Source organism: Adiantum capillus-veneris, chromosome 18 (genome assembly GCF_014529385.1).
Source record: "Adiantum capillus-veneris isolate H3 chromosome 18, ASM1452938v2, whole genome shotgun sequence".
Lineage (NCBI taxonomy): Eukaryota > Viridiplantae > Streptophyta > Polypodiopsida > Polypodiales > Pteridaceae > Adiantum > Adiantum capillus-veneris.
Genome location: NC_140948.1, coordinates 18,201,038 through 18,345,216, shown reverse-complemented (window position 1 = coordinate 18,345,216; position 144,179 = coordinate 18,201,038). Strand labels below are relative to the sequence as shown.

At 44.7% G+C, this 144,179-nt stretch overlaps 1 protein-coding gene and 1 long non-coding RNA gene across 2 annotated transcripts; both read left to right on the top strand.

Moving 5' to 3' along the window:
• Positions 1–953: 953 nt before the first annotated feature.
• Positions 954–3,937, top strand: LOC147435300 (uncharacterized). The gene is made up of 2 exons (XR_015185039.1): positions 954–1,789; positions 1,868–3,937. It is a non-coding gene; the product is annotated as an uncharacterized LOC147435300 (long non-coding RNA).
• Positions 3,938–34,303: 30,366 nt separating this feature from the next.
• LOC147435299 (uncharacterized) lies at positions 34,304–123,243 on the top strand. The gene is made up of 12 exons (XM_086488379.1): positions 34,304–34,450; positions 45,419–45,527; positions 101,400–101,461; positions 101,589–101,707; positions 102,377–102,452; positions 102,958–103,008; positions 120,987–121,069; positions 121,154–121,253; positions 121,518–121,612; positions 121,807–121,969; positions 122,333–122,569; positions 122,684–123,243. The coding sequence occupies exons 1-12, from the start codon at positions 34,376–34,378 to the stop codon at positions 122,792–122,794; spliced, it is 1,281 nt and encodes a 426-aa protein (XP_086344505.1). The 5' UTR covers positions 34,304–34,375; the 3' UTR covers positions 122,795–123,243.
• The last annotated feature ends 20,936 nt before the right edge of the window (positions 123,244–144,179 follow it).

Here is a 144,179-nt window from a genome sequence, read left to right as displayed (position 1 = left end):
CTATGGATGCAGGTGAGGGCTACCTTCTTTAATAAAAACATTCTGTTTTTTGTGGTAGATGACGGGGGGATGTTCGCTTACCTTGAAGCAACTTCATGCGAGAGTCTGGGATGACTATTTCCCAAGCTTTACTTGTTATCTTTACTACCTTGTACAAAATTTATTTTCAACTACAAATAAATTATTGTACTAAACCATTGTATTTGCCTAAAATTATTGGTCTGTGAACTGATATAGTCCGTTTGCGTATGTATTTGTATAGATTTAGAACTGCTACACACACACACACACACACACACACTTACATGCATATGTGTGTGCGTGCATACATACATACACTTATATTTATGTATATGTATGTGTGTGTGTGTGTGTGTGTGTGTGTGTGTGTGAGAGAGAGAGAGAGAGAGAGAGAGAGAGAGATTTTAAAGGCATCGTAATAATATAGCCTTTATTCTCAGGGGCTATACTATAGCTAACCTTTATTTTAAAAGGTGGTAATTTGTTTAAAACTTTATTGTAAGGGGCTATCCCTCTCAACCTTTAAGCTTAAGGTCAATTGCTTTTCCCAACCATGTGCTGCTTTTGTTCTCTAGCCGGGCATTTTCAATTTCGGTCGGGATCAATTTACACTAGAATCCGTGTTATGCGAGCATTGCAATGCACCTACAAGAGTTTTGTTTTCTATTTGAAATCAAAATGGTGAATTTGTATACAGTGTAGCGATGAATTTTCAAGAAAGTTTTCTTTTTCTTTTTCTGCCTAGTTAAATCTTAGCAAATAACATCTACCCAGTACGTTCTACACATTTCAAAAATATAAAGTGGACGAGAATCCTAAAAGATCCCCTTAGCGTGCAATCAAAATTAGAGGTGCATGTGGGGGCCGGGGCCCGGGGGTGATCTGGAGCACGCATGCAGCATGTATCGGCTGGGAGCGCAGGTCGGGAAACACAACAGGGATTACAGCAGGTGCACGCAGAGCCAAGGTGACGACAAATGAGCTAGCGAGCAGGGACATCGAGTGCGAAGGCAGAGTTGTATTATTTTTTTTCTTTCCATGGGTGGCCATTCCCTGCAGTTCGAGGATCCTGCTCGAGTGGTTACAGGGACAGAGGTTCAAATTGATGTCTCAGGCGTGAGTTAAAACCCTAGAAAACCTTCTGAAAGGGCAGTAAATCTTGAGAGGAAAGAGAGATTTGGCAGAATCTCAGAAGGAATTGAATAAGATAAAAGAGTAGCTAGTATGTACTTGCCAGTACCACAACATCACGAGCTTCTGTGAGGGAGGCACCGTATACCTAGCTAGGTACGATTGGGGGTAGGGGACCGCCGGCGCGGTGGAGGGGCCGGTGGTATTGTACCTACCTAGGTATGCGGTGCCTCTAGAGCAGAAGCTCACAATGTTATGCATTGTATGAAAAACACTGAAAAAGACTCTGTTTTCCTACATGAGAAAATTTCCAAATCTTCTTGTGAGTAGTGCGCCTAGCAAAGCAAGGGCCAAGGAAATAATGCTGCCGTGCAGCGACAGTAAGGAACAAACACTCAAAAGAAATAAGGGCATGAGATCTCGCTTGATTCCTTTTTTTTAAAGGATTTCTCCCAGCTGGTACCCCCTACCTACTACTACTGCCTACCTTTGCTTGGTTTTCACTTCATGCCTTCATCCAATTTTGCTTTGCCTTCCAGTTGCAGTAGTTAATTGAATGCCTTGACTCAGCTTCACCTTCAGCTGGGTGAGAAATCCATGGAGCATTGGATTCAAAGCAATCTCAACAGCTACAGAGGTAAGCGTCATGTTTGGTGAAGTACTGGATTAGAGTAGGTGTGCAAATTGCTAATTCGTGGATTAATATTGTGTTTAGATGGGATAGTGGCCAAAATTCCGGACAATCAGATGTTTCCAATTAGAGTAATCAATTTGAGAGAGACAATTGACAGTGAAGGGGGTGTGTCTTTCACCGAACCGAAGGACTGGAGCTTCCACACCATCTCTCATACATGAAGCAAGGATATCAGGGATATGTCCGAGATGGTGGGTAAGGAGGTGAAGGCTCACACAAGTTACCTCACATACAACCATGTCTTTAGAGATAAAAGCCTTCGCGATCAGCCCGGTTATTGTGCCCCAATTGAATTCCTTAAGATCCTCCAAGATGATGGGGTAGAGAGGGTTTGGTTTGATGCTCTGTGCATCAACCAAGTTTTGACAGTGAAGAGAAATGTCACGACATAATCCACATGGGAGCCTTCTACTGCCATAGCTTGAGTTGCTATGTGATAACACATGGTTTGGGCAGAGGGTTTGGATTGGTGGTTGATGCAGAAGTGCAAGCTGGTGTGGAAGCGACGGCGGTCGAGTTGCCCAGTTTTGTACGCTTGTGTCCTCCGTTTCTACAAGACATGCAGAGGGTAAGTGCCTCTGCGGCCAAAGTGGGGACCTGGGATTGGCCAGCACTTCAAAGCAGATACATGAAGGCGGTGATACTGGCAGGGAAGCGGATACCGGCTTCTGGAAAGTCTTGGAAAGCTCACTATACAAATGCACATCTGGGCGCTTCCAAAGGGTAAAGGCAAAGGCGAAGGCGAAGGTGAAGGTGGTTGCTAGTTGTGATGGCAATATGGAGCAGAGCCTGTATTTTGTGGATAGAGATGCCTATGCACCAATTATATGCTAGTATATGATAAAGACAAGGACAGGCAAAAGCGCGTGAACTGGCTCCGGTTGTGGCGCCGGCTTTACAGAATGTTGATTGGTGGCTCTTCTGGAGTTGTGGAAGAGATTTCTGTGCGTGATTGCTCTAACAAAGAAGATAGGGTGCTGTCAGTGTTAGGATTGCTGGGACTGGATGGAAAAGTGCAAAACCTGCGTACAGGGAGAACGCTCGACAAGCAAATAGCACAGATGTGCGGCATTCTTGCAAAATTCGACTGGGAAACTCTCATCAGGTTATGTGCTTCCTTTATAGGCTCCTTCGACAGCCCCAGTTTATCATGGGCTCCCCATTTTACATCCACATCGCGACAAAATCAGCAGGATCTGCATGCCTTCAGGCCCTTGGTAGGTTCCAGATCAGTGAATGTGTGTGCTTCAGGAGAACTCTCCATGGAGTGCTATGTGATCGAGGCCAAACTGCTATCCTTAGTGCAGCATGAACAACAATGCACAGAATCCTGCTGCAATGCATGCTCTGCTGTTGAGGAAGCACGTCTCGCCAACCAACCGGAATCATTGTTTGTTTTGGAGATCGTTCCTGGTCTTGCCATCCTCCTCTCCTCCTCTACAACAACTAACCAAGAACTCAGTTTCCGCACAATAGCTACTAGTGCGAACCTTTCAAGCAATTCTCAACCGGTTTTGGGAGGTAGGATGCAATTAAGCCCTAAACCTTGCACCTGTTGGTGGATTTAAGAATGTACAATGGGCTCAGATGGTATGAATATATATTGCCCAAATAAAACTCAATGGATGGCTGCTTTTATTGGGGGAGCGTAAGAAACAAGTACCCTAAGTCTCCTGGTGTTGTTGAAACAAGATCGGAACTCTTCACATTTTCCCCATGGCGGCCAGAGGCGCAATGGTTCCTTTTGATGCATTTACAAACATGAATTGTACAGTAGGCGGCGGCTGTGGGAACCGAGGACTGCAAACATTGGATCGCGGAAAGGTTTTGTGATTTCTCAAATGCTCATTGCAAGATATTCTCGCTGCGCAGATGTTTGTAGGTAGGGTATACCAACCTCGTTAATAGGTGACACGGGATTGATTCAAGGGATCAACGGCGAGCAACGGATCCACCGTCGATTCATTTCGAGGTAGCACAAAAAAGAATGGTCCCCATCCGCAATCGGGGTTTGACCCTGCGACCTGCCAATTCACACTCCCACGCTCAATCCATCTCGCCTAGCGCGCCACATTCAAAGCTATGCGAGGTTTGTACTATATAACTCTTGCCCCCCCCCCCCCCCCCCCCCCCCCCCCCCCAAAGCTCTCCGCCTCGCCGAAAATACGCCCCCCCGTTGATCCCTCGAGTGACACCCCGTGTCACTTATAAACGAGGGTATACCAATGACTAAATAATCTTCCTCTGCCATGTAGCTTCTTCAAGGCCTATGACACCCCCGGCCCCCCGGAAAAAAAAAACATACACTCTACACATTAAGAGATCCTTTTCATATTTGGCAAGGAAATAAACCTTTCATAAAGGTCGTTTTTCCAAATATAGCCAAAAAATTAAGCCATTGAAACAAGGATCTTTCGCTCACCAAGTAAAAACCCTTAATAAAAATCCTCATTCTAACATGCCAAATCACTACAGCACAATGGTTTGGGGTATATCGCAAAATATTTCTATATGTTTGGATTACCAAAATGGGATCCAAATGCCATTGTATCATCAAAATCGGCAAATTGCCTCTAAAGCGTCATTTTGCACCAAAGCAACAAAAGGATTGGGCCAAACTTACAACAAAGATTCAATAGATAGTGGGAAAGCAATGTGTGATGTCAAAGTTGGGATTGGGAGATTGTAGGAACCATAGATCAATAGACGAACAAAAAGACACACTACAGAGACTAAGTGTTCAATCATGATAAGATCAAGTGCAAAAGTCGTGAACTTAGTTGCTAATATCAAAGCCATGGAAATTTCCACAATACAATTTGAAGTTAAAAAATCCATCATTGGAGCCAAAAGTGCAAGTTAAAGACCTTCAAGCTGAACAGACACCATACTGGAGATCCACAACTATAAATCAATCACAAGGGTACCAATGGGTTCCAAATGCTGCCAAGAACTAAAGCAATGCAAAGATGCCAAAAACGACAAATTAAACCAATATTGCGACATCGGTCGAACGTGTCAAAAAGTTGACTTTTCAACATGAGTAGATTCTACATGACAAGAGGAGTCCATTTATGCCATTTGTGCACAAATTGGACATGAGGATGACTTCACAGATCCAGATACCCGCATTTCAAAGACTACATGCCAGATTTTCTATTAAGGGGAAAATTTTGACATTTGATTTTTCTTGAGCTTGCATGTATATGTTCGATAGGGGGGAATGTGTAGCATTAGTGTTGCTCAAAAATACTATTAAAGTCAAGTATCATGGTATTGGACCTCGACATCATAATTGGGAGAAATTATCATCACCAACGTCTATAACACTGGGTATATGCATCATGCTTATGAACTTCCATCAAGCTTGGATCAAAAAATCCCATCAAAACCCAAGGAATTAGAAAATTCAAAGACCCACCACCAAAATTAAGCCTAAGTTCACATCCATAGGTCCAAAATTCTTCCAACCTTCACAAAGGGCTCTTGCAAGTACAACCAATGCATAATGCCAAAGTCACCTACTATGAACAAAAGTCCAGTATTGTGGTACTGAACAAGTGTTCTCAATGCATGGATTTTACATCAGAAAACTGTTTGCATATGTATCCTACACCCCCACACCAAATCTCATCCCATTTGTACATACTAGCCACCAAATTAGAAATTATATTCAAGGGCTTGACACCTACTTTTAGTAATCCAAATCACTAAAAACTTGGGGAACACACTCATGGACGTGGACTTCCAAGTTGTCAAGAAAAACATATATGCCAAGAACTACCAAGATACTGGTCCAATGTGACATTTTTGGGTTTTTCACTTTCTTTGCATTCTTCAATGCCTCTAAACATGCTTCGTATAAGTAAATTTGTAAAGTTAGATTTTGCACACTAAATTACAAAACATGTCCACAACAAAAAAATCCTAAACTTGATTTTTTTTTACTTGACACTTGATGATGTCATGTTTGAGAATCTCTCAAAGAAGCAACAAAGGAATAAAAGTCTATAGAACTTGATCCCCTACCAGCAAGATGGAAAGAGAATCAAACAAGCAACAGTCTGCAGATTGGACAAAGACTAGGAGCACACGACCACAGTATTTCAGGGAAAGTTCACAGATGATCTTGGTACCCTAGTCGAGCTCGACATCTTGCCAAAAGATCTCAAGTCATTGCCAAAGAAATAAGAAGTCCAAAGAGTATTTAAGAAGATTGACCTCGACAAATATTTTAAGCTGCCACCCTGTGGAGTGGATTTAATGAGAGCACATGAGTTGGTATCCATAATTCAGGAGATGGCACGACTACACTAATAGACTCAAACTCAAAGCAAATCACAGTTTACATCATAGAGGAAATGGTGGTTGATGCACTCCAATTGCCACGCACACGTGATTCCATCAAAGCTAGAGAATTCACCACTACTGAGACTTTCAACAAAGTAGGGCCATCAACAACATTTGTCGATTTAAAGAGGTCAAAACTAGAAATCCCTCTCCGCATTTATCATCAAAACTTGAACATATTCCAATAAGGGTCAATGAGGTACAAAAACCCAAAATATGCCATATCCAATCTCAAGGCACATGAGAGGAAGACGGGAACCAAGGGATAGTTAGCCTTTGCCAAGTACATACACAAAAGTCTCGTCGGGCTACCCACAAAGAAGACAAAAAAGATCAACTACATCAGAGGAGTTGAAGTGTTGACAAGACTATCTTATTATGCTCTCAGCATGGCCCATAAGTTGATGCCTACTCTCAAACAGAACTTGTGGTTGAAGCCAAAAGAAGAGACCTAGTGGAAAGCACCATATGGCCTAACACTAAGCTTGGTAAGAAGTTAGCGGTCTTAAAGGACCCGTCCTCTAAAAATGAAGCAGCCAAATGAAAGGAAGACCATGGTAGTGATAAGGACGATGAGCAGAGTACCTCTTTGATGGATATAGTGATAGGTAGAACAAGAATGACCAAGAGTCGAGAAGTTGCCAAAGGGAAAGTAGCAGCTGAAGAGGCAGAGGCACAAAAGAAAACACGACTGGATATAAAAGATGTAGCTATGGCAAGAAGAATTGCTAGAATTGAGGAGAAAAGATGCACAATGGAGAGAATTGACAAGCAAAAAGAAGAATTGCTAAAAATTATTGTTGAAGAAAGAGCTCAGAGAGCCACTACAAGAGCCCAATCAAACGAAGAAGTGGGAAGAAGGGTTAGAAAAATAAAGGGCATAGGAAAAAGGAAGAAAAGCTCATAAAGAAGATGATAGAGTACATACACCACCTTGCCAACCAATACCCCCACCACCTAAAGATATCCCTAAAACGATACCTTTATGGCCCTATCCCAAATATAGCTACAAAAGATTAAGCAAAAGAGGGGGAAAAGACTGCAAAAAAGAAGAAGCTTGAAATTATTGTAGAAGATCCACTCCAAAGAGAAGCACAACTTGAAAGAGAGCGGCCCTTTTATGAATGGGAAAGAGCACTCAAAGGAGATTTTGAAGACCAATGGAGACCAAGAAACCCAAGAACAAGAATCCCTCTCTAATGCAAGCAATCAACATGCAACAAGAAGTTGAACAGATATACCGAGAAGGGGAGATAAAAAGACTCCACAAGGAGGAGGAAGATAAAGTAAAGGCTGACGTTGAGAAATCTAGGGAACATGCAAAGAAAGCACCACAAACTTATGAAGCTAGTGACAAAGGTGAGGAGACTAGAGTTCTATTAACAAATGAAGATGCTACATAGCCAGTAGCACACGAAGCCCATCAAGCGCCCAAGAGGAGACAAGAATTGAAGAAGTTTCCAATACTCAAGATGCCACAACTACCATCCATGATTCTATCACTAGCCAACTAATACTACCAAGCTCAATGGGAACTCTCCAAGAATTAGAAGACTACTCCTGAGTCTTGAGAGATGATCACATTAGTGGAGACATGCAAAGGTGTAGCTTACGGCGGCAAGGAGGAATCCATCAAGCAACTCACTACCAAAGTGCATGAGCTAGAAGAGAAACTTAAAGAGCTATGAAACCACCTTCATAGCTTACGGCAAGGAGGAATCCATCAAGAAACTCACTACCAAAGTGCATGAGCTAGAAGAGGAACTCAAAGAGTGCAAGAGCTATGAAACCACCTTCATAGCCATTCTTGAGAGAAAAACTCTGACGATTTATCACCTACATGAGAAACTTACATTGCAAAAATCTAATAGCAATAGCTTGCAAGAAATTTTGGCAGAACAAGTGGCCAAAATAGTTACTTATAATTGAAGGGCTAGAGGACATCTAGGACACCTGCAATGAGAAACAAGAGGAGATCCTTGAAGTCAAAGCTGACCTCTAAAGGATTATCTAGCAATCCTTGAGATCCACAATACAACTCAACCTGTCAAACACTCACTTAAGATTAAAAAAGAATGGATCAAAGTGCAAGATCAATTTTTGAGGGAGGATAGAGAAAACCTGATTGTGGCACATCTCTCAAGTAAAGATTGAGCATATGCTACCGTCGAGAAAAAGAACAAAGAGTTGGAGACGAAGCTGAAGCTAGAGCAATGGAAAAAAGGGACTTAGCTCTCCAACAAATGACGAGAGAGGAGAAAATGCAAAAGGAGATAGAAGACTTAAGCCCACTTATAGAGAGCTGAAAAGGAACTTAAGGGCAACGGACCACATGAAGGAGAGATTATAGAGAATCCATTGAAAGATCAAGAGGGATTTGACTTTTTAAAGCTTGATGCTCTAGCCATAAAACATGCACCCAATGAGCTTTACAAAACTCCTACATAACCAAAAACTAGTGTGGCTGCAATGGTCATAACCTTGAGCATATATGCAAAAAAGGAGTTGTCAATCCTTAAGAAAAGAGGATGAGCAGTAGAAATGTGTTATGAAGTTGGAGCAATGGATCTTACACTCAATGAATGTAGGCATGATCACTCCAAAGCAGATCAAACATTCATGGCATCAATTAGCCCTACCATTTCCCTTCATGCAATTTGAGTACCTCAGTGTCAAGGACAAAATGATCAAACATTTGCAAGAAGAAAGAGAAAAGTAGAAGATTTCAATAAAGACATTGAGACAAAGTGGATAATTAGTTGGATGGAAAAACACTCCAGGTATTACACATTGCTAAGAACAAATCCCCTCCACTACCCAACACCTAGAGTACATAGCTAACCATCTCACCAAAGACTAGTGAAGACCAGGACTACATGTCTGAACTACCCACAATTATAGGAACTAGAAGATAGGGTAGTCAATGAGGAAGTTACATGGTTCACATGCAGTACCAAGAAGCTCTATAAAAAATACAGAGAAGAGAAAATTCCTTTGATATAAGGGTTCCACCATGTAGTCTAGCAGTAACTGTTCCTTTTGAATCTAACAAACGTCCCTTCATCACATAGGTGAAACTAACCTATAAGATGATGGATAAATTGCTAAAAAATATGGGGACAAAAATCGTGATAAGTTTAGAGATGACTACCTCAATGGAACAACATGCATAGTTGAATCTAACAAGCCTCTCTTTATCACATAGGTGAAACTAACCTATAAGATGACTACTGAGATTATGGATGAGGTTTGTTAGATTCAACATGCATAGTTGAATCTAACAAACCTCTCTTTATCACATAGGTGAAACTAACTTATAATCCAAAATATTGTGAGCATCAAAAGCACTTGTGTATTCATCAACAAAGTATACATAATTTGCACGCAATATTGTGATAATAATTCCTAGTGCTTGCTCATCTTTAGTTTGAAGTTGTGTAGTAATTTGTGAAGATAAAGCCCTAGTTTGTATTGGGTCAAACCATGCATTTTTGTCTTCCATGTGTAGAATCCTGGCCATTGAATTTCTTAATGTCCTTCTCACCTATAATGCTAATTGGAGTGGTCTTAACAACCTATGTATTTAATGTTTCCAAAAGGTGCTAATGTCTAGACTCTTTACAAGAGCATCATGGTTAGATCATCTTCAAAGGGAATGATTAACATGTTGGGAAATTGTGCTTGGATGCTCAAATTTCACGTGTGCATGAGAGAGAGAGAGAGAGAGAGAGAGAGAGAGAGAGAGAGAGAGAGAGAGGTATTAGAATTTTCCTTTGTGAATATTGCTCAAAACCTCTCTGGTGTGGTGAAAAGGCTTTTGAAGCTTTCCTTAAAGTTGAAATGTTCTTAGTATGATACATTCTCTATTGAAATAGAGGTGTAAAATTGCCCTTGAACAAAAACTAACACTGCTTCAAGTTGGTGGGAATCTACACTAAATAGAGAAGGGTTTGTCTTGCCTTTGTGGGAACAATCTCTAGGTAGAGAGAGTGCTTTGTTGCTCTTGGTGCAAACTTCCCTAAGTAGACATGGCTATTGGAGCTCAACAACTAAAGCTATCCAACCCACCTCGAGGGTGTTGGTGTAAGAGGAAGCAAAAGAACATAACTATATGTAGACTTCTACAAGAAATTACACACCTAATTTTTTATAAAGATGATGGATGCAATTAAAGGGGCTAAAATGCTTCAAACACATCGACTTGATTAAAAGAGTGTGATATGCTCTTTCCACACATTAAAAAAACACAATGACTAAAGCTGCATATTGGAGGTAATTATCGGGTGAAAGTCAAAGGATACTTGTGCAATTGAACACACAACATCAAAATGCTAATCAACCTAGCCTTAAGCAATCCTTTAATATTATCCACTTGTAAAGAAGGACATATCAAGGAGGGATTTTATTATTCAAAAATACACACAAATTATCAAACCTAATTATCTCCTAATCTATTGCCTGATCATTGAGGTAATTAGTGGCACAAGGGAATCAAGCCCATGTACATAACTATGTGTGAATTTTGAACGAGAGATTAAAGAATCAATCTATCTACTAAAACCAAATAGTCAAATGAATTGCAAAATGCCCACCCTCATATGGCTATGAATTGTATGGGTAGGGAGCTTTTTGGGGAAGCTTTGCAAAATGCCCATGTTATATTTTAGAGAGTAGGGGAATGGAGGGAGCTTTTTAATGAGGGAGCTTTGAAGGGAGCTTTTCATGGAAAATGGAATGGTTTGCAAATTTTGTTGAAAAATCTCCCTCTATGAACTTTGTGCTGGATTCCCTAATCTTATGCAAAAGCTCCCTACGTGGTTAATGTTGTAGCCCATCACCCAAAATTGTGCCGCCACATTAACAAACACTGCTATAGAGTGACAATTGGGTGGTTCGAGGTCGTATGTGCACTTCTAAGAATGTGCTTGCACACAAGCTACATTACATATGAAGATAAATGTATATGTTTCACACACAAGAGTGTAATGGAAATGGCCTATGAATTTTGAGAGTAGAGGAATTAGGAAATTAAATGAAGCACTTTTGTGAGATTACTTTGTGAGCATAGCGGGTGAACTTAATTTATGGTAGCAACATAAACATGGTACTTAGTTAACTTGGCATGAACAATACTTTTTCAAGAAAGAGAGTTTAGAGAACATAACAATAGTTGAGGACCGGATTCATATGGAGCCGGTCCCCCCTCCAATAGGCATTTGTATTATAGTTTCTCCCATCAAGAGAGACTTGGTACAATACAATCTTTGTGTTCCTTGTGACCTAGGTGATGCAATGAATATGGAAAGCTTCATTGCATCACAAGCATAACATAAACTTTGTAGAAAGCATCAACTATCCCAAGCCTCAGTCCCAAGGCCTCAAACACCTTCGAAGGTGGAGAGAGCTAGTGGGGAATGAGCGTAGGGAAGAGGAAGAAGAAACATTCCATAGGAGAAAGAAATAGTTCCTCACTTATCATCACTCTTCTTGCTAGCATACATAATAGCATAGTAATGAAGATGGAGAAGATGGCAAGCTTAATCATTGAAGCATGGCTCTTGCTTGGATTTGCATTCCATAGCCAAGAGTGTTGGTGTAGGCTCTTACTTCTCACAAGCTTGGAGAAGGAGGTGGAGTTCCTCAACTTTCACCAAGTGAGAATCAATCCACAAAATGAGTGTGTGTGTGTGGTGTATATCCTCCTAACACCCCCCTTGCTTGCTTGGGGCTAACTTTTCCAATGTTGCAAGCTCATTGGACCCCTCTCCCTCTAGCCAATCACATGCTGCATGCAGTCAAGTACATGGGTAGTCTTTTGACAAGTGTCCTCCTTATCCCTTAGAAGAGAGAGCTTGACAATATCTAGATATTTGTTGGATGGAACTAGAAGCTCATTGGACCCCTCTTTAGCCCAACCAATAGCATTCAAGCACACCATGTGGTTAAGCTTAGTGAGAGTCTGACATGTGTCCCATGTACCCTTTTAGAAAAGGGGTGCCCCTTGGGTGAGTGGAAGGTTATGTCAAAAGATTCTCCTAACTTTGAGACTTTTATGCATAAGAAGCTTCTCAAGAAACTTCCTCATTAAGTGTGTAGGGTCTCTTTTTTACTCAAGCGTCTTACCCCCCATGCATAGAAAGCTTCTTAAGCAACTTCCTCATTAAGTGTGTAGGGTCTCTTTTTGACTCAAGCATCTTACCCCCCATGCATAGGAAGCTTCTCAAGCAACTTCCTCATTAAGTGTGTAGGGTCTCTTTTTGACTCAAGCATCTTATCCCCCATGCATAGGAAGCTTCTCAAGCAACTTCCTCATTAAGTATGACAAGTACCTCAAGTACCTTAGTCATCAAGCATGACAAGCACCTTAGGTACAGTTCCCACCTCAAGCTCAATCCTAGCTTGCCTAAGTCAAAGGCAAGTTTAGGTCGGGTTCCCACCTCAAGCACAGCCCTAGCTTGCTTAAGGTCAAAGGCAAGTTTAGGTCGGGTTCCCACCTCAAGCTCAGCCCTAGCTTGCTTAAGGTCAAAGAACTTTTAACACTAACCATTGGAGGTCTTTAATGAAGCTAACCCTAAGGTCTTTTAAGCTCCATTAGTTAACCTTGCTCTTTGACAGACCATCTTTCATTTGGGCCCCTTTACCATTGACCGCGTGTTGAGATAGATCCGTAAGCACATGTCTATATTCTAACCCTTGTTCTCGTTTGTTATGCCACAATAAATGATTAGTTTAATATGAGAAAATCATTTGGGTTAGTTAGATATTATATATTTAATGGCATTACCTCTCTCTTGAAATCATAGTCGTCCTCGACTATGATGTAAAAGAGATAAAGTCATAGTCATTAGTCAATTTGTCTTAGCGGGTAGAGGATCCCTTTTTACCCTACGACATCATTCCAAGATGGATGATTAATCCATATGGTGCTTGGGAGATATAGCTGCTACAAGCATGTCTGCTCTTTAGTCCATTTCATCTTCCCAAGTAGAGTGACAAATTCTACATGGTGTTTGCGAGACGTCATCATCCCAAACATGATTCTTAGTATGCATACTACTTAAATTTGTACACAATAAAGAGAGAACTAGTCTTATAAGACAAAAACATTTTTTATTTAAAATGCATTTTCATATGCTTACTCTAGTGCAACATTGTAAGCATTGACAAGGTTCATATTATCCTTAAGCTAGGTTCTTTGCATCCATCTAGCATCTTTAAAAGAATAATTCTTAACCTTAATAAGATATCCTCAGATAATCTTACCGTTTCTTAATACCTTGTCTTCATGTCATATGATGGACTTAGATTAAATACTTCTTCTTGCTCTTTGATTTTTGGAGGGTCTGCAACTATTGCTTCTTTTGATGGCGCTCCTTTGTAAGCCTTATGTAGGTTCTCATGGAAAACATTGTGCATGAGCCAATGGTTGGGCAACTTCAATTGATAAGCCGTCTCATTGATTGGCTTAAGAATTTTAAGGACCATAGTATCTTTTTGCTATTTTAGCATCATACTCTTGGTGGTCCGTAGGACTCTTGCCCGTAGTATGCCTCAGATGAGCCTTGAGAAACTTTAGCAAGACCCAATCATTTTCCTTGAAGGCTAAGGCTCTTTTGTGCTTATTAGCAGCAGCCCTTTTTGCCTTTCCTGTGAGATGGATATAACCCCTTTAATCTTTGGAAAAGATTCTTGTAGGTCTCAGATATATTCATCAGCAGCGAAGATCTTCCCATGTACTTGAAGTAGTAAGGGACTTTTGGATCTTCCCTCTTTAACCTCGAAAGCTGCTTTTCCCATAGAAGTATGTACAATGTCATTGTACGCATACTCTATAAGAGGTAGGTACTTCTATCATCGAGAACGTTGGTCTACTTCCATGACATAGGCTTTTAGTAGGTTCAAGAATCATTAGATTAGTTATTTCACTTTGGTCATCCATTTGTGAATGATAGACCGAAAGAGAAATCTAATCTACTTCTTAGATTCCAAAAGAGACCCTTCTAGAAATTACTGGTCATTCTAGGATCTTTGTCCGACACTATGGATTTTGGAAATCCATGATGCTTGAAAATTTGAGATCTGAAGAGGGTTGTCATTTGATGTGTCTTAACAGTCTTTTTGACAGGCATAGAGTGTGTTTTCTTGTTAAGCCTGTCAGACTGAAACTATCCAAGTTGCTTCCTTCGATCAAATTTCAATTTTTGGTATACCACGCATTTTGAAACATACTCTTGTATGTTTACTTTTCATGGAAGACCAACAGAAATACATTTCTACTCCTCAAAGAGTAGGCTATGGAATCCCTCTTTGCCCCGCATAAGGAGAAGTATGGGATTCATACATGACTTTTGTATTGTATGGGTGATTAACACATAGCCTATTGCCGTTTGGAAGATAACCATCCTTCAAGGTGAATGGTTCTTTTTTCTTCCCTATTGTAAAGGCTGTAATTACATACTTAAAGTCTTGGTTAGTAGCATACTCATCTCTCTTAAAAGATAGATCATGGTGAGTTGCTATAGACACCACATTTACCCTTGGTCGTTGTGAAAGTGCATCGACCACTTAATTGTGCTTGCTAACAATGTGAGCAATATGAAATTTAAATTGCAAAAGAAAAAATTTCCACCTCATTTGTTTGTCAGAGAGCTTGGTTTGTGTCATGAAGTTCTTGAGGCTCTGTGATCCATTCGTAGGATGAATGGAGTCCCCAAGAGACAGTGTTTCCACGTGTTTAGGGCATATAGATTAGCTAGTAGCTCTTTTTCGTATTTGCCCAATACTCACTTATCGAAGTTGAGTCTTTGACTCTCATATGCTATGGCATGCCCTTCTTGAAGCAAAATAGCTCCAAGGCAATTACCACAAGCATCACATTGGACCTCAAATGGCTTTGAGAGATCTAATACTGTGAGCACATATTGAGAGATAAGATTCTGCGTAAGCTTCTCAAAAGCTTCTTACACTTTTGCAGTCCATGAATACTTAATATTTCTTTTTTTTAAGTCATGTAATGGGCCTGCTATTAGCGAGAATTTTTCTATGAAGCATCTATAGTATGCACACATACCTATGAAGCTTCGTACCTCATGTAGATTCCTTGGATTAGGCCATCCTTTTATTATCTCTAACTTTGTTGAATCCATACGGGTGCCATCATTAGAGATAATGTGACCTAAATATTGAATCTCTTGTAAAAAAAATTCACTTTTCTTTTGATTAATGAAAAGTTTATTCTCTCTCACAACTTGAAAGGTTACCAAGAGGTGTCGCTTGTACTCTTCAAGAGAATTTGGATGGCCTGAAGATTTTTGTCCATCATGAGTTTGAATGCGTCTGGAGCATTTGTCAGGCCAAAACTTGTAAATTATCAAATAGATCTTCTACCCGTGGCACGGGAAATCTATTTGTGATAGTGATCTTATTTAGTGATCTATAGTCGACACACATGTGATATGTGTTGTCTTTCTTTTGCACTAAAAGCAATGCTGAACAAAATGGAGAGGAGCTAGACCTCACCATCCCTTTTTTTTCACGAATTCATGCACTTGCCTCATGATCTCCTCTTGTTGAGCTTGTGAAACTTGATAAGGAGGCTTGTTAGGCGGTGAGCTTCTTGATAGAAGCTCAATTGCATGGTCATCATCCCTCATTTTAGAGATAGCTCACTAGGGATGTCATCAATGAAAACATCTTGGAATCCATTTAGAAAATTAGACAACTCTAATTCCTCTTGATTCCCTTTATTGCAGGGATATGGTGATCCCCAACTCATTAGCATCTATGTACATGCTCTTTTCCCTGTAGGTGAAGTAGATTCTCCTTTCAAGGAACTTCATGTTGGAAGCCATGCGGTTAAACCATGGTGCCCCAACGATAACATTCTCATGTTTGAGAGGGAAGATGAAGAAATCCTTTTTGTCCACATAGCTTTGGACATGAAGCCTTGATTTTCCACTAAAGGAAGTAACTGAGACGTCTTGCCCCTTGATAGCTCCATTGGCTTTCAATGCATCTCCCATCTCGTGGGCTTGTATGCCTAGCTTAGTGGTCAAGTCCGTGGATATGAAGTTGTGAGTTGAACCAGGGTCAAACAAAATAAAGGCATCATGCTCTTGCATCTTTCCCCAAGCATAGGAAAGGAGAAATCCTTGGCAATGAGCATCCTCTTTTGGAGCTTCAAACATAGAGGCTCCAGGAGTCTCATTGCGGGCAATTCTATTGGGGCAAGGACAGTAACCATGGCCTTGCTCCCCACACTCAAAACATTTGTGGTCCTTACGAAAAGCTTCTAGCTCTTTAGGAGAGAGTTTATATTTACCTTTGTAAACTCCCTTCTCTTTGGACCGATTGTTTTTGTTGTTGTTGGAATGGCCTTGGGAAGAATTTTGGGCATTGGATTTCCCCTTGGCATCACTTTTGTCTTTGTTTTCCATGGGCTTGACATTCCATCTAGCCCCTTGTTGGAAATTGATGCGCGAAGCAGCTATGGTGTGGTGTATTACCTTGGCAATAGAACCAGGTCGTTGAGAGTTGACATACTCGGCCATCTCTTTGGGTAATCCCGCATAGAGTTGTTTCTTTTGCATGGCAAAGTCTATCTTTTGAAAGATAGTAGTCTTGAGATGTAAATTCCAAAACTTGTCGACATATTTGTGGATAGACTCGTGAGAGAGAAGCTTTAAACTTCACCATTTGGTAGGCACGTTGTCCTTTGCATCACTTGCAAGGAATTGCTTCATGATGGAAACTCGTAGAGTTTTCCATGTCTTTGGGGCTTTGCCGTTGCCACGAAGGCTAGCCCACCATTAACGAGCCAATTTTTTGGAAGTGCATAGCTACATGGCATAGCTTGGAGGACTCTGTGAAGCCCTCGTCTCCAAAGGCCGCATCAAATTGTTGGATGAAGGCCAATACTTTGTTGGTAGCACCAAAGGTGCCATCATAGGTAAGAAAAGAGATACTCTTTCCTCCCTCTTTGAACTTCTTTAGCTTTTGTGACCTTTGCCATGTAGAGTAAGATTTGTGATGTCCTCCCCTCTTGTATTCTCTAGGAGAATAACTATTGCTTTCGTCAGAAGAGGAGGAAGGTGAAGAAGAAGGAGAAGAGGGTGACCTCTCTCTTGTCCTTTTCTTCCTTTGTCTCCTCTCTTCCCTTTTTGAAGTGATGAGGAGAAGGACTATGGGTTAACCGTTTCCTCTTGGAAGGAGTTGGCGATCATTTAGTCAACCATTTGCATGGAGCCACATCTTTAGAGGAACTTAGGGATTCATTACTTTCTTGTTCTTTGGATTCCTCCTCTTGTATGGGGGAGAGTCTTCTTTTGGGGGTCTCATCAAGAGGCCTCCTAAGCTCTCTCTCCTCTAGGAGAGGAAAGGAAATCCCATAAGCACGAAGTTGTTGAGTAACTTCGGCTTGCAAAGTGGGGTTGCCCATAGTTTGTTGCAACCTAGTGACAAGATAATTAACAAACATGGGGCATCATCATTGGCACCTTCATGTGCAAAATCAAAGTTTTCAATGTTCATTCTAATCTCTTGGTTATTGTCAGCCATGTTAATTAACTTATATGTTTACTTAGTGTATGATTTGGCAATTCAAAACCTTAGTTGCTACTCCTCTTAGCCTTTGGAAATATGCACTTAAGTATCTATACCCACGGCTCAAATTGGTTAATTATAGAGGGTAGTGGAGTGAGTCTAACATAGCGAAGTTGCCGAGGGATAGCTCCTTTCGGACTTCTTATGGCTCAAAAATGATAAAGCCGTAGGCAAGTCTAAAAAGACTCCATTATTAAGACCAAAGCTCCCGAGGTGTGCACCATATCCCACATAGTGGATTCAACAAAATCGATAATAGATCCCATTCCCACTTAGCCTAATATAATTAACAAAAACAACCATTAATAGGCTACTGAAGGACCTCTCTTCTTAAGCAAGAAAAGAGAAACCAAATGCTCTATTACCAATGTAATCGAATGGACTAGGAACTTTGAGAGTAGCGGATGAACTTAATTGATGGTAGCAACATAAACATGGTACTTAGTTAACTTGGCATGAACAATTAGATGAAGAGTGTTGGTGTAGGCTCTTACTTCTCACAAGCTTGGAGAAGGAGGTGGAGTTCCTCAACTTTCACCACGTGAGAATCAATTCACAAAATGAGTGTGTGTGTGTGGTGTATATCCCCCTAGCACCCCCCTTGCTTGCTTGGGGATAACTTTTCCACATGCTGCAAGCTCATTGGACCCCTCTCCCTCTAGCCAATCACATGCTGCATGCATTCAAGTACATGGGTAGTCTTTTGACAAGTGTCCTCCTTACCCCTTAGAGAGAGAGAGAGAGCTTGAAAATATCTAGATATTTGTTGGATGGAACTAGAAGCTCATTGGACCCCTCTTTAGCCCAACCAATAGCATTCAATCACACCATGTGGTTAAGCTTAGTGAGAGTCTGACATGTTCCCATGTGCCCTTTTAGAAAGGGGTGCCCCTTGGGTGAGTGGAAGGTTATGTCAAAGATTCCCCTAACTTTGAGACTTTTATGCATAGGAAGCTTCTCAAGCAACTTCCTCATTAAGTGTGTAGGGTCTCTTTTTCACTCAAGCATCTTACCCCCCATGCATAGGAAGCTTCTCAAGCAACTTCCTCATTAAGTGTAGGGTCTCTTTTTGACTCAAGCATCTTACTCCCCATGCACAGGAAGCTTCTCAAGAAACTTCCTCATTAAGTGTGTAGGGTCTCTTTTTGACTCAAGCATCTTACCCCCCATGCATAGGAAGATTCTCAAGCAACTTCCTCATTAAGTATGACAAGTACCTGAAGTACCTTAGTCATCAAGCATGACAAGTACCTTAGGTGGAGTTCCCACTTCAAGCTCAGCCCTAGCTTGACTAAGGTCAAAGGCAAGTTTAGGTCGGGTTTCCATCTCAAGCATAGCCCTAGCTTGCTTAAGGTCAAAGACAAGTTTAGGTCGGGTTCTCACCTCAAGCTCAGCCCTAGCTTGCTTAAGGTCAAAGGACTTTAACACTAACCATTGGAGGTCTTTAATGAAGCTAAGCCTAAGGTCTTTTAAGCTCCATTACTTAACCTTGCTCTTTGACATATCATCTCTCATTTGGGCCCCTTTACCATTGACCTCGTGTTGAGATAGATCCGTAAGCACATGTCTATATTCTAACCCTTGTTCCCATTTATTATCCCACATTAAATGATCAGTTTAATATGAGAAAATCATTTGGGTTGGTTAGATATTAGATATTTAATGACAAGAGCATTATATGATTCTTGATTCCACAAAATAAGCATAAAAGTAAATAGTGCTGGCTAGAACTTCTCTGATGCAGCATTTGGTCCATTGTAGAGGTTAGCCAAAGACAAAGCATGTGTGCATGTTTCAATCATTAAAGGATGCAATGCACGCACGGAGGAGGGAAAGATGTACTTAACAATTCAAGAGAGAAAAACACACCTCAATTGGCATGATGTTATTGATGTGAGTGTTAGTAAGATTGTACATGACTATCTGCTATTGTTTTTAATAGCAATCTCTCTAATATCAATTCTCCATAATGACTTAGGGCAAGGCCATGTAACCCTGCTTTACTATCCATCTGGAACAATCGGTTACTATTCTGCTATGTCGTACCTTCATCATTAAGGTTAATACCAAGTCAGGTTAATAGTAGGTGAAACATATGAAAGAGCAACGATGTAATGGTGGGTAGCGTGTAAAGGAAGGCAGCAGCTGTTGTGCTCAATTAATGACAAGCAGTGGGCTTCTTTTCATGGAATTTGGATTAATGTCACAGTACATCACTCAAATTGTGCCGTCACATCAACAGACATCGATATAGAGTGGTAGACAAATCACAATGTGAGAGTTGGGAACTTACAAGTGGTAAGCTTAACTACCAAGAAAAGACAACCACAACGAGTGCAAGTTGATGAAAAGGGTTACAAGAGTAGGAAAAATCTACTTAATCACTAGATCAGACAAGTCCACATATCTCTCTCATATTTCATGGATAGGGTTACAGGAATAAAAATAACCGCTTATTTACAAGATCAGAGTACTTGAGAATGAAAAGCGATCGACCGTTTATAATGGTTTACAAAAAAGATTAGTGTCCACACAATGTGAGGTTGTGAGTATACGAATGCGGTGCGTGTGCGGAGCATGAGAAGGGGAGACAGAGAGTACACAGGATGTGGGTGGAGCTCCCAAATTTCACTGTATGTTTAAAGAAGCAAACTGTGAATACACATAAACCATGGCGAGAAATCTTGGGAAAAATCCGGCAGAGTTTTTCTTGGAAATTGAGCACAAACTCAAAAAACCTCACCAAATATGCATGATAATAGACATTGTCTCAGTTGAAAAATCCACAAATGGTCTACATGCAATGCCAAAGGCCTGGCAAACTGGCTCACTCCTGACCGAGTAGCTCTATGGACGTGTACCTGTCCAAAAAACACTGCAAGCCTGTAAACCTGATACCTACAAGCTATGGCTAGCTCAAACTGTATCCGCATAATGCATACATAGCATGGAACTGCACAAAACCGTGCTAAAAAATCTCTCTGAAATGTCCCACACAGTCAAACAATGCGCATGAAATTGCATCCGGATGTGTAACAATCCGAAAGTCACATCCCAAAGCATCACTTGTATATGCAAAAACAAGGTGAATTCTCTCTCAAATAGCATCATAGCGTACCATACATAGCCAAAGATGCAAACTGCATCACTCTCTACACTGTAGGAATCAAACTGCAAAACCTCGATATGTCGAGATTGTTGACATACTGCTGCAGAAATTAAGCGCTCAAAATTTCAAAATTATGATATGACTAGCACATCCAAAATGTGCCAAAACCTTAGGGTAGACTCCTGGATCACATGTATCCAAGTCCGGGTGTGAGAGATATGCCAAAAACCTTCGTTTTCAGTCCAAATACGCAGCATAAACTTGCTGCTGTTGGACCTGCTATAATTCAGAGCAGAATTTCAGAAAATGAACATCATCATCACGTCCGGAATATGCCAAAACCACAACCTAAACTCCTGGTTCATATCCATCCGACTCCGTGTGACGGAGATGTGAAAAAAACATTGTTTCGAGAGCCACAAACAACAAAAACGAGTTGCAACACTTCTTGTTTTTTTGCTCTTTCTCTTCAAAATTTAGCAATGACTTGCTACACAGGCTCTACACAAGGTGAATATACATGCCTAAGCTGAGATTTGACACCGTCGAGCTGTATCCACCACCGCCGAGCTCAAGCCTCCATAGCCGACTCTGTTGCTTCTGCCTCGCTGGGAAGCCGTTACACGCGCATCGCCAAAGCTCTGATACCAATTGTGAGTGCGCGAATGTGGTGCGTATGTAGAGAGTGATAACGGGAGAGAGAGAGAGAGAGAGAGAGAGAGAGAGAGAGAGAGAGAGAGAGAGAGAGAGAGAGAGAGAGAGAGAGAGAGAGAGTACACAGAATGTGGGTAAAGCTCCCAAATCTCACTATATGAGCACAATGTGAGAATGAGTGAGAGCTCCTTATTCTTTGTATGTTAAAGAATAAGGAGATAAATGAGGGCGGCCAGACACTGGTCAATAGACATGGGCAAAGCACGGTGAGGCACACCCTCTTTACCTAACAAAGGTGATATTTGAAATATCTACTCTAAGTCATGGGCCGGTGGATCTGACTCCATAATGTTTGGATGCGGTTCCAAAAGAGATGTTGCCTCATGGCATGCTCCACCTCATCTGTATGTCTCTTGCCACTCGCTCTGCATCTTTCTCAGTTGACGGGCTTGCATTTCCAAAATAATGCATAGTCTGGTGGAGAACGCCTTGTTGTGAGTTAAACATTGTCAGAGATATGGTCCATCTAGCTCCTGCGAACGCTGCACAGTCTCTTCTGTACTGAATGACAACATCGTTCTCATTTGTATACTGTGGGGACAAATGCTAAACAAACCAATGCCCATGTTCCATACCCCCTAAACAACAAAAGGATGTCAAAGCATGCAGAAAAAATTTATTCAGGGACAATGGCCATCGAATTGTACCTCACATAGTCCTCTTTTGTCTAATCATCCTCTTGTAGTGACTCGAACAAGGCTCTCTCACCCTTGCACATGATAATAATTGTAAATTGAGTAAAAAAACATTACTTTAAATACCTTTATATAGACAAACCCTCTCTCTATCCCTCCCATCCTCCTTCTCTCGCCCTCTCTCTCTCTCTCTCTCTCTCTCTCTCTCTCTCTATATATATATATATATATATATATATATATATATATATATATATACAAATATATATATACAAATATATATATATTTGTCGTTTTTGGCAATCAAGTGCTAGTGTCCATTGATGGATGTGTGTGTGTGTGTGTGTGTGTGTGTGTGTGTGAGAGAGAGAGAGAGAGAGAGAGAGAGAGAGACTTACCTTGAATATAAGCGCCGCACACAATGATAATTCTAAGGAAAGATTACCAAAATTTACCTCTCTAATTTGTGAAAATTCCCAAAATACTCCTCAAATTTCAGGAATTCCCAATAAATCCCCAATAGTTTGTCATAAAATCCCAAAATGCCCCTCGTTGTGAGATTAAATTTCTCTAAAGATAATAAATTTGTAGCTTTTTATAAGAAGACTGATTGTCTATCAATACAAGATGCTAAAATTAAAAGTTGAGCTGGTTATCTAAGCTTTGGAGATGATTTGCTTCATTATTTTTAGCCATAATTGCCCTTTTTGGAGAGGTATTTTTTGTCCAATTATATGCTAAGCACTCGTCAAAGATCTCAATCGTCAAAAAGGAATAATGATTAGAAAATCTTCAACAATACAACCAAATTAGATACAAGGGTATTTTGGGTATTTTTAAAAGGTATTTTGGGAATTTTCACAAATTAGAGGGGTATTTTGGTGATTTTTTATTTTTAAATTGAGAAAAAACATTACTTTAAAAGCTTGTATATAGGCAAACCCTCTCTCTATCCCTCCCATTCTCTTTCTCTCTTTCTCTCTCTTACGAACTCTCTCTCTCTCTCTCTCTCCCTCTGTCATTTTCATTACTCAAGCACTAATGCCCACTCGTGGATGTGTGTATGTGTGATGAAAAAGAGAGAGAGAGAGAGAGAGAGAGAGAGAGTGTCACCTTAATAAAACGATGCAATCGATTTGAACTTTCAACGTAGTAAAAAGATAGTAGACAATCACTTTCTCCATCCCTCCGGCTCCCATCCTCTCTCTCTCTCTCTCTCTCTCTCTCTCTCTCTCTCATTTCTTAATACTAGGCGCGCCCAAAAATCTCAAGCATGTGTGTGCACTTGCTACTACGGGTGAAATCGCTCGCTGCTTGTTCACTGCAATGTGGGACCTTGCCTCCATACCAGTACGAGAGACAGAGAGTGAGGGAGAGAAGAAGAGAAAAGAAGCTGTCGGCTTCTTGCTTGATCCAGCGCCGAGGGACAAAGCGCGCGCGCGTGAGAGAGAGAGAGAGAGAGAGAGAGACTCGCAATCGATCGAACCTACCACCGCCCCTCCTATGCACACACGATCACTTCTAACCCCTGCCTCATTCCGTCTCCTCTGCAGGTCATCGACTGCAGCTTTCTACTCCTATCTGCACATCCCATCCCTCTAGCAAGGATGCGAGCAATCAAAACTTACACACAAAGGCCTGCTGGGCAGCGCTTTTCTCCTTTGTCTATCAGCCAACTTGCATGTCATCTGCATCATCCATCGCGCCCCCCCTTCCGCCCCCCGCCGTAACCCACCTTTGCTTCAATACGTGGAAAAAGCCATTGATAAGATGAAGACAAGAAGAGCATATGATCATGAGGGTCTAGTAGCAGAACATTTGATCCATATGATCATGAGGGTCTAGTAGCAGAACATTTGATCCATGCAAGGGATCTAATTTCAGAAGTCCTTGCTCGTCTGTTTAATCGGGTCATGTGTGAAGGATTACCTGAATCTTGGAAATGATCTAATATCGTACCTATTTTCAAGTCAGGGGATCCTATGATACCTGGGAACTATCGTACCATTATGGTGGGTCACACATTGACCCGACTGTACGCATCCATTCTGGAACAAAAACTGAGTAGATGGGCAGAGAATGAGGGCATACGGGCAACAGGACAAGCTGGATTCAGGAGGGGTTATTCCACTCTAGATCATATTCTTACGCTGAGAGCCATCATTGAAGAAGGAAGAGCAAGCGGGAGAAGGATGTATTGTTGCTTTGTGGACTTTCGGAAAGCTTTTGATACAGTACCAAGGGCTAGATTGATGCACATGATGCAAGAGTTAGGCGTCCCCAAAGAGATTATCCGGGGGATCATGGCGTCAGTAACTGGTTATGTACGTACTCCAGAAGGGGATTTCGACATTATTCATTCCACCGTTGGAGTAAAGCAGGGATGCCCATTGCCCCCTACTTTATTTGGTATGTATATAGATGAGGTATCAGATTACATTGATAGAGAGGGTGACAGAGGTGCTCAACTTGCAGGGTCATGGATCCCTTTGTTGTTGTATGCAGATGATATTATATTGATAGCAGAATCACCAGATGGAATGCAGAGGCAGTTAGATGCATTACATAAATTCGCAGAGGACAGCGGACTGTCGGTGAATTTGGGTAAACCAAAGTTATCACCACACCGCAGTGCATTAGGAGATCGGCACCTACATTTGCATATGGCCAGGATACAGTAGAGTACACAGATGCATACACATACCTTGGTGTGGTATTTGCAGGACCGAAGTTTACTCTTAAGAAAGCAGCAGAGGCTAGATTGTCCAGAGCCTCTGCAGCCTTGGGAGGGTTGGAGAGGATGTGTTCACAAGTGCAATTTTAGGAACCGCGAACAAAACTTTGGCTCTTTGATACTCTGGTGGCTTCGGCTATGCTTTATGGGGTCCAGATTTGGGGACCATTTGTGGATCAAGATAATTGGAAGCCAATGGAGAGACCTTTGGTATCTATGATTTTCCGAATGATTAGAGCCAAGGCCTCTGTACCACACGCGATTATCCGAGCGGAACTAGCTGCCCCTCCGATAGAAATTGAAGCTCTTACCAGATCAATGTCCTTTATACATGGTTTGTGGGATACAAATAATTGCCGCTATACTAGATTGGTCCTCGAATCCTCTCGACAGTTAGCAATGAAAGGGGATACATCATGCTGGTATGCGCAACTGTCTTCGTGGTTTCAGAGACACGGGTTCAGTATGGAAATATTACCCCCCTACCAATACTCTCTTGAGGCTCCATCACTGGCAATTACATGAATGGAGATTAATAAAATCATCCGTCAGGATCTTATACAGTTGGATACTAAGAGGACATGGGTAGACCCTACACAAGCATTGGGCACGAAGATGGCCGACTACAAAGAAAACTTCCTACAGCTATCTGAAGATGGATTTTTGACTCGCTCGAGCTACATGGATACCCACCTGTCTCATGGTTTGAGATGTGCTATTGGTCAGATTCGTACATCCTCACACCAGCTGGAAATTGAATTTGGCAGATTTAGGGGAATCCCACCTGAGAGTAGAATTTGCAAGTTATGCGGAATGGAGCCAGAGACAGAATTACACTACATATGCCATTGCACCGTATACTATGAGATACGTGAGCGTTTCCATTGCCTATTTAAAGAAGGCTTTGGACCTCTAGATAGAGTCATGCAATACCAAGATCAAAGATGCTTAGGCTTGTACCTACTGGAAATACATCGGCACAGGGATAATCTAATGAGAAGACAAAGAGCACTACAGCCTCAGAGGCAGATCACAGATTTCTTCCGATCGAGAGAAGCAGGAGGGGAAGGAGAAGCAAGAGACCAGCAGCCAGCACAAAGGAGTACCCACATCCATACCAAAGGCACCCTCATTGACAAGGCGATTGAGCTTAGAAAATCGAGATGACCACGACCGAGATGCAGAAGCACACTTCACCGGAGGAGACTACAACAAAGGATTAGAAGCATTCTAGCCAGACACCCAAAATGCTCCTAAGAAGTTTATTTAATACTTTGTATTTAGTTTTTCACATTTAGTTTCACACTTTTCACACTTAGTACTTTAGTACTAAGGGACCCAGACTTTGTAATAGATTCACCACTTTTGTATCAGTTTGGTCTCATAGATCATTCTGGCCTTTTTGAAGACGTTAATATAACATTTCATTTCATCTCTCTCTCTCTCTCTCTCTCTCTCTCTCTCTCTCTCTCTCTCCCCGTGCCTTGTGGTCCCTTTTTGCTCTCAGAGGATTGCGAGGATCTCTTGAGATTCCTCTTAAATAAGCATGCCAAAAAGAGTTTGGAATCTCACACGGGTCCAGCCACGAGGTATCTAGGGTCCAATTATGGGCGTGTAGAGTGGCTTTGATCTCACTTGTCCAATCGCGTGGTGAACCAGGGGGTGAACTCGAGGCAAAAATGGCACCCCAAGTTCACCCCTAATTCACTCACTTCACGGGGTGTAGTTACCACATAGCACATGTTGTTGCACATGATCACACCCTAGTTTACCCGCCCCTAGTTCACCCTTAGTTCACTCACCCCTAGTTCACCCTAGTTCACCCGTAGCTCACTACATGATCCGATAACTGAGATTAAAGCCACCTCAACCCCCCAAATTTGCGCCCTAGATCCCCTTTGAGCCATATGGCCCTGCCATAAATAGTGACGACCCACTCTCCCCCCCGGGGGATTCACCATGGAAAACTTACCGCACCACGTAAGTGTAGGGGAGGATTTTTTTAAACAAGTTACATAAGTGTATAAGTTAGGGGTAGGCCCCCAATATCTTATCTCCCAAGTTTAAAAATAAGGGAAGGGTATCATATTTATGTTGGGGAGGGGAGGGGGGGAGTGAAAAAAGGGAAACATGAGAGGAAGTTTTTGTGTTTCAAAATCATGGCTTCCCAAAAGATTCTTCTTTTGAACTTGTGAGTCAGTAGCTACAAAGATACATGCAAGAACTAAGACTACTTTATATATAGTTCATTTGTTGAGTTTGTATAGATGGAAATTTACATGGAGAACCTAGCAAAACTTTATAACCATGGTTTTTGAGTAATTTATATGGATCAAAATTGGAACCGAATTGGACGATAAAGCGCACGCTGATTGCGCACATAGTTTCAAAGTCAAACTAAGACACATTGAGGGTACATCTAGTTATCAACAGAAGTGGCTCTTTAGTACGTTGCCAGTCACTATGCTACATGCTCTTTGACTAGTTTTACTCATTTAGATCATGTAAGACCTAAATTTTATATGTAAGATAGGGGTATGATATTTTTTTTCATGGATTGTCGTATAAGCGTATAAAGGGGGGTCATATTCCCTAATATGAGTTGTATATAGGGGTTTTATCAAAGTTGTCCGCTCGTAGGTGGCATCCCATTTTGTATATAGAGTGAATTCCCCGGGCTCTCTCTCTCCCCCCCCCCCCCCCCCATGCAATCGTCATGCAAGTTTCCACATCCTTGTACTTTATGGTTTATGCACTTTAAGACCAACTTTACTTCGCTAGAGTATTATATCCATTTAAATAGCTCTCTCCTGTTCCAAGTGAAATGCTCTAGCGTTGTGAAGCGGACAAGGGCGAGGCCACAAAGCTCTCAAGCATCTTGACCATTTCCGCAAGAATCCATAGGCAAGGACATGAAGCTTTGAAGCATTTAAGCTATTTCAAAAAGACGCTCTATGCCGTCTTGGGTATGCATGTATTTCACCTACATAAAGTCCTTAACCACAAGGGTTTTCTCCAAGATCTACTTGATGATAGGGTGACATAGAGAGAGCTTCATTGTCTGTATCTGAGTGTGTCAATTGTTTATAAATATAGGCTAGGGTGTCAACTAAAATAGCCACTAAGCTCTAGAAAATTCTACCAGTGATGGCTTGAATACTATTAGCGGTGAACCTTTGTTGCTTGATTGCCGTGCAAGATTTGCCATGGTCAACCCTATAGATTATGGGGGTTGTAGTAACAGCAAGATGTTTCCCATTATTTCCACTATGGATGGTGACATTCAGACTCAGATGAAAGATGGTGTGACATTAGGTCAAGAATTTCAATTTGTATTGGATTCAACCTTGTCCACAAAGTTTTTTGTTGGTCACAAAAATGGGTGTGGATATGTCCTCAAGGTCAAAAGTGGCAATGGTGGAGTTATCTGACAACTCCACTGATGAAAAAGAAGGTTTTGTTCCTATGCACATGTTACTTTGTATGTGTTATTGGATCGTGAAATAACAAAAAAAAAGCTTCTTCCAAAAACCTTTCTCCAAGAAGGCGTGAAAAGCTTTTTTTCCTGTAAACACTACACCAATGAAAGGCTTAGAAAAATCTCCCTTCAAAGCTCCCTCCAAAAACTCTCTCCATTCCCATCCCCTAATATAGAGAGCATGAGAGACAACATCTAGATGGAAAACAAATATAACTATGATAATGGATACATTTGAGACATACTTGCACTAGGCTCGCACACGATGGATAGATGTTGTGGATGCACTAGATGGATGAGAATATGTGGAGTGGAGGTGGAGCTATTTATAGCATCTAAATAGGATAGGATAAATCTAAAGGACCAATAGGATTAGGATGGCCTTATCTAGAGGTAGCTATTCCTTTTGGACTTAACATATGTGAATGGACTAGATAAAGTTGTAGAACCACTACATGATGATTTGTTGAATGCAAGTGTTTTGCACTTCAACAGAGTTGCACATACGTGGTACTTATTTAGAATCTTTTGACAAATGGTGTTTAACTAGAGAAGAGAATGAAGTTCGATTGGGAGAACAAGAGTTTTACCATGTTGGAGGTGCATTAAACAAAAGGTCCTTGACCAGGTGATTAGAAGATGTGTTTTAACTTTGAGCAAAACGTGTTAAACAAGGCATTATAGTCAATGTAGGAGGAAACCTTGCATGAGGCATCTTCATACTATATAAAAAAGACAGCACTTTCATCCACGTGGATGCAAATGCTTGTAGCCACAAAATGGATGCAAGAAACTGCCTCCCGCAAGAATTTAAGATGGACAAGAATTTTGTCACCCTGCTGGAATTGCCTCCTTGAGATGCGGCCAAGTGCATCTCTCTCTCTCTCTCTCTCTCTCTCTCTCTCTCTCTCTCTCTCTCTCTCTCTCTCTCTCTCTCTCTCTCTCTCTCCCCTCTGATGTGCCCAATCTTGTCGACCTACTATGGAGAGAGAGATGCGGGCAAGTGCTCTCCCCCTTCTCTCTCTCTCTCTCTCTCTCTCTCTCTCTCTCTCTCTCTCTCTCTCCTCCCCCCCTCTCTCGACTCGAGGTCTCTCTCTCCTTGAGTTGCGAGAGGGGATGTTATTTGCTAGCAAAAACTTTCTTACGGAGAGAGATGCAGGCAAGTACTCTCTCTCTCTCTCTCTCACACACACACACACAAAGAGAGAGAGAGAGAGAGAGAGAGAGAGAGAGAGAGAGAGAGAGAGTCACAATCGATCGAACCTACCACCGCCCCTCCTATGCACACTCGATTACTTCTAACCCCTGCCTCATTCCGTCTCCTCTTGCAACTCAAGGAGAGAGAGACCTCAAGTCGAGAGAGGGGGGGGAGGGAAGAGAGAGAGAGAGAGAGAGAGAGAGAGAGAGAGAGAGAGAGAGAGAGAGAGAGAGAGAGAGAGAGAGAGAGAGAGAGAGAGAGAGAGAGAGAGAGATGGCTCCCCTAGTTGCTGGTAGGTTAAAAAGCTCAAAATAGACTTTAATTTGCCATACCTTAATCTACCATGCCTTAAGATCAAAACCTTAATTTTCCATGCAAAATACATAGATGCTAGAAGAGAAGACAGTGGTAGTGTTGTGATGAGAAAGGAAGCAGCGATGGGAAAGAAATGAAGGCTTTGGCAACCTGGAATACTATGCAGGCATCTCTGGGGAGGCTCGAGGCTCTAACAAATTGGTGTGTGTGTGTGTGTGTATAGAGAGAGAGAGAGAGAGAGAGAGAGAGAGAGAGAGAGAGAGAGAGAGAGAGAGAGAGGTTGTGCTCTGCTGGCAACGACTTGTTGCAGAGAGAGATGCGGGCAAGTGCTTAGAGAGAGAGAGAGAGAGAGAGAGAGAGATTAAAAAATAAAATTTTGTATTCATAAAGTAAAATGAAAATAATTAATAATAAATAAAAAAGAATTGAATAAATATATTAAAAAGTATAAATTATTTGGATAAATATCAAATAAATATTTTAAATAGAAAAAAGTAGATAGATTTTAAATAGAGAACCATATATTACTTGAAAAAAGTAGAACAAAAAAAGAAAACTAATTTGTGATAAAGAAAGAATGAAATAAAGACATTAAAAATAAGAATACTATTCATAGGTAAAGTAAAAAAAATTCTTTAAAGAGAGAACGGAATAAATACATTAAATGTTTCAACTTTTTTTTGAATAAACACGAAACAATTATCAAATTGTAACCTAGTTCACTGGCTGCAAATCTTAAATAAATCTCAAGGCACCATTCGATTTGAGCAGGGAGCACAAGATGGCTCTACAATCATTATCTAGATCTTTGCATTCATCAAGTCAATGAGCTTTGGTAAGTGTGCTTTGGGAACTAGTATCGATCTCAAATTCCATGGCAAGTATGGTACTATGAAAATCACCATAGGAGCCACAATATTTGGATCAACACATCCAATCTCATTGGATTGGAAAGCAAATGCCTTTCCATGATCATCTCATGGAAACATTTGATTCCTTCATCTGAGAGAAACCCTTCTTCAATCTTCAGCTCCTTTAATGTTTATTTTGCTAATTTATGACCAAATTTGTTCGATCTCTAAATATAAGCTCCCTAGATGCCTTCTCCAAGATTTGTTCACTTTTCTTTGGAAGAGGTAGATCTATAGGCTTCAGTTTCTTAACAATTGTTTTGTACAAGGACTTTAGTCTCCATTCTCATTGATGTAATATAGAGATGTCCCAAAATAAGTGAGTAGGATGAGTGTCCCTGCACAAAAAAGTGATGATCATCACTCACATCTCCAATAGTAACCCTAAAATTTGGGCAAGCTTCATATAAATCCTTTAGTAAGGTATTTGTTGCTTTAATTCTCCATCCATGATCTGTGTCTGTAGGCAATCTCCCCCTCAAATGCAAACTCTTCAACATGAGATTTATCTCAGATCCATGATCCACAAGTGCAATCACTGGCTCATCAAAATCTCCTATCTTCAACATAGTTTCAATGGTTGCTCTTGCCCAATCATCATCATGCCGCCGCTACCATATTAGAGAAAATGGGAATTTCTCATGAGTTTGGCACTCATGGTCAAAACTATGGAATCATCGTAGCTTGAACACCCATACTCCAAATTGTGTGCTCGAAGGTGCGGTCAATCCCATTTGAAAAGTGCTTTTTAATGATAGGTCACTTCATAGGGTTTTGGGAATTTAAAGATGTGTTATCCAGTCCCCTCTTCTTTCTATGCACAAGAATGGAACTTGGAAAATTACCAAACTCTCTAATTGGTGTTAATGTGTCCTTGAATAATGGATTTTTGGTATAATTTCTACGTCTTCTTCATTGAAGAGAACACTACGTGACATGTTGTATGAATCCACGACACTTTTGAGCTCATCACCCTTGAGTTCTTTTTCATATCCTTCAACTCTTTCTTTGATTTGTGTTGAATTATGTGGGCTTTCTCTATATCTAGTTTTGCTTCATTCGGCATCAATGTATTTTGCATGAAACTTAGGTTTTTCTACACCCAAGAGCTCTCCTAAAGTAAGCTCCACCTTGCTAATGACAATTCTCTCCTCAAAAGTTTTCTACAAATATGTTGTCATCTCAATATCTAACTTTAAAATTACAAGGGTAATCAGGCTCCATACTTAGAGAGAGAGAGAGAGAGAGAGAGAGAGAGAGAGAGAGAGAGAGAGAGAGAGAGAGAGAGAGAGAGAGAGAGAGACATGAAGGAGATTAGAGAACCAAGTCGACCCAAAACCAATCCTTGATTAACCAAAAACTGTTTACAATTGATCTCCTCCAAATAGTCTCCTTCGCATCTCTTTATATACAAAATAGCCCCCAAAGTGTAACTTCTGATGATCTGTTTCTTTGATGGAGATTTTGACCACACCGTTGACTTTAAAAGCGGGGTAAAACATTGGGACGCCTAGTCAGAATACTCCCAACTTGCTCCGCCTTTGTTTTTGGTGCTTGGAGTATGGTTTGCATTGTTAAAAGCAGAATCGTGAAAGATGTGAACTTGTGGGCCTCTTATACTACTCCAAAAGTAGTTATCTTTTTCATGAACTCTACAATTAGTTCAAAAACTTGCTTTATTTGTATGGACCTCTAATTTAGAAGTTTTAATTGCGTTTCTAAAAACAAAGTAGAATTATGTACATATTAGTCCAAAAACTACGAAAATAGCATAAAACTCTAAGAGTTTCTATTTTAGCCACATTGTAAAGTGATTAAATAAAACACCTTCACTTTCACATGCATAAGAAACCAAAGGAAAGCATGTTTTTGGTTATTTCGTATCGTGATTACATAGCGGCACAATAGCATGCATGTGTGCACTACAATAGCAATGCTTCTTTCCAAGTCCAAACTGGCAATGTAACATTATCTTCTCAATCACAAAGGAGATAGCTTCAAGATCCAAATAAAATGGCTAGAATTATGCTTGATCATCTTAGCCAAATTATAGGGCAACCTGATGATTGCTCTAAGGGAGTCTAGGAAGTGAGAAGAATGCTACAATGTGTGATTAACTTTATCATCTAGGGATGTAGATCTCCTTGAGGTTTCCATTTTAGAAGATGAATGTAAGGCTACCTACATGTGATGGGGTAGGGAATGGTCCCTCAAGGACCATTTCCTATAATCACTACGATTGCAAAGTGATTGGTGGAGCCGCAAGAGCCCTACGTGAGCAAGATTGCAAGGAATGATCCCTAAGGGACCAATCGCAACTATCAATGGGGGCCAACAGGCTCTGGGGGTGCACTTTGTAATCATGTTAATGTATAACGTGAGTTTGAAAGGAGGGGTTTTAAAATGAAAAACTTTTTGGCAATTTAACACAGATACATTAAAATAAGGGGTTTTATTATTTATTTTTGAGAAATTTTCCTAAAATAAGGGGTCATTTTATTCTTTCAGACATGTTAAAAGAGGGATTTTTTAAATATCCCTCGAACGCACGTTATATAGGGGGTACTGAGCAGTGAACCCCCCTGAGCCAACAGGTTGAGTAGGTTAGCACAAAAAATCCATGCAAAACACCAAAAATTCCTGTAGGTAGCTAGATTTTTTACTAGTTCCAATACGCACATCTATTAAAAGTACATACTAGTAACTATGAGAACACTCCTAGATGACCCAAATAGTAATCGTCTTACCATATGCTAATGTAACTTTCCATATAGTAAGATATTGCTAGTCGGGTCATCTAGGAGTATTCTCATAGTTACTAGTTTGCACTTTCACTAGTTGGATCTAGTAAGACATCTACCCAATATACTTATATTACAACTTTGGTAACTCATCTACCAATTGCATGGAATGTGGTCTGTAAACTAGCAATTTATCTAGTAATATTATCATACTACAATATGGTAACTCATCTAGCAATTTCATGGACAGTGGCCAGTGTAAATTAGCAAATCATCTAGTAAATTCTAAAATGGAAAAACTAATGACTCATCTAATAAATTAAGGGTATGCTAAGGTAGTCAATTTGCCACACATCAATGGAAAATGATATTGTTTTACTTCTAAGATCATAGATTCAAGCGTAATTAAGCAAAGATAATCATAGATGCATCTATTATAATCACTTCTTGAACACAAAAATTAAGATATCTTAAGCAAGGTCTTGCAATAAAGTGCCCAAGTACACAATCTAGTTGCGACACATGAGATGAATAACTCATGATTTTCACGTGTGAATGTCACATCTTTTGTCAAATGGTTATAATTTTTCTAAAAGAGGTATTCTTAGTATTGCAAAGAATCAAAAATTTAAAAAAGAAGCATTTTGGGAATTATCAAAATTAGAGGAAATTACCGCGTTCTTTTACTCTCTCTCTCTCTCTCGGTTTCTTGGCTTCACAGTAGATGCACATGCAACTTGCGAATGATGGTGGGCATTACAGAAGCCATGTTGAAACGGCGTGCGGAACACAATGACGGAGTATTGTACACCTTGGAGGTACGTCACACACACACACACACACACAGAGAGAGAGAGAGAGAAAGAGAGAGAGAGAGAGAGAGAGAGAGAGATGAAATGAAATGAAATGATATACGTCTACAAAAGGCCAAAATGACCTATGAGACCAAACTGATTACAATGGTGAGTCTAGTACCAAGTCTGGGTACAAACAAAGAAAACTACAAACTAGAAACTGAGATAGGAGTGCTACCGACTCCTATGGGTGGCTGGTAAGCTAAGCAATGGTATATGTCACAAAGGTACAAAATGGGGATAAGTGTCACCATGATACAATATAGCAGTAGCATGAAGTCTATCCTGATCGACACTCTGGGTGTCGTGGTAGAATCCTGTGGATCCTTTGCTGCAATCTTCGTCGGTGTTGCATGGCTCCCCTCCTCCGTCGTGGTCGTTTCGATCTCCCCAACTCTATAGCTCGGTCAATGAGAGTACCACTGGTGTGTGTATGGGTGGGAACCGAGCTCTGTGGTGGTGGTCGCCCCTCTGCCTCTGTGATACTCGGACTAAAGAAATCTGAGATGCGTCTCTGGGACTGTCTCTGTCTATGCCCTCTCAATAGAGAGTCCCTATGTCTCTGTATCTCAAGTAGAAATAATCCGAGACATCTCTGATCCTGATATCTCACGACTCTATCTAACGAGTCAAAACCATCTTTGCATAAGCAGTGAAAACGTCCCCCTGTCTCATAGTAGACTGTGCAATGACATATGTAGTGAAGCTCTGTCTCTGGCTCTGCATGGCATAACTCACATATCCTATTGTCTGCTGGTATGCCTCTGAATCTACCTGTCTCAATCCCAAGCTGGTGTGAAGATGTGCGTATCTGGCCTATGGCACATCGTAACCCATGAGATAGATGTGTGTCCATGTAGCTGGGCCGTGTGACAAATCCGTCTGTCGTGAGTTGGAGAAGATGCTCTCTATAGAAAGTCCTCTTCGTACCCAACTCCCGTGATGGCTCTATCCACGTCCTCCCAGTATCAAGCTGGATAAGATCTTGCCGAATGAGTCTAGTAATCTCCATCCGTGTAAGAGCCAAAGATGGTGCATCAAGAGAATACTGGAAAGGGGGCAGCCCTTCCATGTTGAAACTATGCCTCTGAAACCATGAGCTCATCTGTGCATACCAACATGATGTATATGAGAGAGAGAGAGAGAGAGAGAGAGAGAGAGAGAGAGAGAGAGAGAGAGAGAGAGAGATCATGTTGGTGAAGAGTCAACTTGGGACCAAGATGTATAGCACCAACAGGATTTCTGGTCTCAAGTTGACTCTCTCCCCCAACGTGATTTCTAGTCCCATGGCAAGGCCCTGTGAATTGTGAAGCCACCCACTTCCTCTAATAGGAAAATGGTGACTTAGATGCTTTTTCAACCCCTCAGCCTAAGTCACTTGCTTTTGGTACCTTTTTTGTATATCTCTCTAGCCTATTTTCTGAATTTTCTGTCTACCTTTTTTGTTTGTGAAATCATTAGTCATCTTCATTTTTGTTGCAATTTTGTGGGCGCCCAAATTTGAACTATTATTGTATAGTGAATCCGACAAAGAGGACAAGATTCCACCAACTACCTATCTACGAGTGAGAGAACGGAGAGAACCAATGGAGACTCCAACAAGAGCAAGCCTCCTTTCGAGGAATCAGGAGAGAACAACGGCAAGTTTCCATTGGATCTTGATAGAGTACAAGCACTAGTTGCTGGTTGATACCTGTGGGAAGAGAATGATCAAGTACTCCAAGGACTACTTCATGTATTTGAAGAATCATCGCTTGATGAGGTTGATTGAAGATGTCTTTCTACATGAAGCATCCAACTTCGTTTTACTGAGAATAAATTTATCATTCCCCCTAGATATATGGACATGCATCTCCCATGGGTTGAGATCTGTCATTGCTCAAATACGCACCCCGTTGCACCACTTGGAGATAGAGGTTGAGAGATACAATGGAGTGCCTTCAGAGCAGCACATGTGCCGAGTTAGTACAAGGAGCATTTCATCTGCCAGTGTGGTGCTTATTATGAGGTAAGAGGACGTTTCCATTGCTTATTCAAGAGGGATTTGGACCACTTTCTAGAGTCATGGACTACTCAGATCAGAGGTAGCTTGGTTGATACTTGCTAAAGATTAATAGACTCATGGATACCCTTCTGAGAGATAGCACACCTCTGCATCGAGAGCCTTTACCGAGACAGATGACAGATTTTTAACCTCCCAGGGTGACATGCAGCGAACAGCCTGTAGCGGAGATAATTGTCGTGCTCTCTATAGTGGGTGCTCCTCAGTGCAGTGTGTGTGAGATCTCACTCCCAGAATGGAACCACAGAAGACAATGAAGAACAGAACAACAATAGCGAGACTCAGTAGTGAAACCTGAACAATATGAACATCGACTAACACAAAGAAACCAATACAGACTGGCATGGCAGCACACTCAGCTCCAGCCCAGAACTCATGGGTACAATGGTGGTGTCGAGGCTCAGTTGTGCAAGGATCGTGAAGACGTGTTGTACGTGAACTCAACTCAAAACCATAAACTTCAGACTACTGACCACACAAAGTAGATGATGCTAATAATGTCAGATGACTGGAATGAACCACACATATGTATCTCCTAGAGAGCCACCAACAGCTAGTAGATATCCCAATCCAGATAAGCCTATCTCCAAGTTGAGGTGGTGGTGATCTGCCACGGTGTCCACTAGACCACCATCCGTAACACTTGCCACGTGTCATTGCCCAGGCGAGAGTCCGTCCAGTGTGAACTCAAGCCCAACTGCAACTAACTGCCTGTCTTGTGTCAGTGACACTGAAGCTCTGCTACAGATTGCCTGCCACAAGACCACTCACCGTCTCGGTGAGAGGAACATTGAAACTAGCAGAGACCATTGACATTAGCAGGAAAAGGTTATCAACCCGACTGGAGCTTTGCGGAGAAGAAATGAAGAAGTGTATGTTTTTGCAGAATATAAGGAAGAAGTAGGTAACGTGCCACAGTGAGATAAGCTGACAGAGAGCAGAAACCGAAGAGGGCCCTCCAAATTTAGCCAGTTGTCTGCAAAGCAACCCGCCAACTGGTCTGGAAGTTTTTTTTTTTTTTTCCGCACTAAAGCCGGTATTCTGTTGCAAAAAGCTTCAAATTTTGGCTGAAAACCAGGGAGATTGTCAAGTCTGTCAGAGTAGGAATGAGAGGAAGGTGTAAGGGCTAAGGGGGTGGGTTAGGGTTGGTGAGGGACGAGGGGAGAGCGGGAGGGTAGGGGCGAGAGGGGGTGGGTAGGGGCGCGGAGAGAGTGAGGGGGTGGGTAGGGGCGAGTGAGGGGAGGGTAGGGGCGAGGAGAGAGTGAGGGGGAGGGTGGGGAGGTAGGGGCGAGAGGGGGTGGGTAGGGGCGAGGAGAGAGTGAGGGCTTAGAGGGTGGGGGAGGGTTGGTGAGAGACGAGGGGAGAGGGGGAGGGTAGGGGCGATGGTGGGGAGGGCATGGGCGAAAGGGGGTGGGTAGGGGTGAGTGAGGGGAGGGTAGGGGTGAGGAGAGGGTGAGCGGGTGGGTAGGGGCGAGGGGGATGTACTCCGATGTAGATAGGGGCAAGAGGGAGAGGGGGGTGGGAAGGGGCAAGGGGAGAGGGGTAGGGGCGAGGGATTTGAGAAAGGGGCGAGTTGGGAGGAAAGGGTGGGTATGAGGGGAGAGGTAGGTAAGGGATTGGGCGAGGGGTGGTGAGGGCGACAATATGGCAAGATTCCATGTGACAAAGACCTTAAGGCAGAAGCAAAATGTAAGGTGCAGTGGAAGTGAATGTTGAACTTTGCTCAAGATGAGTGCTCCGAACTGTGCTAAGGGTTCCTTTTTCTTACGAAAGGGAGAGCCTTCCGTTCCTTTAGTGAGAGAGTGCAATGATCACAAACAAAGTGGATAAACATTGCAAATGAAGGTGCATGAGACTGAGAGATAGGAGAGAGAAGAATACGACATTAGAATGTTGTCAAAACCCTCCTCTGAAGGCCCCACTCTCTATGGCGAGAGCGGTCTACTTATGATTGCACAAATCTCTACAATGCTTGGACTTGCCGACGATGTCGACGACAATGAGGACGACGACGAGACGGGCTGAAATCTGAAAATGCTAAGGGCTGAAATCTGTAAATCTTTATCTGCTGAATTCTGACTCTATGTCGGTGACGATGTTGATGACGACGATGCAACGACAACGCGCTGAAAACGCAGATGCTGAAATCTGCGTTTTGCCGGGCTGAAATTGCAAACTTTGATGGATCTGATCGTGCGACGAGGATCTGCTGCGGGAAGGTGAGATCTACGAGGTTCGGGGGTTGTTCTGCTATGAGTCTATGCTGAAAACTGAAAACGTTGGTCCTAGGGCTGATTTCATCGCAAAGATCTGCAAAAACGCTGAGGTTGATCTGCAAACCAAAAAACGCTAGGGCTGAATTCTGTTGTCTGGTGAAATCTGCTATGGATCTGCTGATGCAATTGCTAACGCTAGGGCTGAATTATCCTCTGCTGACGCCCGTTTGATGCAGATGCAAAAACGCTGGCTGATCTGGGTTCTTGTTCAAAAACGCTAGCTCTTCTGCTATGATGCAAAAACGCTAGAGAACTTGGGGTCCTGCTGAGAAGTTGCCTATGAGCAATGCTCCTGCTGCCTCTTCTGCCAAAAAGTGCTAGCGCTAGGTTTCTATATATACAAACTTAGCATCTTTTTGCCCTACCTACTTTCCAACAAAAGTCACTTAAAAATAATAAGTGAAAAATGTCAAAAATAGGAAAAATAGGTCTATGCATTGTAAAAATGCTCTTGATGGGTTGTGATGGAAATCTGGTGGTCATGCTGTGTGCAACCAGAGGATATGCATCTATTCTAAGTGTCTGGACATGCACGATCTGCGAACAGACTCACAAAAGTGCCAGATCACTTCCTATTCTAGACTGACTTGACTGAACTGAACCCTGGTCATGCTGTAGCTTGTCCACGGACACATAGATTTGGATGTGTCACGTGACATCCCCTCCTTTTCAAAGTAAGGTATTGGTACCGAACTGTATGGCCTGGAGGGAGATCGCCAATAATATCCGGAATCTTGGAAAGGACTCTTCGCCGGCCCACTCTGATGTGTGGGTTGTGCGATACTTGAACTTCATAAAGGTCTGTAATGCCTTCTTCTTTGGTCCGCACCGAAAGCGACACAAAGTCTTTTGAGACTCCTTCGATGCTTCAACTTCGTCGATAGTCATGTGTCTATCTTCTTCAAGAATCTCCGAGGTTGAAAATTTCTGAAACCACTTCCAACATAAAAACATGAACATACCCATTCCTTGTAAAGTGACTGGGAAAATTCTAGTCATCTTTAAAGATTGTGCATGCAATGTAGATGAACAAAGAGATGGAGTGCCAAACAGTTCATCAAACACATGCAAACAATGGGGTCGAATTTTGACTTTCCGATCTAAATCAATCAATTGTGGCAAAACACAATGGAAAAGCCTATGCTTGATGCTCAATCTTTCTTGTGCTTTGTCGGATACTGTGTCATGCCAAGGAAGAGACGTGGAATGTGAATTCCTTGGGTGCAAACATTTCATCTTTTCATGAATCATCCGCATACATCCGTGCTCATTCATGAGTGAATCGTGCTCATCGTACAATATGTCATGCCTAGGAAAAGGGATCACATAAGGACGGTGAATAAAATACAGGAAAGCATCACGAATGAAACACTCGAACAATACGTACTGACTAATCACTCGTACACATAATACTTCCTGTGGGGGTTCTTTGAAACTCGACTCGAGAGCCAAGATCGGGTCTTCGTGATCGATCGAATCTTCCTGTGGGGATGCTGTGGACCTTGACTCGAGAGCCAAAATCGGTTTGTCATGATTGATCAAATCTGCAATGAGGTTAGCTTTACTAGAACAAGTATCAACTAAACCATCATCTTTGTGAACAATCACATCATCTTCCTGCAAATCATCATGCTCGTGAGAAATCACATCTTGATCATGCAAGTCATCATGCTCATCATTATCATTCAAATCATCATGCAATTCTTCATGTGTGTCATGCTTTGGAGAAGAAGAGACGAAGAGAGTCTCCTTTTCTAGAATCTCTTGCATCTGTGCCTGCACTTGAGAAAAGAGTCGCAACATCTCTTTCATGTGTCGGGCGTTCTGTTCGGCCGCCAAGCGCGCTTGCTCACGCTCACGCTCCATGTCGGCCTTTCTTTCTGCTTTTCTTTTTGCCTTTCTTACTTTGGCTTCCAAGCGGGCTTGCTCGCTCGCATGTGCTATGGTTGCCTTTCTTTCTTGGTACTTACGCTCTATGGCTGCGATTCTTTCTTTGCTTTCTAACTTCCTGTCCATCATCCTCTTGTCGAAAGCCTCCATAGGAATTAGTGCAATTTTTTGCGTAGATGGGGAAGGGGGAGGGTTAGAAAAACCTCCTGCTGCGGAAAACTCTTCTTCGCCACTCCCATACTCACCACCTCCATGCGAAGTATCTATTCTGCTTCGGGTGATGACCATCCACTGAAGTCTTGGGTTCTTAAGTTCACGAGGAACTTGGGTTCTTGTGGATCTTGGTTTTTTGAGGTTCTTGAGTTCTTGAGGTTCTTGAGTTCTTCTTTCGCTTGCAATCTGTGTTAGAGAAGGATCTTCTCTTCACCTGAGCTATACTCTTCCCTGTGGGCGCACCCCTTGGCGGCCTTGCCCTCACACCAAGGTTGCTTTTTCCCACCTCACGTCGATTGGCCGGCCGCTAAGTGCATGGTCCACTCTCAATGAGTGAAAAGAGGCACAAGAGGAGGCTGGACAAGCCCTTCTTTCTTGGGTTTCCTGTCACTCTTCAAAAACACGATTAGGAATCGACACGCCCAAGAGGATTTGGGTTACGTGCGACCGCAACTAGCAAAAAAAATTATGTGGTTCTTTCCTTGAGTGATACAGAACACTGCCAAAGCTCTGATACCAATGTAAGGTGAAGCAGAAGTGAATGTTGAACTTTGCTCAAGATGAGTGCTCCGAATTGTGCTCGAGGGTTCCTTTTTCTTACGGAAGGGAGAGCCTTCTGTTCCTTTAGTGAGAGAGTGCAATGATCAGAAACAAAGTGGATAAACACTGCAAATGAAGGTGCATGAGATTGAGAGATAGAGAGAGAAGAATACAACACCAAAATGTTGTCAAAACCCTCCTCCGAAGGCCCCACTCTCTATGGCGAGAGCGGTCTACTTATGATTGCACAAATCTCTACAATGCTTGGACTTGCCGACGATGTCGACGACGATGAGGATGATTGAAATCTGAAAATGCTAAGGGCTGAAATCTGCAAATCCTTATCTACTGAATTCTGACTCTATGTCGCTGACGACGATGCAACGACGACGCATTGAAAACGCAGATGCTGAAATCTACGTTTTTCGGGTTGAAACTGCAAACTTCGATGGGTCCGATCGTGCGGCGAGGATCTACTGCGGGAAGGTGAGATCTGCGAGGTTCGGGGGTTGTTCTGCTATGAGTCTATGCTGAAAACTGAAATTGCTGGTCCTAGGGCTGATTCCATCGCGAATATCTGCAAAAACGCTGAGGTTGATCTGCAAACCAAAAACGCTAGGGCTGGCTGAGTTCTGCTGTGTGATGAAATCTGCTATGGATCTGCTGATGCAACTGCTAACGCTAGGGCTGAATTCTCCTCTGCTGTCTGATGCAGATGCAAAAACGCCCGGCTGATGAAATCTGCTATGGATCTGCTGATGCAACTGCTAACGCTAGGGCTGAATTCTCCTCTGCTGTCACCCGGCTGATGTAGATGCAAAAACGCTGGCTGATATGGGTTCTTGTCCAAATTTGCTAGCTCTTCTGCTGTGATGCAAAAACGCTAGAGAACTTGGGGTCTTGCTGAGAAGTTGCCTGTGAGCAATGCTCTTGCTGCCTCTTCTGCCAGAAAGTGCTAGCGCTAGATTTCTATATATACAAACTTAGCAAATTTTCCCTACCTACTTTCCAACAAAAGTCACTTAAAAATAATAAGTGAAAAATGTCAAAAATAGGTCTATGCACTGTAAAAATGCTCCTGATGGGTTCTGATGGAAATCTGATGGTCATGCTGTGTGCAACCAGAGGATATGCATCTATTAAGTGTCTGGACATGCACGGTGTGTGAACAGACTCACAAAAGTGCCAGATCACTTCCTATTCTAGACTGACTTGACTGAACTGAACCCTGGTCATGCTGTAGCTTGTCCACGGACACATAGGGTTGGATGTGTCATGTGACACAAAAACCAAAGCCACCTTCTCAGTTCCAAAGCCCTGTATGCTGCAGAGAATGACTAGAATGGCAATAGAAATAAAGACAACATATTCTTCTTGTAACCGTTCTTTTGGAAGCTTGTCGAAGGGAAGGTCATCGTATACAGAGGAGAGCTTTGGTTTGGTGGGAGAGTCAGACATCGAGGAGGCTGAGGTGAAGGCTTCCACTGCCACATTGGCTACTAGCTTGAATGGCACACTTGCTGCTGGCTTAGGGGGCTTTCTGGGTTCAGTTACAGTAGAAACGTTGGAGGAGAATGTATCTTGAGGCAAAGATTGAATAGAGACCCCATAACAAGGCATCAACTTGGTAGCGTCCAACCACTCCAGCAGATCTTCGTGTGACCCTTCAGGTTTCTTGTTCAAGGTTGGTTTCCATTGACAAGGAACTTTGCTGCACTACGGGATCCATACCTCCTCCTAGGCGATTAGGTTGCATTGGGGAGCTAGGAGTATGTATCCACATGGCGTCGTTTCCCCAATCATGAAGCGCTTTAGTGTGGCGCAGACATGGTCTACCGATGAGCAAAGGAAATCCGCCCTCAACCTGGGGAAGACGAACCACAACAAAATCTAAGATAAAGGTGAAGTCTTGTACCTGTAGAGGCACCTTGTCCACTATGCCCACTGGGTAGATTGTCCTCTGGTCGGCCAATGTAACTGTGAAGGGAGCAGGGCGGGTAGGCTGTAGACCTAAAGCTAACATAGGTTGATGCCAGATCCACCATCCACTATCACTCCTGAGAATTGTCGCCCCAAGACGGACACGGTGAGACGAGGGCTTCTATAGTCCGTAAGGAAAACAGCGTGATGGGATATCATGTAGGACTCTAATGGTTGCACTGGGAGGTGCCCGCCACTCGAACTTGCTCTGGGGTAAAGTGACTTAATAACTGCAATGGTCACTTCGAAAACTCGCATCTAGCCGAAGCATGTCATAGAGTGACTTGTTGGAAAGCGTTCTTCAAGATTGTCTCTGTTGTAAGCTTTTCTTTTTCTACCAGTGGTTTCTCTGGTACCTTGATCTATTGTAGATCAGCAACTGCTTCCAAGAAAGCTTCATCAATATTGGACAACAAGGATTTGGATCCTTGCTTGGCACTGGGGGATGGCTTGTCAATAGCTGGAAACGGGGTATCCACTGGTGTGAGAATGTGTGGGGGAGTTGAACTTGCTGGAATGCTAAGACCGAGAGCGGCTCTCTGGGCCCGAGTGAAGGCCCGCTGGCTCCTCTACCGACTGCAGCTTATTTTGAGGGGTAACCACATGTGCAGAAGGGGGCGGTTGAGGAATGGTGCTAACTGCTATCAGATTGAGCTTGGGAAAGGTAAACTCATTTTGGCTTTGACTTGGGCTCGAAGCCGTGGATGCACGAAGTTTAGGACAATCCTTACTGTAGTGATCCTTCGCTTTAGGGCAATGACGGCAGAGAGGGGACCCTTCTGGCAGGGGGCATTTGCTTTGGTAATGTCCATATTCCCCGCATCTGTAGCACAAAATGGGCCAATTCAATGGGCGAGTCGAAGGGCGAGGTGGTCCTTGCTCCTAGTGCAGGGCCAATACCTCTGGGCACGGAACTACGCCGGGCCGTGTCAATTTTGTGAACTGTTTTGAAGTGAATCTCTGCTGTGTCGCGGTAGAATCTTGACATGGGGTGTCCAAGTTTGTTACAATCTCCAAGCTGAGGTGGTGGTGATCTGCCACGGTGTCCACTAGACCACCACCTGTAACACTTGCCACGTGTCATTACCGAGGCTAGAGTCCGTCCAGTGTGAACTCAAGCCCAACTACAACTAACTGTCTGTCCTGTGCCAGTGACAATGTAGCCCTGCTACACAGCCAGAGCTCCTACAGTGGGCATCCTAGTGGATAGAGCCATTACCCTCTCCGCCATTACCCTCTCCTCTTTACAGTTTGATATCTTATATTGTAGCCTCCTGTCACTATTTGATGCCCCTTGTCACCCTCCTTGCATGCATTCCATTTTACTAGTTCTCAGGCCATCTTTTATTCACTGTTATTCCAGAAAGTGTTTCACACATATAATTGTTGTAAGTTTTGGTCTCATAGATCATTTTTGCCTTTTGCAGATGTTAATACAACATTTCATTTCTCTCTCTCTCTCTCTCTCTCTCTCTCTCTCTCTCTCTCTCATTGGATAGATCTTTGAGGTCTCTTGGAATTGTTTCTAATCTCTTCTTCTCTCTTTTTTTGTGCCATACTTCCATCTTCTGTTGCATACTTTGCATTATGTTCATCATTTGGTATCGTGTACTCTTGTATGTTTACCATGCTCTCTACTATGTCTGCCATGTTTGTGCGGTTGCCTATTTGTATGCTGTTGTCTTTTGATTGAGGCTTCTTGAACACCACATAGAGGCACCCACTATAGAGAGAACAATTGTGCGCACACACATTTTTTTGTTACAAGAGCAAGTTCAGTTATTTTCTAATACTTCATTTAAATTGCATTTGATGTTTGATTACAAAATTATGAAAGTAAGAAGTGCATTTGGAATGAATTTGCACACAAGTTTGCTCTTACTAACTTGTATTATGTTGTTGCCTCTTCCTTGTTCTATTTCTTCTTCTAGAGAGTGTTTTTCAAAAAGCCGTGATTTTCCTTTTCTGTAGGAGCTTGTGCTGCAAGAGGAAGGGCTTGACAAAATCGACAAGATTCTTGGGACATTGTGTCCTCACTTGAAGCACTTGTACATGCCAAACAATCTTATACCTCGTATAGGTAGGTTCAACTCAAAAAGCAATTTTATACTTCTTATGCTATAATGGTATGTGTATATGAATTCTTGCAACCGCTTTATGAATGCGTCATTGCATTGTAGGGTCATTTGTGTTTTCCACTTTCGATTACCTTGCCATTCTTATGCCCGACTTCTCAATAAAGAGACTTGCGCTATGCTTAGCCATAGAGCAATCATTAATAAGTGCAATTTGCCACTTGATTGGACTTATTAAATGATTGTTTCCCCAATGATTATAGTATTTTGCAAATCCAGTCTTGTCACCTTGTGAAAATCTCATATGATGGTTCATATCATGATTAAGGGAACCTTGCAAGTTAGTAGGGATGTTGAAGTATTTGGTCATTACTATTTGTGGTAGAACAATGGGTTTTCCCCCCCAGATAATTTGCATCTCTATCTCTGGAAAAAGCTGGAATTTTTTTGAGATATTGACAGAAACATATGCATACATTCACATATGCTAGAGTTTTATCATTTTCTAGATTCACTTATGTATTGCCCCATATCTCTAGGATTAAGGAGGGACAGTTGTTTTGTGGCTGCTTACCTTTGCGATGTTGTTTTCTCAGGTGTAAGCTATGTTTGGAGTCATGTCTATGCCTGGTGGCTTAGTATAGGGTTGATGTTTTTTTTTTTGGCTTACATGCTAGTCTTCCTAGTGTCCAAAACTGTTTATTTTCAAGGTGTCATGGGTTTTCTAGTATTATACTATGTTTTGTATCGTATCTTATGGGCTGTCATGGCCAAGTGGTGCAGATGGGTGCAACACATACTTAAGTGCTATGCCAATCATCCCTTGTACACATCTTGTGCAACGATATCAAACCAGCATGTTTGCACTCTCTCCACTTGCTGCTATTCAAGTGAAACCAGCTGAAGCTATTGAACAGGTGGTGAAACACTACACACTCTCAATACAGCACCAAACTTGACATGACCCAAGACAAGACAAACACCTGCACTGAGCAAGAGAGACGTAGTTCCCCAGTGAAATGTATTGGCCCCTAAGGTAGGGGCCTACTGTATTTCTTTCTTTGTTGATGCTTCAAGATGGTTACCCTGGCTCTGTGAACACAGAGAGACCTCCAGTTGTATCTTTATACAAAACTGGATGTTATGCTCACTTAAATGAGTTGTGGCTTGCTCAAAGAAATTGAGTTACAATGTTTAATAACTAAAAATCTCCCAAGTTGAGAAAATATTTTGAAAGCATTTGTGTAGAAAGGACCGTATGACTGCCACATCAGTGTTTGCATTGTCTGTGCTACATCAGCAGTTAGGACGTTATGTGCAATGTTATCAATACCTGTGGTCCATGTAATGTCAGCAATGTGAACTCTATGCCACATCAGCAATCGAAACCCATTTTTATACGTATATACATGGAAGTCCAATAGGCAAAGTATTGTCGGCTTAATACTTGAGGTGTGCTAAATTACACAGCTGTATGACTGATGAATCCAAATGTGCTGATTTGTTCACAAAAGTGGAGTGTCTCCTCTCTATGCAAGATACACTGGATCAGACTTAACGATTGAGACTTCTTAGACTTTTGGGCATGGTAGGGTCCATACCAGAAGCTTCAAGGTTGCCAAGTCACCCTCCTCCAACCACTTGGCATCTGAACCTTACCAAGTATTTCCTAATCACCTTGCCTTTCACCTTATTTTCTTCTAGCTGTTCATGTGCAATCATATCATTGACATGAAAAGGTAGACGAAGATACACATGAAAAAGATTGTGAATGTACCAATTATCGGTAGCTGTACTTTGTAAGACATGCCAGAAACCCTCTATGTGATCTGGAAAGGTCTACAATATTGCTTACTTATGCTTTTATTGAGACTTCTGAAGAGTCTCCTTGACTTTGGTGAAAGATGTAGCCAAATTTTCCACGAAATGGTCTGCCTCAAAGATCTGTATTTAGTGCACAAAGTTGGTGAACTTTTCTTGCCACTTTCAACAATTTCAAACAGTGGGCTGTTGCTGCATGCAAACTTCACCCTGGAAGATACTTGTCTTACTCGGACTTATGGTCTAACACATAACAACCGTGCTCCTTTGGCTCCTCTGCATGTGTAGTCTGCAAACTCATCATCTATAGGCCAAATAAAGTAGGCGATAACGGGTGCCCTGAAGTGGGTAGATTAACCCCCAAAAGTCCTCACTCTGCCAATGAACGTCTCATACAATGCAGTGATCTTCTTGTTGGAGAAATGTCATCACCAAACGGTCCCCTCTCATGGTTGTAGGCATAGTTGGCCGTGCATTTGCATTTCCGTGGACCTTTATTATTCAATTGATCCCTTTTTTGTCCAATTGCCCCATTTTTAAAAGAGGTGGCACATTTATAGCTCTTATTCCACGTGTCATTATCTTGATAATGTGGCAGCTTTATCATGAGCTTGGTCACCCCCTATTTGTGTTAAAGCCATGGAAGACTTGAAGGCACCAAAGAATACCCAGCTTATGGCAACAAGAAAGGGTACAAAGTACAACATCAAGGATGCTAACTCTTTCTAGCGGCAAAAGCAGTGGAAGAAGCTGTAGCAGCAACAGTTATTGCCATAGTCAGTGTTACCGAGGAGCGTCATCCCATGGGCAGGGAACGCTAGAGCGGCATTCCAGGGGGTGTTCCATGGATTGGAACGGCCCGGAACGGCAAGATGTTCCGGACAGGCATGTGATACCGGAACGGCCGGCCCGGAATGGACCAGAATGGCTCGGAACTGCCCAAAACGGCTTGGAATGGGCAGATTTTCAGATTTGGGTGTTTTATCTTGTGAGCCTCCCCCTTATTAAATGCCCCTCCCCCCACCCCTTACCTTCACAATGCACACAAGCTTTGAAGGGACAAGGCTCAAGCTCTACTCTCTCAAGTCTTGACTCTCAAGCTCTAGTGAAACGAACAAGGAGAAAGGATCTCCCGGCCACATAGACCGCCTACAGACACGCGTCGGACGAACCACCCGACCATAGCCACCATTCGGCAGCTCCCTCGTGTTGGGGCCAGCGTCCGAGGACGTAGGCGTGCACCTGTAAGACCGGGCGTCCCATACCACCCGGCCTCACCTCCTCGAGGTGACCTCGTGCACTCCTAGCCTCGCGGGCTAACCATTGGCACTCTGCCAGTGGGGGTCGATAATTGTAAATGAGGCCTTGGCCTCCCTTTTATAATAATGGCCGGTCACACTGGCCGGGTTCACACTACGTCCGCCCGGACACTGGACGTCCATCCCGACGACATCTGGGCTAGATCCCCTCTCCTGTGAGTGGGACATAACATCTAGCCTCTTTCAAGCTTTCAAGTCTAGACTCTCGACTCTACAAGGCTAAAATCTCTCCCCCCCCTCTCTCTCTCTCTCTCTCTCTCTCTCTCTCTCTCTCCATTCAAGCTCTCTCCCTCTCCCCCTCCCTCTCTCCCCCTCTCTAGCTCTCAAGTCTACATGACACACGTTTGCCATAGTAAGGTTGAATGGTCTTCATATCAAGTTTTTTGTGAGTATTAGGGTCAAAGTACTCTGATGCTACCTCTATTCAATCACACAGAGCTAAAAATTGCATTATTTAGGTGTTTTTGTGCCTCCCGTTCCGCGACGTTTCCGTTCCGGACCCCTCGCCGTTCCCCTGCTCCGTGGGATCCCGTCACCATTCTCATTCCACGTTCCGGGTAACTTTGGCCATAGTATATGCCCAATTATGTGTCCAATTATTTTGGACACATATGATTTCTTCCTATGTATCCAATTATCCTGGAAGAAATCCTGGCTCAATCCATGGATGCAGCGGGACGGTTATGGGGCTTTTAGAGCCCCTTGCTCATATATATGCGAGGTTTGTATAATGCAAATTGAAGGACATTGCTTATGGCCACTCCTTATGATCAGCTGATCTATGGAGGGTCTAAAGAACGAGGTCAAGTTTGAAGTTTGACACCTTTCATGGTACACAAGATGAGTCAAATGTGATCACGTGGCACCCCACTTAAAAGGCCCCAATGGACCTTAAGGCCTATTGAAAAAAAGCAAGGGCAAGGGCGTCGCCTTTCACATTGCCTCAGTGTTTGGTCTCGCCTACGCTCCATTCTCATTTGCCATTGTAGCAACAAACACAGATAGAGGATTCTGCTCTACCACAGAGGGACTCGACGGAAGGCCCCTCGCCCGACTCCGCGGAACCCACCATCCGACTTGCTCTTTTGCCGACAAGGCAAGCGAGCTTAGAGGTAGAGGTGGCGCGCCTTCATGCCACCTCTATTACCTGCAAGATTCTCGGCACCAGACGAGCAGAGGAAAAGTCATGCCTCCTCCCCTCCCATTCCACCACTAGCCCCCCTGCTTCCTCACCCTCTCCTTCTCTTGCCCCACAGCCGGCCCAGGGTGAAGGACCTTCATCATCTGCTAGGAGGTCTCTTGGCAACGCTTTTGCCATGAGCTGCTTGGCGAGAGAGGAGTAGACTTTCCTGCGGACCCCCCTTCTGGTGCAGACGTCTCCCTTGGGGATTGACGAGTTTCGACATTCGTTGTCGGTGGGACTTCTTTGCCTACAACTTCACACGATTCCTCGGCAACTCTTCACCAGACTTTGAAAGTGCGGCTTGCTTCAAAGTCCATGTACTATTTCTTGCAGCTAGAGGGATAGAGGCCCTAAACACATCGGTCGGTTTCTCTTTTCCTCTGTGTGGCAAGGACCAATCGGAGTGGACTCTTGGACTCCGTGATGACTGGCTTCAGGCTCAGGCTCTTGAGTTCTCTCACCACACGGGAGACTTGGGGGTTACAGATTTGGTACAGACTCTGTGGCCGTTGGCCAAGTTCTCAATGACACCTCCGGACACAGCAGGATGTAGACATATTGTGGTACACTTTTTTGCTGACACGCAAAGCCCACCATGCTATGTAATATACATTAGGACTCTTGGACAGAGAAGCTAGCCCGACGGACGGCACAGTCTTCTTGGGCCTGGGTTGGACAACCTTTATAGTCATGCCTATCTAGGGGTCGCTCGGATGCGGATTACTCCCCATCCAAGCCGGCCTCGAAGATAGCGAGGTTGGCTGCTGTTGCAGCATCGTTTTTCTCTCATTGACTCCATGAGGATTGTCTCATGGAATGTGCAGGGATTAGGACCACTCCACTTTCAACGCTAGCAAGGTCGGCTGCGGCAGGAGCTTCAGCTATGCCTTGTGGGTGGTGAGATTGATATTCTTATGCTTAAGGAGCATCATCTTTGTGAGATCCGCATTAGACGATGTCGTCAGATTTTGTGTGGTCACTATGAGACAAATTTGGTCAGCTGCATTTGGACCTGGTGTTATTGAGAGAGGGGCATATATGATTATTGTGGACTCATGGCAGCAGGCCATTGTGGGCAGAGGTATTATTGTGTCAGGCAGGGCTCAATGGATTACTATGCAGGTTCAGGGTTGCCTCATGGGCTTCTGAACATATATGCTCCCAATGTGGCAAGTCCACGAGCAGAGTTTGGTCTCATATTGTAGAGTCTTTGTCGCATGCAGAGCAATGGTGTGTTGGGGGAGACTTCAACATGTTGGAGGACCCCTCTGACAGGATTGGAGGTAGCCATGCTATTGTACATGGGGCTGAGTTGGCAGCTTGGGAGCGGTTATGTATGACTATGAGGGTTTCTGATGTTTGGCAGCATTCTGGCTTTGTGAGGCCCCCAGACATCTTCTCTCTCTCACTCTGACCGCAGAATAGGAGGAGTGAATCTATCTTGGATAGATCGCTTCTACGCCACTGACCACATCTGTGACATGGGTGGATTTGTTTGCATTATGGAAAGGACTACTTTTTCCGACCATGCACCAGTGATCCTCATTGTGTCAGACAGACAGGGGAGGGGGAGCACGATGATGCGCATCCCTGAGAGGATCTTGCTAGATCGAGAGCTTAGAGAGCGAGTGGTGGCACTTTGGACAAAGAGCTTGGACATGCAAGACACCCATGCTGGTAGAGTGGCCTCTGGATTTGCTGAGCTTAGTCACTTCTTCCTCGAGGAGTGTGCAGCTCGCTTGGCTGCAACCAGGGAGGAGGAGAAGCGCTTCGACGGGGCGTTGTTTCCTTGCAGAGGATGCAGGAGCATCACCCAGCCAGTCCTTGGTTCCAGGAGGAGATGCAAAAGGCTTGACAGGAGCTGGCTAGCATTGAGGAGAGGTATCATGAGTTTTCCTTCCATCGGCAGGCATCTCAATGGACCTTGGTGGGTGACAGTTATTTGGGGAGTTCTTTGAGACGGTGGGTCCCTGCCATGCGCACACCAATGTCAGTCAGTTGAGAAGACACGACAGGTCAGGTGCTTCAGAGCCTAAGGATATGGGTGCAATTGCTATTGACTTTTATCGTGATTTGCTGTCAGCTGAGCCTCAGTCAGAGCGTTAGGATGCATGCAGAGAGCAGGTTTCGGCACAGATGCCTTGCCTTGTTACTGAGGAGATGCGTCAGAGACTAGAGCTCACCCTCTAACTCGAGGGGCTCCATGAGGCCCTCAGAGCACTCCCCCGAGGTAGCTGTCCAGGGGTGCAACAGACTTGGACCTCCAAGTCGAGAATCTACCGCACACCACAAATATTCACTTCAAAATAGTTCAGAGTTCACAATTGATTCGACATTGGCCCGGCGGAGTTCCGTGCCTAGAGATATTGGCCCCAAAGACTGGCGCCCCTTTTGGTATTTCTTTTTGTATTAATCTATGTTCAAAGTACAGTAGTGTAGGCCTGCTCACACTCAGACTCTGCATCCAGATGCTCTGAGTTGTGAGGCCTTGCCCACATATTTAAAGATTACAAGGGATGCTAAAAGCAGAGCCCCAAAAAGATGAGAATTAAAAGCTTTCAATAAAGCAAAAGAGGCTTCTCTCTCTCTCTCTCAACCTCTTGCGTAGAATAAAGCAAAAAGTCTCTCTCTCTCTCTCTCTCTCTCTCTCTCTCTCTCTCTCTCTCTCTCTCTCTCTCTCTCTCTCTCTCTCTCTCTCTCTCTCTCTGTGTGCAATTGCGTAACCAAAAAGCATGCCCAAAAACTGCCCGCAGGCTGCCGCAATTAGCGCCGAAAATCACAAGCGTCCGTATTGCTGCCACGTGGCAAAGCCTCCGCAAATCACGGGCGTCCGTACTGCAGCCCCGTATAGTCAGCCACGTCATCATTTGATGATTCCCCCGGGGTTCCCACAGGGCAGAGAGTGTGTGTACTGGGAAGCCATGTCACTGTTTGTGACAAGGGGAGGATGGTTTGACTCCTAGTTTCTTCTTGGAGTACTGGGACTTGCTTGGCTCAGATCTTTGCAGTGCATTTCAGTACATCTTGCATACTGAAGAGATGCCTGATAGCATGAGTGAGTGCTTGATTTATCTTATTCCCAAGGAGGAAGGCTCCTCGACCGGATGAGATTCGACAGTGGTGACCCATCACCATCTTGAGCTTGAGGATTCAGCCACTACTAGAGAGCATTATACATGGGAACGAGACAGGTTTTGTCAAGGAGCGTAGTATCCTAGACAACATCTTCACTTTTTGGGAGGCTTCTGTCCTCGCGCGTCTCCGAGGAGAGGATGTGGTGATACTCCTTGATTTTAAGAAGGCTTACGACAAAGTTGACTGGGACTTCTTGGAGGGCACTTGTTAGGTGCAACGGAATGAATGTTTGCGCTTTGCTCAAGATAGTGATCCATATTTGCTCAAGGTTCCTTTTAGTTCTTATGGAAGGGAGAGCCTTCCGTTCTTAATGGAGAGTGCTATGATCACGAACAAAGTGAGTGGACACTGTGCGTGAAAGTGTATGAGACTGAGAGATAGAGAGAAGAGAGATACGACACCAGAGACGTTGTAAAACACTCCTTCGAAGGTCCCACTCTCGTCGGCGAGAGTGGTCTACTTACGATTGCACAAATGGGTACAATGATGATGCATGGACTGATGCAACTTGAGGCTATGTCGGTGACGACGACGGGAATGGAGACACTGACCTAAGGGCTGAAATCTGCAACCTTTTGACTGCTGTCCAAAAACGCTCAACATGCTGTAGCTTGTCCACGGACATAGGGTTGGATGTCTTACGTGACATCCCCTCCTTCTCAAAGTGAGGTACTGGTACCGAACTGTATGGCGTCGAGGGAGATCGCCAATAGCATCCGAAATCCTGGAAGGGACTCTTCGCCAGCCCACTCTGATGTGTGGGTCGTGCGGTACTTGAACTTCATAAAGGTCTGCAACGCTTGCTTCTTTGGGCCGCGCCGAAAGCGACACAAAGTCTTCTGTGGCTCCTTCAATGCTTCAACTTCGTCGAGTGTCATGCTTCTTTCTTCTTCAAGAATCTCCATGGCTGAAAATTCCTGAAACCACTTCCAACACAAAACTATGGACATACCTATTCAATGTAAAGTGACTGGAAAAAATCTTGTCTTCTCTAAAGACTGTGCATGCAATGTAAATGAACCAATAGACGGAATGCCAAACCGTTCACCACATACACGCAAACAATGAGATCGAATCTTTCGCTTATGATCTAGAGCAATCAACTGTGGCAATTCACAACGGAAATGCCCATGCTTGGTGCTCATACTTTCATGTGCTCGTTCTACGAATGTGTCATGCCAAGGAAGAGACATAGAATGTGACTTCCTTACATACATACTTTTCAGCTTTTCATGAGAAATCTGCATACATTCGTGCTCATCCATGAGAGAAACGTGCTCAACATACAAGATGTCATGCCTAGGAAAAGGGATCACATAAAGATGCTGACTAAAATACAAGAAACGATCACGAATGAAACACTCGAACAATGCGTGCGTATCAATCATGCGAACACATAATACTTCCTGTCAGGGTTCTTTGGACTGAGGCTCGAGAGCCAAGATCGGTTCTTTTTGAATGATCGAATCGTCCTGTGGGGGTTCTTTGGACCTCGACTCGAAAGCCAAGATTGGTTCTTCGTGATTGATCGAATCTACAACGAGGTTAGCTTCGCTAGAAAAAGCATCCACTAACACATCATCCTTCTTGTGAACAATCACATCCTTTTCTTGCAACTCATCATGCTTGTGAGAAATCACATCTTGATCATGCATATCATCATGCTTGTCATTAGTATCCAAACCATCATGCTCATCATTATCATTCAAATCATCATCATGCTTCTCATAATCATGCAAATCCTGTGTGTCATGCTTTGGAGAAAAAGAGACTGAGAGAGTCTCCTTCTCATGAATCCGTTCAATCTTGTCCTGCATATTAGCAATGAGAGATGGAGAATGAACAATGTCCTCTCCATGAATGACAATGGGAGAATCACTTTTGGCATTGAGAGTGAAAGTGTTAGCCTCCCAATCAATGAGAGGGTGAACATCACGAAACCATCGAATGCCCAAAATCATATCAGATCCTGAGAGAGGAGAGACAACAAATTTTCTAGTGAAGGCAGCTAGTTGAATTGCAAACAACACACCAAGACACTCCTGCGTGATGAGAGCGTCCATTACGGGAACAAAGCCAGAGACCTCGAGAGGAGATCTCTGACTAACTTCTAGGCGGGATCTCTCAACAAGAGAGGGACTGATCACATCATGCATACTATCTGGATCAAACAATATGACAAAACGCTGCCCCCGACACCTGACCATAACATTTAATGAGAGAATCATCAATGGGAGGGTCAAGAGAAGCTTGGGACACACTCGTGCTATCATTAATTGCATTGACAGAGGAAGTGGGTTCTGTGGATTCTTTAGATTCATTCGATTCAAGCTTAGGACATGTTCTTTTTATGTGACCCTTAATGTGACAATGAAAACGACGACCTTCCTTAGAATAAGTGCTTTGCTCTTCCGATGTGATATATCCTCCTACAATTCCTTGTGCTACCTTTTCATCTGGAGTAAGCTTAGGTTTAGCAATTGTGTTAGCTTTACCCTTAGATTCATTGGAAGAATTCTTTTCTGAGAGACTGTTGGAAGATTGGTTAGAAGAGTTACCATTCTTACCATTCTTACCGTTCTGAGGGTTCTGAGAAGTCTGCGAGGTACTTGTGGACGTTTTGTTCTCCTTAGGCTTTCCCTTGTTGTGCTTCATCTCCTGTGCGAGAGCAATCGCTACCGCCTTGTTGAGATCGATTGGATCGAGCACCTCGACATCGTACTTGATATACTCGTCCAATCCATAAAGGAATGCCTCTTTGCGTTCATCATTCGACTTGCGTAATTGGGTACCTAGCTGCAAAATACGATTAGAAAAAGACATAACCGGCATACCATTTTGCTTGAGAGCGCGCCAATCGTCCTTCAATCGTGCGAGGTACTAAGGTGGCATAAACCGCGCCTTGAGCTTGTCTTGGAAATCAGCCCAATTGAAGGAAAGGGGCGTGAGTTCGTCGGCTTTCTCTAGGTGCGTGGCTAACTGTGCCTCTTGCCATGCGTGGTACCAATTAATGGCATCACCGGCAAGGTACATAGCTGTCGTCAATACCTTGCTATTCCCTGTCTTCTTAGTTGTCGCAAAATAAGCATTAAATTGATGCAACCAAGAATGAATAACCGTAGCATCCATCTTACCATCATACTTACTGAAAGTCAACTTTTCTGTGACTGGGTTGTTGGAATCCGCATCGTGCCTTGCGCCACTTGAGGAACTCCCACGATCTTTGGCCGGTTCGGATTTCGAGGCAAGTACTTGTCGAATCAACTCTTGAGTGCGTAGTTCTCTTTGAGCCTCTCGCTCGATCTCCAAGGCTACTCTTTGAGCGGCACGCTCGGCCTCCAAGGCCGCGCTTCGTGCTGCCGCTTCCTCCTTTCTTTGTTCTTTTCTTTCTTTTCGTTCGTCGCGCTCGCGTTCTAAAGCAATGCGATTTGCTTCTTGTTGTGCGGCAATTCTTTCGTTTCTTTCGTCGCGCTCGCAGTCCTTAGCTTCCTGTTGTTCTGCTTTGCTTGCTAATTGTGCCAACGCAACTCGATTCGTTTCTTCTTGTTGTGCCATCATGTCCAACATCGACTTGACCATCGCCTCCATAGAAGTTGGTACAACTCATGGCGTAGATGGCGAAGGGGGAGAGTCGGAAAAATCTCTTGGTGGGGAGAACTCTTCGTCGCCTCTCTCATGCTCATCACCTGTAGCGAAGTATCCATTCTGCTTCGGGTGACGACTATGCACTATGATCTTTGGTTCTTAAGTTCACGAGGAACTTGGGTTTTTGAGGGTCTTGGGTTCTTGGGTTCTTGAGGTTTTCTTTCGCTTACAAACCGTGTTTGAGAAGGATCTTCTCTTCACCCGAGTTCTACTCCTTTCTACGGGCGCACCCCTTGGCGGCCTTGCACTCACACCAAGGTTGCTTTTTCCCACCTCACGTCGATTGGCCGGCCGCTAAGTGCACGGTCTGCTCTCAATGAGTGAAAAGAGACACAAGGGGAGGCTGGACAAGCCCTTCTTTCTTGGGATTCTTGTCACTCTTCAAAAAACACGATTAGGAATCGACACGCCCAAGCGAACTTGGGTTCGTGGGACCGCAACAAGCAAAAAAAAATTCTTGTGATTCTTGTGGTTCTTTCCTTGAGTGATACAGAACACTGCCAAAGCTCTAATACCAATGTTAGGTGCAACAGAATGAATGTTTGCGCTTTGCTCAAGATGAGTGATCCATATTTGCTCAAGGTTCCTTTTAGTTCTTATGGAAGGGAGAGCCTTCCGTTCTTAATGGAGAGTGCTATGATCACGAACAAAGTGAGTGGACATTGTGCGTGCAAGTGTATGAGACTGAGAGATAGAGAGAAGAGAGATACGACACTAGAGACGTTGTAAAACCCTCCTCCGAAGGCCCCACTCTCGTTGGCGAGAGTGGTCTACTTATGATCGCACAAATGGGTACAATGATGATGCATGGACTGATGCAACTTGAGGCTATGTCGATGACCACGACAGGAATGGCGACACTGACCTAAGGGCTGAAATCTGCAACCTTCTGACTGCTGTCCAAAAACGCTCAAGGCTGAAATCTGCTGCGAGTTGAAACTTTGATTTCGAGGCTGTTTTTATTTTGCTGAAAAACGCTGCTGTTCCTGATGGAAAACGTTGATGTCTGCAGAATTTTAGGGCTGAAAACGCAGGTTTTACCTGTTGCTGAAAACGCTAATTTACTTGCTGTCGTTAGGGCTGAAAACGTTGGTAATTTGCAGCATGTTTTGATGATGAAAACGCTATGTGCAAGGGGAGCGGTCCGGAATCTGCTGAAAAACGCCAAGGCAAGGGAGGTGGCTGGCGATGACGAAAAACACTAGGACAATGGGGGATCTTGCTTGAGGGAGTTGCCCCCAAGGGGTTCTTCCTTGAGAAGTTGCCAGTTGAGCGGTGGAGCTCCTACTGCCTCTTCTGCCATTTAGTGCTAACTTTGGTTTGCTTATATATTTTCTTACCCAATTTGCCCTACCTACTTTTGTTGGAAAGTCACTAAAATTAATAAGTGAAAAATGTCAAAAATAGGTAAGATAGGCTAAATGCACTGGAAAAATCCCCTAACTGATTCTAGTGGATTTTGATGGGAATGCTTATGATCATGTTGTGTGCAACCAGAGGATATGCATCTATACTAAGTAACTGGGCATGCACGGTCTACGAATAGACTCACAAAAGTGCCAGATCACTTCTAATCTAGACTGACTGGAATGACTGAACCGTGATCATGCTGTAGCTTGTCCACGGACACATAGGGTTGGATGTGTCACGTGGCAGCACTCTACGCAGGATGGGTTTCTCAAATGCTTGGATCAGAGGTGTGTCAGCTCTCTACAGGCATGCGCACAGTCAGGTGCTCTTGGCAAGGGGAAGAGGGGAACGCTTCATGCTCACACGTTCAGTCAGACAGGGTTGCCCTCTAGCCTCCTTCCTCTTTCTGTTCTATGCTGAGACGATGAGCAGATTTTTGACTTCACAGCAGGTTGGCTTGCGTGGTTTAGAGCTTCCTATTAGGGGAGACGAGCTACTGGACACTAAGTTTGCCGCTGACTCAGCCTTGTACTTGGAGGGCCAGGAGGCCAATCTGCACAGGTGTGAGCAGGCTCTTGATGTGTTTTGTTGTGCATCAGGCGCACTGATCAATTGGAGAAAGACAATAGATTTCTGGGTTGGCAGTGCTCCCCCAGGGACTCCAGTTCGCTATCGGGGTTGTCAGGCTGGCTTGGACTTGTCCCCTGTTCAACAGACCGCTCCGCTCCTATCCATTAGGACGAATTTGCTGCATTGGAGTTAGGCACGGCTCTCTTTGGCAGTGAGAGTTGGAGTGGTCAATCAAGTGATGTTGGCTACTATGTGGTACATTACGTCTTGCCGGATCTTCTCGAGCTCCTATATCAGCTAGCTAGAGAGGCTGACTAGGAATTTTCTTTTGGTCAAGGCACGACCCAGCTAGCCCGGGCCAAAGTAGCTTGGCAGGTCATCACCTTACCACGTTCTCAGGGGAGTGCGCGTGTGCGGAAGCGTGTGTGTGTGTGTGTGTGTGTGTGTGTGTGTGAGAGAGAGAGAGAGAGAGAGAGAGAGAGAGAGAGAGAGAGAGAGAGAGAGAGAGAGAGAGAGCACAAACGCTAGATGTGCGGAAGAGGGGGCGATCAGCCCCCCATGACTACCATCAACCACAAGATCAATACAACTGAGAGATGTGGAAGTAGGTACCCCCCTAACCCTATAAATAGGTGCCCAAGGGGAGGTAGGGCAAGGCCTGATAAAAAATCCCCCATGACCCAACGTAAATGATATATGGAAATATATATGTGGGCGCCCGGACAAAAGTGGGCGGCTGGCCCCAAACTTGGGCGGCCGGACCATGTACAACCTAGACTATGGGTGGCCAGCCCGGAGGCATACTAGCCGTACAAGTATGCCCTAGACCTGTGAAGCAGCAAAGTGGTGTTAGTCTAACATCCCCTCTCAGCACCGGATGCTAAACAAACCGTATGAAGCCGAAGATGTGAGGCATATGATGAAGCGATTGTGGCGAGGTGGCTAAGCTGTGTAAAACTCCAGGAAGGCCAGATGTAGGAATCTGCGTCGTAAACGTCCTCCGAATCAAGGAAAGCCAAACTAAACAATCTGCATTGTAGAAGCTACCGTAAGCTGTAGCAGTCACCGATAGACCGCACGGACCACCACTGGATGGTGTCCTGTCAGTAGGTAGGGTAATCCAAGATGAGGGGAAAGCCAGACTCAACAGTCTGTGCTATGAAGGGCCTCCGAGAAGAGGTGTGGTCAGACCAAGATATCTGCGCCGTCTTGCCTGTATCTCCTACCTCCAATCCTCCAATGTCAACCGAAACAAAATCTGCGCCAACAACGCCACCAAACCGCAACTCAGTGTAGCTCTCAATGTGAATGAGCGCTGGGAGTGGCCTACTACCGAGGTCGGGGGATAAGTCTGCTGGAAGGTTACCGAGGGTGAGTGTAAGAAACTCTGAAGGTAGCAATCCAAATGATCAAGAGTAGAAGAGCAACTACACTACCATCCAAGCCAAGCTCCGGGTGACTCTGGATGTAGTCGCGGGATGCCTGATCTTCCGCATCTCGCGGGTAAACTCTCCAAGAGAGTCCAAAGCATTGAAGTCCCACTCCAGTCTGGAGATCCAAGCAATGAACGTGTCCAAGAAGAGATCCAAGATCCTCTCCCTAAGTCCATGTAGATACTCCTATGTAAGCGAGTGATCTGACGTGTCGAGGTCAAGTGGTAAGTGTCTGTCCACCAAAGAACATACTCATGTATGAGAGAGAGAAATGAAATGATACATTAACGTCGACAAAAGGCCAAAATGACCTATGAGACCAAACTACCAAGTCTGGGTACAAACAAAGAAAACTATAAACTAGAAACTGAGATAGGAGTTCTACCAACTCCTATGGGTGGCTGGTAAGCTAAGCAATGGTATAATGCAACAAAGGTACAAAGTGGGGATAAGTGCCACCATGATACAATATAGCAGTAGCATGAAGCCTATCCTGATTGACACTCTGGGTGTCGTGCTAGAATCCTGTGGATCCTCTACCGCAATCTCCGTTTGTGTTGCGTGGCTCCCCTCCTCAGTCGTGGTCGTCTCGATCTCCCCAACTCTATAGCTTGGTCAATGAGAGTACCACTGGTGTGTGTATGGGTGGGAACTGAGCTCTGTGGTGGTGGTGGTCCCTCTGCCTCTGTGGTACTCTCAATAAATTCGAAGAAATTCTGTGGACTGAAGAAATTCGAGATGTGTCTTTGGGACTGTCTCTGTCTATGCACTCTCAATAGAGAGTCTCTATGTCTCTGTATCTCAAGTAGAAATAATCCGAGACATCTCTGATCCTGATATCTCATGACTCTATCTAACGAGTCAAAACCATTTCTGAATAAACAGTAAAAGTGTCCCCGAATCTCATAGTAGACTGTGCAGTGACATATGAAGTGAAACTCTGTCTCTGGCTCTGCATGGCATAACTGACATATCCTCTTGTCTGCTGGTATGCCTCTGAATCTACCTGTCTCAATCCCAAGCTGGTGTGAAGATGTGGGTATCTGGCCTATGGCACATCGTAACCCATGAGATAGATGTGTGTCCATGTAGCTGGGACGTGTGAAAAATTCGTCTATCGTGAGTTGGAGAAGATGCTCTCTATAGAAAGCCCTCTTCGTACCCAACTCCCGTGATGGCTCTATCCATGTCCTCCTAGTATCAAGCTGGATAAGATCCTGCGGAATGAGTCTAGTAATCTCCATCCGTGTAAGAGCCAAAGATGGTGCATCAAGAGAATACTGGAAAGGGGGCAGCCTGTCCATGCTGAAACCATGCCTCTGAAACCATGAGCTCATCTGTGCATACCAACATGATGTATCTCCCTATATTGCCAGTTGTCTGGATGACTTAAGAGCAAGCCTAGCATATCTGTCCCTGGTGGTGTCCCATAAGCTGTGTACAAATGATACTGATCTGGTAAGTGCCTCAATCTCCATACGTGGGGCAGCCAGCTCCGCTCGTATGATGTCATGTGGAACTGAGGTCTTGGCTCTAATCAGCCTAGAAATCATAGATACCAAGGGCCTCTCCATATTACTCCATCCAGCACGATGGTCCCCGAACCTGAACCCCGTAGTGCATAACTGAAGCGACCAAAGTGTCGAAGAGACAAAGCTTTGTTCGAGGTTCCTGGAGCTGAACCTGCAAACAAATCCTCTCTAAACCGCCTAGGGCTGCATAGACACAAGTCAATCTAGTGTCTGCTGCCACTTTCAGTGTGAACCTCGGTCCACTAAAGACCACCCGAAGATGTGTATGCATCAGTGTACTCCATACTGTCCTGACCATATGTGAATGTAGGCGCTGGTCTCCTGACCCACTTTGGCATGGTATTAAATACCATGACCTTGGTTTTACCAAGGTTGACAGACAATCCACTATCCCCTTCAAAACTATGCAATGCGTCCAAATGTCTCTGCATACCCTCTGGTGAGTCTGATATCAACACGATATCGTCAGCATACAATACAAGAGGGATCCATGTCCCTGCAAGCTGAGCACCTCTATCTCCTCCTCTGTCAATATAATCAGAGACGTCATCAACATACATACCAAATAAAGTAGAGGACAATGGGCATCCCTGTTTCACTCCAATAGTGGAGTGAACTATGTCAGATATCCCCTCTGGTGTGCGTACATGACCCATCACTGAATTGTACAATGCCATAATCCCCCATATCAGTTCTGTGAATACCCCCAATTCCATAAGTCGGTACATCAATCTGGCCCTCGGTACTGTGTCAAAAGCTTTGCGGAAGTCCACAAAGCTGCAATATATCCGTTTACCATGTGCTCGACCCTCCTCAATGATAGCTCTGAGTCTAAAGACATGATCCAGTGTGGAGAAACCCCTCCTGAAACCAGCCTGTCCAAGTGCCTGTATGCCCATAATCTCTGTGCAACTGCTCAGCCTATGCTCAAGGATGGATGCATACAACTGTGCCAATGTGTGTCCTACCATGATAGTACGGTAATTCCCCGGCACTGTGGGGTCTCCTGTCTTGAAGATAGGTACAATAGTAGACAATCTCCAAGACTCAGGAAAGCCCTCGCACATGACACAGTTGAACAACCGTGCAAGCATCTCTGCCAAAAAGTCCCCAACATGTATAATGTGCTCTGCTACCAAACCCTCATGGTCCTGTGCCCGTCTGGTCTTCATCCTGTCAATGGCCTCCTTTACCATCTCAATGGTAAAGAAGGTGCTCGTAGCCGGACAAGGCTGTGGTGGATCTGGTAGTGGTGGCTGTCCAGGTACAATGTATAATGATGCTACATACTGCCCCCCATATCTCCGTAGAAGTAATCACTGGTGGGGGAGATTGCTCATGGAATAGACGCCAAGCCTCTCCTAAATCTCTACTAAGGAAGAGCTGATATAAATCCTGCTCCATCTGGACCAAGAAAGCTCGCTTCTTCCGTCGTACTAGTCGTCGTGTAGCAATACGAGACTGTCTATAAGTGATCACTCCCAATGCAATCTCCCGCTGGATCTGAGCTCTCCTTTGTCGACACTCCTCATCAGACCAGCTGTTCTGAGGCATGTGCCTAGAACGACATCTCTAACCAGGCTGTGTGTGTGGGTATGCCTCCGTCGCTGCCTCATGTAATGTCACTGTCAGCATACATGTGCTCTCCTCCTCGAAGGAAAGCCTCTCTGCGCTCCCACATGCGATCAAAGCTGCCCTGGAGTCTCTCAAACTGTCTTCTGAGAGTATGAACCAGCTCAAGCCAAAGATCCCGAACAGTCTCTGCTGGTGGTATAGGGCGAGCCTCGAAGATGCGGAAGCAACGGGCCCGCCAAATGAACCAAAGTGTCAGGCCACTGATGAGCTCTCAATACACCTCTCTCTCACTGCACCACTCATGTGGAGTAAGCTCTGTGGTGGCAGGCTGGAGTGTAGGTCGCCCCCCCTGCATCACTATCATCCTGCTGGTGGATGATAGCTCAAACTGAAGTGCCGTGCCCATGAGAGTGGACCAAGCAGCTGCCCCCCAAGTGTACTGCCGAGCCGTGGAAAGAGCGGGCATCAGCCAAAGAACACGAAGCCACACCTATTGTGCCAAGGGATAGTCCCAAAGACAGTGATGCTGACTCTCCACAAGATGGTCACAAGCTGTGCATGTGGACAAGAGGCCACTATGCACCAGCCAACTCCCAACTGTTGTAGCTCTGTGTGCGACCAGCCACTGAAACAAAGTGACTCGTAGTCTGGAGTCCCACAACCTCTCCCAAAAAGCTGCCAAGCACTCAGCTGTGAGACCCTCCTCCTGCCAATGAGGTGCTGCAGCAGGGCGAGCCTCTCTCTGTGCTGCCAGTATGTGACGTCCCAGTCGAACAGTGTACCATAAGAAAGGGACACCTGGGTTGTCTGCAGAAGAGAAGGGGTCCCTTCAAAGCCACTCTCTAGGATCCTACTGTAGTCGTGCCAGTGGACAACACTCCCAAGCCCACAGTCTCCAATGTCCAGTCGCAAGAGCAACTGGGTCAGGATCGATGACACAAGTCCTCCCACAGATGCCCACCACTCGGATCCTCTGAAAACAGCACTTTGCCACCTGCGGGGCCTCTACTGCAACTCGCTATAAGCGTCCCTCACCCTGTAGCTCGAAAAACAAGGAGGGAACAGTCTCTGAACAAGCCCGAACAGAGATGAGAACCTCTAGTCTATAGCAGTTGTCGTGCTCTCTACAGTGGGTGCTCCTCAGTGCAATGTGCGTGACAATCTCACTCAAAACAGACTGAAAACAGGAAACAATAGACAACAACTGAGCTCACTGAGACACAACAGCAAAAATAGACCACAACAATGACTCGACTATCTCAAAGAACTGATACAGACTCTGGCGTGGCAGCACACTCAGCTCCAGCCCAGGACTCTCAGGTACAATGGGGTGTCGAGGCTCAGATGTGCAGGGATGGTGAATAAGTGCTCTGTGTATAGACTCACACTAAACGACTACGTGAAAGATAATACTAATGGCCCAAAACGACTACTCATATGTACAACCATAAAGAGCCACCAACGGCTCATAAATATCCAGTCAGCTAAGTCTATCTCCAAACTGAGTGGTGGTGGTGACCTGGCCACGATGTCCACTAGACCACCGTTGGTACCCTGCCACGTGTCACTCCCCAGCCCAGAGGGTCCGTCCAGTGTGAACCAGACCAACTGTAACCAACTGTCCAACTGTCTTGTGAAGTGACACTGTAGACCTGCTATACAGGTTGCCCGCCCCCACAAGACTGGTCACCGTCTCGGTGAGCCAAACACCGAAAAACTGCAAAAAGTAACCATATGTACAATGAAAGGAGTAGCAAGTAGTGCGGTCCTGTCACCCAAGAGAAAGTGTCGTCGCCACTGCTGCACCAGAAGTCTCGACGTCCGGGGGAGCCATCAAATCGATTGTGTAACGCAGCGGCTGTTGGACTATGTTCTGAACAAACTGGCTCCCTGTGGTTGGAGCAGCCACTTGCTACACAGCAGATGGAAGCACCTGCCCTGAAGTGTACTCAGGACGCCTAGTGACACAACCATGGATGTGTGCACCAGCAACACCGTCACAGCAAGGAATGCTCTGCACCTGTGGTAGGCCCCTGCGAAGTATAGTACTGGAATGGGGGCTGTGTGTACGATCCCAAGAACTGTTGAGAGGGACCTGTTGATGCTCGTGCATACCCTGCAGGTGTCTGGACCTGTGTCCCTGGCTGTGTGTACGATCCCAAGAACTGCTGAGAGGGACCTACTGCTCGTGCATACCCTGCAGGAGTCTGGACCTATGTCCCTGGCCCAGTCCATCCGTATCCCACAGGAACCTGTGTAGACCTATTACCATACAAAAGCATCTCTTGAAATCCTGATAGTTGTGCTCTTAGGTCGTCAATGATCTTTGACTTAATCTTCAATGCTTGTTGTAATGCGAAAATCGTAGCATCTCTATCTGGGATGGCACTCTCGGTGACTCTCAGAGATCCTTCCATAGCTGCATATGTGGCGGAGTGACGCTGGTGTGTGGCAGCTAGCTGCTTTGTACCTAGTTCTATGGTGGCAATAGCAGCCCTTGAGTCCTGAAGTAACTTCTCAGAAAGCTGAAACAGAGAAGTAGAGTCTGGCATCCCTGAAGATATATCAGATGCATGGGATGCTGGAGGACGCGTAAGTGGCACAACCGGCGAGCTAGGAGTCAGTACAACGGGTGTAGTAGGTACCTCTGGGATGGTTGTCGTAGATGGAGAGTGAGATATGTTGACTGGAGTATGAGTGAAAATGGGAGAAGAAGGGAGAGGATCCTGTAAGGGCGAAGCGGCCATCCTGTCCTGAGGAGCGGAAGTACACACTGGCGCTGGCACACTAGAACGAGGGGTAGAAGTAGATGGAGTGTGACTCGGAAGATGCGTCACCCTAGTCTGCTGGCTCTCTAAAACTGGCAAGGAGAGTAAAGACTGCACTGCATCCGTCGCCACTTTTGCTTTGATCTTCTTTTTCTTGGTAACTGTAGGGTCAGCCTAAATACTTACAGATTTTCTTTTCCCTTTCGAGGTTCCCTGTGTATCCTCATCCACTTTGTCGAGGCTAACATATATATTTATGACCCATGCCAAGAGAGGTGTTGAAGCTTAACTGCACAGATTGCACTTGGGCCCGAAATCGTTTAGTCCTAGACTATAAAGAGGTAAAGAGAATCTGGTGGAATCCACAGGGTATGGTGTGGATCAAACAGTAGAGGCCGTCGCAGTGGGAGAAGATAGTGGGAAGATCACCTTTTTCTTTATCTTCTTTGGCTTCTCTAGCGAGAAAGTAATACCTGAAGATTGCCAGAATCCGTTTGTTCCTTTCATAGTTTGGGGATCCGAACTTAGCAGTTCTTGACATGCTTGAATTGTTGCATCCTTGGACAGCTTAGAAAAAGTGCGTGTAGCCGGCTTCACAGATGGAAAGCTAGTCATACCCATGGCATGGCCAACCAAGCCTTGTAGCTGTCAACTTGTGGCCCCTTACTTTGGGAAAATCTTTTGACATTTGATGTATCATCTCCGCAGGAACAGTGGTAGGTAGATCGGCATCGGCCAATGCTGTGAGACCCAGAGTTTGCAGCTAAGCATTGGAAAAGACCTCGCTCAGAGATGGTCGAGGCTGCTGTAAATAAAAATCCAAAGAGAACGCGCTGCGATTTTTGGATGTTGCAGGCCTCATGAGTCATATGCCTCTTGATTATATGACTCATGATTGGCTGTTTACCTTTCTTTTGAACTGATTTTGTATGGTCCTCTTGATCACTCGAAGCATCTGACTCGGAGTGTGCTTCTGACTCAGACGGCGAGTCTGCTATGTAGCTTTCATCATTGGGGTCGCTGGAAGTTATGTCATCCAAGCCGTGGCTATTGCTTGCTGACATCTCCTCACTCTCTGATTCTGCAGCCACAGCTTTCTTCTTTCGCAACACTTCTTTTTGCTTGCTACCACCTTCTGTCTGTTTCTTGCTACCTCCTGCCATAGTGAGTACAATAGGAATAGTGTATCAGGCACAAGATCCCCGACACAAGCAGGAGGTTGATGTAGAGAGCAGTAGATTCGATAGGCGCGTTTTTGAGATTTCTGGTAGGGTCGAGTGGTGTTAGTTGGGGCGATCCAGTAGGGGCGAGGCGCATAGTGGTAGGAGGGTGAGGGTTCAGGCAAGTTAGGACGAGCCAAAGGAAATAAGGGCGAGGGGTGAGGTAGGGGTAGGGTAAGGGGTGGATAGGTGCGAGAGGTGGGGGATTTGGTATGAGCGAGGGAGAGAGAGGGTAGGGCCGAGGCCGAGGGGGTGGGTAGGGGTGAGAGGGTAGGGGTGAGGGAGAGAGAGGTTAGGGGCGAGGGGGCTGGGTAGGTGCGATAGGGGATAGGGGCGAGGGAGAGAGAGGGTAGGGGCGAGGGGTTGAGAGGGTAGGGGCGAGAGGTGGGATTGGTTAAGGCCAAGAAGAGAGAGGGTAGGGAATCGGGCGCAGTGGCAGATACACCGGGAAGAGAAGTTGATGCTCGTCGCAGAGTGGGAGAATTAAAGCTTGTGGAAGTTGAAGCTTAGAGAAAAGAAAGCTCGTAGGCAAGTATTAGGAGATTAAGGCTCGCAAGCAATAGTAGGTGAAGGATCACAAGCAATTGAAGCTCGTAGCAAAAACTTGGAGCACAAAAGTAAAGAAGCTCGAATGGCCCATTCCTCGAGCTCCAGGATGATGCATGGGAGGTGGATTGCAGTCACAGGACGACTTTGACTTTGAACTGCCTTTGCAGCATCATCTGTGCTCTCAAAATTCACAAAACCGAAGCACTTTGATTTGCCATCGGCATCCCTCATAATAACCGCACTGCTAATGGGACTAAAGGTTTCAAAGACGCTCCTAAATTCTTATCTGACATAGACTCTACAATATTCTTCACATAGAAATTATTGAATTTTGAGCCTCGTCAAGTCCTTGATTAACACCCATTCTGGTGGAAAGATAGTGGGGAGGAGAGCAGAAACTGAGACAGTAACAGAACACCCGTTCTGGTGGAAAGATAGTGGGGAGGAGAGAGATGGGATATAGAATCTACAGATGGCAGAATGGTTGCAAACCGTTTACTCAGAGGAGTAATAGCACTTGATTCTAGAGCCATTTACCAGAGGCAATGGAACACCGTCCAAAGTTAGTAACTGGATTGCTCCTTGTGGCAAAATTTCCTGTACCCTGAATGGCCCTTGCAAGGCTGGAACCAGCTTCTTAGCTTTCTTTAGATACTTAGCTTGATAGAGTAGCACCAGGGAACCCTGCGTTATTTTCGGCCTTCGGAGATGGCGATCATGCCACGCTTTGTGACGAATTTTCTCGGCTTGGATAGCATGTGAAGCTAACCTCCTACTTTCTTCTAACATAGAGAGACGAGAGGTTTGTTGAAGCAATCCCAGCTGTGACACGAACACTTCCCACTCTTGCTGAACCTGAGTTGAACTCATATGGTGCAATTGCTTCTAAGCCAAAAGCTAGCTGGAATGGGGTGTAGTTAGTGGTTGCCTTGAAGGAGGTGCGATAAGCCCAAACTGTGCCGAGGATAGTCTGAGCCCAAGATGTTGGATGCAGATGACAAACTTTCTTGAGAAGCGCGATTAGCACTTTGTTATGCTTTCAACCTGCCCATTTGCTCGAGGATAGTAAGAGCAAGATTTGCGATGAAAAATCTTGTAATTCGTGAGAAGGGTGGAGATCAAGTCGTTGACAAAATGACTACCTCGATCACTGGTGACTTCCAGAGGACACCCAAACCTGCAAAAAATATTTTCATACAAAAATTTTGCAACAGTGATGGCTGTACAGTCGATGGTAGCCACCACTTCGGCCCATTTGGTTTCATAATCCGTTGCTATCAGGAGATACTTACGATTGCCTGGTTGAGCAGATGAAGTAATTGGACCAACAAAGTTCAAGCCCCATCGCTCAAAGGGAAACCACGCTATAGAGACCTGCAGAGGACGGTTTGACTGCTTGCTTGGTTTAGGGCCACAACGCTGACATACATCACATACTTTTACATAGGCAATTGCATCCCGAAAAATATAGGGCCACCATAAGCCACACTAGAGAATCTTTTGGGAAGTGATATGACCAGGGTAATGGCCACTAGTGGAACCACTGTGGGCATCCTCCAAACTATACTCCACTTCATGAGGAGAGACACACCGCCTCAGAACACCATCCTGTCCTGACTTGTACGGCTGGCCCCCAATCAGAGTGAATGGCCTAGACTTCAACAACAGTCGTCACTTCTGCAGTGGAGAAGCGTTCTCTGGGTATACGCCAGTAGAAAGCAGATGCAAAACATCGCCATACCATTCCGGAGTGGTATCCACCTTAAAGAGACTGCTATCTGGGAAGTCGTCAGCAACCTCGTTGCTTTTTCACCCGTGTGAATGCGAGAGAGGTGGTCGGCAAGGACATGATGTTTGCCAGGCCTGAGTACCATTTCGAAGTCAAATTCTTGAAATAAGAGTAGCCATCGCCATACTCGACCTGCAACTTGTAGCTTGTTGAGCAGATAGCGCAGGGCATGGTGATCAATAATAACTGTGAAGTGGACCCCTAATAAATAATGCCGAAATTTTTGCAGAGCATACACAATAGCCAAACCTTCCCTTTCTGTGGTGCTATAGTTGCGCTCTTCCTTGGTGAGTAGACGACTTGCATAGTGAACAGGGCGATCCAGGTTGTACTCCTTACTAGGTTGAGTCAGCACAGCCCCCACAGTCAGTTGACTGGCATCAGTATGCACATGAAAAGGGAGAGACCAATTTGGAGCCACTAGGATAGGCGCTTCAGTGAGGCGTTTTTTGAGATATGCAAAAGCTTCAGCCTCTGCATTCGACCATTGAAAGGGAACGGTAGCACTGGTTAGGCGGGTTAGGAGTTGAGCCACCTATGCATACATGCGTATAAACCGGCGATGATAGCTTGTATGGCCTACAAAGCTCTGCACCTCTTTTGGGCTGATGGGAGGTGGTAACTTTAGGATTGCCACGATTTTCTCTAGGTGAGGTGCTAAGCCTTTAGCAGACACCGCATGGCCTAGAAGTTTCTCAGTGACCAAAAAATGACATTTGTTAGGATTTAGCTTTAGGCGTGCCTCTCTGCAACTGAGGAAGACAGCAGAGAGCTGAGCGAGGTGTTCCTCTAGATTTTCCACTGGGGTTGAACATTGAGCACCTGAGAAGGTCGAAAAATCGTCCATGAAGATGCGAAGATGATCCGTAAGCAGAGGACAAAAGATGAGATATACTGCCCGATTGAAAGGTGGAGCGTTTTACAACCCAAAAGACATTCTAGTGTAGATAAAAATACCCAAGGGAGTCACAAAAGCCGTTTTCAGCTGATCACCTGGATGGATGCCTAACTGATTGTATTCACTAAACCCATCCATGAAACTGTACAAAACATGCCCTGCTACATCTTCGAGCACACGCTCAGTGAAAGGTGTGGGGAAACCATCTGGGATAGTTACCTTATTCAGCGCGCGGTAATCTACACACACGAATTTTATTGGACTGCTTCTTAGGCACTATCACCATGGGTGATAACCACTCAGAGTGCTCCACAGATACAATGATCCCTGCCTCTTACATTTTTTCGAGCTCTGACTTGACAGCCTCTGCATACTTTGGGTTGAGCTTATAAGCTCGGCCTCTGACAGGCTTAGTCTCTTCAACAGAGGGATTGTGTGGAGACCCAATTCTGGTGGGATCCCTTCCAAATCCTTGTAGGACCAAGCAAAAACATCCTTAAAAGAGTGAATAAAAGAAACTCCCATAACCAAGCTGCTAAGAGGACGTGCTGAGGGTTGTCAGGGTCGCCCAAGTTGACTTTTTTGACAGGGTCAGGAGGTGTAACTGTGGAGGGTACTTCAAAAGTTGAGAACTGAGTTGCCTCTTGGAGCTTTGAGACTTCGTGTGCTGGTGTTTGATCGATTTGAAACTCCGCATACTCTTCTTGTAACCATCCTAGTGGAAGCTCCTTGAAGGGTAAATCTTCAGAAACAGGCATAACCGAATGCTTTTGAGGGGGCGGGGCGTCCGACTTGGGAGATGTTAGAGGGAGGGGGGAATCATTGGCAAGTTCATGCAGAGGAGATTTTTTCCCCCTTCGGTGATGTGTTATAGGTTCCCCGAGGCCGAGGGCTTCCATAGGAGGATCATCTGAATCATGAGAATTTGGGGCTGACACACTTACTTCTTCGACTGGTCCACTGTCTGCTGTAGGACTTGGGGCATTTGTGTCCGCCTGAGGAGTTGGGAGAGAGTGTTACCGGCACAGGTGAGTTTTGAATAGAGACCACATAGCATGGCATTGAGGTGGTAGCTTCCAACCACTGCAGCAGGTCTTCGTCAGACCTGTCAGGTGGGATGGGCTGCTCAGGGTCGGGATTAGACTGTACTAACAGTGAGCTGTGATGAATCACTGGATCCATACCTCCTTCAAGCCGAATTGGTTGCATGGGGGAGCCAGGAGTATGTATCCACATGGCGTCGTTTCCCCAATTGTGAAGTGCCTTAGTATGCCGCAACCATGGTCTACCAATCAGCAAAGGAAATCCTCCCTCCACCTGAGGAAGACTGACCACCACAAAATCTAAGCTAAATGTGAAGTCTTGTACCATCAGAGGCACCTTCTCTACTATGCCCACAGGGTAGATTGTCCTCTCGTCTGCCAATGTAACAGTGAATGAAGCAGGGCGGGTAGGCTGCAGACCTAAGGCCAACATAGTAAATTTTGGCATCAGATTGATCCCAGATCCACCATCCACTATGACGCCTGAGAATTGATGCCCAAGAATAGACACGGTGAGACGAGGACTTTTGTAGTCGGCGATGGGAGCAGCTGGATATGAAATCATGTAGGACTCCAAGGGTTGCACAGGTAGGCGCCCGCCACTAGGCCTTGCACCAGGGTACAGAGACTGGATGATGGAAAGGGTGTCACTTCTAAAATTTGCATCAAGTCGAAGCATGTCGTACAGTGACACTTGCTGAAAAGTGTTTTTCAAGATAGACTCTGTTGTGGGCTTGTTTCCGTTGATTAGATCTTGCTCTGGTATCTTAAGCTTTTGCAAGTCCTCTACTGCTTCCATGAAGGCACCATCAATATCTGATAGAAGCGAGGTAGGTTGGCTCTTGACACTACCTGTTGGTTTGTTAGCTACTAATGGAGTTTGACTCATTTGTGTAACAGGAGATGGAAAGATTGGACCACCAGGGAGGCTGAGGCCAAGAGCAGCTCTCTGTGCCCGTGTGAGCACACCAGTCGGCTCTTCCACTTTCTTCAACCCATCTCGAGATTCAACTATAAGAGTGGAAGGCGGGGCTTGTAGAATGGAGTTTACTGTGATGAGGTTAAGCTTTGGGAATGTAAACTCTTGTTGGTTCTGTCTTGTGCTTGCAGATGTGGACGCTCTTTGTTTTGGTCAATCCTTACTATAGTGATCCTTAGCTTCAGGCAATGTCGGCAAGGAGGGGACCCTTCTGGTAAGGGACATTTGCTCTGATAGTGTCCATACTCCCCGTACCTGAAGCACAAAATTGGCCTATTTGAGGGGCGAGGTGGTCTCGGCCCTTGCTGCATGGGACCGGATGCTGACGTGTAGAAGCTTTGGGGAACTGAAGGAGTACGGGCATGATCAAAGTGGGGGGATGTAAAGTTGTTGTGCATACCTTGCATAGGAGGTGTTGTCAGTAGAGGTGGCATCGGGTTCTGATGGCTATATGGTGACACCATGTTTGATGTAGGTGCTAGCCCTTGTTGGAAAGAAGGACCTAGACTTTGTTGTATCTGCCGTAATCCCTTGATATAGTAGCAATCCTTGTCTTCATGCCCAGACTTCTCGCAGAAGTGGCAATAAGCCCGAAGGGTACAGTCCTGTGGAGGATGTCCTTGAGAGCGACACGAGCTGCACCATACCATAGCCTTAGTCTCCTGTTGAGACCGAAGCTCTTCTAGCTCTCTCTTGATTTGATCCAAAGCCTCAAGATGTGGGGGTTTCTCCTGGCGAAGAGAGAGATATTTTTCTCCTCTTGAAGAGCGCGTTGTAGTTTTAGGGCTTCAAGTTCTCTATGTAAAGAAGTCAATGGATCAACAGGACTTTCTGAAAACACAGAGGGGGTCTCTATGTGAGGGGAGTTGTTGAACAGCTTCCTAGCCCCCTCTATCCTAGTAGCAGTTGCGATGAACTCCTCCAAAGTGGCGTCGGGTCGAAGACTCTCTCGGAGTTTTTGCTGAGAAGTTTTGGGAAGCGCCTTCTCCACCCACTTCTTAATCATGAATTCATCGGGTTGCTGGGGAAGCTTGGCAACCAGAGACTTGGTCTTAGTCATAAGCTCTGCAAAAGTCTCCTCTGGCTGGAGCACCATGTTGGCCAACTCATCCAACACCTTCTCCTGGTAGTCACCTGGCCTGAAAACTGCACAGAACTGTTGTCTTAAGGCCTGCCCAAGTTGCAAAATGGTTCTCTGCAAACTGGCTGTACCATTTGTCTGCTAAGCCATCCAAGGTGGACGGAAAGAGTACCAAATAAGCATCTTCCCTGTTAAGACCACGACCCCTACAGAGAGATACAAACCTCCTTGCATGGTCGTCAACATCTTCTGAAGAGAGTCCTTTGAATGTAGGGAACTTGATGTTTACCTTGGCCAAAACGCTAGCCAACGGCTCCATGGCCCCTTGCTGAGCCTGTTGCTCAGTAGCTTGCTGTAGCAGAATAGGAGAGAGCTTTATTGGAGAAGGTGATTTTGAAGATGTGGAACCGGAGGGAGAGATGGGTGATGTCGTATGTGGAGGTATGGGTGATGAGGTTGATGGACTTCTACTAGGTACCAAGGGTCGTCTTCTGTTGTACCTCAGAGGACTCAGTAGTGCGCTTTGACGCTCGACTGACCTCCTTGTATGTGTCATGCAACGACCACCAATCCAACCAAGCTTTGGGCAAGAAAACCTTGAACTGGTTGAAGACTGGTCTAGACTCTACTAGACCAGGTAAGTGACTAGACCAGGTTGGACCAGGGACGAGGAGGACTAGACCAGGGTCGAGGAGAACTAGACCAGGGACGAGGACTGATTGGACCAGGCTAGAGAGACCAGACCAATTGGACCAGGGCGAGATAGGACCAGACCAGATGGACCAGGGCGAGAGAGGACAAGACCACTACACAGTGCTAGGCAAAGTAGGCGAAGCTAGATAAACCCAACTAGCTTCAAGATGTGCATCTCACAGAGAGTGAGACTTCAGTTGAGGTCCCACCGTGATCGCCAAAATGAAAGCACCTGTAGCGCAGATAGTGTGTCGTGCTCTCTACAATGGGTGCTCCTCAGTGCAATGTGCGTGACAATCTCACTCAAAACAGACTGAAAATAGGAAACAATAGACAACAACTGAGCTCACTGAGACACAACAGCAACAGTAGACCACAACAAATGACTCGACCATCTCAAAGAACTGATACAGACTCTGGCGTGGCAGCACACTCAACTCTAGCCCAGGACTCTCAGGTACAATGGGGTGTCGAGGCTCAGATGTGCAGGGATGGTGAATAAGTGCTCTGTATATAGACTCACACTAAACGACTATGTGAAAGATAATACTGATGGCCCAAAACGACTACTCATTTGCACAACCATAAAGAGCCACCAACGGCTCATAAATGTCCAGTCAGCTAAGTCTATCTCCAAACTGAGTGGTGGTGGTGACCTGGCCATGATGTCCACTAGACCACCGTCGGTACCCTGCCACGTGTCACTCCCCAGCCCAGAGGGTCCGTCCAGTGTGAACCAGACCAACTGTAACCAACTTTCCAACTGTCTGTCTGTCTTGTGAAGTGACATTGTAGCCCTGCTACACAGTCGCGTGAAGGCTCCCATCCATCTGGGCGCTGCTGACTCGAGAGGCGTGTACCACTCAGCTGGTTCTGCCTCTGAGATGTCCTGGCACATGCTCTGCACCCCTCTCATGTCCTGTAGTTAGCTGAAAGCCCTATAGCTCCTCTCACAAGTCTGAAAACTGTAACCAGTCACCTAAAGAGCGTGCTGGACCTGCTGCCATGGAACCCCAGGAAACATGAGGCCGACTACCAACCAAGACCTCTCTGAGTGCTAACCATGGGGTCCCAAACAAGGGGCTGTTGCAGGCTCTCCTCCGTGCAACCACTTGGGTTGCTGATCTAGAAGCTAGAGGTGACCCCGGGTGTATCGGATTGCTTGGAGAGCGTTTTCTGCGAACGCTGCCATCACTGCTGAGCAAGGTACTGAAAGCGCGAGTGGTAGCGCATCAGTTTGCAGCCATTCCGCAAAAGTTGATAGAGAGAGAGAGAGAGAGTGTGTGTGTGTGAGCAGGAGTGTGTAAGATACAAGATCTGTGCATGCGCAGTACTCTGCAGTGGACTCAGCCCCTCAGCACGCGCACATGTGTGTATGTGTGCCTACGCGTTCCTCCTGCAATGGGCTCAGCCCCTCAGCGTGCGCGCGCGTGTGTGTGTTTGTGTGTGTGTGTCAGCGAGAACCATTTCGCGAGTCTCTTTCAACCTGCACGTTCAAGCCAGAGGACTCCCTACAGCCCTACGCGCGTTCTCGCGCTGTGCTGCCCCTTTTCTGTTGTGCGTTCCTCTGGTCTGCTCTACGCCCACTGCTGCGAGCAGTCCTACTCCTGCGCTAGACAGTTCTGAGTGCCCCTTGCCTCCCTGAACTCTCCGCCATCTGAAGTTCAGGTCTTGCCTTGACAGTCAGCTTCCTACGCAGGTTCTGTAAAATGGTCAGGTTTTCAGTTTGATTAAAGTTTTCAAGCAGCAGGTTCCTGTACAGCCAGCCTATGTGTGTGTCAATAGCATTCAAATATAAAAAACCCCAAAAAAAGAGTGTGTGTGTGTGTGTGTGTGAGCTTCACATGGATTCGATTGATCAGTGTATATACAGGCGCCGGAAAGCCATGGAATCTTCAGATATGGATGCGTTAAGCCTTATCAAAGAATGTTTGCATGAGGACTTCGAGGATGCATGTCAAGCGTGGGAAGGATCTACTCCCGTCATGGAAGTGCGCATCCCTATACAGGAGCTTATGAATCCCGTTGCTCAATATGCACTTAACACGGTGATTCTTTTTTTCCCGGGTAGAATGCCTACGGCTCAGGATGTAGGCCGATGGGTTGATTTCGTACTCAAACGGCAAGCAATCAGAGGGGTTTACTTTGGCGTGCGAGGGTTCTATGAAGTCTTGCTGGCCGACATGGATGCTCGGGATGCTCTGCTTGAAATGTCTCCTCTTTTTTTCAATACGCAGATGACTCATGTACTGCTGTGGGCTCTCACCAAGGACTATCAGAGTCTCATTCGTCACAAGTGTCCCGTCTGGGTTAAGGTGGTCGACTTTCCTCGCACTTGACGTCTGTTGGTTGCTTAGTTGAGCAAAGTCATTTGCCCTCCTAAGCTGGACGCAAACACAAACCGTTTTTGTATTGTGTGGGGCACAGATATCCCCACGCCAGAAGGTATTTCGATCGATTCTGGGGATGCAGTGGTTGGAAAACGTTCATTTAAGCTTAAATGGGGCAAGTTTGCAAATTCTTGCTTCCGCTGTGGCAAATTTGGTCATATGCAGTCCGAATGTCCGGAACTAAATCTGCAACCACCTCCTTCAGTTGTTCCTACTCCTCAACCTCACTCACATGCGAAATCTTGTACTGAGGTTCAAACCAAACGTGCTTCAACCTCCTCCCCAACAGCTGGGGCGAATAAAGGCAAAGGGAAACAATTACAATTGTCTGCACTTTCTGCTTCTCCAAATATTAAAGACAAAGGAAAAGAATAGGTTTCGACCTCTCAAACTTGGATAGTGCCCAAGAAACCCGCTGAAGCTGCTGCAGCCCGTATTCCGGTATCTTCTTGTAATTATGTGCGCCCTTTGAAGAATGTTGCTTAGAAAAACTCCCTTGTAATGACAACACTTCTTTGGCTGAAGCTTGGGACAAGGTGGTTTGCTCAACCAAGGAAGTTGTTACAGGAGAAGAGTCTTCATCGCAAGGCGCCTTTATTTTCAATCATCCGGGTCCAAGTCTTGACCCACCTCCTCAAGTACCTATAGTTGGGAAGGATGTATCGATGGGCACTGGTACTTGAGTTTTCTTTCCCTTTTTCCCGTTTCCTCGTCCACTGTATATATCATATAGAATGCATAGTTGTTTGAATTGCATGTCCTATAATGTGCGTGGGTTATGCAATCACGACAAGTGGCGGCTTACCTGGCACTATGTACATACATGTAAAGCGGACATTGTGGTTCTTCAAGAGCATAACCAGCATCAATTTGCAGGACAGACTTCTTATTTTGCGGGCTACTAAATAGCTTATGTAGGATCGGCTGGCTATCCTGGAGTGCTTATACTTGTTCGACATGAACTTTTCCCGACCTTGGCTTTCAATGACCCGACTGGGAGATGGATGGTCATCCAATGTATTGTTAATAGGGAAGTTTTTGAATTTGGAGGATTATATGCATACACAGCTTTTGCAGATAGGGCACGATTGTGGGTTGCTATCTCCTCTTATTATTGGCGTTCCAGTGCATTTCTCTGCGGGGATTATAATAATGCACCAGACCTTGTGGATAATACTATTGGGCATTCCCACATGCTTCAAATGGAACGGCAATCATGGGAGCAATTTATCTCGACATGTAATGGGCTTGATTTGTGGCCTTTTTTGCATGCAATTATGCTATGTGTCTCTCGGGTCATTTACCCGTATGCTTGAAATCTCGTTTTGGCTCTTTTGATGTCGATGACGGCGTACCCAAGAAGAGACTTTTGCATGTCAATAATGCTTATCTCAAGCATGAGCCTTTTTTCACTATGATTGTCGATATTATCCCGCCTTTGATCTCCCAGATGTATGTTGATATGGACATAGCCTGGTTCCGATTTGTTATGCGTGTTCACTGTATTATCCGGGATTATGGCAGGGATTATTTGTCACAATCAAGGGAACATGTCAATCAGGCAAAAAATGCTTGTAGCAGATTAATGCACTTGGCTAATCATTCTTCTCTTATTGACACTCAAATGACTGAGTTGCTTTTTGCTCGCGCTATGTTACGGCACAATGATGCGAGGAAATTGGCCAAATGGCAGACTCGAGCTCGTCAACGGGCTTTTGCAGATAAAGGATGTGCTTCTAAACAATTCTTTTAGCATTTGCATCACTCCAGGCAGTCTCAAGCTATACGGAGAGTTAAATTACCGTCAGGGGAGTGGACCTCCACTTTCCGATAGCTAGCACTAGCCCTACACTCTCATTAAGGCAAGATTTTTGAGGCCCCTTCTTCTCCCATGAGCAAAGCTCGCCAAGCGCATCACAAGTTTCTATCGCATGTTACTCCCATTCTTTCGATGCGGCAGGCTCAAGACTTGGAAGCTGTTTTCACTGAGTCGGAATTGTATGCCAACTTGCTTGATTTGGGTCGATGGAGAGCTCCTCGTTGGGATGGTCTCTTTGTGGAAATTTTTCTTGTCTTTCTGGGATTATTTAAAGTTGCCTCTGTTGTTCATGATGAATACAGCTTGGGAATAGCAGGACTTGGAAAGAAGGTTTGCTCAAGCTGATACCTAAGCATGCATTGTGTGAAGAATTCTCTCATTGGCGGCCTATTACACTCATGCCTGTGGTATATAAATTAATGGCAAAAATGCTTGCTAACCGACTCAAGTGCTTTCTGCATGAAGGCTTGCATCAATCTCAATACGGCTTCATTCCACGACGTCAAATTACTGACAACCTCGCGAATGTCATTATTGGTATGGTATATGCAAAATAAACTCGGTAGGATGTCTTGGTCATGTAGGTTGACATTGAAAAGGCATTTGATATTGTTCTTTGGTATTATATTGCGGATACCATGCAACACTTGGCTTTGGGCCTAGGCTATCCCGTGTCGTGCTTTTCTTGTATGCACACAACACTTCTGCAGGCTTGCTGGATGGATCTCTCATAGAATCTTGGCTTTTGGGACGGTCGGTAAGGCAGGGCTGCCCTCTGAGTGCTTTGCTTTATGCGATCGCTACTCACCCCTTGTTTATGTATTTGGATTCCTTGACTTCCACTGATAGGCTATGTGGCCTGACTTTACCTTTTGGACGGCAGTTTGCTGGTCAGGCTTATGCGGACGACTCTTTGTTTATGCCTCACAACCACTATGATGATGTACAACAAATTATGTATACTCTTCACTTCTCTGGATTGGCAGCAGGTCTCAAAGTTAACTTTTGTAAATCCAAGCTATTACCTCTGAAAGAGTGTGACTGCCATAAGATATTGTGGCCTGGGGAGATTGTTCCTCCACATGTTCTGGTTCGCCATTTGGGTTATCCGCTGGGTTGGAATGTATCGGGTATGCAGAAACTCCAACGTCTACATTCCAAGTTGAATTATTGGAAACTTTCCACGTGGCCACTTCATGTGCGTCTTATGATTGTCTAATGCATCCTTGTGGCTAATGTGCAGTTTTACTTGCATTTGTTATCCTGGCCTCGCTTGCGCTTGCAGTCCCTCATGTCCAATATTTTAGAGCATTTGTGGTGGACCTCGTCTAGCAAGAAGGGTCTTCAGCTTCTATCTATGGACAAGCTGTGTTCTCCCAAGCGGCTTGGAGGATTAAATATTTTCGTCATCTTTTGGCTTGGAAATCTATGTTGTTGCCAGTTTTGGTGGAGCAGCAGCAACCCTAGGCTCTCATGGTTACACATTTGTGTACGCACATTGTCACCCCATCTTTTGGTCATTGGAAACCGACTTATTGGGATGTTGTTTTTAGGAAGCTTGAAGGACACATTCCTGGATGTCCCTTTACTTCGTCTCTCATTGTTGATTGGAAGGTTTTCACTCGCATTTGGCTTTGAATGGTCGACAATCCTCTGTGGGTAACTCTCTTTCTTTGGAGAGTCTGCATTGGAGCAGGGCCTTCGCTTTGACTTTGGTTCAACGGTCTCCTCGCCAAGCGTATTTTCTTTCCCAAAAAGGAATCTGTCAGGTGCATGAGGTGGTTGATGACTCGGGTTATGTTCTTTCGTTCGCTGATGCAGTGTCCTGCTTTCGGTTGGGTCTTCACTATTCTCCTCTCTGGCGGGAAATTCAAAGGATGCTTGCTGCTCACTCACTCATTCCTCCTTTGGATTTGGACTCTCGCTTCTTTGATTGGAATCTGGGTACTACTAGATTGGACCGCATCTCAGCTGGTAAGTGTCTATGCCATCCTTCAGTCTGATGTATGCATTGTGCATCATGGTAATCAGCTGTGGTCGCTTTCCGAGTCATCCTTGTGGTGGCAACACACATTGTCTCGCATTTGGCTGAGTCATCTACCTTTGAAGGAACGTGTTTTCTTGTGGCGCTACTTGGTGGGAGCTCTACCTGTTGGCAGTGTGTTACATGCTCGCCATATTGCGCCTTCCCGCTACCCCAGATGCCTTAAAGCTAAGGAGACCGTGCCACACTTACTATGGCGTTGTCGCCACTCCAGAGCCTTCTTCGGCAAGTGTCGATTGCTCTTTGGTTGCGTTTTCCTTCCGGCTCTTTTCACAGACGCTTTTGGCTCTCTGGGGTGCTCCAATCACCGCAACCTCAGTTTGCGATGTTCTTCACGTGGGTCAGATTTTGTACTCTGTGGGCCATCTGGCACCATAGGAACTCCTTAATGTTCCAAGGCACTTACATTAACCCCTTTCCCTATTTCAAATTATCTCTTGGTCAAGCTCTGCATTTTGCCTATGATGCTGGAGACATCACTCTTGATACCTACAGGATATACTTTGACTGTTTCTAGCCTTCGGAGCCTCATAGTGCTCCGCGTTTTTTATCCCTTTCTTTTCTTGGGTTTTCCTCGCTTTAAGGTTTCCCACTTGTAAATTAATCAAAGCAAATTTACAAAAAAAAATCTTTTCCACCAAAGATAGTGGTGTCTTCTCTGGGAATGTCGGAATCCCATATGCCATGAGCATGGCGATATCTCGTGCGAACTCCTCTGACGAGTGCATAGGTGTGTCCATAGCAAACCACAAGTCACCACCCCCTCTGGAGTGCGCAACCGCCGAATGATGGTTGGAATGAATGGATCTCCCAAAAATCAAGGAATAGGATCTCAAGTCGCTGAAGAAGGTCCTGTCTCCAATGCTGTAGCAGTCCACAATAACCGCTCAGACAACCACCGGATGGGTCCTGACGAGCAATGGAGTGATCGACCACACAATAGGCAAAAATTCAGCCTGCTGTCCGCCAAAAAAACGCTGCAAAGGGTGCTGAAAACGCTGCTGTAATAGAGATTTCAGCGTGCCTGTATGCCACCGAACGGTACGGGAGCATCACAGAGTGTCAAAGGAGGGGTTCTCGCACTTCTCAGCCGTCGAGGGGCTGAAAACAGAGAAAAAACAGCAAGTAAGTAATGCCAAAAAGGTGCTGATTTCGGGGGGATACCTGACGATAGGTGTAGATGTGGCGGTAGGAGACTCTCCTGGCAAGTGAATGCCGCTTCCTCCGGTGCACAAGCTCGGCGTTGTACTGAAAACGCAACAGGTCTTCAAAAACGCAGCAAGTGTCAAAAACGCAGATCTGGTTCAAAAGCGCAGGGCTGATTTGATGGCATTTCTAGTGCGTTTTGTTGCAAAGAGGAGGCGCCAAGAGAGATTGCAGCAAGCAGGGCAAAAAACGCAGCCTGATTCACAAACGCTGATGGCTGCAAAAAACGCTAGGCAAGTGTGCACTTCTTCCGCGATGAAAGCTTGCAGAAAGCTAGCCTAGGCCCTCTGGAAGGAGATCGATAATGTCCTCAAGAGCTGGCCATTGATATTATGTGAGCCTGAGCTCTGATACCATGTGAGAATGCGCGTGTGCGAGAGAGAGAGAGAGAGAGAGAGAGAGAGAGAGAGAGAGAGAGAGAGAGAGAGAGAGAGAGAGCACAAACGCTAGATGTGGGGAAGAGGGGGCGATCAGCCCCCCATGACTACCATCAACCACAAGACCAATACAACTGAGAGATGTGGAAGAGAGCACAAACGCTAGATGTGGGGAAGAGGGGGCGATCAGCCCCCCATGACTACCATCAACCACAAGACCAATACAACTGAGAGATGTGGAAGTAGGTACCCCCCTGGCCCTATAAATAGGTGTCCAAGGGGAGGTAGGGCAAGGCTTGATAAAAATTCCCCGAGTACCCAACATAAATGATATATGGAAATAGGTGTCCAAGGGGAGGTAGGGCAAGGCTTGATAAAAAATCCCCCTGTACCCAACATAAATGATATATGGAAATAGGTGTCCAAGGGGAGGTAGGGCAAGGCTTGATAAAAAATCCCCCAGTACCCAACATAAATGATATATGGAAATATATATGTGGACGCCGGGACAAAAAGTGGACGGCCAGTCCCAAACTCGGGTGGCCGGACCAGGTACAACCTAGATTATGGGTGGCCAGCCCGGAGGCATACTAGCTGTACAAGTATGCCCTAGACCTGTGAAGCATCAAAGTGGTGTAAGTCTGGGGATCATTGACCCAGCACAGCAGAGTAGAGCCCTTCTTGGGTAGTTTGTGGTCATAGGACTGCTTCCAAGGGAGGAGCCCTGGAAGGAGTTGTTGCTTCACCTTCTTCGATCTCAAGTGCCTCATGTAGGAGGCCCTTGGAGCCCTTCCATCAGGTGGATTTTTACAGAGATGTGCAGGGTTGGTCTGAGCAGGAGGTTGGAGGATCGTTTTGCTGCGAGCCTGCTTAGGTCTTGGAAGCAACTGAGGAGTGGCCTAGAGCAGCATCAGCCCACTTGCACGGAGGAGTGCCTGAGACAGCCCCTTGTTTGGAACCCCATGGTTAGCACTGAGAGAGGCCACCTGGTTGATAGTAGGCCTCATGTTTCTTGGGGTCCCATGGCAGAGGGTCCAGCCCGCACTCTCGGTGACTGGCTCCAGTTTTCAGGTTTGTCCGAGGAGGCTCAGAGCATCCAGCTATGAGGCATGAGGGGGGTGTATAGCATGTGCCAGGACATTACATAGGATTTATTAGCTGATTGGCTCACCCATCTAGAGACAGCTGATCCCATATGGATAGGGGCCTTCACGCGACTTGAGGTCCTCATCGCAGTTCGAGCTTTCTCGGAGTCTGTACCCCACATGTTCTTTGAGGTTCAGGGAGAGATTCGCCTTCACAGAGTCTCAGTAGAGGCTTCACAAGTTGCAAAGTGTTGCTTTCAGAGGATACGAGTTTTGGGCATGTGTGGGAGGACCTATGTTATAGATCCTGACCCAGTAGATCTTGAGACAGGCCGCTGGTGGCTTTTGCCTTGGGAGAGCTGCCCAGTGCAGTGGAACCCTGGGGAGTGGTTCTGGAGAGACCCCTTCTCCTCTATCGATCACCCCGGGATCCCCTTCTTTCAGTACACAGTTCGTCTAGGGCGCCACATACTGGCAGCACAGAGAGAGGCTCGTCCTACTACAACACTTCATTCGCAAGAGGAGGTTCTCACAGTTGAGTTCTTGTCAGGTTTCTGGGAGTCACAACCGAGGAGAGTCACTTTGTTCCAGTGGCTAGTTGCACACTGAGCTAGTACACAATGGCTTTTTGGTAGCTTGTGGCCATCTTTTGGAGAGTCAGCGGCACTGTCTGTGGGATTGCCCCTTGACACAGCAGGTTTGGCTTCGGGTTCTTTGGCTGATGCCGGCCCTTTCTACAGCTCGACAGTACACTTGGGGCCACTCTCACGGGCCCTGCGCTCCATTTTGAGCTGGCTTCCACCAGCAGGATGAAGGTGATCCAAGGGGGTCAACCTACACTCGAGCTTGCCATAGAGCTTACCTCCTTGGAGTGGTGCAGTGAGAGAGGGGTGTGTTGGGAGCTCATCTGGGGCCTGACACTCTGGTTCATTTGGCGGGCCCATTGCTTCTTCATTTTCGAGGCTCGCCAAGTCCCACCGGAAGAGATTGCTCGTGATTTTTAGTTGGAGCCAATTCACACTCTCAGGGGCTAGTTCGAAAGACTCCAGGGAAGCTCCGACAGCATGCGGGAACGCATAGAGGCTTTCCTGCAACTCTGGCGCCCAAAGCCTTTCTTCATCATGGTCCAGGGTGCACCCACATGGCACTACTGTCCACCTGTGTGGCTCTTTTCTCCTCCCATTCTGTGATTTAGCCCCCATTGTACATATTTTATTCTCTCAATGGAATAGTCTCCCGTTGGGTTTGATGTAGCCTCTCTAAAAGAGGTGGTTGTTGCCCTATGGGTAGTTTTATTAACTAATGGAAGGATCTTTTTCTTGGAAAAAAAAGGCCAAAAGTTGCGTGGACAAGGGCTAGCAGATCCTTCCACAAATCACACTGGGAATCACGGACTGCCACGTGGCAGTCCATACAACCAAAACAGTGGCAGCTTGACCTGAGCTATTCACAGGTCTTGCTTTTCGAACTTGTAGCTATTGGGGGGCGCCTAGTTTTAGGGCCCTTTGTGTAACCTATATAAGGAGTGGCCACGGATCCTCTTCCGATAAATAAGCTTGGAAGCCATGGCGGAGCAGAAGACCCTCGGCATTGTACTTTTTTTATCAATCAAGAAATAAATATTGAAAGGGGTGCAAGTCTTTGGGGCCATTGCATCTCAAAGCGGAACTTCGCCATTTCGTGTCGACTCTCCTCTTCTTCTCTCTCTCTCTCTATTCAAGTTTAGTTGTTGCAGCTTTGCTCTTGTGTTGCTATTGATTTCTCGCTTGGGTGTCCAAGCTTGATACAATGGTATTAGAGCTCAAATGATTCTTCTCTTATGAAGGATTTGATCCTTTTTCTGCAGCACACGTGGGTTCTAGCAATGAATCCGACAAAGAGGACAAGATCCCACCGGCTAAACGAGTGCGGGAGGATGAAGAACACTCCACCCCCTTGGAGAAACGGAAAGAACAAACGGATATTTAAACGGAAGCAAACCTCCTTCCGAGGAATCGGGAGAGGACAACAGCAAGTTTCAGACGGGGGATCTCAACAGAGCAGAGTACAAGCGTCAATTGCACATTGACACCTAAGGTCTGACGACCCCGACGGCTTGTCGGTCAAATGCAGCTCTTAATCAATGGCAGCATGGTTTGCCTCACCTTATTGGAGGATGAGAATTAGTACCGGTGATAAAATGGCCTTTTTGGCGCTTGAAAAACATTCATTTTATTTTATAGAAAATAAATTTATAGGTGTTTAATCAACTCTCTGCCTATCACTTAACAAGCTATAGCATTAAATCGCAGGACAGCGTGCTTCTTAGCAGGGAAACCATCCACCATAAAGTACATACGAGAAGTGCATCGTCACCCCTGCAAAAGGTGTGCCAATTGAAGCGGCAATTCATTAACCGCAGCGACCCGGACTTCTCTCCATGGCAACCGCCATCCAAACCAGGCTATGGATAAATCTCAAGCAGTGAGCCTACGTGGCATGAATAACAACACCCCCCCCCCCGGGGCCCTGGCGGCGCTCTGCCTATCACCATGCATCTCGCGTGACGGCCTTGCAGGATACTCTCCATTTATTGGAGGCTTGTCGTGATGGAATCATTCTTGCTGGAACCATCCCCCATAAAGTACATACGAGAGGTGCATCGTCACCCCTGCAAAAGGTGTGCCAATTGAAGCGGCAATTCATTAACTGCAGCGACTCGGACTTCTCTCCATGGCAACTGCCATCCAAACCAGGCTATGGATAAATCTCAAGCAGTGAGCCTACGTGGCATGAATAACCCCCCCCCCCCCGGCGGTGCTCTGCCTGTCGCCATGCATCTCGCGTGACGACCTTGCAGGGTACTCTCCATTTGTTGCAGGCTTGTCGTGATGGAATCACTCTTGCTGGTGCCTTCTCTCGAGCGGCGGCGTCTCTCAGAGTGTGAATGCCACATGGCATTCATCGCTTGAGATTTATCCGAGGTCAGCCATATAAACTAATTGCCTATCATGTTCTCTCTCCCCTACAGTAGGCACTGCCATGCAAAAAGGTCAACACCTACCCTCAGCTTTAAGTGCCACGGGGTCCCAACCATGGGATCAATGGCTCTTGTGCAAAATCAAGGGCGTTCACAGAGTTCAGTCGTCAATGAGTAAAAACTAAACTCGGGATCCCGAGTTTAGTTTTAATGGTGGGGTCCAATCTATTGTTTTAAGTTTAAGTTTGTGGAAAAACACATCTATTTCAAGAAAGCGCACGCGGGCGTGATGGTTAAGGCCCCAGACTCTCAAGCTAGTGGTGAGGGTTCAAATCCCAGCTGGGAAAGCGGGGGCATCCGGAGATTAGGCCCCGCGTGGCCGGTAAAACCTAAACTTGGCCCGAGATTAGTTTTGAAAAATCTAAACTTGGGATCCTGAGTTTAGTTTCAGCATATCGATGGTCCAAATTGATCTTTCACTTGGGACCATTGATCCCATGGTTGGGACCCCGTGGCACTTAAGGGGAGGAACACCTACCTTACTCAACCACGTGCATTGCAAGCATCCTCACATGGAGACAAGATGATGGTTAGCATCTTTATGCGAGCTTCATAGCCACCCATCGACCCAACCATCTTTGGCTTGAGTGGAGTACAGTGCAAGTGTGCCATCTCTACCACCTTATGCAGCTTGGCATGCTCACGTACACTATCATGCAGGGCCTTCTGGAACTTTTCTCTCAACACCTAGCTCCTCTATGTTACTAGAGGCAGTACTATTGTCCGGATAAACATGCATCTCCTCAAGCTCTCTAAAGTTGTCAAGGAGAGAGTACTATTGACAAAACCTATATGTGTCCCATGTATGCAGCTTTCTAGAAGTGGCTGAATCCTCAAACTCAGAGCCTTGGCAAGAATTTTGTTGGTTGCCACTGTCGAATCTCATCCAAGGAGCCACCCTCCTTGGGAATGAGGTAAATCAGGCCGTCACTCATGCTGTCAGGCATCTCTCTTGTGTGTAGGACGTATTGAAAAGCGCTACAGAGATCTGAGCCAAGCAAGTCCCAGTACTCTAAGAAAAAGCTGGGAGTCAAGCCATCCTCACCTGAACAGCTACCACAGGGAAGTGCTCTGAGAACCGTGTGCAGCTCCTGTAACTGAAGAGGAAGCTCAAGCCTCTGGCGCATCTCCTCAGTCACAAGATAAGGCATCTGTGCCCACACCTGCTCTCTATATGCATCCTGATGCTCTGCTAACAACAGGTCACGGTAAAAGTCAGTGGCAACTAGACGCATGTCCTCTGGCTCTGAAGCAACTGACCCGTCAGTCATGTGCATGTCAGGGCCCCACTGTCTCAAAGAAAGCCCGTGTCACTCTGTCACCCACCTAGGTCCACTGAGATGCCTGTAGATGAAAAGCAAACTTCTTGCGCCTCTCCTCTGTGCTGGCAAGCTCCTAGCGAGCATGCTGCAACTACTCCTCCAACCAAGGACTGTCTGGATGTTGTTCTTGCATCCTTTGCAAGGAAGCAACGCCCCGTCGGAGACACTGCTCCTCCTCTCTCGCTGCACCCAGGCGGGCCGTAGACTCATGGAGAAATAGCCAACTAAGTTGAGCAAGTCCAGAGGCCACTCTGTAAGCAGGAGAGTCCTGCATGGCTAAGCCCTCTGTCCAAATAGCCACCACTCGCTCTCTGAGCGTAGAGTCCAGCAAGACCCTCTCAGGGATGCGAAGCATCATGCTCCCCCTTCTTTGTTTATCTGTCACTGTGAGGATCACTGGTGCATGGTCCGAAAAAAAAGTCCCAGCCCCTAAATGCAAACTGACCAATCCAAGTCACAAAAGTGGTCACTAGTGTAAAAGCAATCTATCCGAGATCGATTCACTCCTCTCACTCTGCGGTCTGAACAAGAGAAGGTGAGGCTATCTAGGGGCCTCACAAAGCTAGAATGGTGCCACACATCTGAAACCCAATGAGTCATACATAACCTCTCCCAAGCTGCCAACTCAACTCCATGCACAGTAGTATGGCTACCTCCAATCTTGTCAAAGTGGTCCTCCAACATGTTGAAGTCACCCCCAATGCACCATTGCTCTGCCTGCGGCGCCCTGCCTACCGCAGAGACTCTACAATATGAGACCAAAACTCTGCACGTGCTCTCGCCACATTGGGCGCGTAGATGTTCAGGAAGCCCATGAGGCAACCCTGAACCTGCATAGTAATCCACTGAGCCCTACCTGGCACAATAATCCCTCTGTCCACAATGGTTTGCTGCAAAGAATCTGCAATAGTCATACATAGCCCACCCTGGATGCCTCTAGGTCCAAATGCAGTGGACCAAAACGTCTCATAGCGACCACGCAAAATCTGACCACACCGTTTGATGCAGCTCTCACAAAGATGATGCTCCTGTAGCATAAGAATGTCAATCTCACCACCCACATGGCATCTCTGAAGCTCCTAACGCAGCCGACCTCTTTGACGCTGAAACTGGGGCCCTCCTAATCCTTGCACATTCCATGAGATGATCCTCATGGAGTCAATGGGAGAAAACAGATGCTGCCATAGCAGCCAACCTCGCTATCTTTGAGGCCGGTTTGGATGGGGAGTAATCCTAATCCGCATCCGAACGACCTCTAGACAAGCGCGAAAGAAGTGACCGTCCCGCCCAAGCCCAAGCCAAGCGTGCAGCCCGAAGGGCTACATCCTCTATCCAAGAATCCTCATGTACAAATACATAACAAGGAGGGCTCTGAGTGTCAGCAAACAAATGCACCACAATGTGTCTGCAACCCACTGCATCCGGAGGCATCACGCTGAACTTGGCAAGAGGCCAAAGTGTCTACACCAAACAGTCACCCCTAAGTCCCCTGTGTGGTGTGAGAACGGGTCTGGAGCAAGTCAAGAACTGTGTGCTGAGTCCACTCTGTGAGATCCCTACCGCACAAGGGAAAGGAGAAACCCACCGCTCTGTCCAAAGCCTCAATGCCTCTAGCTGCAAGAAAGAGGATGTGGACTCAAAAGCAAGCCTTCTCCAGGTTAGGAGAAAAGTGACTCAGAAACCGTGTGAAAGTGTAGTCCAAGAAGTCCTAGCGTCTGCGAATGTCAATGCTAGTCAAACGTCTAGGGACTACTGCAAAAGGAGAAGTTTGCACCAAAAAAGGCGGCCTCAAGTGGGGCTGTCCCTCTTGAGCCACACGGCTCGTAGCAAAAGCACTACCAAGAGATCGCCTCGCGGCAGACGCGTGACCAATCCCTTGCGTCTGAGGAGGAGTGATGGAGGGGTCGAGAGATGAGGCTGTGGGCCCCACCGGGGAGAGAGGACGGACGAGAGGCGAAGGTGGAGGGGGAGGGGGAGGGGGAGGGGGAGGAGGCAGGGGAGGCGGAGCGGCCACGTCTGAGGGAGGAGGGGGTGGAGGTGGAGGAACTGAAGTGGACGGGGCCTCCTCAGGTGGGTCCTGCTGAAGGGGGTCAAAGCAGTTTCCAGTCAGAACCCAGTGCTGCTGAGCTACAGAAGGTCGGTTTCCAGGGGGAGCAGTGGGGCGAGCCTGCCACTGTCGTCAGCGGCAGGCACCTGCTGCCAACCGTTAGTTGTCTGATCGCTGATCTCAGCCGAGGTACCAGTCTGTGCGTCTTGTGTGTCTGGGTGCTGGGCTTGCTCAGCCTTGGGAGGCTGCCCATGTACTGTGGGTCGAGGTCTCCTGCGAGGACAAGCCTTTGCCAACTGGCCCATTTGTCTAGAAATGAAACACTAATTCGGGAGGCCCGAATACTCCACACTCTGACGGTGGCAGGTACTCCCTCCTCAAATTGGGGAAGCAGACGAAGATGGGAAGGTCTGCCTCCTCTACTAGAACATCTGTAGCTGGATCAAAACCATGCCTCCACTGTCGAAAGTGGGCTCGAACTGCTCAGATGGCCAAGGGGCTCACGTGATGACCTTGGACGCCATCTCGAAAGTCTCGAACTCTATCTGATAGTAGCCACGTCCGAGGAACTAAACATCCAAGATCGTGCCCACCTCTGCGAGAAGGCGGGCTTGGAGAAGATCACGCACCTCTCCAATGTTGGGTCTCGTTCCGAGAATCTTGCAAATGACGGAAGTCGCTTGAAGGCGTTTCACCTCTGCTCTGTGAGGCTCGCTTGCTCTGTCAGCGAAAGAGCAAGTTGGATGGTGGGCTTTACAGGGTCGGGCGAGGGGGCTTCTTGAGAGTCCCTCTAAGGTGGGAGCATGAGCCTCCATCAGTGTCTGCTGCTGTGAAGAAAGGGCGAAGTGGCGTCGGCGAACGAAGGTCTTCTGTTGGACCGAGCATGTCGAAGGTACTGGCGAGACCAGCCAAACAGGACCAGGAGTGGGCGAGGATGTAGGCAGGGCAGGCAGCGGGCAGGTAAGGGGGAGGGCCGGAGAAGGGGGGAGCGCGATGGCGAGCAGAGAGGCGGGGGGGAAGAGCATCAGCAGCGAGCGCGTGGGGACTCTCTGAAGTCGCCTTCTTTGGAGGACGGTTCAATTTGGTCAAATTTTTCATGGTTATAGTCCTATTGTTGGTGAGTCTAATGACGTCTCTTGTGTGTAAATGGCAATTTGTTTCATGCCTTTTTGACAAATTTTTGGTGTCTGTGGTTTTTGATAGTTTTGCTTGAAGTCCAATTTACCAAAAACTTGCTACGGAGTATATAAACAATATGTATTCAAGCACTTGGCAAGGCCAAATACAATTTTCAATTTCAAAGTCTAGTATCATGATACTGACAAAAATATCAATCTTTATGAACTTGGTTTTCTTTCCTCCATGTGTCAATATGGGCGTCAATATCTTCATTGCAATCAAAACATCAATATAGATGCCAATTTTTGCATTGCTATGTATATATATTGACATAGATATCAACACCTATATCGACTATGATATCGATGTTGCATTACCATATATACCAATGCACATATTAATGTTTGTAGGTACAAAAATTTTGGGGTGGTAGGACCAAGAGTAGGACCTCTTGGTCCTACCACCCAATTTACCATTGTAAACATAATTGAACTTTCAAAAAGAATAACAAATTGACAAGCACTAACTTATCCTGAAAACATTGAGATGACACAAAATTTGAAGAGAATTTGTATTTCATTGATATAAATGCACTTTGTAGAAGGGATTGCCAATGTCAAAGGTAAAAAGATTCATACATAGTGTGAAAGGATATGTTACAAAAATGAATGCCTCAAATTGATATGACATATAAACAATAAGCAGAATGTTGGGGATAAAGCTGCCCATAGGGCTACAACCACCTTTGCTAGAGAGGGCTACAACAAGAGCAAGGGGAGACTCTCCCAATGAAAAAACAGAATATGTACAATGGGCTAAATCAGGAAATGGGAGGAGGGAAAAGCCACACAGGTGGACGTTAGTGCCATCTAAGTGTCCCTTAGACCATGGTGAAGAAAGGCCCTGGGCGCTAGAGTTGCAGGAAGGCCTCTCTGCGCTCCCGCATGCGGTCGGAGCTGCCGTGGAGTCTCTTGAACTGGCCCCTAAGAGTGTGAATCAGCTCCAGCCAAAAATCCCGAACAATCTCGGCTTGGGGGACAAGACGAGCCTCGAAGATGCGAAAGCAACGGGCCCGCCAAATGAACCAGTGTCAAGCCGCAGATGAGCTCCCAACACATCTCTCTCTCACTGCACCGCTCCTAGGGGGTAAGCTCCGTGACCAGCTGGAGTGTAGGTCGACCACCCTGGATAACTATCATCCTAGTGGTGGAAGCCAACTCAAAACTGGAGCGCAAGGCCCGTGAGTGTGGACCAAGCTGCAGCACCCCAAGTGTACTGTCGGGCTATGGAGAGAGCCGATGTCAGACGAAGAACCTGAAGCCAAACCTGTTGTGCCATGGGGCAATCCCACAAACAGTGTCGCTGACTCTCCAAGGGGTGACCACAAGCTTCACAGGCTACCGAAAAGCCACTGTGCACCAGCCAACTCCCAACTGCTGTAGCTCTCTGTGCAACTACCCACTGGAACAGAGTGGCTCGCCTCAGCTGTCTGGAGTCTCACAACCGTGCCCAAAAGTCTGACAAAAACTCAGTTGGGAGACCCTCCTCCTGCCAATGGAGTGCTGGAGCAGGAGGAGCCTCTCTCCGTGCTGCCAGTATGTGACGCCTCAGTCGAACAGTGTACAGAAAGAAAGGGATCCCAGGGTGGTCAGTTGAAGAAAAGGGGTCTCTCCAAAACCACTCTCCAGGGTCCCACTGCACTTGTGCCAGAGGGTAGCTCTCCCAAGCCCAAAGCCTCCAGTGGCCTGACTCAAGACCTGCTGGGTCAGGATCTATGACACAAGTCCTCCCACAGATGCCCACTACTCATATCCTCTGAAAAAAGCACTCTGCAACCTGTGGAGCCTCTACTGAGACTCTGTGTAGTTGACCCTCGCCCTGGATCTCGAAAAAGATGGAGGGTACAGACTCTGAGCAAGGGCGAACTGCAATGAGGACCTCCAGTCGCGTGAAGGCCCCCATCCATGTGGGAGGTGTTATCTGTAGAGGAGTGAGCCACTCAGTTGGTAAGGCCTCTATGATGTCCTGGCACATGCTCTGCACCCCTCTCATGCCCTGGAGTTGGGTTCTCTGAATCTCCTCTGGCAAAGCTGAAAACTGAAGCCAGTCTCCTAAAGTACGTGATGGACCCCTTGCCATGGGACCCTAAGAAACATGAGGCCTACTACCAACCAAGTGGCCTATGTAAGTGCTAACCATGGGGCTCCAAACAAGGGGCTGTCTCAAACGCTCCTCCATGCACGTGGGTTGGTGCTGCTCCAGGCCACGCTGCAGCTGCTCCCAAGAGCGAAGTAGACTCACAGAAAATTGATCCTCTAGTCTCCTGCCAGCGTCACCATGAAACGCGTTTCGACAGGTCGGGACAGGTGAAACGTTTCGGGCCTTGAAACGTTTCGCTTGGCAAGTGAAACACAAGCCGTTTCACTAACAACAAGTTACCGTAGTTTTAGTTTCAAAGTCGCTAAACGCACGTTTCTGTCTCACGTTTCACTGTGCTCTAATTTTGAACTGAAACGTTTCGTGGTGAAACACCACGTTTCCGGGTGAAACGTTTCGGCCTTGAAACGTTTCGCGGTTACGCTGTCTCCTGCTCCAACCAACTCTCCGCATCTCTATAAAGATCCACCTAATAGATGGACTCCAAGGGCCTCGTGTATGAGACACTCGAGCTCTCAGCTGCTGAAGTAACAACTCCTTCTAGGGCTCCTCCCCTGGAAGCCGTCCTCTGACAACAAACTTCCCAAGATGGACTCTGCTCTGCTCTGTTGTGCTGGGTCTATAATCCCCAACCCCCCCTGAGAACATTGTAGAGTGATGACCTGTTAGGCTACTTTGGCCCTGGCTAACTAAGTGTCACACCCTGACCAAAGAAAATTCCTAATCAGCCTTTCCAACTGGCTGATACAGGAACTCGAGAAGATCCAACAAGATGTAATGTACCACATAGTTAGCCAACAATACCTGGTTGGTCACTACAACTCTGCCTGCGAAATAGAGCCATGCCGAGCTCCAGTGTAGCAACTTCCTCCTGATGGACAAGAGGAATGGAGCAGTCTGCTGCTCAGGAGACAAGTCCAGGCCAACCTGATAGCCCAAGTAGCGAAATGCAGTCCTTAGGGAAGTCAATCCGAAACCCTCACCTGGCGACCAGTCAGGTATCGAAGCACTACCAACCCAGAAAGCAATTCTCTTCCTCCAGTTTTTCAATGCACATGACGCCGAGCAAAACACCTCGAGAGTCTGCTGACACCTATGCAAATTGGCCTCCTGGCCCTCCAAGTACAAGGCTGAGTCATCAGCAAACTCAGCGGCAAGAAGCTTGTCTGCCCTAATAGGGAGCTCAAGACCATGTGGGCCAACCTGCTGAGAAGTCAAGAATCTGCTCATCGCCTCAGCATAGAACAGGAAGAGAAAGGGGGCACGAGGGCAACCCTGCCTAACCGAACGCGTGAGCAGGAAACCCTCCCCTCAGCCCCCTGCCAAGAGCACCTGACTGTGTGCACGCCTGTCGAGAGCTGACACACCTCTAATCCAAGCATCTGTGAAACCCATCCTGCGTAGAGTGCCCTCCAGGAAGTCGCAGTCCACTCTGTCATAGGCCTTCTCAAAGTCGAGAAGGAGTATCACCAAATCCTCTCCTCGGAGACACGCAAGGCCAGATGCCTCCCAAAAAGTGAAGAGGTTGTCAAGGATGTTGCGCTCCTTGACAAAACCTGTCTGAGTCAGGGGACCATGTATAAGGCTCTCTAGTAGTGGCCGAATCCTCAAACTCAGAGCCTTTGCTAGAATTTTGTAGAATGAGTTGAGGATGGTAATGGGTCGACACTGCCGAATCTCATCGAAGAAGCCTCCCTCCTTGGGAATCAGGTAGATCAAACCCTCACTCATGCTGTCAGGCATCTCGCCAATGAGCAAAACTATTGAAATGCGCTACACAGATCTGAACCAAGCAAGTCCCAGGACTCCAAGAAAAAGTTGGGGTCAAATCATCCTCCCTTGGACAACTACCACAGGGAAGTACCGTGAGGGCCTCATGGAGCTCCTCTAGTTGGAGAGGAAGCTCAAGTCTCTGTCGCATATCCTCGGTAACAAGGCAAGGCATTTGTGCCCAAACCTGATCCTTGCATGCATCACGGCGCTCTGACTGAGGCTCAGCTAACAGCAGGCCACGGTAGAAGTCAGTAGCAAATGCATGCATATCCTCAGGCTCTGAGGCCATTGATCCGTCAGGTTTCCTCAACTGATTAACATTGGTGTGCGCATGATGTGGCCCCACTGTCTCAAAAAACTCCCCAGTAACTCGGTCTCCCACCTGGGTCCACTGAGATGCCTGTCGATGGAAGGCAAACTCATGGCGCCGCTCCTCAATGCTACTCAGCTCCTGTCTAGCCTGCTGCATCTACTCCTCCAACCAAGGGCTGTCTGGATGTTGCTCTTGCATCCTCTATAAGGAAGCAACTCCTCGTCGAAGGCACTTCTCTTCCTCCCTAGCTGTAGCCAAACTGACTGCGGACTCCTGACGGAAGAAACGACTAAGCTCTGCCAGTCCAGAGGACACTCTACCAGCAGGGGTGTCTTGCGTGTCCAGACTCTCTGACCAAAGTGCATCCACTCGCTCTTTGAGCTCTGGATCCAGCAAGATCCGCTCGGGGATGCGTAATGTCACACCCCCCCTCCTCTGTCTGTCTGTCATTGTGAGAATCTCTGGCGCATGGTAAAAAAAAGTAGTCCCTGCAAGGATGCAAACAGATCCCCCCATGTCACAAATGTGGTCATTGGCATAGAAGCGTTCTATCCGAGATAGATTCACTCCTCCTACTCTGCGATCAGAGCGAGAGAAAGACGAGCTGTCAGGGGGTCTCACAAACCCTGAGTGCTGCCAAACATCAGAAACCCTCATAGTCATACGTAACCGCTCCCAAGGTGCCAACTCAGCCCCATGCACCGTAGCATGGCCACCTCCAATCCTATCGGAGGGGTCCTCCAACATGTTGAAGTCCCCCCCAACACACCACTGCTCTGCATGTGGCAGAGACTCAACAACATGAGACCAAAACTCTGCTCGTGCACTTGCCACATTGGGCGCATATATGTTCAAGAAACCCATGAGGCAACCCTGAACTTGCATAGTAATCCACTGAGCTCTGCCTAGCACAATAATACCTCTGCCAACAATGGCCTGCTGCAAAGAATCCGCAATAGACATACATACCACTCCCTGGATACCTCCCGGTCCAAATGCAGTTGACCAGAACATCTCACAGCGACCAGGCAAAATCTGGCCACATTGTCTGATGCGGCTCTTACATAGATGGTGCTCTTGTAGCATAAGAATATCAATCTCACCTCCCACAAGGCATCGCTAAAGCTCCTGACGCAACCGACCCCTCTCGCACTGAACCTGGGGTCCACCTAATCCCTGCACATTCCATGAGACAATCCTCATGGAGTCAGTGAGAGAAAACAGATGCTTCCACAATAGCCAACCTCGTTATCTTTGAGGCCGGTTTGGATGGGGAGTAATCCGCATCCGAGCGACCTCTAGACAAGCGCGTCTGAATTGACTATCCCACCCAGGCCTAGGCCGAGCGTGCAGCCCGTAAGGCTACATCCTCTATCGAAGAATCCTCATGTACATATACATAGCAGGGAGAGCTTTGAATGTCAACAAAACAAATGCACCACGATGTGCCTGCAACCTGTTGCATCCGGTGGCATCACACTAAACTTGGCTAAAGGCCAAAGTGTCTGTACCAGATCTGTCACCCCTAGGTCCCCTCTGTTGTGTGAGAACTCAATGGCCTAGATCTGGAGCCAGTCAAGAAGTGTGTGCAGGGTCCACTCTGTAGGATCCCTACCGCACAACGGAAAGGAGAAACCTACCGCTGTATCCAGAGCCTCAGTGCCTCAAGCTACGAGAGACAGGACACGGACTCGAAAGCAAGCCTCCTCCAAGTCGGGAGAAGAATCACCTAGGAATCGTGTGAAGCTGTAGTCGAAGAAGTCCCATCGTTTGCGAATGTCAAAACTAGTCAAACCCCGAGGGACTGCTACAAAAGGAGAAGTCTAAACTAGAAGTGGTGGCCTCAAAGGGGCTGTCCCTCCCGAGCCACTCGGCTCGAAGTGAAAGCTCTACGAAGAGAACACCTCACTGCAGACGTGTGTCCAACCCCCTGCGTTTGAGGAGGAGTGTGGGAGGGGTCGGGAGATGAGGCTGAGGGTCTCACCGGGGAGAGAGGAGCAAGAGGTGGGGGTGAGGGTAGAGGAGGGGGAGGGAAAAGAGGTGGAGGAAGCAGAGGCGGAGGCAGAGCAGCGGCGTTTGAAGGAGGAGGGGGAGGCGGCGGAGGCAGTGGAGTCAGCTGAGGTGGGTGGAGCCTCTTCAAGGGGGTCTTGCCGAAGGGGGTTAAAGCGATTCCCTGTCGGAACCCAGTGCTGGTGAGCTGCGTGAGGTTGTTCACCAGGGGGAGCAGTGTGACGAGCCCGTCCTTGTCGACGGCAGCCAAGCGCCTTTTGCCAACCGTCAGTTGTCTGATCGCTGGTATCTGATCAAAGTACCAACCTGCGTGTCCTGAGTATCTGACTGTTGGGCATGCTCAGCCTTGGGAGGCTGCTCATGCGCTGTGGGTCGGGATCTCCTGCGAGGACAGGGCCTTAGCCAGATGGCCCATCTGTCTACAAATGAAGCACTGATTCGGGAGACCAAAGTACTCACTCTATCTAATCCAACCTCCACTCACATGAGGCAGAAGTATCACCTACGGGAGTGAGTGTGTCTCTCGAACAAGAACCCGCACAGTAGGCAAACCTGCGGCCTTGGACACAACTGAAGCTGCAGTGTGCGGTGACTCCAGAACAGTCCCAATCATGGAACCAATCTTTGGAAGTAACGGGAGATACTCTCTCTTAGGCCTGGGAAGCAGAACGAGATAGGCAAGTCGGCCTGCTCTTCAAGCACATCTCTAGAAGGGTCAAAACCATGATGCCATCGTCTGAAGTAAGCTCATCGATATCACCTCGGCCGTCATCTCTGGAGACTCGACTCTACCTGGTAGTACCCTCTCCCGAGAATCTGGACATCGATGATCTTGCCCACATCGGAGAGGAGACGGGCCTGAAGCAAATCTCGAAGTCCACCTCGATAATCAAGCTCGCTTGTTCTTCTGGCAAGAGAGCAAGTTGAAGGGTCAGCTCCGCGGTGTCGGGCGAGGGGGCTTCTGTAGAGTCCCTCTGAGGTGGAGCTGGGGCTGCCATTCTGTGTCTGCTGCTGATAGAAGAGAGGTCGAAGGCGAACAGTAGAGGCGAAGGCGCGAGTGCTGGTGCACTGAAAACAGTTCACAAGCAAGGGGGGAAAGGGGATGGAGGTAAGCAGGGGGGTGGGGCGGCGGGCTGGATGGAGATGGGGCAGCACACAGGCTGGCTGGACCACACACGGGCAGGGCAGCGCGGGCTGGACAGCACGAGGGCAGGGCAGCACGCAGCGTGAGGGAGGAAAGGGGGGGGGGCGTGTGCAGGGGGGAGCGTGGGCAGCAGCGAGCTCCTTGAGCATATCACTTGGTTAGGTAGTAGCTAGAGCTTAGACCAAGATACCGAGAATCATATCATCCTCAGTAGATGCATATACTTTAAACTAAAAGATACAATAGCTCTCTGGATTGGAGGTTTCCTCATGCTACAAGGGTGTTCAAGTTGAATTTGCAAAACAAAAAAAGACAATATAAAAAATTTAGGTAACAACCTTATATACAAACACATAGTTTAACATAAATGAAATTAGCGTTAAAAGTTTATATGTACTACCTTGCCAAGTCAAGATCTCAAAATCTCCATGAGCTCAACAAGACCATGGCTGCTACCATATCTTTTTGCTGAAGAAGATGATACTTGGTTGCTCATCGCCAAAAACGGTGCGAGAGTATATTCTATATGCTTTTTGAATAGGACGTGAGATCATGCTCTTCCTCCATCTAGAGAATATGCTTCATAAGAAATTCACAACCTTGTTGTAAGCCATGCTTACCTTAAATGTTTGCCAAAATTCAAAATAACAATGCATCATGACATATACAAAACAAATTTTGTAAATTGCAAGCAGACCGTAGATGCATAATTCATATGCATGTGTAATTCTTAAAGTAACAATCATTCATGCTTGCAAATCCATGCAGATCCTGATAATAGTCTTGAAGTGACAATCAAACCATGCTCGATAAGATCATATATACCCCTTGAGTGGTAATCATTGCATGTTAGTAGGTCGCCACGACGAGCGTCTGTAGCGTAGCTATCTCGCACTAACAAAATAATGTCAATACACAGGGAAGTGACTTGGCTGGGGCACGGAGACTTGTTGAGGTTGTCAGCCCTCAAGAAGTGAACCTAACAAGCAACGCATCAACTCAACAAGCTAACTACCACTCTCTGATCGAAAAATCTGCATGTCCTTTTCTATTGCTCTATGTCATCACGCCATTTTGATGACTAAACGGACTCGAATCGTCATGAAACTTTAAGGGAAGATATATTAGTTCTAAGAAAACATGTCTACAAAGTCTAGCAGTGATGTGACAAGGTACCAAAATCACGATCCATCAAGTACCGTTTCTCAGAAATTGCGACATAATAGCCCAAACATGCTCCCTAAGGTCTAATAGCACTCTTCATTGGCAACATCCAACACTAGCAGCTATTTACCTTTTCTCTATGAGCATATTTTTTCATTTACCAGGTATGGTTGACATTGCAGAATGAACAGGATGTGGTAACGGCATGGAACCATCTAAAGATGCAGGAAGATGACACTTTGGCTACTTACAGTCAACGTTTTTGGGATACCGTTTTGTTAGTTGCTTCTTTTCGGAAGATCTCTTTTTTGGAGCAGATAGAATGGTTTGTTGCGGACTACCTAAAGAGATCAGACGATATTGTTTGAAATATAGAACATGCTACGGATGGTTTCTCCATGCACTCAAGCTCGTGGACTTACGCAACAGAAGAGTTAATGTCCAAGTCATCTGGAAAGATCCTTCTAAGGAGAAGAAGAAGGGCAAGAAGCACAAGAGAAAATCCACAGGGCCGAGATTGACAGTAGAGCAACGTGCAAACTACATCAAAGAGGGAGGTTGTGCACGTTCTAGCCAAGTGTCCAAACAAAGAATCATAGGAAACAGCTCATGATAAATTAGAGAGTACCGAAAACTTAGAGTGATGTGCCGGTGGATAGGGAGCCAGAGCAACAACCACTAGGTGTCACAAGTTGGTGACGTGGCATGGCCCCTAGGGGTTAGGGCACTTAAAGAACTTAAAGAGCCCCAACCGAGGACAAATCGGCCGAAGACTCAAATCATTAAAAAGTTTGGGTTCCAAAACAACAGCTCCAAGATAATCCAAGGAAGATTTGGATTTCCAAACCTTCTCAACAACATCACCAAACTTGAAGGACCACTACAAAGCCAAAACAGGTCCAACACTTGATGATGGGGCTAAGGCTAACTTCATATCATCTGAAGTAGTAGCACTCCTAGGAGCGAGGCCTAAGGAGATGGAACTACAGATTGATGCAGTTGTGGCAGAACTAGTGCATGGCGTGGCTGATGATTGATCCCCTTGATATGAAAATTTGTTTTGCATGTCCACAAGTATGTGGGACAAGAAGCATCAAGAACATGCTAATACTACGGAATTTTATTTGTCTGAAATGCACAAAACATTGCATTTGTGATGTTATCATCACCCATCATGTGAGATATCAGAAATACCTTATCTTGATGGTGCATATAGCCCTTCTAGACGCTCTAGTCACCATCTTGTGACGCACCAAAGGTATCTATCTTGGATGGTCTAACCCTTTACGCGTTGGTCATTCCCTTGGTGACACACCTATTTGTTCTAAGGATTGTTTGAGAGTCCAAATGCTCCAGTCATCCTCTAATGATGCATTTGGGATGCTCTCTTAGTAGTCCATGTGGACCCACAATTCTAACTCATAATACCAAAGTGCACATTAAAGACTTAAGTTTTTGATTAATTTAAAGTTATACAGAAACTGATCATTTAGCGACAACAAAGTAGAACCCTGTTTGTGACAAAAATATATTTGGCTCACACATAGTGATTTGATGACCTTCTTGTCTGTTGCAACGATTGGAACTTCTCTAGATTTTTTCTCTTGCCTTAATCTTAGCAACAGGCTTTCCTCTTTCAACCTGCCAATTTGACTCCTGATCGTAGAAAATAGGGATTTGACACATTTTAAAAAATCTATTTTACACAATGCATTAATATACCAATTAACTCGTACTTTTGTGATAAAAGGTTTCTTATCATTAGGAAGAGGATGGGTTGTAGAAGGGCCTCTTTATTTTCCATGAGCTTATGGAGGTGATTAACATTTTGATGAATAGGTGTACGCCATGTGTGCAAGAATGGTGGGTGTGTAAGGATGTGTAAGAGTGGTCAAAGAATGCACTTTTTTCCCAAAAAGGAGGTGGACAATTTTATGATTTTTCGGTCTTCCATAACTCCCACATATGATCTCCAATTTGAGCGGAGATCATAGAGTTGCAATCTATGCGTCGCGCTCTTTCCATAGATATGCTACATGATATGGTTTTACCCACTAGATTTTAAATTCAATTTTGGGAGAAAACGTTGAATTCTAATAAACTAATTGTTTTGCCTGTTTGAATTCAAAAGTTGTCCTTTGATTACTTTCTTAATACTAAAGGTTTGACTTCCTAAACTGCCAAATAAAGAGGCCCTCCTAGACCCCATTCTTTTCCTAATGCCAGGTTTTTATCATCTTTTCAGAGAACTTAAACAGATTGAAAGAGCTGCAATATCTAAACCTTGCGCTTAACAACATCACGAAGGTTAGTTGACATTAACGAGTTTTGACTTTCTTTTTGGGTAATTGAATTGTATACTGGTAGTGAAAAAAAGAGAAATTTCTAGCCATGAACACTTCGGTTATTTTCATGTTGGTTTTGAACTTTCTAGATTGAAGGTTTAGAGCAATGTGAATGTCTTGAAAAGCTGGACTTGACTCTGAATTTTGTGAGCCAAAACGAACTAACTTCTATCTCTAGACTTTCTTGCAATCCTCGGCTGCGGGAGTTGTAAGTAATCACGATAGAAGTCTATTTCTTGTGTGATATCTTTAAAGATTCTTGCATCAAAGGTTTTGTAACGTTTAGCTACATCAAGGCTATCTTTTCTAAACATTAAGTGTGTCTTACAAAACAGCAAGCCGGTACTGGCAATGTACAATTTGGCCCTGTAGATCATTGGCAAGCAATTTGGGAAGCAGTATCAGAGTTGTTTTTCCCCAAGGGTTTTTGATGCATATGCATGCACACGGAGTCGTTGCATTCTTGATTGTGGAAAGAAGATTTTGGAGCAAAGAGATGAGGATGAAATCTAGTTTGTATAGCTGAAATTATAAAGAAAGTAGATTTCCCACATAGAATCTAGGCAAGCATGTCTTATCTAATTGCGGTCTCTTCTTTTTGATACTTGTGTGAGTGACATTTTCAAAGTTTTCTGAGCGATTAAATTGACAGCTCACATCCGATTATGTTCCTCTGTTAGCTTTTGTCACTAAAGAATTGGTAAATAGAAAACAATGAGGAGGACATTAGGAAATCGAGGTCATTGTATTTCAACAGAGAAGACTAGGAGGCCTAGAAGGGTGCTAGGTTCATGACTTAATGGATAGTAATGTCAGTTTATGCGTTACATAAATAATGAGCTCATAATGCATCATGTGTTTTGCCTGTGTTGTGCAGTTATTTAACAGGGAACCCATGCCAAGACTTGCCAGATTACCGCTTGTTTACTATAGCCACACTCCCTGGCTTAAAGGTAGCTCAACTCTTTCAATATCTTTATTTGATGGTAGATATGACTAGCCTGGGCAAGTGTGAAATTCTGGTTGGTTAATTTACATCCACATTTTTGAGTTTGGCAGATGATGATTCTTACGTTATAGTTAAGTTAACATAATGATTTAGCATCCTTCAGTACGCATCATAAGTATAATCTAAGGTTTCTTAAATCTGAAAGATCTCGGATTTTGTGCAACCTTCATGTAAGCTCGCCCTGTGATAAAACACAGAAGAAAAGTGAGACTCTTATTAACACAGTTACTTTCTAGTCAAGGAGAAGGAAATTATGTGTTGGAAATTGCTAGCTTGACATCTCTCGTCTTTTTCATACATTTACGATGGTTTTTAGCTGAAACCCTTGTTCTTTAGAACTTTGACCCTCCATTTCCCATTCTAGTTAATTTCTCTTTGAAGCATTATGGAGGAACTATTTTGATTACATGATATTCACAGGAACATTTTCTGCATGATGGCATGTTCAGAGACTCGATGGGGTTGAAGTCAAGCCTTCTGAAAGAATACGCGCAAAACAAGTATGATTGTTAAACTATGGACTCAGCAAACTTCTACCTTTCACTTGAAATCAATAAGTGGCGGCAATCACAAAACATAAGTTGAAACTGCATGCTCATTTAATCTGTTTTTGAACATCTTTGAGACAATTTTTGGCTTGTTTGCATAAAATGTTATCTAGGAAAGTTAAGAATACTTATTGTGACCTGTTTTAAGAGGTATTGCACACACACTAATTCACAAGTGCGAGGCTTTACTTTTCCTGTTGCACACTTGTTTAGACTATTAGGACCCTATTTTGTAGTTAGAGTTTGGAAACCAAAATTGAACACTATATATTGTTTTACCCGCTAGCGGGGATGAGGCCATTGACTCTGGTGTTGGCTTCTCTTCTCCCTTGTGTGGAGAGGCCAGCAGGAGTAGTTGATGAGTAGTGACTCCATCTATATCAGAACCTAGGTCTTAAGAGTTCTTCCACCACTTGAGTGACCTGGGATGAGTGATTTGCTGAAGACCTTTTGGCCACCATCATGCATTAGGGTAGCTTTGGAAAACAATGCCCATATCTCTTCTTTCTGACCTGACTTGGGTCTGCATTCCTAATCAGAGTCCTCCTGGATGGCAGTGAGCCACCAAGGTAATGCAGTGCATGGGCCAAAATTTGTGTCTGTCCATAGCCTTTATTGACTCTACCATGCAACTTAAGTCACTGCAGTTCAAAGCACAATGATGTGCAAGAGGAGGGTCTTGAGCCAGTTGCTCAACGAAATCAAGGCTTCGTGTCCGATTGTTGGTTTTCCAAAGAGTAAACTTTTCAAATGAATTGCTCTTTCTTTGATGGCAGGTGGTGGTTCTTGAATCGGTACACTTAGTGTCTTTGGCTATGGCATACGAGGATAGCAATAAGAAAACAAGGACATGTCTGATATCTATGCAAACCAACATGAAGTATCACCTTCACTAGCTGACTGTCCGCCGATGACTCAAGCGCTAGTTGTGCATATTTGTTGCATGGGAGCTCCTTTGTGCTATGAATGAAAGACATTGATCTAGCGAGAGACTCCACTACAATCAGTGGTGCACACATCTTAGCTCTGATAATCTCATGTGGCACTTATGCTTTTGCCCAGATCAGCTTGGAGTGCATAGATACAAGTGGTTTGTCCATGGATCTCCATCCATCAAATGTGCACCCTGATCTACTATGATGATCGAGTTTAGGCCCCCATATCTGCACTCCATAAAGCATGGTAGAAGTGACCAAAGTGTCAAATAGCCACAACTTAGTCCGTAGCTTCTGAAACTGCACTTGTGAACATATCCTCTCTAGTCCTCCTAATGTTACATATCCTCTCATTAATCTCACCTCAGCTGCACCTCTCATAGAGAAAGCAGTTCCACTGAATACAACACCAAGATATGTATAAGAGTCTACATACTCCACAATCTCCTGTCTATATGGAAAATATGTGTTGATCTTCTGACCCACTGCACTGTAGTATTGAATACCATCACCTTGATTTTTCCAAGGTTAATGGAGAGCCCACTATCATGTGCATAAGCATGTAATGCATCTAGATGTCTCTGCATACCCTCTGGAGAGTTTGAAATAAGCACAATATCATCGACATAAAGCAATAGAGATATCCATGTACCTAACAATTGTGCCTCTCCATCCCTTGCAATCTTAATATAGGCAGAAATCTCATCAATGTACAATCCAAACAAAGTCGGAGAACGTGGGCATCCTTGCTTCACCCTAATAGTAGAGTGAACAGGCTCCGAAAGACCCTCTGTTGTCCGTACTCTCCCTATAATTGTCTCACAGAGTGCCATGATATCCCATACAGTCCAAGTCATGTAGTCTCCATATTAATCTAGCCCTCCAGGCTGTGTCAGAGGCTTTGCGAAAACCCACAAAGCTACAACAAATCCTCCTCCCATGTGCTCTACCCTCCTTAATGATCACTCTGAGCATGAGGATCTGATCAATTGTAGAGAATCCCCTCCTGAATGACACCTGCCCTAAAGCTCGTACATCCTCTCTTTCTGTCCATTTTCTCAACTCATGCTCAAGTATAGATACGTATAGCTTGGCCAATGAGTGGCCAATCATGATAGTGTGATAGTTAGTTGGCAAAGACGGATCTCCATGCTTGAGTAGTGGTACAATCGTAGATGTACTGCGATTCTTAGGAAACCCTTCACACATGGCCTATTGAACATGAAGGCCAACAAACCATCAATATGATCTCTAGCATGTATGAAATGCTTTGTCACTATATCATCATGATCCTCTACCCTCCCTATGTGCAATCTATAAATGGCTCACCTCACCATCTGTTGTGAAGAAAGTAGACGAGGGGTTTGGTCGGTCTAGCAATGGTAATTGCTCTGCCACCGTGTATGGGGAGGATGCATATTGTGTCCATGTCTCTGTGGAAGTAATGCCTAGAGAGTGTGAGTGCTCTCTAAAGAGTTGTCAAGCCTCCTTAGAGTCCTCGCTCAAGAGCATCTGATAAATATATCTCTCATGCTAATCGAAGAAAGTTCTCTTCTTTCGCCATATAAGGCGTTAGAAGAGTATACGTGACTGCCTTTGTGTGTGTGTGAGTGTGCGCGCGACACACACACACACACACACACACACATGACATGAAACCCTCTGTACCATCCCAGTGGTAAAGAAGGTGCTCGTAGCTGGGCATGGCTTTGTAGGGTCTGGAAGGGGTTCCTGTCCAGGAACCGTATATAACGATGTCGCATACTGGCCCCACACATCAGGTGAAGTAATCACTAGGGGAGGGGAGTGCTCATGAAAGAGTCGCCATGCCTCTCCTAAGTCCCTACTCAAGAACATCTGATATAATTCTCATTCCATCTAAGCCAGGTAAGCTCGCTTCTTCCGTCGCACAAGGTGCCGGGAAGCAATCCGAGACTGTCTGTAAGTGATGACTCCTAAAAGAAGATCACTCTGAAGCTGGGCTCTCATCTCCCTGCACTCCTCATCGTACCAACTATTCTGGGGCATGCTCCCAAAATGTGGTCTCCTGCCCGGCTGGGTGTGTGGGTATGCCACTGATGCAGCACCATGCAGTGTCTTAGTAAGTAAAGTGGTGCACTCCTCCACTGAGAGGCCTGTACCAGCTGTGCCTTTCCATAGACGGTCCCAGATCTCCTCTGTATAAACAGAATCAGTCTCTGGTGTAAATGTATAACGAGTGTGTGATGTGCCTCCTAATGTCTGGTCTGAACTATACTGGAATGAAACAGATAGTGACAAGAGAGCATAATCTACTGCTACGTCCACTGGCCTTGCTCCCACTGTGAAATCCTGAATGCAAGGGATAAAGCTCGGCTGTGTCATAACATAGTCCATTGTACTGGCCCCATGTCTGTGTGGCAAACATGTGAAGCCGGCTGCTCCAAGAAATCGTTGTAAGCCGTTAAGTATGGTAACCCATGTGTAGTCGTCATCTCTGTGAGGTATCTCCCATACTCCGTCTGCTCTCTGTCTCGTGAGTGTCTGTCAAGCCCCAACTCCCCCACATCCAACTCTCTAAGCATCTCATCTGAAGTGTCATAGAAGACTGTCTGAGAGTTGCCCGTTCAGGCATTGAAGTCCCTCAGGAGGATGATATCACCATCCCTAGAAAACTCCCATATATCATCGTCCAGTATAGAGAAAGGCGACTTCCCTTTGGATGCAGCATATACTAACATACTGGGAGGGAAGTAACATATGGCAATGTATAGAAATCGACCTGTTCAGCTCTCAACCTCACCCACATGTATCTAGCATGCTCATCTCTCCGTACAATATGTAGTAGTGGCTGTAGCTCCTCTCTAAATAGCATTGCTACTCCTCCTGAACCTCTATTCCCATGCTCAGATCTTGTGACTGTCCTGTGGGCTGTCTCCCATCCATATCCACCTACATGTGGCATCACCTGTACTACGCCTGGTGAGTCTCCGAGAAGAATACAATTTCCCTGTCTTTGAAACTGTCCTCAAAGGCCCCAACATCCAACCTCATAGACCCATTACAATTCCAAGTAGCCATATTCAGTGTGGTCCCATAGGTCTCGCACCGTCATGTAGGGCGTCTGACCACTCTTCCTTCTCTGTAAAAAGTTGTCTTCCCTTTTTCTCTTGCGGCCCTAATCTCTGGCATGACTTCTCAGAGAGAGAGAGAGAGAGAGAGAGAGAGAGAGAGAGAGAGAGAGAGAGAGAGAGAGAGAGAGAGAGAGAGAGAGAAATGAAATGAATGAAATGTTATATTAATGTCTTCAAAAGTCTAAAATGACCTATGAGACCAAAAAGTTACATCCATGTGTGACTCTAGTACAGTGTTAGGGGAACATAAAAATAAAAATAAATGGGGGTACCTAGAGTGGGTAGGTATGTAAGCCTAACCTACATCCTCATCATCATCAACAAACATAATACCCTCAGCCCAAAACATACAGGGAGAGGTACAATCACATGAGGACTAATGAGGTGTACATTGGGGAAAGTAGACAATGGTGATCATCCCATGAAATAACTGAGGGGTTTCTGCAGTATGGCCTCAATTTCCTCCATGGTCAGCTCTTAGAGAGAGAGAGAGAGAGAGAGAGAGAGAGAGAGAGAGAGAGAGAGAGAGAGAGAGAGAAATGAAATGAAATGTTATATTAACGTCTTCAAAAGGCCAAAATGACCTATGAGACCAATCTGTTACAAAATGTTGAATCTAATACCATGTCTGGGTACAAAAGAACTAGATACTACTACTAGAATCCATTCTCATCTGCACTCTGGATATCGAGAGAGTATGGCTCGAATCCTCTCCGTCGATGCTGTGTAGCCCCTCTCCTCAATTCGATGAGAGTGCCGGTAGTGGCCGAATGAGTGTGGGCCAAGCTCTGCAATGCCTAGAGTGGGTAGGTATGTAAGCCTAACCTACATCCTCATCATCATCAACAAACATAATACATCAGCCCAAAACATACGGGGAGAGGTACAATCACATGAGGGCTAATGAGGTGTACATTGGGGAAAGTAGCAAATGGTGATCATCCCATGAAATATCTAAGGGGTCTCTGCACTATTGCCTCAATTTCCTCCATGGTCAGCTCAAAGAGAGAGAGAGAGAGAGAGAGAGAGAGAGAGAGAGAGAGAGAGAGAGAGAGAAATGAAATGAAATGAAATGTTATATTAACGTCTTCAAAAGGCCAAAATGACCTATGAGACCAAAAAGTTACAATGCGGTGTATCTGATACAAGGTCAGATTAACAAAATAAATTAAACTAGGATAACAAAATATAAATATAAATACTGCAGGATCCTAAACTAAGCAGTACAATGTGAGGACAATATGGCAGGGGAGTAGAGATCCATCTTCATCTGCACTCTAGACGACGAATGAGTATGGCTTGAATCTTTTTCCATAGCCTCCTTCGAAATTGTGTAGCTCCTCTCCTCCCTCGGGGTCGTCTAGATCTCCCTAGCTCCAAAGCTCGGTCTATGAGAATGCCAGTAGTGCGGGTAGACCTCTCCACCGTGGCTGGTTGCTCCTCTGTCTGTTCTTCTGGGTGTATAGTATCGTGTGTAAAGAAATCTGTGATCTGTCTCTGGGGATGTCTCTCTTCACCTCTCCTTAGTAAAGTTTCTCTATGCTTGTGTAACTCAAGTAGATAAAGCCCAAGACATCTTTGATCCTCATGACTCATGACCCTAGATAGAGGCCCAAAACCTTCTCTGAATAGACAGTGAAAACGACCTCGTATCTCATAGTACACTGTGCAATGACATATGTAATGTACTTCTGTCTCTGGCTCTAGATGGCATAAGCGGCATATTCTGTTATTTGCTGGTGTCCCTCTGAATCTGCCAGTCTCAATCTCGAGCTGATGTGAGGACATGCGTATCTGGCCAATGGCACAACACAAACCATGCGAAAGATGCGTGTCCATATAGCTAGGTCGAATTACAAACCCATCCCGTGAGGTGGAGAAGATGCTCTCTATAGAAAGCCATCTTTGTGCCCAACTCTTGTAATGGCTCTATCCATGTCCTCCTCGTGTCCAACTGGATCAAATCCTGACGGATGAGTCTATTAATCTCTACCCGTGTCAGAGACCTCAAGGGTGCCTGAAGAGAGTATTGAAAAGGAGGCAACCTGTCCATGGTGAAACCATGTGTCTGAAACCATGATGTCATCTGAGCATACCAGCATGATGTATCCCCGTTAAGAGCTAATTGTCTGGAGGACTCTAGAGCCACCCTGGCATATCTGTCTCTGGTAGTATCCCACAGACTGTGTACAAAGGAGACTGATCTTGTGAGCGCCTCAATCTCCATAGGGGGGGCAGCTAATTCCGCTCGAATGATATCATGCGGTACAGAAACCTTGGCTCTAATCAGCCGAGAGATCATAGATACCAGGGGCTTCTCCATACGCCTCCACCCATCCTGGCCTATAGAAGGTCCCCAAACCTGCACCCCATATAACATAGTAGAGGCAACCAGAGTATCAAAGAGCCATAACTTTGTCCTAGGTTCTTGGAACTGAACCTGTGAACACATCCTCTCCATTCCTCCGAGAGCCACACCAGCTCTAGTTAGTCTAGTCTCTGCTGCTCTTCTCAAGGAAAATCTCGGCCCAGTAAAGACTACCCCCAGGTAAGTGTATGCATCAGTATACTCCACAATCTCCTGACCATATTTGAAAGTGGGTACTGATCTCTTGACCCATTGCGGTGTGGTGTTAAACACAATAACCTTGGTTTTACCTAGGTTTACACACAATCCACTATCCTCTGCAAAATTGCGTAGTGCATCCAACTGTCGTTGCATACCTTCTGTTGAGTCAGATATCAACACAATATCATCAGCATATAGCAACGATGGGATCCACGTCCCTGCCAGCTGTGCACCTTTGTCACCCTCTCTATCGATGTAATCAGACACCTCATCAACATACATACCAAATAGAGTAGGAGACAATGGGCAGCCCTGTTTCACTCCAATGGTAGAGTGAACTAAATCAGATACCCCTTCCGGAGTGCGTACCCGTCCCATCACTGATCTGTACAAGGCCATAATCCCCCAAATCACCTCTATGGGCACCCCCATCTCCTGCAGTCTGCGCATCAATGGAGCTCTTGGTACCATGTCAAATGCTTTACGAAAGTCCACAAAGCTACAATATATTCGTCTCCCATGTGCTCTGCCCTCCTCAATGATGGCCCTGAGTGTCAGAATATGATCAAGAGTGGAGAAACCCCTCCTGAAGCCGGCTTGACCCTTTGCTCGTACCCCCTCGCCCTCTGCCCAATTACTCAAGTGTTGCTCCAGGATGGATGCATACAACCGTGCCAATGTGTGTCCAACCATGATAGTGCGGTAGTTCCCAGGCTCTGTAGGGTCACCAGCCTTGAAGATGGGCACAATATTAGACAATCTCCAAGTCTGAGGTAATCCCTCACACATGGCACGATTGAACAACACTGCGAGAACCTCCATCAACATATCCCTGGCATGTATAAAGTGCTCTGATACTAGACCGTCATAATCATATGCCTTCCCGGTCTTCATTCTGTCGATGGCCCTTTGTACCATCTCAGGTGTGAAGAAAGAGCTCGTAGCTGGGCAAGGCTTGGTAGGGTCTGTTGAAGATGATGAAACAGGAAACAGAAGGAAGACAGCAACTCAGAGTAGGAAGAAGATGGAGAAGGAGAAGACACAGAGCTTGTGTACGAGATCTCTGTAGTCTGTCTCTCTGTATTAGAATAATAATATATACAAACTCAGAGCTACAAAGCTTATATGAAACCCTAAGAGATAAGGTGTCCTTTCACACCGGATGTCCGGGGGGAAAAACCCAGTGGGAGAAAAGTGCCCCTGGTGAAGCGCGTATACACACTAACACTACTACATGTCTACAAATCCCCCCTGTAGTGATAGTGTGAATCCGTACAAGGTAGCAGATCATCATGTGTATGAGAGTAAGCCCAAAGCTTTTCGAAAAGCTTCAAACTTTTCTCATGATAACGCCTTCGTAAATAGATCTGCAATGTTATCCTGTGTAGGACAGTAAGTTAGTGTGATCTCCCCTGCATGTAGCCTTTCCCTGACATAGTGGTAGTGAACCTCTATGTGCTTTGTTCTTGCATGAAATACTGGATTCCTTGCAACTGCCATAGCACTCTGACTGTCAGTGAAAATGGTAGTGGGTGCTTGTTGACACTCACAAAGATCTGCCAATAACCTGCGTATCCATACACAATCAACTGTTGCCGTGAAAGCTGCCCTGTACTCAGCTTCACAAGTTGATGTAGCCACTGTGGGTTGCTTCTTGCTTAGCCAAGATATACATGCATTTCCCAAGAAAAAACAATTGCCACTTGTGGAATGTCGTGTGTCAAAATCACCAGCCCAATCTGAATCGTTGTAACCAAGAAGCTGCATAGAATTGTGCTTTCCATACATATCCCCCCTTGGAAAGAACATGGCAAGATTAGGGGTACCTGAAAGGTAACGAAGTATGCGCTTCACAGCTTGCCAATGATGCATACTTGAGCTGTGCATAAATCTGCTTGCTTGTGAAACCCCAAATTGAATGTCTGGACGAGTGTTGCCTGCCAAATATATCAAGCAACCAACGGCTGCTGCATAAGTATGTACATCAAAAGGTTCTCCAGCATCGTGCATGCTCAACTTTGATCCAGTTTCTACGGGTGTAGAGATTGGCTTACAATTTTGCATACCAAACTTGTCCAAAATTTTATGCAAATATTTTGCCTGCAACATGTATATGCCATCCTCTGATTGCACAAACTGAATACCCAAGTAATAATGTAGCAAACCAAGATCAGACATCTCAAAGGTTTTTCTCAAAGCATCTTTAAACGCTTCAATTTCATCTGCACTATTGCCTGTAAGAAGCATATCATCCACATAAAGTGTTAGCATAATGAGAACTCCATCTCTCTTTTTGACATACAAAGTACTTTCTGTTGGACTATTCTGAAATCCCTCGCCAATCAAATAAGTATGTATCTTCTCATACCATGCTCTTGGAGCCTGTTTGAGACCATACAAAGCTTTACGCAATCTACATACCTTTTGCTCTTGACCTTTTACAACAAAACCACTTGGTTGAATTACATAAACTTCTTCCTGCAAATCACCATTCAAAAAAGCAGTTTTGATATCCAACTGATGCACTTTCCAACCATGATGAGCAGCAATTGCAACTAGTGATCTACCTGTGGACGCACGAGAAGTAGGAGCAAAGGTTTCATCATAATCTATGCCTTTCTGTTGCGCATAGCCTTTTGCCACAAGCCTTGCTTTGTACCTGTCAACAGTACCATCTTGTTTCCTTTTTACCTTAAAAACCCACTTTGTACCAATAGGCTTTTTACCTGTAGGCAAGTCCACTAGATCCCATGTATGATTCTTATGAATAGAATCAATTTCTTGCTGCATAGCATCTTTCCACTGAACACACTCTAAAGCTTGTTCAAATGAATCAGGCTCATCTGCATCACAAAGAGTGCTAAAGCAAGCCAAATCTACTTGCTCTTTGCCAAAAGTAGTACCAGCACGTGTTTTTCGTGGCAACGGTGCATCCAACTTGCTATCCTGCAAAGTTTTCTGAACCCATTTAGGCAAGGTTCTTTCTTCCCTGAGAACTTCTTGCTCTTCACGCACAATTTCCTCTACATCATGAGGTGTCACATGCTGATCAAAAGTTTGATCAAGATTATCAACTTGTTGTGATTCTTGATTCTCCACAAAAGAAGGAAGCAAACCTTCAAATACATCATGTGTCTGCATATGAGGTACATCAAAAGCAACCATAGGTTGAGCAGTAGTTTCTGCAAAAATTACATCACGACTTTCAAAAATCTTGTTTGCAGCAGGGTTGTAAAGTCTATAACCTTTACTTCCACTACTGTACCCCACAAATATACATTTGATTGCCTTATCATCAAGCTTCCCACTTAACTGCTGAGGGATGTGAGCATAAGCAAGACAACCAAAAACACGAAGATAACTGACTGAAGGTTTTTTGTCATACCAAGCTTCATATGCAGTAATGGTCTTCAAGGCACGAGTAGGACACCTGTTCAAAACATGTGCTGCACAAGCAACTGCCTCCATCCATAGCTTATGAGGCAAACTCTTAGCCTTGAGCATACATCTAGCCGTCTCCATTAAAGACCTGTTCTTTCTTTCTGCAACACCATTCTGTTGTGGTGTGTATGGCATAGTGCATTGGTGTTTAATGCCTTTCTTTCCCAAAAAATCCTTAAATGCACCTGACATGTATTCACCTCCTCGATCGGTACGAAGAGTCTGTACTTTGCAACCTGTTTCATTTTCAACCATGGCGACATAATGTTGAAAAACTGCAAACACATCTGACTTTGCTTTGAGTGGATACACCCAACAAAACCTGGAAAAGTCATCAATGAAGGTCACAAAATAAAGGCTGTTTCCTATAGATGGCGTCCTCATAGGACCACATACATCACTGTGTACAAGCTGCAACTTTTGTGTCGCTCTAACTGAACCATCCTGCGAAAATGCAAATCTGTGCATCTTTCCAAGAACGCAACCTTCACATACATGTCTTGGTGGCATCTCCAATAAAGACAAATCATGCACCATATTATGACGTTGTAAAGTCATCAAACTGCCATAACTAACATGCCCGAATCTAGCATGCCACAACTCAGTATCCTGCATGGCCTGAGTCTTTGTTTCTGCAATACATACCTGAATCTGCTTTTCATAATGATCTAGCACAAATAGTCCATTGTCCAGCGTACCTGTAGTAATAAGAGAATAACCATTCTCTCGATCTCGTACAACACATCTGTCATCCTCAAAAATGACCCGAAGACCATTTTTTGCAAGAGAGGATACAGACAACAAATTCTTCTTGATCCCTGGAACATATAAGACATCTGGCAAGCATAAATCTGAACCATCTGAAATGGTAATCAAAATCTTACCAACGCTTTTGATTGGATAAGAAGCATTATTTACACATGTCACCTTCTTTCCTGCTGGAGCTGCATCCAATGAACAAAACAAATCCTTCCTTGAAGTAATATGCCTGGATGCACCACTATCAAAGTACCAAATCATTTGTGTCTTGTCAACACTGTAAGCAGAAAAATCTGAACATACTACAAAAGCATAAGAATCCTGCACAAAGTTTGCAGACTCTTCTTTAGCTGTAGAAGAATCACCAGAAACTGAAACAACCAAACTTGACTCTTTCTTCTTTTCTTTAGCAATTCGCTTTTTACACTCACTAATGTAGTGACCAGGTTTCTTGCAGTAGTGACATTTACCTTTCTTCTTGGACTTGTCGGAATCACCTTTAGACTTCTCTGAAGACTGTCCTACACCAGACTTGGAGTGATGAGCACTCTCTTTACCCCTGTTTTTGTTCTGTACAACAAGAGCATGATCCATACCATCCACCTGTAAAGACTTGTTCTTACGTGATTGATCCTCCTGCAATAGCAAAGCCACTAACTCTTTAAAATGAAGAGGGTCAGGATTAGCTCGCAAAGACAGAGTCAAAGAAGTCTGAAAAGTCAAATAAGATGGTGGTAGTGAATTGAGTGTTTTGGAAACCAAGTCCTTCTCTGGAATCACTTCATCAATGCTAAGCAATTGCTCTTTAAGATCCCTGATTTTTGTAAGATGCTCGACAATATCGTCACCTTCGTCCATCTGTATTTTGTCAAGTTGTTTCTTCAAAAACTCTATTTTGGCAGCGTTTCTTCCTCCAAACATAGCTTGCAGAGCATTCCAAGCATCCTCAGAAGTTCTGCAAGATCTGATATGTGGTGTGATTGTCCTCTTTATGGTTAAGGCAATCACAGCCATAGCCTGTGCATCTTTAGTATCCCATCTCTTTTGCTCTGGAGTGACTCGTGAGGGTCCTACACCAACAGCTGCACCACGACCAGGCGTGGCAAGTGCAATGCTACCTGGACGAACTTCATCTCCAGATACATAATCCCACAATCTTTTACCAACCAAAATATTTTTGGCCATAAAAGACCAAAGAGAATAGTTGGTACCATCCAATTTGTCTTCGGATGTAAACGCACCAAAAATCTCTTTCTCCGTAGATTGAGCCATACTGTAGATGCACACAAGAGAGCAAAAGAACCTCCAAGAGATTCACAAATCTCCTCTCCAATCCAAGAAAAACTCTACACAAAATCTCAGCACAAAGCTAAGACAAGATGCTTCCCAAAAGAACTGTTTACCTGAAGAAAATCTGTCAAAAAGCACACCCTCTTGATCTAAACGCCTCCGAAAAGTAACTTCTGCTACGCTGCTCAGAACAAAATTCTGAGGGCTCGAACGGCTTCGAAAGGGGGGTAATCGCCTAGTCAGAATACTCCCGGAACGTCGAGGATGCTCCCACGAGCAAATTTTCCGAAAACTGCCTGAAAACTGCGATTGCGCGCGTGGACGCGAAAACGCAAGTAGAGGCTCTGGAAATAACCTTGCTCTGATACCAATTGTTGAAGATGATGAAACAGGAAACAGAAGGAAGACAGTAACTCAGAGTAGGAAGAAGATGGAGAAGGAGAAGACACAGAGCTTGTGTACAAGATCTCTGTAGTCTGTCTCTCTGTATTAGAATAATAATATATACAAACTCAGAGCTACAAAGCTTATATGAAACCCTAAGAGATAAGGTGTCCTTTCACACCGGATGTCCAGGGGGAAAAACCCAGTGGGAGAAAAGTGCCCCTGGTGAAGCGCGTATACACACTAACACTACTACATGTCTACAGGGTCTGGAAGGGGTTCCTGTCCAGGAACCGTATATAATGATGTCGCATATTGGCCCCACACCTCAGGTGAAGTAATCACTGGGGGAGGGGAGTGCTCATGGAAGAGACGCCATGCCTCTCCTGAGTCCCTACTCAAGAACATCTGATACAAGTCTCGCTCCATTTGGGCTAGGTAAGCTCGCTTCTTCCGTCGCACAAGGCGTCGGAAAGCAATCCGAGATTGTCTGTAAGTGATGACTCCTAAAAGAAGATCCCTCTAAAGCTGGTCTCTCATCTCTCTGCACTCTTCATCATACCAACTATTCTGGGGCATGCTCCCAGAATGTCGTCTCTTGCCCGGCTGAGTGTGTTTGTATGCCACTGATGCAGCCCCGTGCAATGTCTCAGTCAGTAGCGTGGTGCACTCCTCCACTGAGAGACCTGTACCATTTGTGTCAGTTGTGCCTTCCAATAGACGGTCCCAGATCTCCTCTGAATAAACGAAATCAGTCTCTGGAGTAAATGTATAGCGGGTGTGTGACCTGCCTCTTGATGTTTGGGTTGTACTATACTGAAATTTAACGGATAGTGTCAAGAGAGCATGGTCTACTACTATGCCCACTAGCCTGGCTCCCACTGTGAAATCCTGAATGCAGGGGATAAAACTCGGTTGTGTCATAACATAATCCACTGTACTGGCCCCATGTCTATGAGGAAAGCATGTGAAACCGGCTACTCTAGGAAATCGCTATAAGCCATTAAGTATGGCTAATCCATGTGTAGTCGTCATTTCCATGAGGTATCTCCCATACTCCGTTTGCTCTCTGTCATCTGAGCATCTATCAAGCCCCAACTCACCCACATTCAGCTCTCTAAGCATCTCATCTGAAGTGTCGTAGAAGACTGTCTGCGAGTTGCCCGTCCGGGCATTGAAGTCCCCTAGGAGAATGATATCACCATCCCTAGAAAACTCTCAAATGTCATCATCTAGGATAGAGAAAGGCGCCTACCCTTTGGATACGGCATACATTGATGTGCTGGGAGGAAAGTAACATATGGCAATATATAGGAATCGACCTGTGTCAGGTCTCAGTCTCACCCACATATATCTAGCCTGATCATCTCTTCGTACAATATGCAGTAGTGGTTGTAGTTCCTCTCTGAATAGCACTGCTACTCCTCCTGAACCTCTGCTCCCGTGCTCAGATCTCGCATTTGTCCTGTGAGTTGTTTCCCATCTGTATCCCACCACATGTGGCATTACCTGTCCAAGGGCTTGATGAGTCTCTGAGAAGAACACAATATCCTTGTCTTTGAAACTCTCCTCAAATGCGCCCACGTCCAACCTCATAGACCCATTACAGTTCCAGGTAGCCATCTTCAGTGTGGTCCCATAGGTCTCGCACCGTCATGCAGTACGCCGCTCTAAAATCACCACCCGTCCATCTCTGTAGAAGGCTATCTTTCCCTTCTCCCTTGCCACTGTAATCTCTGGCATTACCTCTCTCATATGTGTGAGCTGTGAGAGAGTCGGGTCATCACCGAGGAAAATACCTGTCTTTTTGAGAGTAGGCCTCTTCCTCAAGAATTCCTTCTTCTCTTCCAACGAGGGGAAGCATAGTATGAGAGCTCTCCCCTTTGAAGACTCACCCATGCCATCACTTTTCTTACCTACCCTCCATGCCTTTGTGTGCAAAGGCTTTTCCATCCCCATCATGGATGTAAGGCTTGTGACCTCTTTCTCCACATTGTTTATGTCTTTGAGACCTATCACTCTCACATGCAGTGCTCGCATCCACCTTCTTTGTTCCTCTTCGAGAGTCATGTTGATAAGCGTCGGTGTACAAGGAGTTTCTCGACCTTTCCCTTTCTTGGCGACCTCAATCCATTTTTCAGTCTCGTCCGCCTTTTTCTGTGTCCTTGTTATCATCTCCGCCCATGAAGATGTCTTTGCCACACTCAGTTTCTCTTCCTCTGTGATCATCCTTACCTGTTCCTTAATTTCCTTGATTTCATCTATTACCGAGGGTTGAAATTCGCCTTCCTCTAGTCCATTGCTTACTCTATCAGCAAGCTCCTGTTTAAGAGCTGAGACTTCTTTTTTGAGTACTCGTATCTTGGCGTTCGGGTTCTCCTGTTTGAGGGTTGAGACTTCTTCTTTGAGTGTCCGTATTTCTGCGTTAAGGCTCTCTTTCTCCTTCTTCCACTGTGCGCCCTCATTGAAGACCATCTGAAGTAGGTTGGCCTTCTCCTTCCACCATCCTTCCATCTCTGTTTTCCACTCCTTCATTTCCCTCTCCATCTGCGCCATCCGCTTATTCGTGAGCACGAAGGTTGCCTTTGCTCGCGGCTTGCAAACAGGTGAGACATTGGCGGCTTCCGTGTCCTGTGCAGGGTCTTCTTCAAGTGGATCCCTTAGGGTGAGGCCCAAAGAATCAGGGTCTCCTTCAAGTGGATCCATTACGGTGAGGCCCAAAGAAACAGAGAGAGAGAGAGAGAGAGAGAGAGAGAGAGAGAGAGAGAGAGGTGCGATAGATAGGTTGGGGGGGGGCGCACGATAGACTGAAGAGGGAGGAGGAGGGGGCGCCACGATAGATAGATGGGGTGGAAAGGGGAGCGATAGACTGAGGGGGGGGGGGGGGGGGGGGGGGGGGGGGGGGGGGGGGGGGGGGGGGGGGTTAAAACTAACATTAAATTAAAATTATTAAAAACGGGGGGGGGGCGCGCGCGATAGACTGAGGAGGGGGGGGGGGGGGGAAGGGGGCAGCGCGACAGAGAGAGGGCGGGGCGGGCAGCGCGAGAGAGAGAGGGAGCGAGGGAGCAGCAGGGGGGGGGGAGGGGGGGGCGCGCGCGGTAGACGGGGGGGGGAGGGGGCAGAGAGAGAGAGAGAGAAATGAAATGATATTAACGTCTTCAAAAGGCCAAAATGACCTATGGGACCAATCTATTACAAAATGGTGAATCTAATACCATGTCTGGGTACAAAAGAACTAGATACTACTACTAGAATCCATCCTCATCAGCACTTTGGATATCGAGAGAGTATGGCTCGAATCCTCTGATGTAGTCTCCGTCAATGCTGTGTAGCCCCTCTCCTCAATTCGATGAGAGTGCCGGTAGTGGCCGAATGAGTGTGGGCCGAGCTCTGCAATGATGATTGCTCCTCTGGCTGTCCCATATCTAGTGAAAAGAAATCTGTAATCTGTCTCTGGGACTGTCTCTCTCTATCTCTCCCCAGTAAAGTGTCTCTATATCTGTGTAACTCAAGTAAATATAGCCCAAGTGATCTCTGATCCTCATAACTCATGACCCTAGAGAAAGGACCGAAACCCTCTTTGAATAAGCAATGGAAACGGCCCCGTATCTCATAGTACACTGTGCAGTGACGAATGTAGTGTAGCTGTCTCTGGCTCTAACTGGCATAAGCGGCATATCCTGCTGTCTGTTGGTATCCCTCTAAATCTACCAGTCTCAATCTCCAGCTGATGTGAGGAGAGGGGGGGGGGGGGGGGGGGGGGGGTTTGGGATTGGAAGCTAAACAGTCCCCCCATAGCCATCATGGCCTCAATGCCCTAACGAGGGGGCCGGTGACAGGTACAGCAGTGTGGGAGAAAGTGCCCCCACAGGTTGGGACTGGGTCGGGAAATGTCCACCAAAACCCCACAACTCCATAAATAAAATAATGGGGCCCCTAAAATGAATAGGCCCAGATGTGGATGGCCAGACAAAAAAGCAAAGTGTCCAGCCAGGACCAGATGCAGCCTAAATGCAAAATGCAATTGGTGGCCAGCCCAGAGACACACTAGCTATACAAGCGTGCCCTAAACCATAGTGAAGCAGCAAAGTTGTCATGCTGCAGCAATCACCGGTAGACTGCTTGGTGGACCGCCATCGTATGGTGTCTATTAGGAGGTAGTATCCTCCTAAGCAAAAAACAAAAGCTGCTAGCCGCCCAAAAACGCAACTATGACAAGGGGCTGAAATGTGAATTTCAGCATGCTTGTATGCTCTTGGAACGGTCCAGAGCTTTGCAGAGGGTCCATAAAGGGTAGATCTTTGCGCGCACAGCCATCCGAGGGCTGAAAACACAGAAAAAAAGCACCATAACACCTGCAAAATGAAAGCGTCAATAACGAGATCTCATGGTCCCAGCACCGGATGCCAAATTGGATAAGCGAAGGGTCTGATCCAGCAAGATCGGGGGCCTCTTGATCTCCTCTGTTTAGCACTGCCTTCCCCTTGCAAAAACGCAAACCTGCCCATGCTGAAAACACAATCCGCCACTCATCTGCAAGAAAACACAAGGCTGCCCAAAACGCAGATCTGGGCAAAAAATGCAGATGAGTGCAGGGAGGATTTGGAGGGGCTTCTGTCCCAGGACATCTGGACGTGCTTGATTTAGGTCTAGCCAATGTGAAACTAGCCTTAGATAAGAGGGTGTATGAAGTCCTATTAATAGGGTCCTAGCCTCATTTGGGAGCTATCTTGTGGGATTACCCTAGACAGTGCGTGCCTCCACACCCTTGCAAGGAGTTGGGGGGTGGTATGAAATAAGAGTTGTTTCTGCTGATCTCTGTTACGGATGGCAGTCCTTGAGGTATGGTGCTAGACCAAATTGATTTAGGCTCCCAGCATGGGGGGTCAGCTAGCTAGGCTCTATGGCTGGGAGGTTAAGTGAGATGTCCATCCCTTCTTTGTTTGGCTTGTGTGTCTTGTCATGTGTGCAGAATGGATCCTAGGGGAGCTCTAACAATAACCAGTGGGGGCTAGGGAGCTCTAACAATAACCAGTTGGGGCTGGGCGCTTCCTAGCCCCAACTGATGGATCATAGGGGAGCTCTAACAATCACCATTTGGGGATGGGTTCTTCCCCATGCATATTTCAGTTGGCCATTATTACTGCCCGAAGGTCCCCCTTTTCATGTACTACAGGATGGTAAGTTCTATTCCAATTATGCAAGTATTGGTAGGGTACTCTTCTTGATTGTCAAACCTTATGTTTGGACTATGCCCCATTTCAGCCTTCAGCTTTAGGATTTCTCCCTCAGATGAGAGATCTCTCATTATATGTACTGGTTTGGTCTCATAGACCATTTCGGCCTTTTAAAGACGTTAATATACTCTCTTTTTTTTCCTTGCTGTAGTTGTTTTACTCATCAAGCAATAACTATAGTCTTTTAATTTGCTCATTACAGATGTATAATTCAATTTTCAAGAAACTGAGTACCAAGATCGACACAACATTAGATGACACAGTGGAGGAGACTGCGTCAACAATGTTGGTAGTATCCTCCTTCTTCTCTGAATTCATTAATTGCTGTACCGATTGTGCTGAGTATCTGAGTACATTGCCTGGATGCAGAAATGGGAAGGGTCAGGCTGTCAGAGAGTATACACCTGCAACAAGGCTTGCTGAGCATGCCGAACTAGAGGAGATGAGAGGAGGACGTAAGGTTGACAAGGTAACTGTGGGGTGGGTATGGGGATAGGAGAATCCACATCTTCCCCTATCCCCTCCTCCCTTTCTCCCTTTCTCTCCAAACACACACGCACATGCTTACTGACATTCTCTGTGTTAGCCATGCATGCCATTCGTGTCAGTTAGTGGAGACATCATGCCCAGAACACTGTGTGTGTTAATCATGCCTTATGTGTCGGTTAGTGGACACATCGTAGCCAGAACACCTTCATAAGTATAACCAGCTTTTTGTTGCCCAACAACTCAGGAAGTTTCAAGTAGAGATTCCAAAAAGTCTCAGAGGCATGCTGGATTTGATCCTTTACCAATCGATGGGAGAATATACCAGAAGAATGAAGGCGGGTCTGTTAAGTTATCATTCGGAATAATAACTTTGTGAATGTGCCTTACAGTTTGGAAATGAAGTTTTCATAAATCAAGCATAGAAAGTTCTGAAACACTTAAGAGGCGGTCTTAACCTAGATAATTTGGTTCACATGTGGGCCATTTTAAGAAAATAAGTGTTTCCTACAGCCATGTTTCTTGTGCTTTTGTAGGTGGAACTTTCAACTTACAGAGAGTGAGTGCAAGTCCAAAGTACTTCTTGACGTTCCTGTGGGGCGCTACATGGATATTTCTCTTATCGATGTTGATGTGCAACCTACATGGGTGAGGGTTCTTGCAAAAGGAAAGCTTTTGCAGCTGCAACTTCCTGATGAGGTAGAGGTGCTACTAGCATTAGGGCCCTTTGTTTGTTGTGACGTATACTGCTTGACCCAGTATTGTCCAAACAGTTAATCAATGCATCCCAAAGTGGAAACTTTTGCTTTATGGTAAAACTGTTCTCTGCTTGCTTTTACTTACTATTGCTCCACTTTGACTTAGCTTTTATCTCCGACTATGGCTTTACATCCAGTTGCCTCAGAAAACGGTTTAGCTACCCTTTTATTTTGGTTTTCTTCCTTTAACCTGTCATGGGTGATCTCTGCACACAATGTCAAGCTTTATTTCTCTTCAAAGCTCCTTGACAAGCTTAATTAAGCACAAATGAGGGAAGTCAAAAAGTTGTTTTGGTGTTGGCAGGTAAATCCCGACAAAAGTGTGGCTCAGCGGTCAAATACTACGGGAAACTTACTGATTTGTATGCCAAAAGCAAGCTGCAATATGAAAATCAATGTAAAAGATCATAAAACAAGATCTCTTTTCTATTGTGAAGAGCCCAAGAAACCGATCAAAGCGAATATGAAGGCTGGCAGGGAAACTAGTATTGCTGCAAACACAGACAAGAGCATGAACTTCGATGAGAAAATTTCTTTTCAGGTTTATATATCACTAGCTATCTTTCTCTTGAGCAGCGAGTATTTTGTGAAAATTCCTGCTACATGTAGACATTTGCATGACTTAATGAGCATCAATTGGCTGGACATGCTGCAGGAACCCCTGGATGTGTCAACAGTGTCATTCAAAGACTTTAAGAGCAAAGAATTTCAAGAGATTGAGATGCTAGATGGGGGAGATTTTGGTGATTTGCCAGCACTAGAATGATGTCGCTGCTATATCATGTAGCTCATCTATATCCAAGCGTGTCAGTGGATCATCGAAAGAACCAAATATTATGTCATGATTGAGCATAGCTGATAACGCGCTATCTTGTATGACATGGTATATCTCATCATTGCATGCCAATATGAAAAGAAGATTCACATGGTCGACTAGGGGGGAGGTCAAATAAGAAAAAAATATTGTCCACAAGTTCACTCGAGTTTAATTCCAATCATTATCTACTTGATTGCTGAGTTGGGAAAAAATATCCCCACAAAGATGCCACTCTTTATTTATAAGGGTTCGTCTGTTATATCATCTTTTGTATTTGTGCTTGCACTCGGATATGATATGTCAGGGGGTAGAACAAAGTACTCCTGTTGCTGTTGGTCCCAAGTTCTATCCATCTTAAGTATGTAAAGAGTCTAAGAAAGCGCGTGAAGGCTTGTTGTCATGGTTTTGGCCAAATGCAAATTTGCACTGCAACTAGGTATTAGATAATTCTTTTCTTAACCAATATAGCTAGTGGTTATGCAATTGGGTGGTGTTGTTGATGAGACGTTTGGTTGATAGAGATAAAACGGTGTATTGTTTGTCTAGTGATGGCTCCTCACAAAAGAATCATAAGTAGTGATTCAAGGCTTAAATCCACAATCTGATGAGGCATGGATGCTTGGAAAAATCCTTAGAAAATTCTGATCGAGTAGTGAATGGAAATTTCACACTAGGATTGCAACAATCCATGGGCACCATGATGATTGTCGCAACGTGAAGTCCAACAAATTTCAATACAAAGATCGGCAGCAAATATTGTCTTGTAAAAGAGTTTTCGAGCAAGATATGGCAAGACCCACAATCTAATTCAAATGTTTTTTGGGGTTTATTTTGTATTCTTGAGGGCAATATCCAAGGTTGGAGATTGCATGTATGGTCGTGTGGAAGCATGTAGTAGGTGAACGTGCATGTAAGAGATTCTAGAGTGATGACAGGGGAAATAATGTGATCTGAATAACAAGGTGTTTTGAAGGAAAGGGATTTGCTATGTTCAAATTTGGGGATGGAATGTGGCAAGTTAATTGGAAGGGACACATTCTACAAGATCGACAATGGCTTTGGATTTCATTTGAATTGCAGTCCATGTTTGGGGATCAGCATGTCTTTGCTTACCACCTTGCCGATTAGAAACCCCAAAATGCCAAATCAAAGATCTTGCACTTTTTCCCTAGAGGATGGAATCATTAAGTAGAAAAGTTTGATGGTGTAGGGAATAGTCCCTTGCTGACCATTTCTTGGAATCCGGCAACTACATGGCGATCGGTAGAGGTCGGGAGCTGTGCGGGAGTGGGTTTATATGGTAGGATGATGAGACTAATAGCTTTTAGAAAAGCCATGGTGAATTACTCTTTTGACTCCCTTCGGAATGTGTGTAGGCAAGTAGTTAAACGTTCTTACAAATTGTTGGATAACAACAAAATCATCTTGAGCTTCTATTTCCAAATAAAATCTATTGCGCTTTATCTCTCCCTCTTTTGCTTCTACCTTGGTGCCAATCCATTGCTCAAATTTCCTTCGTTCACTTCAAACATGTGATATTGGAGGTCCGTAAAGAGCTTAAAGAGGATGAAGTAGAACCTTTTTAAAATTCTTATTGCAACTTCAAAGGGACAGAGATATTGAAGGTGAAGTCACCATGTCTCTGAAAAGGCTCAGTTTTTCTTAACAAAGCACATTTATAATGTCCACATATTTGAAAATTCCTTTCTTACCTAGTTCTATCAAGAAAACTAACCCCACCATGCTTTATTTTACTTTCAACCAAAGTGATCAATGAGAATGATATGCTAACAAATGTTACTAGTAGCAGCAAGTAGATCTAATATTAGATTTAAGAACACCCATTTAAGGTTATATTTGCTTAATGATAAATTCTTGTACATGAAAATACTCCATTACCTTCTAAATAACAAGTCAATTGCATGTGACTCATGTTGAGATGTAAAGCTCAATACATGGTTTTACTTGATGTATTCTTGCGTACATTTATTGTTGGCATGAGATAGTAGGTTACGTGAGTGGTACCACAACTGAACTTCACTGACATGGTGTCGCGCATCTGTCGAGCTGACTTAGGCCCTTTTCCTTCTGTTAATTTAAGTGCTTTCCTTCCCTAAGGCTTTGGGGGGCAATTGGAAGCTAAGAAAAGGTACTAGCTAACTCACCTGCACTTTCACATCGATTGTTGCAAATAGAAATTTCATTATGTTGTATTCCCTACTTATGTTCAATAGAGTTCTCTTATCATTTTGTTTTGGGAAGAAAAAGCAGACTTTAGCCTCCTCAATATGTGCTCTCTTGTTGTATGTATGGGTGGTTGTAAGGTCTCAAGCCTCCTTTTCAATGTGTGCTCTCTTGTTGTATGTATGGGTGGCTGTAAGGTCTCACGCTCTCTCCTTTTCTATCTCTTTGCATGGTACTATCAAAGTTTGATTGTGGCTAAGGAGCTATGAGTAGAAAGCAAGAGGAGTAAAAGAAGCGTTTGAGAGTATGGTCTCCTTCATTCTCTTCCCTCCTATGTTGGTACTATAATCTTCTCTAAGATTTTCAAAAAAAGCTAGCAAGGAACATTTAATATTGTCTATGGTAGAGATTGTGCAATTTTAGTTCTTGTTTTGTCCTTTGAAACAAAATTTTGTGACCATATTTCTATTTCGGGCACCTTTTGGTCTCTGTTTTGGAGTTGGACTGTGCTCCCATGCAAAATTTTGGTTTTTTGCAGATCTTCGCTTATAGTATTAGATGAAGCTCAATTGTTGCCACATATTTTACCTCTACTATATAGTGGTGTGACTGTAGGCACCATTGGCTCTAGTCATGAAAATTTCATTAATGTGTTATATGATTCCCTAAGCTTACTGGTTAACATTTGAATAAGACACCCAAAACTTAAGAAATGAAAATGCCTGAGAGAGAAATAAAGACAAATGCACTTGACAAAAACAATCTCGTGCTAAATTTCTTTTTATAGGCAGTTGTGGCCCTTCATGTTTCATCTCTCTACAATTTCGATTTTCCATAGACTTTTAACAAATTTTCACAATTCATCTCCTTTTAACTCTTGAATTTCCATATCCTTGAACGTCTCTCTCTTATCTTTCTAAGGTTTCAACCTTTTCACTTTAAAATATTTTCGTTCTAAGGTTTCAAAGGCATCACTCACTTTTGAAGAATTCTTTAATAAAAATGAAAAAGGGACCTATAGATGTGTGAAAAGTAGTATTGGGTGGATGTACGCACATTATGATCACAAATCGGCTGTGTTTAATCGCTTGTATGTTTTGTGCAAATTTTTGGTTATTTGCAAATATATCTGATAATAATAGAATCAACAAGTTTGTTAGTGAGGAGCTACATATGACCAACCTTCATACTTGAAAGTACAAAATGACTAATGTCTAACGAGCAAAGATGGTTGGGACTGCATTGAAGATGATAAAAAAGATGCAACAAAGTTGCTATTGGAAAATCCTACTCATCAATCGGTGAATGCTTTCAACGATTGAAGTTTGAAAGCCCAAGAAAGGCCTTACATTTGTTATTTGTTTATGTTTAAGATAAAAAAATTAAGTACATAGAGCATGCCCGTTCCCCCAAGGAGGCAAGGGAGTTGTAGTTGAAGACACAGATGAATACAAATAAGAAGGAGGGACTATTTGATCATGAATATGTATCAAAGACGAAGTATATATGTGAATCCCTTGAATCTATTGGTGTTATAGTTGATGATGATGATGATATGGAAGCTTGCTTGCTCTAGGGAAATTATATAAGTAGTTGAAGACCTCTATTCATACTTGAGAGAACATTCCTAGCTTTCCTATTCTTGTGTTTATGCGACTTTTTGAAGACAAAAACATCACCAAACAATCATATTCACAAGTCACAAGCATTTCTAAACGTCTTTCTACGTAGAGTTAGAGAATGAGGTGCAAGCCAAGGAGGTGGGCATGGTTGATGCAACCAAAATCAAGGCAATTGACAAATATATAATAATAAAAGGTAGAAAGGAGATGACTAAGGATGCTATTGAGGAACGGAGAGTCATAGGAACAAATTTTATTAAAAACAATGCAAATAAGAATGCTATTGAGGAAAGGGGAGCCAGAGATGTCACAAACACTTTTAATAGTAACAAAGTTTATTAGAAACAATGCAAATAAGAATGGTAATGGATGTGGGTGACATGTGGCCAGCAAGAAATTTTTTGGGTGTGATTGGCCACAAAGAAGGTAGCAAAACAACTATGCAAGCACTAGCAAGGTTATATATGAGCCAAAAAGATTATTTGTCATGCAACGTATGATGAGTACTACAACTATAAAAGTGTCTAGGCATGGTGATAACAGATGGTCTGTTGATTAGTGCATCAAATCAACATTATGAGCCATGATAAATAGTTTACGGACTTGTAAAATTTAAGGATTCTTAGTTATGTTAATACTAGGAATGATACTGCACATCCTATTGTGTATACATGAGATAGCTGCGAAAAAGGAGAGTGATCTGAAGGAGAGTGTGGGTGAAGTTTGCAGTCATAGCCTTTGAGAGGATCCCAAGACACACATAGTGCAAGTAATGCTATAAGCAATTAGACTGGTAGGTTGCATAATAATAGGTTTGATGATATTCTAAGGATTCCAAATTTGAGCCCAAGTTATAATACTGGGGTGCATTCCAAGGGAATGGTCTGCAAAGGGACCATTCCCAGCCTTCAAAGTCGTGGGGAGGGGGGCCAACTACACTACCTATAGCAACATTTGTGGTATCTAACAGCGCTCAACAGTCCTACAGCGCAGATTTTGCTTGCTAACGCAGTGGCTTCTGGTTGGTTGGAGTAGGGCATGTTCTGGCTGCTGCTGAGTTGTCAGTAGAAGGACGCATTCCGATTGCTGATGTGGAGGGCAAGTACTAGCTGCTTGCATTCCGACATTCTACGAGCTAAGGTGGCGTCCATCTGACGGCCCATGCAAGGATTACGCCAAATAATGGCTTCCAGATGGATGGCCCTAATCACCTGCCCCGCGACCCACGACTTTGAAGGTTAGGGGTCACCATGGTCCATGTTAGTAGGAGTCAAGCTGATAAAAATCAGAAGGAATGTGGATTTTTCTATACTGAGAGCAAAAGGGAATTGCTACTCGATAGTAATTGAGGCACCCATTGCTAAGGAACATGAATAGCATGAGTGGGTGACAAGAAGGCTGATATGCAAAATGGATAATTGAAGAAGAATAACGTATGACATGTAGTAGAAAATACAATATGAGGAACATTGGATATCAACAATTGAGGCAAAAAAAGTTCAAGGATTGACCTTGTGGGCCCAAAAGACTAAAGGCAAGAATTGTAACTCATTACTTTTTGCATGTTTATTTATTTTACCGAAACATAATATCATATTGCATGTTACATAGCTTAAAATCAAACCAGATGGTGCCTATAGCAAAAAGATGCCAAAAAAAAAGATCCACTATGGTAGGGGGCTCATGATGAACAAAGACAAGTCCAAAATTATGCATCCAACAGTTGACTTTCTAGCAAGGAATAGCACACGCTACCAACTAGTCTTCTTGCCTCTAAGTCTACACTTGTAGTCCCTTGATACTTTTTGCATGTTTGGGCAAAGCTTCCATAAGATTTTGCTAATGGTAGAAAATAAGGGCTAAAAGCACAATAAGTAGCACAATAAATGAATACCATCTATGTTCAGATTTGTTGAAGCTTCTTTGCTTCAAGGGCCTTTTTGAAGATATCTACAATCTGCACATTTGTCATTGCATACCTACTAAGGTTGTTGTCACTTGTCGAGACATTGTCCTTGACGAAGTGGTGGTGCATCTCGATGTGTTTTTCCTCACGAGGAACATTCGGTTATTTGCTAATTGTATGCTCCTAAAGTTCTCATAGCAATTGAAAACAAGCCTACAAGGGCAACTTACCTAAATCTTCATATCAAACTCTTGCTTTAGGAGAGTCTTCACATGATCCACTTCTGCCTACTCATTATCTCTAGCTATCAAATGATCCTCATCAATGAAAGATTTAACAATGCCTACATCACTCTCGTACACATTTAATGAGCGATCTACATTAGCTGTACAAAAGCCAATGGTAAACATATGTTTGGAATTCTTTCATGCAAAGCTCTAGGCACTTGATTTAGCCCATTATAAGGTCACTCTCTGACTCTCGTACACTACCAAATTGAGGGTCATCTCTCAGTGCATTTTGTTTTTGAAGCACCGAACTTATTCAGTAACTTTGCATCCTTTAATTTCAGAAGAGTGTGGGAAAACCCTCCTATCGACTTGACACGACTTAAAAATTGGATTCTATTAAGAGTTCACTTTTGAATTTTTAACTCTAGTGAAAAAATCAAGAGAAATATGGGACAAACCTCCTATGGACTTGGCACAATTTCAAAATTGGATTCTGTAAAGAGGAGTCGTCCATTTTCTCACTAGTGCAAACTTCCTTTCACTTAACTGACTTTTCACAAGGCAATACTTTTCTCTTACAAAAGTACCTCTTTAACTTACTTGTCATATATTAAGGACCTGTAAGATGTGTAAGAACTTGTAAGGAGAGACATATGTCATGTAAGAAAAAACATAGAAGAGACTCGTCAATGGTAGTAAGAAGCATGAGAAATGTGAGGAAAAACATGTGAATTGTAAGAAGAGATTCATCAATGGTAGTAAGAAGAATGATAAATGTAAGGTAATGTAAGGAAGAGCATGTGAATTGTATAAGGAAATGAGAAAGAGTATGTGAATTGTAAGAAGACGTTTGACACTCATAAGAAAAAGCATGAGTGTCGTAAGAAAAAGCATGTGAAGTGTAAAGATGTGTAAGAGCAAGTTTGTGTTGCATTAAATATCTAATTAGCTCAAACTAGAATTGAGTCGATTTGTTAGCTAAAGCTAGTAAACTAAAGTCTATAAGAGCTTTGGAGTCCATTGCTATATGAGAAGCCTCTTTTTGAAGAAGTTTATACATATATAAATATGTATGCTTCCCTTTACACTTAAACTTCTCCCACCACCATAACCTTCCACAAGAAGACCCACTCCTTCCCTCAAGGCAACTCCAATTCTCCCCTCCCTTGTATGCATGCATGGTTTTAGCTATGGAAACTTGATGTTCATCTCCCCTTTGTCCTTGTCTTCTCTCTCCACTTAGGTTTGTAAAAATCTTTACCGTTCTTAAGATTTCCTTCTCCCTTGCCCTATAATTACCATGACTCTTGCTTACCTATCATTATCCCCATCCCCTAGGGTACTCTCATTCAGCTCTCCCATTCCCTCAAGTTTCACTTTATTACTCAACCACATCAATCTTGTGCTCTTGAAGTCTATCCCATTTTAAGAAGAAGAGGCGGAAGATGAAGAAGAAGAAGAAAAGGAATCGCCTCTCTCAAGTACCTCTCCCTCTTCCTCTCCCCTACAACCCTTGTTAAGGCAACCAAGACAGACAAGTCGAAGATCTCCACCAACAACAAACGAGTGAAGGCAAGAAGCTGTCAACTCACTCTCTCTCTCTCTCTCTCTCTCTCTCTCTCTCTCTCTCTCTCTCTCTCTCTCTCTTCCCCTTTCTTTTGATTAGAGGTATGCATAAACCCCATCTTATGAATTTGATTAGAAATGCATATACACCCTCGACCACAAGAGGTGTTGCATATTATTTTTCCATGTTGTAAGTTTAGGGATTTCAAAGTCAAATCACACATTCACATCATCTTTAGGAATTATAGATAAAGTTGTAAGCACTTACATAATTGCATCAAATTGATCATGCACTCCTAAAAAGATTGCATCTAACAAATTCTAGGAATAGTAGAGAAAGTGTTATTGCACTCATGTCTTCATGCATGTCAATTTTAATAAGGCAAAGTATACCCACCACATGTGCTAGTAAAGCTACACACTAGACTCATCGCATTCATCAAACTTAACCTTAAGTAGGAAAGAATGCATTATCACCTTCATAAATAGGCTACATGTTCAAAATCAAACAAAACTCAAGGTAGAGTAGAAGATGTCACTGTATGAAAACATACTATCAGTACTTTATTCATTTCTTTCATATCCTCTCAAGTTTTCTTTCTTTCGTGGATTGAACAGGAAGTAAGGGGATAGCTTCATAGAAGTAATGACCGTATTGCTTAAACATAAAACTCTCATTGCTTCCATGGAGATGCCTCATGGATGGAAAAGGATGCAAGAAAGAAAAACAAGGATACGATCAAAGATGGGATTAACGTTGAAACTTATATTGAGACAAAAAACCTTAACTCCCAAGAAACTCGTTGTTTTCTTAAGGTATTGTTTGAATAGACATTAAAATAAAATAGGAACTATGGATCATAAGTCAATGAACCTAATCTAAATTTCAACTCTGATTAAAATTTTACCGAAAAGATTTGACATGGATGCCCTAGCATAACATAGAAGTTTTAGTGTGAAATTTGTCTTAAATGTTTGGAAAAAGGCGAAGGTAAGTGTTTACGTGTGTGGATTGAAACGGAGGATGGTCCTTTCTGGATAGGATTGATAACCGTTGGTTTATTTTGAGCCCGGTTTCATCCAAGCCTTGGATTGGGATTGAATGGGAGTGAGCCCCGGCCAGGTGGGAGGACCCATGGATGCATTTGGAAACTGGCTTAGTCTAGGCCAGATGGGAGGACCCATGGATGCATTTGGAAACTGGCCTAGTCTAGGTAGGCATAATATCAACGGGAAAGGAGGAAGAGAAATGGATCCATGAAGGGATTGAATAAGGGAGAATGATGTGATTTAATTAAGGAACTCTTCTAATTATTTGGTAAAAAAAAACCTTGGAAATGCTACGAACCTAAGTGGGCTATCTTGCACGTCCTCATCAGGCAGACAGTTGCTCTGCTTCTTGGATTTTCTATTTAAAAAAGAACATATAGGTAGATTAATTTTCTAAGCCTTTTTCAAACTCGATAAAAAAAAATAAGAACTGAAAGTTGTGTAAAGGCATCGTCTCCACAAGTGGCAAAGGAGACGATAGGGATATAGTTTGAAATGAACGGTTGATGTGATAAGGAAGTAATTCTTGGGGTTCAAGGATCCATGTATGAAAAATGAAATTTTATCACCCCCTTGAGCTGGCATCAAAGAGCAGGAGGAGTCGTGTCTTGGTGTCATCGGTCTCAAGTGAGAGAAATGTCAGGAATCACAATGTAACCATTTGAAGATAGTGCATCTGGTGGTCCCATGCATGGCCCTCACACCCATAAAGCTACATCCGTATGATCCAATATCAAACCTTTGATGCAACCACTACAGTAATAGCATAAATGGTAGGGATCTTAACTACAGGGTTGAAAGTCTTCTCATAGTCACAGCAAGCATATGCATATTCTTTTGCTACCAATTCACACTTTACTTGCACACTATATCATTTGTGTTATGCTTCACCTTCTATTAGACCCACTTACTATCATTTATATATTTAATTTGTTGTATTAACACCAAATCCGAAGTTCCATTTGCATCAGAGGGAATCACGCTTCCTTTATTACTTCAAGCCTACATTCCATTATAATAGCAATTAGATGATTTGCCATAATTAGCCAAGTTTCCATCTAAATCAAGACAAGAAATTCGTTGTTTGGTAGAGCTTAGAGTTAAAGAGTCACACTAAAATATTCTTCCTCAATATGTGTCTATAAGAAAGGTGAAGACCTTGGATACTTTAGGGACTTTATCTATGTCAGTGGTTGGATTTGCTCAAGTACCTAAGCTATTCTAAAATTCTTCAACGGCTTCCAAGATTCCATGTGTTTTGCAAAAAATATGCTCGCTATTAGAATCATAGGCATGTCAAAGGTATTAACAAAGACATGATTTAAGACACAAAAAAAATTTAAGAAATTATAAGAAGATCAATACTAGTTGAAGAAAAGATTGTCAATTCTTGGTTATGGCTTTTTATAGTAAAAGGATCATAGTCAATTAAATGAAGTCTAGCTTTTTGTTTTTTTTGACAATCTTTTTCTCAATCAAGAATTTATGATTCCTAATTCTTGAAATAATTCAATATATCTTTTTTCAACGAAATTTGTATACTTACCTAAAAAACGATTGAGAATAGTTATAGGGAAATACATTCATAAAAAGCTTGCCATCTATCATTTAGAAGGCACCCAATACTCACCCATTCAATCTAATGATACAATGGCCCCTCGCTACGGTACCTTGCCAAAACAACAAAAGGATTCTATTATCTTTAAGTAGTAGTATACAAGTCATTGTGGTATCCACTTATCTTTCATAAGTTTTTATACAAATTGATAGTACACTATATGTTATGGGGGCAAACTTAACAAATTGGTAAATATATAGACTATATTTCTCTTAGATATCCTAATAGTAAGAAAACTGAGTTACTCGACCGTCAAGGTCGGGGTCGGAGGGCAGCAGATATGCGCCTTCCATTTAGTCTGCATTATCCATTGAAATTCAGGTGGTTGGCAGTCAGATTCCTATCAACTCAGCAGCCGTCTCATAAAAAACGAGACCAATGGCAACAACAGTGACAGCGTAAGCAATCAATCTTCGGCCCCTCAGCAGTTGGAATGGAAATTGTTTGTGATGATCGAAACTATCGTATTGTGTTGCCTACACGTCTACAGACGGAATGTAATGTGTTGTGTTGTGTTGCCTATACGTCAGCAGACGAAAATGTTGTACTATGCACAATCCTCGATTGTTGCCTATTCCATGGGCATGCGCTCGACTGTCACTTGCCATCATCTACTGCAGTCGATCACCGCTTGCCATGTGCAGTATACGTACTGAGCCCCCTCCCCCCGAGCCTTGACGGCCGGGAATGGTCTCTAAGGGACCATTCACCACAAGTGTCCTCCCCCATGGCATCCGCCGGTCGCCAAGAGGTCGAAGAATTATGGGGAATGATCCCTTAGGGACCATTCCCTACACCATCATATCCACCAATGAGAGGATCTACGTGTTAGCAATATTAAGTAAACTTAATAAAACTTTGACAATGCAATTGCAATGTTCACCCCTATGAAACTATGAAATTGCTAGATCAATTAGAATATATAAATCTCCTCATCGTTTAAGAGGACCGTTATTCAATAACTAACATCTATCCGCGTCGAAGACCACACAAAAATTACAACTACTTAGTTGCATCCAACAGTTCCATGACTTTAATATAGGATAACCAAGTGTTATTGTAAGGTCTCATATAAACATCAAGAATGCTACTATAACCATAAAAGCTTAAAGAAAAAATCCTAGAAATTAACATTAAATATAGTCAGGCAAAATAGGCCTTGGCTCCAAGTTGTCTATTACCCAAAACTAACAAGGTCTTAGGTAGGATAGGAATAGTGTCATTAAAATTCTAGCTCCCCTATCTACATTCTATAGAATGAATTCACCTTCCATTGATCCTCTTTTGTGAGAGTTTCCTCATAGTAATTTACTCGTTCTATTCTATTTGGCTCTATTTTCAGTTCAATAATCGGAATCTCTTTCAATTCACTTTGCAGCGCGCTCCTCCTCCTCCTCCTCCTCCTCCTCCTCGATCGCTACAGCGTTTGCTCTTGTTCACACGGAAATCCCCTGGCCAACACAATTGCGGCTTGCTCTGTAGCTTCAAGCCTCTGCCATCCGACTCTCTAGCCCTACTACGTGCTTATTCTAGCCCCTATTCACTGTGCACACACATCGTCTACATGTTGCACTCTCCTGCATTGCCTGGCCTGCCCTCCCCCGCCAACTCTCCCCTCTGACATGCCGGCTCCCTCCCCATATCGTAGCCGGCAGTTGCATGCACCTTGTGCTTTCGTCCCGTAACGTCCTGCCCACTTGCCTAGGTGCTCAAAGCTAACAACACCATGGTGGCGCTCTCTCTCTCTCTCTCTCTCTCTCTCTCTCTCTCTCTCTCTCTGCGCACTTGGTGCTTTCCATCCTCGACTCCCCCATTGACTCGGTTTCCAGCTCGGTTAGTGCGATGCTTAGGTGGCTAGAGCGACTGTCACACGGGCAAAAGGAGTTTCTACGCATCGAACCAAAACCAGACACAAATATAAACGCACAAATTTGATAGTTTTGGTTATGGATCTCGCTATGATACACATACTCAATCCATCAGTCCCTTAATGAGATGTAAGAGACACCTCCCCCTTCTAACTTAGATAGAATTTACCATAGCTTAAAATACGTATTTTTTTTTATCAAGCCCTACAAAGTATGCCAAAATGATACATCTTAGACATGACTTTCATCATCTCACCGAAAAATGCTAGAATCCTCAAAGATAGCAAGAGAACAATTCGTACCAAGTAGGAAAAATGATAATCATCTAAGAAGAATCACCACAAATTACAGGTAGTCTTAAATTGATCAAAGCCAATCGGAATGTCCCTTACATCAAGGCTACACAATGTAGCCATACAGTCAAATGATTCAAACAAAACTCAAGTTAGTCAGTCGTAAAGAATACCTCAACTTAATCCCAAAGATGCACACAAAGTCTAAGATAAATTTCCCCACCATATAATGAGCATTTAGTTCAATAAAAACATATTCAATGTATTAGGATGATACCAAAATAAATTTTTGGTAAGATTGGGGCTTACAATTCTAGTCACCAGGTTTTCCCCGACTAACAAAGTCCAAGAGGAATACCATGTTGGCACATAAAACATGGGATGGGTACGTATCAACTATCATAAAATAGATCCCAAAAAAAATGCCTCCTTCTTACAAAAAGTAGCCATGGCAGAGGCAAGATATACAGTGGAAGCCCTTTATTATTATTACACAATAGATCATAAGCATGTGACAGCCCACCATAAATATCCAATATTGAACTTAAATTTCTCTAATTATATCAAGTCCAATCGAAAACATGTGCAACATAGATTGATTTTCTTTATAAATATATATGCATTGATTCTTACAGTGTCTCCCTACTGCTTCCTACTTCAGAGCCATAATCCTAAGTGGTGGCACCTTGTCCCCATAATGCACAATAATCAAGACCATGGTAAGGAAGTCAAATTGGGAATGTTTTGCAAATAGTTAACTTTGAAGGGAGATGAACCCCATAAATGGTCATAGGTTCTTGGATTTTTGGTCGATGCTTCTCACCAACAATGATCTAAATTTTAACTTTAAAAACTATTAAAATCGATTGAAAAAGAACTATCTATGTGTTTTTTTAACAATGTACTTAAAAATTAACACATTATACCTCTAGCAAAAAACTTAAAGCTTCTTGCCTACACAACTTGTTGGCGGTGTTAACTTTGTACATATTGGGAGATTTTAGTCCTTTCTCTAGTTGCCTCTTTCGTTTATTTCTCCTCTTTATGGTGAGAAATTGGAGTATCTTAGTACTAAGTCAGGCGCCCTCATTCTTCTTTGTACGTTTAGGTTTTAGCGCGGCAAGAGAGGCGCTTCTAGTAAGCAATAAAATAAACGAATAGGTAACATTTGGATTGAAATCACACACTTCATCTTCAAGAAGCAGTTAATGTATACCTTCCAAGTGGTTGTTTGATTTTGATAACGAGAAAGTATTACTGCCAAAGTGAACACTACAATTTATGGACTCTTCTTCATGCACCGTACATTTGGTCAAAAAAACCCTTCAAAGTGTATGTATTGCCCAAGTATTGATCATTCCATCATTAAATCAAGCAATTATATGTCTCTTTCTTCATGCATGGGCTTGAAGGGACTTTAACCCCTTTAGCATTAAAAATGAGCAATTTAAAAGCATAAGGGAAATAACATAAGAGCTCGGCAAAGCTGTGTAATGCATGCCCACCATCAAGCTCTATGTATGCTACATCTGACATGTTCTTGACCAACTTTTCTTTCTACACATTTTCCTTAGCAATGAGCTCCTTTGCCATGCCCCCCCCACCAACTATATATATAAGGGACACTCTCTCATGTTTTTCTTCGATGCTCTAGCTCTAGCTCTATATAGAAGCCATCGAAAGCAATGAACATCCTTTTGTGTTTCCTTTATTTTGCAGCCACAATGTCTTTTTCGATTGTATTTCTGCTTGCACTTGAGGCAGGTTGGCTTTTCTTTTTGCTCCTTTTCCTTGGTGTCAAGGTTTATTTGTCGTGCCTGCCACGAAATAGATATACATGGGAATGGCCTCCTAGCACTCTAACTCTCTTGCTGGCATTGTTGATAAGATTGGCATTACTCCATGCAAAATAGCTGCTTAGATGCTAATTCTATATAGAGGCCACTTGAAAGTAGAGGACATTCTCTTGGTCTGTGAGTTGCAACATTCCTAGTAGAGGTACTCTTTTCATACACAGCTCCATGGGAGAGGTGTTGAAGGAGCACTAATAGCTTTCCCACATTTGAGTCGACCTAGTCATACCAAGCATGCAAGAGTAGTTTTGAGCACCCTACAAATGATGTGTAGCGATTTTATGCACGCTTAGATTGAGATTCTACCATATGCACACATCTCCTACGCGAGCTGGGTCCTCCTATGCGTCGCGCAAGCAGGTCCTCCTATGCGAGCTGGTCTCCTACGCGTCGGACGAAGTCTGCTGCTGGGTACCAAACTCTACAGGGGCAGCAAGTGAAGCATGTAAGGCAAGCAACGTGAGCAGTGAGGCTCGTAGGGTTGGTGAGGCTCGGGCAGCATAGGCAACGCAGGGCAGAAGCCAAGGCACACGAGGCTAGGGCAGAGCGCACAAGGCTGGGCAGGGAGCGTGAACCGCTCTGCAAGCTCTTCTACGCGTAGAAAGTCTTGTCTTACGCGTGCCCCAGATAAAGTCTTTTTAAGTTTAAGTTAAATTTTAAGTCTTGCCCTATACTCAATCCCCCACCCTAGTACCCTACCCCACATTTGTTGCCCGGGTTCGATGGATCCGCCTACCGAAGAGGAAGGGCCGGGTGTAGATAGCTACACCACCCAAAAAAAAAACAACGGCTACTTTCAAACGGAGAAACAGAGATACTGTACTATCACCAGGATCCTTACGAGTTGGGAATACCTCCAGGATACATGATGAGCTAATGTGGAGAAGGTCTAGGTGATGCTCAAATCAGAGCTAAACTATATGAGAAATGACATCGGAAAGGAAATGCACGCGAACGTTGAGAGCTACAAGAACTCCATGTATGGAGACATGATGAGAGAACTAAGGAGAGAGATTCGGGGGATACAGAATGAGGAAATTCAGATCGTGAAAACGGAATTATGAAACCTAATCAAGGCCGAAGTAAATGTAACAGAATGCGTTATGCAAAAGAAACTCGATGAGGCAATAGCAAGTTTTGAAGCATGGAAAAAAAATATGGGAAACCACATGGGGGAAAAAGATACAATAATCGAGGAGCTAAAAGGAGAACTTGCGGCTTGCAAATCTGCAACTAAGGAGAAGGGAGACGACCAACCTTCGGTGCTGAAGGAGCTCGAGGACATGAAGTATCAGATGAAAGCTCTACGGGAAGGAGATGAACAGAAATCGAAAACGGCATCTTCATGGGCGGAACGTCTTTGTAAGACACAAGAAAAGGTTGATGAAGCAGAGAAATGGATTGAGGATGCGAAGAAAGGGAAGGCCCGGATGCCTGAGACCACACCTACCTCTCCCATTATTAATATGACCATTGAGGAAGAGCAGAAAAGGAAGAATCGGGCTCTGCATATGCGGGTCATAGGAGTCAAAGACAAAGAGAATGTAGATGGAGAAGTGAGGGAACTGCTACAACGCATGGGCATCACAGAGCCTACTCACATAAGAGCATGGAGAGTGGGCAAGAAACGAATCGATGAGAAGGGAAACATAAAGGATAGGGTGTAACAAACTTGGACACTCCAAGTCAAGAATCAACCGCGACAGCACCAAATAACCACTTCAAAACAATTCACAGATCACAATAGATTTGCACTGGCCCGGCGGAGTTCCGTGCCTAGAGATATTGGCCCCAAAGACTGGCGCCCCTTTCGGTATTTCTTTTTATATTAATCAATCATCAAAGTACAAGAGAGCGGTTAGGGTTTCACTCTCAGACTCTGCGTCCAGATGCTCCGAGAAGTGAGGCTCTCACCACTAATTTAAAGGTTACAAGGGATGCCCAAAAGCAGAGCCCCAAAAGCTTTTAAAATCAAAAGCATCAGTTCTCTCTCTCTCTTAGAGAGTCTTTTCTCTTTTTTTTTTTTTTTAAAAAGCAAAAGCAAAATTCGCGTCGCTCATCATTTTCCAAAAAAAAAAAAAAAAATTAATAATCCGCCTCCGCGATTTCCGGAATTTAGGGTTTTTGGCAAAAATTAGGGTTTGCAGGAATTTTAGGGTTTCTGGCAGAAATTAGGGTTTTTGCTGTCCGCCACGTCATCACTTTGTGACATACCCCCCTCTTGAAAGCATTGTAATCGACCGCGATTACGCCTGCAAAACCGACAAAAGCCATAAACCGTCTTAGCAGACACTGACTGTTAGTACCTACGTACTAGGAACGCACATCTAGCACATGTACAAAATCGACAGTCACATCACACGACATCACAGGACATCACCAGACATCACAGGACATCACATGACATTCAACATTCATTCGGATCTTAGACCATGATTTATCGGCAATGTAGCTAGCAATCACATCTAGGTCCAATCGGGACCTCATCGATGTCCGATTGACTAACCCCTATTGCAACCATGTCTATTCGAGATCAATCAGACCAAAATGCTGCAGTCATTTCGGCATCAGTTCCTGCACTCACAAGAAGTCAAGAACAAATCAGTATCATAATCAGGAATTCCATTTCATAAAGTCATCCAGCAGAATACTGTCAGCTCTCAGTATCCCTGAAGCTCAAAGAGACATCAGTGACTTTAGTATCAAAATCGAGGCATCTGTTGACAAAGGAGTGGAGTAACTCCCCTCTTGTGCATCCCACTGCACCAGATCTTCGGCCAAGCTGAATTCTGGGTTCCATTTGGAGTAGACTATGCTAAACCAAAAGCATCGAGGTAAAGTTTCACAATCTGAGGAGTATCTGCTAGGTCCTCCTCCTCTATCCACTTCGCATCAAATGCAGGAAAGTTCTTGAACTTAACCAAGAACCGCCTTCGGACTTTACCTTTCTTCATATCATTATGTGCCAAAATCTGTTCAGGAACAAGGATCTCCTCGTTTTCTTCCACTTCGGGTTGCTCATCAGGCTCCCCATCATCAGGCACATCACCCTTAACAGGGTTCAAGAGACTCACATGCAATGCATTATGAATCCTCCAAGTATCTTGCAGTTCCAATCGGAAGGAGACATCATTTATCTTGTCAGTAATCTGGAAAGGTCCGTAGTATCACATACTAAGCTTTGGAAAAAGCCTCTCCTTTCCCTTGTTCTTTCTTAGGCGTGCCTTCTCAAAAGTAAGAGCACCCAATCATCCTCCTTCAGTTTCCAGTCGCGACGATGGCGATCCGCTGCCTTTTTTTGTCGTTCTTGAGACTCCTACAAAGTCTCGCGAACCTTGGCAAAAGCCGTATCCAAATCTCGCGAATATTCATCCGCTTCAAATTTCTAATTTTTCGTGCTCAGGAAGGATGGAACCTTCGCAGCAGTTTCAACAATCTCACATGGCATCTTCCCCGTCGAAGAGTGTATCGTGTTATTGTAGGCAAATTCCACCAAAGGTAAGTTCTTTTCCCATTGAGTCTTCTGATCCGAGATACAAGACTTCAATAAATCTAAAATCACTGAATTGGCAATCTTAAATTGCCCGTCAGTCTGCAAGTGGAACGATGACGAGAACTGCAACCGCGTGCCAATGTTCTCCCAAATTGCCTTCCAAAACAAACTCATAAATCTGGGGTCTCTATCGGAGACAATCGTCTCAGGCGTGCCATGTAATCGGAAAATCATCGTGATCATTCTGTATTCTCGGGAGATTAAAAAATGAAATCCATTTCAATATTTTCCCAGGGGCGGGTGGGTATGGGTAAAGGCTGTAACAATCCCTGTGCCTTATGCCTATCAAACTTGACCTTCTGGCATACCAAGCAACTGCGCACAAACTCTTCCACATCCTTCTTCAGTCTCCGCCAAAAGAAATCTCTCTCTACCCCTTTCATGGTGGTAGCAATGCCGCGGTGACCCGTAAAAGGTGGACAGTGGCAATCAGTCATAACCTTTTTCCTCAACGGTTGTGTAACGCACAACATAGTCTTTTTCATCAAGTAGCCTTCCTGAAGGGAGTATCCAGCTACTGTCTCCCCATCCCGTATCTGTGTGAAAATATCTGCAAAATCTGTATCTGTGGCACACTGATCGACCATATCCTCGAAGCTCCTATGATGTATCGCGGAAATAGCCAGAACCAACGGTTTTCGAGACAAAGCATCTGCCACCACATTCTTCTGTCCCTGCACATGGACAATCTGGAAGTGGAACTGTGACAAGATGTTCACCCACCGCATCTGCTTTTCCGAAAGCTGCTTCTGTGACAAGAAGTAGCGCAAACTCTGATGGTCTGTAAAGACAGTAAAATCCGCTCCGAGTAGGTAATGCCGCCACTGAGTAAGAGCATGGATAACCGCCAAAAGCTCTTTCCCATAGATCTGTGCTGTCATTTGCGGCCTAGAGAACAAACGGCTCTCGTAAGCTATGACATGGCCTTCTTGCATCAAGACCGCACCCAAACTACGACCACAAGCATCACAAAATACTTCAAATGACTTCTGCAAGTCCGGCAAAGTCAAATCTGGTCCTGTAGTGAATTTCTCTTTCAATGTCTAAAAGGCAGTCACCTCTGTGGGTCCCCACGAAAAAGGTACTCCTTTCTGTGTCAAGATATGCAAAGGGGAAGCAACCTCTGCAAACTTTCGTATGAACCGTCTGTAGTACGAACACAGTCCCAAGAAGCTTCTAACTTCATGGACATTCCTCAAATCGGGCCAATCACGGATAGTCTCTATCTTGGCCGGGTCCATTCGCACTCCTACTGCTGACACAATGTGTCCCAAAAAGTGTATCTCTAGTAGGAAAAATTCACTTTTCTTTGCATTAATCACTAACGTGTGATCTCGTAATGCCTGAAAGACTTGAAGCAGATGATCTCTGTGTTCTGCCTCATTCTTGGAGAAAACAATGATGTCGTCAAAGAAAGTGCCAACAAATAGCCTGTACTCTTGAAAAATCATGTCCATCATCCGGTTAAATGTCGCAGGAGCATTGGTTAAGCCAAAAGGCATCACCAAAAACTCAAATAACCCAAAAGTCGTCCGAAAACCTGTCTTGTAGACATCTCCTGGCGCGATCCTGATCTGATGATATCCACTCTTCAAGTCAATCCTGCTAAAGCACGAGGATCCCTGTAACTTGTCGAGTATATCATCAATCCTACGAATCGGAAATCTGTTCTTGATGGTGATTTCGTTGAGAGTGCTATAATCGATGCACATTCTCCAAGATCCGTCTTTCTTCAAAACCAACAACACTGGAGAGCAATACGGTGAAGTACTAGGCTGGACAAGACCCTTTTCCAAGAGGTCTTTCACTGAGTTCATAATCTTTTCATTCTGTACTCGGCTCACACGATAAGGTGGCCGATTCGGTGGCGTGCTTCCAGATATCAGATCAATGGTATGATTTTCAGGCCCTCTCAAAAGCAATCGGCATGAGCGCGGAGAAAAAAATCTTGGCGTTCTTTTCTTCAGGTCAAAACATATTCAACTTTTATCCATCGTTCAGTTCTCCCAAAAGAATGAGTAAGAAAACTGAAGTTCATCAAGTACAATCTCTAAGCCCTTCATTTATTTATCAAAGTCGCTTTCTCGGCCCGGTAGTCAACCACGGCGTAGTTCTTGTGGTACCAAGGGATCCCGAGTAGAACGTCACTCACGTGCCCTGAACACCCCTGTCATTGCAAACGAAGTTTGCCAATGCTCGGTGTAATGGCAACATCCCATCCGGGTACCAGTCGAACTACCTCCGCCTGTGGCGTCAGTCTGTCGGGCGTAGTTCCAAATCGAGCCGCCAATTCCAAGTGAAAAGAAGTTGGTCTTGGCTCCTTCAAAAGAGCTTCCTGATCCTTCACTTTGCCCCAAAAAAAACGGCAAAGTTTGTACTTTCATTCATTTGATTCGGTGCAAGTCCCACGCCATGTGGTACCGGTTCTACTTTTCTATCTGCCTTTTCTGCCACATTCCTCAGCTGCTCTCGAACTCTCAGACCTGTCGTCGTCTTTATCATTCTGTTCTTTCTGTGCCTTATCAGGGCACTTCGCGGAAATATGTCCATGTTCCCCGCATCCAAAGCACTTCCCCTCTCTGATGAAGCGAGCTCTCTCCTCAGGAGTAAGCTTGGGTCGTGCATCCTTTTTTTCTCTGGGTTGCTCTTTTTCATTCTACTTTCATTCCCAGAAGTCTGTTCGGCTCGTTGTGTCATGGCCTCATCTGTGGGGTAGGTCAGACTGCCAGAGTGAATGGCAAAGCCCCGCTTCGCATGACTCATCAACTCCTGAACAGAAGCTGACTTCTGTTCCAAGCAGTGATTTCGGATCTCTGTAGGTAAACCCAAGGTAAACCGCTCAATCTGTTCTCTGAACGAGATCTTCTTGAATGAAGAGGCGGGTAGAAAAGAGCTCCAGAATCTTTCACAATAAGAATTCACTGTATCGCTCTTGGTCATCCGGAGATGGTTCCAAGCAGCTCGTATATCTCGCTCAACCTCTTGAGTCAACCAAGAAGAAATAAAAAGCCTTTTTAATTTCAGCCATGTAAGTGGCACAGTCTTGCTTAATAGAAGCGTGGACCACCAAGTACGAGCATTTCCCTTAAAGTAAGAGGCAGCTCTCCGAATCTTGGAGTGCTCTGAATAGCGTCCTCCCGCGAAAGCGATGCCAACCTGTCGTATAAAAGACAAAGCCTTCGAAGCATCTGAGTATCCTGAAAAGTATCAAACTTGATCGAGTGGCCACCTTCCTTAAACTCTTGGACTTTCTTGCTTTTATCTTCGAGAAAGTCATACTGGTTGGCTTTGTAAAAATTCTTCTTGTTCGCACAAAACTTTCCGTCATCAGAATTTGAGCTCTCTGTAGACGAGTCCTCAGTAGAACTGTCAGTCTCTGGGCGAAATGTAGCCTTCTTTGCCTTTTTCTTGCCCGTTCCGAAGCTTTGTGTCTTGCTTCGCTTTTTGCTTTTTTCTGTCTTCTTCGCTCTAATCCGAGGAGCTAGAAGAACTGTCAGAAGAAGAAGAAAAAGAACTGTGTACTCCTTCAAATCGAACACGCTTCTTCCGTTTCTTTGCCTTGTCAAATGTCAACCAACGACCCAAATATCA

Coding starts and splice junctions, on each gene's coding strand:
- LOC147435299 (XM_086488379.1), top strand. CDS start 34,376: ATGATGGTGGGCATTACAGAAGCCATGTTGAAACGGCGTGCGGAACAC. Junction 34,451..45,418: donor GAGTATTGTACACCTTGGAG/GTACGTCACACA, acceptor CCTTTTCTGTAG/GAGCTTGTGCTGCAAGAGGA. Junction 102,453..102,957: donor CCACACTCCCTGGCTTAAAG/GTAGCTCAACTC, acceptor TGGCATGTTCAG/AGACTCGATGGGGTTGAAGT.